Source organism: Melospiza georgiana, chromosome 1 (assembly GCF_028018845.1).
Source record: "Melospiza georgiana isolate bMelGeo1 chromosome 1, bMelGeo1.pri, whole genome shotgun sequence".
NCBI lineage: Eukaryota > Metazoa > Chordata > Aves > Passeriformes > Passerellidae > Melospiza > Melospiza georgiana.
Genome location: NC_080430.1, coordinates 136,645,096 through 136,789,274, shown reverse-complemented (window position 1 = coordinate 136,789,274; position 144,179 = coordinate 136,645,096). Strand labels below are relative to the sequence as shown.

At 36.8% G+C, this 144,179-nt stretch overlaps 4 protein-coding genes across 6 annotated transcripts in view; 3 read left to right on the top strand and 1 right to left on the bottom strand.

The window, feature by feature from the left end:
- Positions 1 to 18,390, top strand: part of ATP6V0D2 (ATPase H+ transporting V0 subunit d2) — a 19,919-nt gene extending 1,529 nt beyond the window's left edge. The window contains exons 2-8 of the mRNA XM_058034487.1: positions 5,613 to 5,784; positions 7,630 to 7,808; positions 10,543 to 10,622; positions 12,475 to 12,552; positions 15,779 to 15,955; positions 17,350 to 17,427; positions 17,960 to 18,390. Of these exons, the coding sequence (XP_057890470.1) occupies positions 5,613 to 5,784; positions 7,630 to 7,808; positions 10,543 to 10,622; positions 12,475 to 12,552; positions 15,779 to 15,955; positions 17,350 to 17,427; positions 17,960 to 18,121 (926 nt within the window). The 3' untranslated portion in view covers positions 18,122 to 18,390. The remainder of the gene's footprint in view (positions 1 to 5,612; positions 5,785 to 7,629; positions 7,809 to 10,542; positions 10,623 to 12,474; positions 12,553 to 15,778; positions 15,956 to 17,349; positions 17,428 to 17,959) is intronic.
- Positions 18,391 to 39,052: 20,662 nt separating this feature from the next.
- On the top strand, positions 39,053 to 97,896 carry WWP1 (WW domain containing E3 ubiquitin protein ligase 1). Of its 2 annotated transcripts, none has more exons than XM_058020985.1 (24): positions 39,053 to 39,200; positions 61,824 to 61,914; positions 65,556 to 65,694; positions 67,911 to 68,035; positions 70,816 to 70,953; positions 71,054 to 71,117; positions 73,151 to 73,332; positions 76,111 to 76,462; positions 77,710 to 77,805; positions 78,431 to 78,605; positions 81,899 to 81,953; positions 82,048 to 82,132; positions 82,232 to 82,360; positions 83,249 to 83,321; positions 83,414 to 83,485; positions 84,466 to 84,554; positions 87,161 to 87,320; positions 89,965 to 90,098; positions 90,197 to 90,337; positions 91,322 to 91,442; positions 92,599 to 92,703; positions 94,053 to 94,149; positions 94,449 to 94,521; positions 95,733 to 97,896. In XM_058020985.1, exons 2-24 carry the CDS (start codon positions 61,845 to 61,847, stop codon positions 95,830 to 95,832), a joined length of 2,775 nt encoding a protein of 924 aa, XP_057876968.1. In that variant the 5' UTR covers positions 39,053 to 39,200; positions 61,824 to 61,844; the 3' UTR covers positions 95,833 to 97,896. The 2 variants fall into 2 exon arrangements, with proteins under 2 accessions (XP_057876968.1, XP_057876961.1); XM_058020978.1 differs by having other exon boundaries at positions 71,051 to 71,117.
- Positions 97,897 to 99,533: 1,637 nt separating this feature from the next.
- Positions 99,534 to 113,599, bottom strand: RMDN1 (regulator of microtubule dynamics 1). The gene is made up of 10 exons (XM_058021018.1): positions 113,489 to 113,599; positions 112,756 to 112,867; positions 109,990 to 110,077; positions 108,873 to 109,032; positions 107,491 to 107,580; positions 106,802 to 106,857; positions 104,655 to 104,742; positions 103,076 to 103,106; positions 101,754 to 101,887; positions 99,534 to 99,734 (listed from the first exon to the last, which is right to left on the bottom strand). The coding sequence occupies exons 1-10, from the start codon at positions 113,597 to 113,599 to the stop codon at positions 99,696 to 99,698; spliced, it is 909 nt and encodes a 302-aa protein (XP_057877001.1). The 3' UTR covers positions 99,534 to 99,695.
- Positions 113,600 to 113,845: 246 nt separating this feature from the next.
- CPNE3 (copine 3) lies at positions 113,846 to 142,806 on the top strand. 2 transcript variants are annotated; one of them, XM_058021006.1, is made up of 17 exons: positions 113,846 to 113,897; positions 116,557 to 116,615; positions 123,276 to 123,415; positions 124,063 to 124,242; positions 125,398 to 125,472; positions 125,888 to 125,959; positions 126,717 to 126,800; positions 128,373 to 128,462; positions 131,769 to 131,867; positions 133,000 to 133,086; positions 133,648 to 133,707; positions 134,683 to 134,816; positions 135,243 to 135,297; positions 135,399 to 135,450; positions 136,093 to 136,226; positions 138,306 to 138,542; positions 139,928 to 142,806. In XM_058021006.1, exons 3-17 carry the CDS (start codon positions 123,284 to 123,286, stop codon positions 140,036 to 140,038), a joined length of 1,602 nt encoding a protein of 533 aa, XP_057876989.1. In that variant the 5' UTR covers positions 113,846 to 113,897; positions 116,557 to 116,615; positions 123,276 to 123,283; the 3' UTR covers positions 140,039 to 142,806. The 2 variants fall into 2 exon arrangements, with proteins under 2 accessions (XP_057876989.1, XP_057876980.1); XM_058020997.1 differs by lacking the exon at positions 113,846 to 113,897 and having other exon boundaries at positions 114,282 to 116,615.
- The last annotated feature ends 1,373 nt before the right edge of the window (positions 142,807 to 144,179 follow it).

Sequence of the window (144,179 nt, the reverse complement as noted above, 5' to 3'; positions counted from 1 at the left end):
CTTTGGATAAAGGTAACAGCTTCAAGCATCTATAAAAGAAACAAAGAACAGATTGGTAGAATAACTAAACTCTGTTGTCACTTCTCCCTGCAAACAAACTCAATAAATTATGTTATCCAAAGCTTCATGAAGGAAAAAAAATCCTGGTTGCTTCTGAATAAGAAGAAAAGATATAGAGTTAAAAACATATAAGCAAAAGGGATTATTTGTACCCTTCACAAAAGAATACTTAATCGTGTTAAGTTTAGAATAGCTAAAAAAATCCGTAAATTTTAAGTCAAGCTATAAGGAAGTTACTTACCACCATGAGGTAGTTTTCAAATATTTCTGATATATAAACCTTCAATATTTTTAATAGCATGAAGCAGATGGACAGGTAACAATAGAGAGATAAAAACCATTCTTAATTTATAATAGGAAGAACAATTAATTTTATTTTTTAAACTTATTTTTTCTAGTGTTCATTCAATTTCAGAATGCAAATTATTTCATCAATAGAAGCAGCAGCCTTCATCATCCCTCCTACAAGCACACCTCTACTACCCACTATCACTTCCCCTTTTTCTCTATTCAGCTGCATCTCTTTCACCACTAACTTTTTTGTACTTATTATAGACAGCTAACAGATTCCCACCATTTACCTACCAAATGTAATATTTACAATGAAAATATGAGAAATATAAAAATAATGGATTTCTACATGATGGTAAACACACTTATTTCTCTGCACATGTAGGATGCTGTAGTACTGAACTTTCACTGTGAGTGTACAGTGCACCAAACCCACAGACTCCTACCTAAAGTAAATTTCTAAAGTAAATTTCATACATTGTCTTTGATTCAAATTTAAAATATTCAGCAAGAGGATCTGTGCTGTAGTAATGTGATGTTTTCTCAGAAGTACCATCATGTCTTCACATTGAAAGGTAATAAATTTACCCTATTCTGTATTCTGTGGCTTAGCACCACACCACAAAAAATGACCTAAGCTAAAAACACTATAAATATGGGAAACAAACAAGCAGAAAACAAAAATCAAAACCACTCAAAGTAACCCATAAACAGAAGCAAAAAGATCTTTTAATTTCAGAGTGGTTTTGGTATCTCTAGAGATGAAACAATAACATCACTACTGAGGAACCACAAGAAAAACTTTAGATTAGCGCTTTACATCTGCTTGATAATCACAGAGCAAATGCAAAAGCAAAATGGAAATTAAAAAAGAAGAAAGAAGACTGCTAACAGACTAATGATACCACTGTGTCCTCTCAATTCAGGGCCATACCAACAGGAGGAGAGGCTTTCAGCTCCATTTAGACATCCTCTTCAGCTCGGTTGAACTATGATTTCCATGGAGCAGCCTCATGCTGGTTTGGTCCTATGGCATCATCTGTTTTAAGGGAATGAGGTTCCCAGAGCAACCTTGCTGACAGTTTTGAAGAATGGGGGTGTGGGAGTGTGGAGGTGTTTAAATGCAATGTTTTGTTCTTCTCTTGCTTTTTTTCTGTGATAGAAAGTCTTCTGCTCTGTAGAAAGGAGGGTAGGTCACAGAAGGACAAGCATCAGAACTCTGGGCCGGACGGAATCACTGACACAAGTTTACTTAACTTGCCAGAGCCAGGGCCTGCCAGCACTTGGTGGCTGAAATAACAGTGTTAACAGAAAGAAAACTGCAGATGATTGGTTATTGTTATCAAAGTGAGGGGTCAGACAAATTACCATGAATTTGATGCCAAGAGACTAGGTTAACATTTTGTTAAAGTTCTCACAATGGTCTTTCTTTTTGATCAGGATCATTCCTGTCTTAACTGCAATCATCTTAAACCAGTCTCCCTCTGTGCTCTAATTCCTTTTAGTCATACTTTAGTTAATTGTGTTTGTTCGCTATTCAGTTGTGAGTAAACTCAAGTAATTCTTTAAGGTCATATTTTTCCTATAAGTTGTTATCCTGCATGCAATTTAATGAGGAAATAGACAATGCAGATGGATGACAATCAAAATGAATGGATGACAGCTGAAATACAGGAATTTTCTTCCCTAGGGATCTTTAGGACAAAGGCCAGAGTCTTGTGTAGGTCTCCAAGAGACCCTGAGAAAAGGAGCAGCTACCATCAATAAAAGGTTTTGGTGAACAGGAATGTCTGAGGCCCTGTAATGCTCAGCCATCTACTCCTGCTGAGTCACCAAGTCATGTCACTAGTGCAAGTGTCTGACAGCAATAGTTCCCAGGCCTTATTTATGCCAGCAGCAAAGATGGGACTATAATTTAAGTCCACCAGTTCAGTCTCTGAGCTGCACTGAACTCTGTCTGGATGTGAACCCTAATTATGACATTTCTGGTTGATATTATATGATATTGGAGCTTGTGGATGATTGTTTTGGCCTAGACCGTGAGATAGAGTGGAATATTTTTTCTTACATGCAGTATGCATGTTGGCATTTATTTATTCAGTTAAATAAATACATCTATAAAGAAGGCTGTGTAACTGACAGGGTTTTAAACCCAACATTCCTGGGTATAACATTTCCTCCATAGCTTTTGGGAGAGGGGTGAGGCTATTTAATGAATTATAGCTAATATTTTTCGTGCCTTATATTAAGGTATGGTTTATGAAGGCACTCAAATCAATTCAGATAACTGAGAAAGAGTAAGAAAGGCTTGTGAAACTACTCTCAATCAGCAGGTTTTTGTTTCTGTTCATCTTATGATGTTAATCACATTTCAGAATGGTCAGTACTTGGGGCTGATATTTGGGTTTTACAATCTGATTTATGTAATGAACCCCTGGAAAGTACTGTGTTTGAAAGGCATTTACACAGTGTGGCTAAAAGTAGATATCTGTGGTTCATCTGAAAAGGAATTGAGAAAAGGGATTGAGCTCTGCATCTGATATAGTATTATCTAATCTCAGCATATGTCAAGTATTTTTGTACTCTTTGCAACAAAAAAGCAGAAAAGTAGGAAAGTTTTCACAGGAAATGTAGGTGTAAAATCAAAATATTAATGAAATTTTAAAAACTTGGTCTTACATAGACTAATTTCTGGGTATAACTGCATATTTTTCTCTTAATCTTGCTTACCTTTCCCTCTTTCTCCAATTGTGTTTCTTTTTTCATATTTGGATTCTATTTCTCCTCTTCCTACATGGAAGTCAGTACTGAAAGTATGACTTTTTCTAAGTGTGTTATGTGATTTGATGTGCATTTGATGAATAGGCAATATTTGGGGGATAAAGAACTGTCTGAGTGGTTGTATCCAGAGAGAAGTGGGAAATGCTTCAAAGTCCAGAGAGAGTTCAGTGCTGAGCAGTGCCCCTGAAGGGTCCTTTTTGAGACCATTCCTGTTTGATATCTTCATCAGTGACACAGACAGTGGGATTGAATGCAATGTCAACATATTTGCAGGTGACACCAAACTGAGTGGTGCAGGTGACACCAAACTGAGTGAGTGGTGCAGGTGACACCAAACTGAGTGGTGCAGGTGACACCAAACTGAGTGAGTGGTGCATGTGACACCAAACTGAGTGGTGCAGGTGGCACCAAAGTGAGTGGTGCATGTGACACCAAACTGAGTGGTGCATGTGACACCAAACTGAGTGAGTGGTGCAGTTGACGCAACGGAGGCACAGGATGTCATTTAGAGGGACCCAGCAAAGCTGGAGAGGTGAGCCCATGATAATCTCACGAGATTCAATGAGGCCAAGGGTGAGGTCCTGCACCTGGGTTGGGCAATCCCTGGTATCAACACAGGCTGGGGCAGGAAGGAATCGAGAGCAGACCTGTGGAAAAGGCCTTGGATGTCTACCACTCTTGGAGAAAATGTCAGACATGAGCTGAAAATGTGTGCTCACAGCCCAGAAAACCATCTGTATCCTGGGCTGCATCTAAAGCAAGGGAGGGAAATTGTTCTCCTCCTCTGCTCTACCCTCATGAGACCCCACCTGGAGTACTGTGTCCAGCTCCAGGGTCCCCAGCCCAGGAAGAACATGGGCCTGCTGGACTGAGTCCAGAGTAGGGCCACAGAGATTATCAGAGGGATGGAACATCTCTCCTACCAGGAAAAGCTGAGACATTTGGGACTGTTGATCCTGGAGAAGGTTCTAGGAAGACTTTATTGCCAACTTTCAGTACTTGAGGAGAGTTACAAGCAAGATAGAGACAAGTTTTTAAATAGGGCCTGTAGCAATAGGACAAGGGGCAATGGCTTCAAACTAAAAGAGAATAGATTTAGACTAAATATAAGGAAGAGGTATTTTAAAAGTAGGGTGGTTAAACACTGGAAGAGGTTGCCTAGAGAAGTTGGAAACATTCATGGCCAGATTGGGCAGGACTCTGAGCAACCTTGAGAGGCAGCCAACTTGCATAGAAGACTCTGTGAAGTTTATCTCAGTAAGCTACAGCGCTAAACGTAGGAGTCTGCTTCACACTGTACTACTTCTTTTGCTTTAAGTCTCAGTGTAGGCAGCCTTATTGCATACTGAGGAAGTATACACACAGGGAAATAGGCAAAAGTAGCTACTGTACTGATAAATGCTTACCTTGCTAACTGCAAATTAACTTCCATATTTCCATCAGTGGGAGTGTTGCTGTCCTTTTCCCTAATTATCAGTTCAAATTTCACATAGAAATCTAATTATTAGACATGCCCAAATCATATAATAGAATCCCAATCTATAATTTAAACTAGTTTTAATATAGCATTTGAACACAATTATGGATTGCAGTGGAGCCTTTTCTAAAAGAAAACATTAAACTGCTTTGAACAGCAAGAAATTATTCAAATGCTTGCTTATGCCTCATGGTAAAAAAGGGCTAGCAGAGAAAATTCATCATATTAATTCTAGGATATCATGAAAGTTTCTTTTAACTTTGTGGTCAAAACAACTCATTTTCCCCAGTCACCAGGGTTGAGAGCTCAAACAGAAAATGTCACAATGACCCAAGTTTCTGGAACAGCTTCTTAGGATTTGGTAGTACCAGCCATAAATCAGAGAAAGCCAAACCAGAAATGCTAAGAGAGTGTAAACTCTCCCCTTTCAAGTGCTCTACTGCAGAATCCATTTGGAGTCCAGAATGTGTGCCAGGCAAGATGTGTTTCCTTCTCTTCTTCAGGCAGCCTGATAACAGAAGATTATAATCGTACTTGAGATTTAGATGTTTCATGGGAATATTTAAGACCTTACCAAAGTTAAAGGATTATTCCTACTCCAGTCCATGAGAGTGCAGCAGACAAAACAACTGATGGATTATAATGGTGCAAATCAGTGAAATCGAAACATTGAACAAATGTGATGAGGGAGGGACTAGAGACAGTAGTGGGTAACAGCCTATCTGGTATGTCTGAAAATGAAAGCTGATGGTGAAACTTCTCACAAAGACATAAATTATTTGCTCTTTCCTATAGTATGCAGAAAGTCTTACTGGTAGAAGGCAGTACAAATTTGCATCAATTTTGCCTTTACCCTGTATTATAGCTATGCAAAAAACCTTTTCAATAGAGTATTATCAGTTGCTTAATATAAAAGTGTATTAGAAATTAACTTTTAAAAAAAATTTGGTTGCAGACAGTATGACAGTTTATGCTCATGATCTTTCCTGAATTTTAATTTCAGATCTGAAGTTGCATCTACAGACTACAGACTATGGCAATTTCTTGGCAAATGAAACTGGTCCTCTCACTGTTTCCACCATCGATGAAAAACTGAAAACAAAACTACTCACAGAATTTCATTACTTCAGAAACCATGCTTTTGAACCACTCGCCACTTTTCTGAATTTTGTCACGTAAGTAATATTACCAAATATCTTACCACACAGAAGAAGCAGTTTAAATAGCATAAATGAAACATATTGGAATTTGTATTTAAGTTTTAAAGCCAGCAAAATTACTTTGATACTACTGCATTTGCATGCTTTTCTTGCTAATATGAATTCTGAAACTGTATGTTATATGAAGATTTGTTGTCTTTGCAACTAATTATTTTAAAGAACAGAAGAAAACAGAAGTTTTCTTTGTGTGAACAGTGGCAGAAGAAGTGGTAGAGATTAATTAATTTAAAAATGGTTGAAATTTTCAAACACCGTCTAGGTCAGACAAGTTGAAAAACTATGTTTGGGAGAGGGGGTGTGATTCATGCAAGATTAACAATTTCATGATGCACAGGGAAGTGATTTAATTCCTAGGCATGTAGCAAAGTGTAGACCTTTTCTAAAGGGGGAAAGACAACACATCCTACACCTGCCATAATTTTTATACTATTCAAACCAAATAAATAAAAAGCAGGACGACTTTATATGGTATATTGCAAGGTACTTAGATGCAAGTAGCATTATTTGAAAGTTCAGCTGTTGTTTGATGCTGGATGAAGAGAAAGCTCTGATCTCAATACCATCACGAATAGATGAAACTTGCAAATGAATGACTTCAACAACTTTAAGAACAGTGATCTGCTTTACAACAATATAACAACATGGACTAGCAAAATACCAGCATGATATTTAACCTAACTATTTACTCCCCTTGATCTGATACTTTTAATGTATTTTAACAGGAACAATGCACTGTTCAACTAAATTTCAAGGAGCAGCTTTATTATAGTAAAAAAGAAGCTATCATTTTTTTTTCTGGTCATGTATAGCTGACCAATGTTAGGCTGATATATTAACAGGATCTTAAAGCTGTCCTAGGATGCCTGTGGGCATGCAATATTTACATTTTGTTTCAGGGAAATGAAAATGAAAGCATGAAAATTTTGGCACTTCTTTTATCACACTCATTGACATAAATGTATAGATATGTATGCACAGCCTTTGCTCACTATTGTTTTTTTTAAATAATGGATATACTGGTTAAGATATTTCACACAAAACATTTAATTCCGTTCCACCAGATCCTCAAGCCCTCTTTACATATTTTGGGTGAGAACATATAAATCCCTGTGTGTTTATAGCTGTGTTCTTAGTCAACAATGCACACTCAAGACTGGCATTCAAGGGAATTATGTTCCCATTTCCGAGTCACTGACAAGACTCATCAGCCCCTTTGACACTGAAACTGGTATGAAGCTGATAGAAAACTTCTACTCAAAAGAAAACTTTAAGTAATAGAGAAGAAATCTGTAAGAGCCTGTTCTTAGCTCCCTCATGGGAGGATGTTTAAAGCTGAATGAGAAGAAAACCTAAGATTGGACCAACTGCATGAACTCTGCAGTTTTAGTGCCGAGATTCCCATGTACTTCTTTGTCCATGGTATATATGAAATTAAAAATCCCAAACTTGAAAAGTTGCTAGCTCAGGTGATTTCCTTTAGATACCACTCATTGTCACTTATTACAGTGAATCTACATCTCAGCTGTTATGCTTATTATAGTCATGAGTCAGTACCACCTTCTTTAAAAATGTCCATTTTCTAAATCTCTCATATAAATTAGGTTTAAAACTAGTGCTATGTTATCTCCTTGCTATTTAAAAACTTCTGTTGATTTTTGATGAGCTATTGATACAGAATGAACATGCATTCTGATAATACTCTGGTATTATGGCTAATTTTCAAAAATTTTTTGTTTTTATTTTTTCAAGTGAAAGTTGGTTATAAAATTAATTTATTTTTACTTTTTCTTTCCAATACAGATACAGCTATATGATTGACAACGTAATTCTTTTAATAACTGGCACATTACATCAGCGACCCATAGCTGAGCTTGTTCCCAAGTGCCATCCATTGGGGAGCTTTGAGCAAATGGAAGCAGTCAGCATTGCCTCAAACCCCACTGAACTCTTCAATGCAATTTTGGTTGACACACCATTAGGTAAAACCACTAAATTATTTCTTTTATTTTTCTCAAAATTACTAATCCTGTACTCTTTAGAACAGGATGTTTCCCAGTGGATATGCTGAGTTTTGGTAAAAATAATCTTGAACTGTAGATCAAGAATATCTGCAGGGGTATTCAGGACATATTCTGGTAACATTTATTAATAACCTCTATATCCACCTTGGGTAGCAGACTCAGAAAAAAACATGTTACTCAAGAAGTGCAATGTATATATTTTCTATTCAAAGTAGTCACTGATTTAAAACATATACATTTTTATTTCAACACCTACATTATACTAAAATATATGTCTTTACTAAGGATCAAGCAGACAGCTACTAATAATTATTAGATGTTGTGGTAGAACGCAGATTCCCTCTTGAGATTTGGACATGGTTCAAATATAAAGAAAAGTCCTTTTTTTAAAGAACTAAATCTAAGCACAAAGCAATGTAAAGTTTGGAGATGTCACATTATAAATTAAGATGAAACTCTGCTCAATGTGGTGTAGCAGCCAACACGAACAAAACCCAATAGCCTGTGAAGGGCACTGAGAATAAGACAGAAGTGGACGTATTTGAATGTATATGAAACCATTATGTGCTGTTCTCTTCAGTACTCTGAGAGGTTTTGGGTTCTGCTTCTCAAAAAGGTGTGATAGGTTGGCCCCAGACAGAAAAAAATTCCCAGCCAGCCACTTTCTCACCCTCTACTCTCAGCACAATGAGGGGGAGAAAAAAGGTGCAAAAATAGATTGTCAGTTGAGATCACCCACAAAATACTGCTGCAGGCAAACCAGACTAAATCAGTGGGGAGATTAACCTGATTTATTGCTGATTTATACATGTATGACACAATTAATTACTGATCCAGATATAAGGAGAAAAACATAAAATCATGAAACATTTAGGTGAAAACTTGGGGAAACTTGGGGAAAATACCTTCCCTCCAGCCTTTGTTGTTCCTTCATGCCAGGCTCTTCTTCTCCACTCCACCCTGTTATCCCTGCAGGTTACACTGCATCCCTTCAGACAGGCAGGGCTGTCTCAAGGAGCAGGGGGAGTGTAGAGCCATAGAATGGTTTGAGTAGGAAGTGAACTGAAAGATCATCCAGTTCCAACACCCCTGCCATGGGCAAGGACCTTCCAGGTTGCTCAGAGCCCCATCCAACCAGGCCTTGGATAATTACAGGGATGGGGCATCCACAACTTCCCTGGGCAACCTATTCCTGTCTCATCATCCTCACAGTAAAGAATTTCTTCCTAACCTCTAATCTAAACTTACCTTCTTTCAGTTAAAAGCCATTCCCCATTGTCCTATCATTACATGCCCTGGTAAAAAGTCCCAGTTTGTTTTTCATGTAGGCCCCCTTCAGAAACACCTGCTCGACTGAGGGGCTGGGCTGTGCCCTTGCTGGGTCCCAGCTGGAGCTGCCTGTGTCCAGCACAGCGCAGTCCTGCCGTTCCCTCACAGAGGCCACCCAACAGCACACTCCCATCAGTGCCTGGGCACTGGCACACTGTACAGTGAAATCTGAGAAGGGACAGAGCAGGACAGCTGAAATGAACTGTGCTGCCATGTGCAGACAGACTAAAAAGCCCAGACTGCAGTTTGGAGTGGACAAAGCTGATGAGAGATATGGACACGGTTTACAGATTCCTTAAAGCAGTGGTTTGTTCATAGTGATTTATGAACTGCTGCTTACCAAATCCTTCAGAAGACCAAGAGCCAGCAGAAAACTACTTTTGAAAGGTAAACTAAACCACTGTTTTCTCACAGCTGGTAGTAAATTTCTGGATTTTTTTTTCTAAACTAGTTCATTAAAGAAAAAAGTGTTATCAGCTCTTTAAAGTCATGGGACAAATAGATCTCTGAGGAGATACTGAAAGGTGCTCTCAGGGCTACACTTCCTGATATTGTCTATTTGAAATCTAGATGCTGGAAATGTAGGAAGGGATAAGACCACAAAACATGGCCAGGCTCACATCTTCTCTGTAAATACCATCTTCCATTGCCACTGCTTAGGAAAACACATTTTCATATGGTACTGTTCTGCCCCACTGGGATAGCTCAGGAACAGCGAGAGGCACACGTTGGTTATGAATATCATATTTTTAAATGGTCCAGCTGCACAAGTGAAATTCATCCACTGCCTCCCTGCTCAAAAGCTTGCTCTTTAGTCAGTTCTGCCGAGGACCCATAAGCACAGATGGCCAAGGTCAAAGCCTGTGCCCTTTATCAGCTGCAACCTGTTGCCTTTCCCACACTACATACGCAGAGAAAAAAAGGGAAAATAGGCAAGAGGATTCTCCTTAACAGTTGCAAAATACCTGCATGATTTCGGACAAAAATTATTTTTCATATCCCTCACTAGAAAATCTCCATAATAACCAAACTATATACTTTAGAGAAGATTAGGGCTTTCATTAGCATTCCCATTTGATTCTCTCTGGAGACCTGGGCTCTGCCTGCAGCACTGATTGATTCCCCTCACAGCAGATTCTCATTAAAAAGGAGGGGATAGGAGGATAAGGGGAAAATCAAGCAGATTTTTCTTCCTCTCTTTTATATCACCCTTTCTTGTACAACAGAACCCTTGGATCCTTGTTCACACACTAGTGAGCAATAGACAGGAGATGCATATTACCAGCATGCAGATTTATTAGACAGGAGATGCATATTATCAGCATGCAGATTTATACTGCTATGTTATAAACTCTGCTTTCAGCTGCATTTTTTCAAGACTGCCTGTCTGAAAACGACCTGGATGAAATGAACATTGAAATAATGCGCAACAAACTGTACAAGGCAAGTCTTTGAAACAAAATGATAATATTTGGGGTTTATCAAACGTCTCAGCAAAGCAGGTCAGTATCATTAACCCTGTTTTATGGATGGGGAAACAGAAGTACGGGAATATAAAGCAAGCTGTCTAAGGTCATCTGGTTGATTTCAAGTCCAGGAATGAAACCCAGCTGCTTCCATTTCTACTCCACTGTCTGGGGACTTTTCAAATTTTAGGTCTGCATCCAAATTCTAATTTAATATCTCATTAATGAAAATACTCTAGATGTCAAGCTAATATCCGGTTCCAGATTTGTTTACAAATAACTCAGCCACTGAATGCCAGAGAACTCTTACCTCCTGAGTGAGTCTAGGCAGACTTTTGGATAACATTTATCTTTATTTATATAAGGAAGATGAGATTTGAAAGGGTCTAATGGTTTTGAGTCTAGCTAACATGATTTTTACTTAGGGATTTTGTATAATTTTCTTACTTTAAAAACAATTTTTAGCATTGTTGCAGCACAGTGCTGCAAGTATATGCATTTAACGTGAGCATTTTCAAAGTACTTAGCACACAGGTCACTACTCTTACAATGGTCTCTTTAAAGGCTATACATACTCCAGTCCATCAAAGGTTCCTCCTGGCACATTCTCTTCAAAATCTTTATCACCTTTCTTTAACAGTGGATTCCCCAGATTGCAGGAAGTATTTTTACAGTGATCTGATTGTACTAGGGGGAAAGAAAAAAAAATTCTGTTTGTCTTACAAATGATATTTATAAATTCCAAAGCTGATTTTTAATTCTTGAAACTTTTACTAATTCTCTCATTCAATACAACATCAATTATGCTTACATATGTTAATTTTAATGTATTTTAATTCTTTCACAGTACTACTATACTAGATACTTTTTCCAGTTTGGTAACATACACATTTGATTCTTTTATCCTGTGTGGATATGCATATATTAACACTTACCAAATCTATTTTTTTTTTTTTTTTCTTCTTGCTCATCTGACTATTGGGGGACCATTCTGCAAACACTATGAAATTATTAATAGATAATTTCTCCTTTACTTCAGCTGTCAATGTGATCAATTGCTTCTGCTCTACTATCAGATAGCAGTATACAGAACCTAATGCATAATTCCATGCAGTAGATCCCCCTTGAGATGTCTCTGCTTAAAATTCACTTAATTGCATAGGTAGTGACAGCTTATAACAAGATTGTGTGAAGTTGTGGCAAATGCATTTTAACATAAATGTTCTCTAATACAGTATTTTGGGAGACTGAGAGGCAGGCAGAACAGCATCTCAGATATTTAGTGTCCTTCCTGCACAGGTATTTTGAAGTGGGTGCAGATGCCAGAATCCTTAATAGACCAGAGGGCTCTGCAGACCAGTATTACAGAAGCTTTGTCTGCTGTTCTGTCCTAATCCAGGGTTTAGGGTAGAGCAGCAGGGATTAGTTTGTGTATTCTCATCCTGCTGGCCCAACATCCGTGGCATATGCCCAAATCCCCTCCTCCACACACTATAAATGAAGAGTTCTCTTTAGCCATCTGCTTATTATGCAGTGGAAGCTCAATGGAACTCAATAAGTTCCTTCTTTAAAGAGCAAGTAAAACATAATATTTTTCTTATTACAATTTTTGAAAACGTTTGATCTCAAATTGTAAAAACAAGACATTTGCATTTGAACATTTCAACTTTCATTTGAACTAAGTAATTAAGCACATACTTAAAATTTAAAATTATGGGTGGAATTATCAAAGTTAATTGAAGTATTTAAAAATGAGGTTCATGGCTATGTGCAATCCTGGTCCAGGTCTTAAGCAGTATTTAAAATACTTCTCTTCTTCTTTTGTGTAGTCTTATCTTGAGGCATTTTATAAGTTTTGTGAAAAACAAGGTGGTACTACAGCAGAAATAATGAGACCTATTCTTGAGGTAAGAAACATTCAGTCTTTATACATTAAAGTACTCCACAATGTTGTCATAATTGTCTCACTTTGTTTTTCTGTTCAATTTCTCTCCATTTGCCAAAGTATCTGTGAAATGTTTGCTTCTCCTCTAAATATACCTGTTTTTTTCTAAGATGTAATAAATAGTGTATTCAAGGATGAGTTTTACTTTTTTACTAGAAAAGCAGCTAGACCATTACTAAGGAGAATCCTGTCTCAGTTAATATTTTTCTGTATCAGAGAGCAGAAAAGAAGAAATGGTTCACCAATCTCAACCTGTTGCCCTTTAACATTTCTCCCCATTATGTAGAAAACCAAAAAATGTTGACTATTGAGTTTGGGATAGCTAAAGCCTGGCATTACTGTCTATTTACTAATCAATAATCTTCAAGCTTCATGGTACTGCTACGTTTGTTTACTCTCCTATTAAAATTAGTCATTAAGGTTAGACTTGAATCACCTTTGGAATTAGTGTCACATAAAAAAGTTGAACATTCTGTGTTATATTTTTGTCTCAACTCAGAAAAGTTTAATATTTTTTTCCATGGCAAACAAAGTTCCTAATGTCCTCCTGCCAAAGCATACATGCATCTAGTGAATGATATTTTTGTCTTTGTTTTTTTAATAAAAGGTGCAGAAATTTCTAAAATTGAATTCTCAGCATTCAGGTCCCCTTTTCTTTTTTTTCTTACTTAGTCTATCACAATTCTTTGCAGAGGCTGACAGCCAGACCACCCACTTGCTTCCAGGAGTCTTTTTTTCTGGATAAGCGATTTTACACCCTGGAAACCAAAAAAAAAATTTACCGAGGGCTGATGTCATCATACTGAAAGTTTGCATTTAGAAGAGAGATAATAACCCTGGGAGCTCATTCTTGAGGGAATAATGTGTCTGAATTACATTTTACAAAAAAAAAATCCTAAAAGATATTGCAATTTTCTATTTTAATTAAGCAGGTCACAACATTTCAATTTATGCTCTTAACAAAATGCTCTTAATCAAGTTAAATTGAAGAGAAATTAAATATTTTGACTTTTAATAAAAAGAAAAATCAAGAGACTGGCTGATTGGCTGGCATAGTTGATTCAGATTTTTCAGAAAGTTAGTTTTTAAATAGAAATGCATGCTCAGTGCAGATTACTTACCAATGTTAGTTTAAGCATCTGATAAAACTCCCTTTATATCAGTGGTAACAATTTAGCCTATGATAAGCTTCTTTAAAATCCCTATCTAATGTCAATCAGCCAGGAGGATAAACATTTCTATGGAAGATTTGCTTTTCTATAACATTTTATTACCCTGAAGAGACACATAGAACAGACTGCTGATGGTTGGATTCACAAAAAACCCACAAGTTAAATGATTCAAACAAATACTTGCTATTTATTTTGTAATCTTATATGTAAGACTACCAACCTGACCCTACAGAATGAGGCTGAGGTATTTAGCTCCCCAGCTCCTTGACTACCACGTGTGGTGCCAAACTTCCATATTAAGAGTACTGATGATCTCTTTTCCACTGCGGACAGCAGAGGCTGCATGTTTAGCCCTGATTCTGGCAGGAAACTGCAGGACTGCATTGCACTGCAGCTAGAGCTGTGTCTGTCAGCATGGCCCCGTGCTAAATTCTGAACCAGCAGTCTCTCACATGCAAACATGCACTAAGGAAATTGTCATCCTCTGACTACACCTCTACCTGCAGCAATCAAATGGACTGACACACAAGTAATTGCCTCGTGGCCTTACTCTCTGTGGAGACACTCATGTGCCAATAATTTGATGAATTGCGAGGTCTGTAGGGATGGGAGTTATCCTGAAAATTTTCTCAAACTGGAAGCCACCAGAAGCAGAACCCACACCTGCTACCATGAGTTGCAATTGCCTCCAACGTTTTTTATCAACAAAATATTACACCTCTAACAGCTAGATTCTACATGGCTTTTACAAATTAAAAAAAAAGAAAGCATTTGTCCTTCTAAAATGGTTTCAGTAGGTCTAATAGGCTTATTTTTATTAAGTAGTGAAGTTTGACCCTGTTATTCATTAGCTAGAAATCTTTTCAAGCATGCTTATTTTCTTCTCATTACTTCTTTACTGTTTACTCCTTTCCCTTACTTCGAAGTCAGCACCAGCGGGTAGCGAGTTCCTGTTATTGTCTGTTCCCATACACAAGAGTAGATGTGAATATGTGCTTTTGCTAAAGTGGCAGACTAGTGTTGCAAATGCAGCCTTGTTATTCAAATGAAAAAAAAACACCTCTCTGCTCAAATATTCACAGCATAAGAAACTTTTTAGCCTCTTAAAATGTGCCTATACCATATTTTCTTCTCTTGTAAGATTTTCCCTGTGTAATCCCTGCAAATAGCAAGGGCTCTGCTGTTCTTAAAACATGAAAGCAAGGAATAAAGGAAAGAACTAAACCAGAGTCAATTTAGATCTCAAGACAGCAGAAAAGATTGTTTTTATTTACTACTGCATTTTTCAGTCATACTATAAGAATGGTAAGTGAAATTTCGCCTTGTACGAAATAAGAACCTGAGATCTAGACATTGGATTGCCTTTCAGTCTGCTGCTGTAGTGAAAATACAGATACTGCAGACATCTAAACCTGACAGAAGAAATATAGCCTTTCATTCTATATATTAAAAATTAACTGTTATTTGAACCACTTCAAATTTTAACTTTGCAAGTAAACGGCCCCCTTCTCCTTATCAAATTATCATTTTAAATATGTGCATTGAGAAACTACCTTTTTTTAGGATTTTCAGTCAACTTTTACTATCAACACCGCTTTCAATTACAGGCAGTACTATTGATTCTTTGTCCTTTCCTTTATCAGTTTTATTTATAAGATCATTATTGCATAATCTTACATATGAGGGTGTGAAGATATTTTTTCTTGTCAACATCTGGGTAACTAAGCAGGGAAATGAGGAAGCAGCAAAAATTATATTTTTAGAACAAAAATCACAGAATAAAAACTGTAGTTGCAAAATCTTGTTTGATTTTCTAGTCAAAATTTAATGCATACTTGCAAAGAAGAGAGAATTTACAATTTCAAAAATAAGGTATGTGTCCAATGCTCTCAAGTTGACTTTTTAAAAAAAATTACATTTCCATTTGACTTACTAAAAAAACCCCAGAATATGGCCACCCTAATTTAGAATGAGATGTCTAATAATACCTCTTTATTCTTTGTTTTGCATATTAAGTTTGAGGCAGACAGACGTGCTTTTATCATCACCATTAATTCATTTGGCACTGAGCTGAGTAAAGATGACCGAGAGAAGCTGTATCCAACCTGTGGAAAACTTTATCCAGAAGGCTTGCACCTGTTGGCCAATGCAGATGACTATGAGCAAGTGAAGTGTGTTGCAGAATACTATGCAGTATGTAAACTAATTTATTAAAACAACAAGTGAATATAAAAATAGTCCATTAGCATCTCCTGACATCAGCAAAGTTGTTAAGATTATACGTGTAAGTTAAAAGAATTTTTGAGGGAGGAAAAAAATCAGCAGAGGTACTAAAGTTCCCATTAAAAAGTGTATGGGATCAAAGACTTTTGATATGAAGAGATAAGATTGAGATAAGACATTATTACATTAGTGCAGTACAAAGTTCCTCTTACAAGGATGTTTAAGTAAGAGCAAATCACATCTAGTAAATAAAACTCTTCCTACTCCATTAACTCTCCCAAAATTGAGTTTCACTTCATTGCTTCTGCCTCCAAGATTTTGGAGCATGGCCAGCCATACAGCATTTTAAACCGAGCTGACCAAACAGTTCATGTCACAGATCAGTCAAACCTGATTTATTGCCAGTATACCATAAAAATTCCCTTCTGAAACATTTTCTCAAAATCACTAATATATTCAAAGAATAGATGAAAATCTTAATATTGATGCAAATAGTGTTGTTATTAAAGATTAGTAATCTGCAATACTTGATCTACAAATTAACTGCTGTACTCTGTCTAACCATAATATTTAAGCTACCTTTAAGTAGGTACACAAAAAATGTCTAATGCTTTTTCCACAAAAAACCCCCACAAAGGTGAAGCTGTGCATCTGCTCCTGTGCATAAAGAGAATATTTTAATCATGAGTTACCATGTCAATGAGGCATGGAGCAAGACTGTTCATGAGATGGTGGGTTATTCAGATGAATTTGGGAACCATTGTAGTAGACCTCTACTACACTCCTACTTTAAGGGAAAAACAAACCAAACACACAGAGAAGGAAATTACACAGAAACATAGCACCTAAGAAATCAAGTCAATGATCTGCACAGGATACTCTAGGATGACTAATCAGACTAAAGGATTTGGATACAGTATTAATGCAGGTAAGGCAAATCCAACTGACTACTGGAAATAAAAGGAGCAGCCATGTGATAATCAGAGTTCAGTATTTTGTCTCCATTTAGAGCTCTGGCTCTGATGGATACTATTTGTACAAGAAATTCAGTGCTCTCTGCCCAAAGGAGTGAAAGGTCACATGTCATTCTACAATAAGTCTCTGTTAGTGCCTTCAGCAAATTAATTTCAATTGTTAGAAATGATGATAAGAAATACAAGAACGAATGTGATTTTTCTTTTTTTTTTTTGCTGATTATATGCTTTTAACTTTTGATTTATGTAGAATTGTGGTCTATACAGGATGTCTTCTATACAGAAAGATTACTTAACGAAGATTAATTTACAAAGTAATGTAAGGTGTCTGTGCTGCACAGAATGCAAAAGTACCTTATTTCCATGGACAGTGGTTTTCTGTGCTTTTAGGAATACAAGGCTGTGTTTGAAGGTGTAGGGAGTGGCACTGGAGAAAAGACCCTGGAAGACGCATTTTTTGAACATGAGGTAAAACTTCTAGCCTTAAAATACAAAAATGAATGCTACTCACATGGAATTAAAATTAAAACAATAATGAGGTACCAGGCTTTTGATTCTACTCTACTGTCTACTCTACTGCTTTCTATTCAAGAACATGGATTTTTGATGGCCGTCAACATCTGGCTGAATCAAAATAGAAGAATTTACCTTGTTAAATGAAATTAATCCTATAACATTCTTCTGAGGACTCTTTACACAGCTATCAGTCCTGATAACCTTTCCAAAAGCTATCTCATAAACACCACTTAATTAAATTTCTTTTGAGCAATCTACTAGAGAAGTTATTTCACCACTGTGTTTTATTTCCTGTAATATTGCTGTACTCTATTACCAAAATTATTCCACAGATGACATTTCAATTACACTGATACTCAAGAGACTGCTAAATATAATCATGGTTGCAAAGCTGCAAGAAATCTTGACAATTAATCTACCATATAAAAATCCCATTCACCTTCCTTGATATTTTATCCTAACACTTGTTTCATCTTTTCTACAGGTAAAGCTGAATGTGCTTGCATTCAACAACCAGTTTCATTTTGGAGTATTTTATGCCTATGTGAAGTTAAAGGAACAAGAATGCAGGAATATTGTATGGATTGCTGAATGCATTTCTCAGAGACACAGAACAAAAATTAACAACTACATTCCAATTTTCTAAATCTGATAATATATAATGTTTGAAATGATGTATCATTTCATAGAAAAGAAGAAAAATCTTATTTCAAAAATTAACTCTTACCAGATCTTTTAAATTGTATTAATTAGCCTCCTTACATACATCACCGTAGGAAAAAAAAGTAATGCAATTAGAGATATGAGTACTTCATAAGGAAATACTAATGGGTTTATTCACAAATTTGTTGGTAGATTTGTTCCCCACTGTGCCTATTTTAATTTAATTGATCAATAAAAACCTCCTGCAATGTCTTACATATATACTCTTTCTCTTTTGTGGAACCAAAATTTGTATCAGTGACATTTGAAATGCTCTTTAATGGCCTTTTTAAAATTAATGTTTTTCTCAAAGGGCAAATTAAACCACTACTTCCATCTCACAGGGTCTTTCTCATGGCATTCAGATGGTATGAAGAACTTAGTACATGAATAAGAGAGAAACTCTGTGATTGCCCTTAACAAGTCTGAAGGGGAAGCTTCCTGATCTTAACTGTGACTCCTCTCTGCAACTAAATGTAAATAACTATAGTATCACTAAAATGTTTTTATTTCTTCCTTTACGATCAAATGAGGAGCACCCTAAGTGTCAAACAATGGGGATCTGATCTAGTCCCCAGCAATAAAAATATTCCCTCCCAGCACACTTAAGAATCGTCTTTATGTATGCACTGGAGAAGATTATGAAACATGAATGAAAATGCCAACAAAGTCTGTATCAGTTTTACATCAGACACAAACAACACCAGCTCTGAGCTATTTGAGGACTGGCTAGGATCAGTAACTAAAAATAGAGGGAACAGTTGAAGCCAGATTGTAGCAGGACAAGATTAATTCTGCTGAAGAAAAAGGGAGGATTTTGAAAGCTTTATCAACATCCTGCCTTCCCACTCTATTCGAAGAATTTGCTCTTTTATCTTTCAAACAGGTCATACCTTGATTTTCTGCATGACTTCCCAGTTTCAGGCTGCACAACAGCAAATCTCACTCTTCAGCTGGCTGTTCCTCCAGTAAATATGATACAGAAATACTATCCATTTCCTGCTGAGTAGACATAAAAAATTATATCTGATGTCAACACCTCAGAATTATGGGAAAACATTCAGACATCATGATCTTAAAAACTGAGATATAATATAGCTCTCTCTATAATATGTAAATGTGCACATGCATTCTTACATAAAAAGTAATAAACTTTGTGGATTTTTTTTATAAAACCATACTTCTTGAACTGCAAATAACACCAAAGGGCCATATCTCAGAACATTCTATATTCATTTAATGCAGAATTGAGATGATTTTATTACTTTGCTTTATTGTTAATATCAGACAACCTTATATTATTACTTTAAAGAATATTTTCATAGGTTAATTTAGAAATAATTTAGTATGAATTTAGAAAAATTGACTAAAACTTAATATGTGTATAAGACAAGAATACAAGTCTTATTTCTATATTAAGGCATATATCTTTAGTAGATCCAGCAATTCAGAAAAAAAAAAAAAAAAAAAAAAAGGAATATATTTCTGAGTCTAATCTGTGATCAGTGCTTTCATATACCACAAACTGTATCACAAACTGCAATGAAGAAAGAAATAGAAAACATTGCCACAAATTTGTAGATTTTTCTATATTTGCATTAAAATTACATTAAATTCTCCATATGCATTTTAAAAAAATGTTGGGAGCAGAAGAATAACAAAGTCAACTCGTCTGGGACACAGAAACTTAGTAAATGCAATTCAGCACAGTGCATGAATACTTTTTCTGTACTGATAAATCAGGCCTCCTTACTCGAACAAAACAAATGAGCTGACTTTCTGCCAAGAATTTTCTGAAGTGATTTGAAGGGGAAAGAATCTGCTCTCCACCCTAAATCATTCTGTGCCAGGGAAGATATGCAGCTGCTGTTGCTACAGTCTGGATAGTGTTGGCTCAGAAAGAAGTGAGCAGAAATTGCAGCTTTCATGCTGTGTTGTCAGCAAAACTGGTCTTTAGACTATGGAAAGGACAGCGTCAGTTTTGATTGATGCTTTTTTCAAAACAACTGTCTAGATATTTGCCAAACGAAGACAGCATGTAATAGACCTCAATTATATTTAATTCAAGGACAAGCAAGCTAGGACTTTAAACTTTTAACTCCTCAAAATCTATCCTTTTCTATAAATAATATGTTCTACATTACTCCCTTGTTAGTAAAATGGTCTTCATGCTGGTGTATATATAAATAGAAATCTATAGACCTATAAATCTGTAAATATAGATATATAAAATAGAATCACAGAGTTTGCTGAGTTGGAAGGAACCCAATATAAAGGGTATATAAAGGCCATATATCATCTCCAACAAGACCTTATAGTGGAAGTTCTGATCACAGGATCACTACAAAGAGCATGATTAACTTCTTGATGGTAATGTCAATCTATAACATAAGGGAACAGGAAGCAGCCACTTTTCATCTTTTCCCTTTCACCTCTCAACAAGAACTTGTGTTCACACTCTTTAATGGCCAAGCCTGTCCAGTGGAATTTGTTCAGTATGATTACGGTGACTGTGCCCCTGGGGCTGCATCTTTAATGAGAGATGGGGAGCAGGGCCAGGAACGAGCTCCTGGTGGCTTTTGAGAGCTGTGAATCTTTCCTTCCCATCTACAGCTCAGGCTTGATGTGCTTGCCACGTGCTCACAAACAGCTGGGCAGCACAGAACTGCGGATGCACCAGGCTGTGGCGTCCCAAGCACTTCCCAGGCCCAGTCTCTCCTTCCAGCATGAATTACTGCATTAGGCATCTTTGCTAAGAACTGAAGATTTATAGGATGAATCATATCAGCATGTGGTCATAAGATTTTCTCTGGACTCACTGTCAGCTGACAATAGTAGAATCTCTTGTTCTGGTTCAGTCAATTCCAGCATGATTTTCAGGAAACACCAAAAACCATCCAGAGACAGCTGGTCAGTGTTTGGATTTGCATCAGATTTATAAAGCTATTACGATGAATATTACCATAATAGTTTAAACAAGAAAAAAGATCAAATCTGTTGATTTGCTGGACAGCTAGATTTATTGATTTACTGAGGAACGTGGAGAAATATGTAATATAAATAAAGGAAAAAAATAAGTGATAAATGGCAATAATATCTACCAGGCAGTTAAAACAGTTTACATGACAAAAAACATCTTCTCAAACAAACAGAAATTCATTCAATATGTTGGAATGCCTCCCAAATGACAAAGGAAAAATAAAAATGGGATTCAAGTAATAAAAAGATAAAGCTCTCAAAGAGAAAAAATTTTATGTTTATGGCACACTGTGAGAAATATTTGACTATTAGGAATCCATAATCTACAATTATTTTAGGCATTACTAAAGAAAAATAAATTCTCTGGAAGTTAATTACATGTTCTAACTTGCAATTTATAAAATGTAATAGCAAATCAGACTGACTGAAAAGGAACAGGTAGAACTTTCAAGGTCATTGATAAGATAATAGCTGTATATTTTTTTCCAATCGGGAAAAAGTACACATTGTTATGTAAATAATACTATATTGAAAATGTAAATACTCTTTTTTCTTTGTGTCTCACTGGCTTCTGAAAGTTCTGCTTTGTAAACGATGCATGCACACACACACACACACACACACGCATGCATGTGTCAACTACAGAATTTTCTACTGAGTCACATATCTGCTGTAAACTGAAAGAGCAACCATTGGGTAAGTCAATTTAGAACAATGTAGAAGTTGTTCCTTCACAAAACTTTTTTTTATTGAAAATTTTAAGAACAAATTAAAATATTTGAAAGATTTGTATTAAGTTCATTGAGGTCAAATAAAGCAAACTCTTTTTGCATTTTCAACTAAACTAATTTAAACAATTTTCACCACACCATAAATCACAAGAGGCAAATGAGAGCAGTCAAATAATTACAAGCCTATCAGACCTATGAATTTAAGGTCACAAAAATTCTTTATATGTACAACAACGCTTGAACCAAGTTCAATTGAACCCCATACCACTGTTGCTTACAACCCCTGACTATTAACCAAAAAATCCAAACAAACTTGAGAATGGCAGAATTTGAGGACAAAAGCTGTCCCTTATCTGGACAAACCAAGAAACATAAAAAAGGAGGTCACATATTCTCTGCCCTCAGTAGGGTAATTAAAAAATTCAAAAGGTTGAAATCATGCTTTTAAAAATCCTTCCCCACAACCAGACCTTTGCCAGAAATGGTTTAATGAAGTTTGTATGTATATATATATATATATATATTTAGACAGGATGGAACCATCATAACTGTTACAAAACCAAAACCTGAGTACTTTGTCTATCATATGTTACATGAAGAGGGAGTACTAACATTTTTGGAAATGTGCAGAAGTCCAGGAAGCCAAAATAAAATAGATGAAGTTTATTTATAGCAAATATTAGAACTCTCATGGATGTACAAAAACCACAAATTCCAAATTAGTCTAAATAATATGTTGTAGAACAAGTAAAAATATATATAAAATTGTTCTATGTCTCAAAAAAAACCCCAAACAAATAAAGTAGTTAACAAAAGCATATAACTACATACAGCAAAAGCTACTGTAAGTAATAGTCCTGTGGGAATAAATGACAATGCTCCAACTGAATTCAGTGGGAGCAGAAGGGAGGTTAGAGCCTCCAGGAAGGTTAAATGGCTTTATGGTTTATGTGAAAAACCTGAATCTGTCCTTCAAACTTCTCAGTGTCCTGCAGCAGCCAGGATGCTGTGACAAGTATTGTGCCAGGGAGTAACCAGCATGATCACTGTGCCCAGCACAGGTCACAGCAGACTGAGCAGCTGACTGAAAAAGATAACATTTTCTCAGAACCCTTAGATGAATTCATGTTGATGACTCCTCATTGGCAGGAGACAGTGGCTGAGCAGTTTTGCAAACATTATTATCACCACTTGCCTCTCGGTCTGTGGTCTACAATAGAGTGCTTCTGAGTGGGTGAACTTCTGTTCAGATCCAGAGGTTTGATCATCTGACTAATTAGGACCTATTTAATTTAGTTTATGGGATCCAGCTCCATGTACACTCCTCATTTTACTCAAATAAACATGCAGAAACCAAACAGGGAAAGCCACTGAAGCCAGGGAAAGCAACTGCCTAAAATAATGTCATGACTTCCATATCAAAGTCTTATTTCTGTCATTCCAAAGAATGGAGTATGTCATTTAAAGGTGCGAGCTTTAATATTTTTCTCTTAAAACCAGCAGTAACAGTTTACAACCTCCACCATGGCAGCAAGGCTGTCACTCTGAATGTCATCATAACACAGTAACTTTTTTCTTTTACAGTTTTTAGATCAGTCCTTGCTATTGAATCATGATAAATGATACGGTTTGTAATTTCATCTCTCAGGATTTGCCCTCACCAAAGCACAAGCCAAGTCTTGCACTAAAACAAACCCTTGCCAAAGGTATTAACTCACAAATCAAAATGCCAGCCTTTCCAATCAGTCCTACTCATTCTAATCCCATGTGCCCTACATGCTATTTTATCTAAGTGTCTTGCAAATCAAGTGTTTCATTGCACAAGGCTTTGAAAAGTGTGGGCCAGACCTTGAACAAACATTCTACCCAGATGTCCAGTCTTATTCTTGAAGTGGGCAGTGCCATATTTCTTGGAATTAAAAAAAAAAAAAAAAAAAAAAGTTAATAAAACAGATCATAGTCATTTATTTAAAAAAGCACCACATTTTACATACTGTGAACTCTACAGCCCTGAACTCTCTTATAGATTTGAGACCTGGCATGGAAAACAGGAACAGGAAAAACAAAAACAGTGAAGAGGAAATCAAGAAACTAGAAAGTTCTTTCTTATTGCTTAGGATACAAGTTGCTGTATTTCATATCCACTGAAGTACTTTATGGATGGCATATGTATTTTTAGGGGTGGGATATTTATACATCTGCTAACTTCTTAAGGACTGCATACAGGATTGATCTCAAAAGCTCCTTTAGAATTCCCTAGGACTTCCAAATCCAAAAGAAAGTCACTGCTATGAGAAATTCCAAATTGTTCTTAAATATCACCCAACTAATGGAATCATACATTATTTGTTCCTACAGGGGACTTACACAGCACACATCACCTGGCAATCTATATTTCTATGGCAGTACAGGCAGCGAATTACCATTTTATGACAAATAACAGACTACTTTTTTTAATGGCAGCTCAGAACAATGCAGCTGCCTCATTTTTAAGCGTGAAATACCCAGATCTGGTTTAATATCCCAAAGTATTTTTGAGCAAAACTCCTATTGCTGAAGAGTTTACTGCAATTAGCTCTAACTATGGCTATACACTCTGGAAAGGGTGGGAACAGGAGTTTAAAGTAGTGACAGCAACCACAAAGGTACAGGATAGATACATGTACAAACCTAATCAGCATTACCTTAGTCATGGTTAGATTAGCTTTAGCTGGCTGCTGCTTTTGTTCAAATGTTGATATTGATAATATGGGGAATGAACCATCTGAGCAGAATGATAGAGGACAAAGTTGACCCAGATCTCTGCCTTCTTTCAGGTTTAAGATATTGTAAGATTTTTTCTTCTACTTCGCTTTGAGCTCTTAGGGAATAAAAGTTATAACCCAGTTCCTCATAAACAATGAGCCTCTGAAATGCTGCAGACAAAACTTATTTACCAAACAATACTCACTTATATTCAAATGAAGTGATAGCGATTGGAATGTCGACACTTTCAAATATGTTCTACTCCTCTATTTCACTAAAAGAATAGTTGAGATAAGTAAGAAATAGTTGAGATAAGTAAGTAGGTAGGTATGTTTCAATTTGTATTGTAATGCCTACAGGTCATAACCAAGATAATGAGTCCCTTCACCCACTATCAGAGCACACAAAGTAAGAGCTAGAAACTGTCAGGTACACTTCATAGGGTGCCAATTCATTAATAGGTACTGTGTGGACAACTTAAGCAAATCAAAATGTATCCTGCACTCAACTGAGCCAAGAGACACATCGCTGATCAACAGCAAAAGCTCAAAGCACAGCTACCGTTCTTCTCAGGAGCATAAGTGGGCGATCCAATTCTGGAACAGAAGGCTGCCCCTAGGTGTAAATGCCAACAACTGCATTAACTTATCAATTAAATCCCTCAGCAGGGAGCTCTTGGGATTGGTCTGTGCTGCCAGAGCCACTTTATCTATAGCCAACAGCAAACAAGCTGGAATAGTTTTGGCTGTCTGATGAACAACCCAAGCTCAATGAGGTGTCCTAAGCAGCATAACTCAAGAGGTATGAACTTGCAAGCCTGAGACATTGGAAACCAGATGAAAGTGAGCCCTGAAACCAATGCAGTTTAGGTCTCTAGAATTTTTGCAAATGCACACAATGACTCTGCATGACAGGAAACAACTTGAAGTTGCACCAGTTCCTGCTTTTAAGTGAGTTTAAGCAACTTGTTCACTAATTTGTTCAGACTGAGACAATACTAGGCAAAAGGCAGAAATCCTGAGAGATAATTGGAAATTTTTAAAGTGAAATGACAGGTGAGTTTAGATATTTTGAAGAGTCAGAGGCAGAACAAGGCTTGTTTGGAGCAATTTTAGATTCATGTGCTGCAAGCATGACAGAGTTATGTTTTCAGTGCCAAAGTCCTAATTGGTTTAAGACCTATAAACAAAACAGAGTGGAAAAATATTAACATATTAGTGCTGGTGGATCAAAGAACAGAGAGATTTCCCAAGGCCACTTTGGGAAGAAACAAGAACTGAGTGCACATTTCTCAAGTCTTAGCTCAGCATTTCTATCGTGAGGCTCTTTTCAAAGGACTTATTTCCCAACAAACCTTACCAATAATGCATAGTCCAACCCCTCCCACTGAGAGTAGGTCAAATTATCATCAAAGATAACTACCCTGAACAGACTCTGTTTTTTATTTTGCTGTGCTCCACTACCTAAACAAGCTGAGCCCCTCCTTGTAGATCACATTTTCTAGATGTCTGATAAAATCTGTTTGTTTGCTCTGGACCCCTTCCAATTAGTACACATCTTCTGAAGTGCACCAATTAAGATTAGTTTTGGGCACAGCACCAGGCACATTAATGAGAATGATGATTATTAAAAACTCTCTCAAACATTTCAGTTCATGCATTTACAATGTACACAAATAAGCAGAAGGAAAAATAAATAAAACCTTTTGGAACTTTAATTCTCCCTAAAGAGGTCTGTCACCTACTCAAGGATGCTGGTAAACAAGGTCAGATCATTACTCAGACAGTATTGAAATTACAGAAAGAACAAATAACTGACATATTTTGGCAAAGTCCCACAGCAACCAGAATGGGGACAACAATCTAATTCCACTAAAAGAAAAACAGTTAGTCTGTCTCTATGGAATTAGAAATTCAGAAATATATAGATTGATACCAAAACCTGTCATAAACCTGGGAAATTAAAATTACCTAATCTAATGGTACCAGTTCAAAAGTGTCTAACTTTATAGTAGTATTTCTTGAAGACAATGCTGTATTTGTCTCAAGTAAAGCATCTGAATTTGAGCAAAAACATGTAGCTGTTTTTCAGGAGGAATGTGCTACCATATACAAGGGTAATGCTGAACTAGAATGATTTTTACAAGATAAGGAGTAGTGCAGACCAAGTCATATTTTGTCCAAATGTGTTTGGGTGCAGTTTGTCCTTGGCTAATAAAAATTATGCTCACACTCAGACCAATGACTATCTCTAACACAGTAGTTTAGGAATCCTAACAGAACTATACCAAAATTTAGGAAAAATAATTTATCAGTTCCCTGTTAATAGGATCCACCAACTTAATACAGGTTCTGACAGTTTGAATGATCATGTTTACATTCACAGTGCAGGATACAGTCACACTCTTGCCTGGCACAGTCAGGCATGTTCTTCTATTCTTAAGATAAAAAAAAACCCTCAACAGTGAAGGGATCGTATTTCAGAACAAGGCAAGACATCAATAAAGTTATTGCTAAGCTGGAAAATACCTTGTTCTGTGGCAAAAACAATTTTCTGTCAAGATGAAACTTGTGAAACAAAAGCTGAAAATCTTCTTAAAGCCATAGCAAAGACTGTTTACCTCCTCCCTACAAAGGATATTCAGATATCCATGGCCTACACAAAGACATGAGTTTTCATTATCAATAAAAAAAAATACATTTGGGGTTGTTTTATGCCACACTAATACAATAATGTGTTCCCACTTTCTTTCAGGCTGCAAGTCACATGAAGTTAATTAACAACTCGTTTCCAAGCTGTAAGTGGAAACAATAGAAAATTAAATTCATCCTAATTTGGGCCCTTTCTGTCTCAAAGAGACCACTGGGTAAAAGCAAACTTAGAAATGTATGCAACTCATGGAAACACTTGATGTATTTCAACTTAATTAATCTTTCTGGCTTTGAAAGCCTTGTTGGCTTTTGAAAGCTAGATGCTCAGGAATTATACCACCTTGTTAGAGAGGACTAGATTAGTAAGGAAAAGCACTCTGGAAAAGCACAGAAAGAAAAAAATGGAATAAACTAACTTTGTGTTAAAAGAGTAATTAAAAAAACAACCCAAAATGCCATCGCTGCACATCTTGGTATTTACTTACAGAAGTCTTCATAAAATTGTCAACATTTTATGCCATCAAGTGAATTACATACATCACAGAAACCAGTCAGTTTACTGGCCAGGTTTAAGTCAGTTCTTTTCCTCAATATGTGAAGGACTGAACTCAGTGGAAAAACTCCCTACACACTAACTTTGCCTGATCCTCTTTATATTTGTACTGCAATCTCCTAACAGTGATTTTCAGAAATTGGTGGTTTGTTTTGTTTTGCTCTCTTTTGATTTTAATTATGAGAGAAAAACAATAACAACAACAATTTGTTGTTGAATTTTATATGGCAGATTTTGCATTAAACCACACAGAAAAACAATGTATTATTAAACTGAAGTAGACATTTCAGGCCAGGAGTACAGGAAAACAGCTCTTTCACAATCAAAGTACTGACAATGCTTAAGGCCAGAAGACATTTTAATAACTGCCCATCATGGGACAAAGAGTCAATTCCACTATCTAATTATTTAAAAAATTAAGCTCCTTCACAAAGATATTTGACTTGACTCTTCTGATTGAAGTCTGTCCAGCTTTGTCAGTTATGTTTGTTGCAATAAAAAAAAAAATCACATTGGCTACAACTCAGTTTTGTTACCAGTTATTTGTTTGCAGGTATTTCAGTATATTAAAAATGACAGTGAAACTTTAGAATCCATATATATCTGCATATATATAAAATTTATGCTAGAACTGTATGTTCAAGATTTGCTTTTTCAAAGAAAATGCTTTCTCATTCCCATTAGAACGTAATTCAGATTGACTGAAAATGCAATTACAAGTTCTTAGTTGTTGTCCAAGTCTTGTGTTTGCTGTTTGGCCACTGTCAGTGCAGCAGGCACAGCTGCTGAAAAATAAAAGCGATACCTTGGAAACAGCAAAGGCTAAGTATGTGGATCACTCTTATGCATAACACTTCAGGGAAAAAATCCAATTCTGTTCCTACCTAGAGGGTAATATAATGGTACAAGGATAGATTTCCATATCTTTGCAGAAACCCAAACCATTGTTTGGTATAAGTGAACTATTTCAGAATAATTTTTGAATTATCTCTGCCTCAGAAGGGATATTATTTTGCAGAAATATACAGACTTTCTTCAGCTTTTTTACCATTTCTCTTTCAAATAGTGTCTGGTCTCAAACCTTCAGGAGTATACAAAATTACTCAGATTCAAGGTGGCTTACCATTAAAAAAATTACGTATCCAAAATCATTTGAGTTCTCACTTTGTTACTACATTAATATTTTATCCCTCCCATTTCATTGAGTTCCACTTTTGTTAGCTTTCTAAATTAATTTTCTTTGCATTTTCTTTCATAAAATAAATAAGAAAATAAACTAGTATACCAAGAAAAATAACAAAATTGTTCTGTGGCTTTCCTCAATATGGCAAGACTAGCATGCTCCTTAACAAAGTTAATGTGCTACATCTTGGGAAAGAGAAGAGAAAATAAAATACTTCTATTTGAGAAAGGTAAGTTAACTCTTCCTAAATCTAGTTTTTATTCATAATAAAATCTTTGTCATTAGGGAACTTGCTAACTCACATTTTCATATTATTATAAATATTCAGAACAAGTTGAAATGTTTTAGTACTTTCAAATAGACTGTTATTTTACCTAAAGTATCTAGAAACTTCACTGGATACTGCTGGAAACACATTTTTTAATATTGTGATGACTTAAATAGAATAATCAACTGTGTGGAAAGAACTATACCAGTCAAAATACCTTTCTTCCCTAGTATTTTTTTTGAAACAGGGATGAAAATGAGTCATGTTTTTGGGGTTCCAAATTTTTTTGTAGGTAAAATTGTTTTTAAATTTAAAATATTCCATGCAAACACTGCTCCATTTAGTTTATAATTTCTTCCTGAATATCAAAGCAGTATTTTCTTTAAATTCTAGAGAGGAAAAATAACACACCTGAAAAAGAACTATACTAATGTATATTTCATTGTTCTATGTTACATATTGTTTCTTCCTCAGGAATTTTCAGCAGGAATAATAATTACAATGATAACAATAATGGTTATAATGATGCCATTTTATAATATTCTGATTCTATAATTTAAGAAATCCATTGTCCATCACCTTTCTCCTTTCAACCCTGCTTTCATTTCTCTCTCACCTACAATCCACTGAAGGTAAGAAAACTGATACACAGTACTATTTTATGAAAATAGCAACCATCCCAGAGGCCATATTCATAAAGGAGATGTTTTGTGCACAGTCAGTTCTGTAATTCACTCAGTACTTGGTAGAAAGCCAAAGGAGAGTCCTACAGTTCACACACAGAGATATGCAAGACAGGACTCAGCCTTTAAAAACAAAACTGATCTATCTGAGCTTACCTCCCACATACATCTTCCACATACCTTTGTCTGTAGGAATCTCTGCACGAGGAAATTCAGAACTAAGCCTCTTCTTCAAGGTCTTACATCTGACAGATAAATAACTATGGAAAACCCTGTGTTTTCTAAACTAAAATTCATGGGCTTTTACTCATGGCAGAAGCTCATTTTCCTCTGCAATACATCAAACAGCTGAACAGGAAATACAGACCTCGACACAGTTGCATTATATGTGATATTGCCAATATTTCAGTGACCGTGTCACAAACTGGCCCACCAAAGCAACAGATATAATCTAATTGATGGCAGAAGACAAAAAAGAGCACAAAAGCAGCTCTACTTCAAACATGTCTTTTGTCACTCCATCAGATTTGTGCTCAAAATTTTACGTGTTAAGCTGAATGTGCAGGATGTAGAAGAAATAAGCAATGTATTTTTAAAGGCTTTTAAAGAGCAGCAGTACACTGATTTCTACAGTAAACATTGAAATGTTCTGTATTAATATTTAATTGGTTAAAACTCTCCTGTATAAGTCATAAGAAAAATGAAGTTTTAAAAACAACAATTTAAAAATATTATGACTCCCATCTATGCCTAAAAGATTTTGCATTTACATAATTATAAATTTTATATCTAATTTTAAAACATACAACATGCACAAATTGCAAGTGAAATTTCAAGAGCAATCTGGGGACAAGGTGTCCCAGAGGCATTAAAAGAGAATAATAAGGAAATCAAAAGTGGGAAAGTTAAACATTTTCTAGTTTATTCCCATTATCGGTTTAAACAGTCATGGAAGGAATCGTTTACCAAGATTGCCATGTACTACCAAGGAGGTGCATTGTCCTAAAACTGAAATGCATTTAACTGCATTAAACCCTGGGATTACTCATAAAGAAACAAACAGTACTGTACTGTAAATCCCTGACAAAAAAAGGATTTTCCCAAGCTGTTAAAACACATCCATGAACTTATAAGTCTATTTTATTACTAGTATACATACAATACTGTGGTCTAATTCTTATGTCCAGTTGAGAAAAAGAAGAGGGAGTTTTCAGAGACAAAAAAAAGTTCTAAGACTTGACAAACAAAAAAAAGCTTGCAGGTAAGAATCCAAGAAAGATCAGAAAGGCAGGTCAGGAGAAAGCTGAGGGTCGAGACCTTTGTTTATCCTTAGAATAAAAGAAAGTCATGGCAGGAGTTCAGCACAGAAGTTCAATAAGCACGTAGTCTATATTAAAGGGAGAGAGAGCTCTCAGCTCTTAAACAAGCATGAACACTACGCAAACCACTGCAATGTTAAGAGAAAGAATATATGCCTAAGTCTCAGAAAATACAAATTTGAAGATTTCAATTTCTTAGTTTTTCTGATTAATTCTCAGAGAAGGTTCAACAAAAGACAAAAACAATTTGCATCTCAAACTGATGGCTGACTGGTTCGCTTAGGCCATGCTCTGACAAAGGACAAACACAAATTACATTCACTTGATCATTTTCAGTTATGCAACCTAAATAGGGCAATAAAGGAAAAAGGACATAGGGTTTCTTACAACAACCAAAACCTTGATTCTCTGACTGTGATCTCTAGACCACTAAATTTCTCAACATTTTCAACTGAAGGATCACTTAACCTCTGGAAGCAAAACAAATTCAAAAGCCATCCTGTGCTTACTGTGCCAAAGTACTCACAATGGCCTTCTTTTAGAATCAATTAAAAATAAAGGTTAAAAAATTAACCTTATTTTCATTCTCCTCTTCCCTTCTGCTTCTATATATGAGAGAATATGGCTGTGCAGGAATGTCTGGCTTTGACTTGCTTTTTGAGCTCCCTTTTGATTTTTGTTGACCATCAATTACCCACAGACTATGGGCTGCATAGCATTGCTTTAGGTAGTGCTGCAATTAAATCACATCACCCAGTGAGCACTGGAACTAATGAAGCTTGGTCTCTCAAAGATTTGTTTTTCATGGTTGATTGACTTTGGTGCCTAAGAATGCAAACTCCAGCTGAAGTCCTCTCTTATGGTAGGCATTTATAAGGGCTGCCTGGTTTATTGTTTACTCTCTCCTTACTCCCCATTCTCCAGTGGTTAATAGTGTGCAATTTAATGATGTAGCTTTTCCTTTGTCTGCAGGCCTTCCAGGGAACATTTACAGAAGCTTTCTACTATACTCTGCCATCTATTTTCTCAAGGAAAAAGAATTTATCAGATTTACTAGACATGTTTGAAGTTGGCCTGTGAACTCAAAAAAGTTATTATGGAGATTTAAGGGTAATTGCACAGATTTGGTAAACATGCATCTTCCATGTGAACTGAGGATAAAATAACTTGCCATACTCTGATTTTTTTTTTCAAAACTCACTGAAAATTTATTGGAAATTTATTTATTGAAAATTTATTATTATCAAAATATTGCCACTGGAATATGAACGGAATAAACCAAACTATTTGCCTTTCCTTATTTAAATGCCCTCCCCATAACTCATGCCTTCTAAACAACCCTATTCTCTTCCATTCTCCACCTCAAGGTGAGCTGCTGTGCTCCCACACTCTTCTGTGACTTACCACTTCCACTGGGATTGGAGTCCTTTTTTCTCCATTACCTGTCTCTGTACTCATCTCAGGCGCCTAAGCCACATTCAGCTTACTCAATATTTGTGCTCAACCTCAGCCCCACTTCCAAGTCAGGAGGGCAGGCTTACTTCAAAAAAGTAACCCAGTACACAACAAGAGACTTCCAACAGTGGCTCAACACTTATCTGCTATAATTTCAAGACAGAAGTGAATTTACATTAATACATTTCATGCTATTGTCATTAGGAAAACAGTACTTGATTAAAAGATAATTATATTTTACCTGTCTTTCAAATACATTACAATATGTTGACATAAAATCTAAGGTTTCTGATTTTATAGAAGACCGTGCACCACCAGACTTAAAGAAAATTACAACACAATCTCATTAGAATAAAAATGAGATGTACTGGTTTGTAAAGTTCCCCCCACCCCCCAAAATAAATCTAACACTCTGTGCTGCTAAGAGATGGCACAGAAACAACAACCCTTTCACTATTTTACTATTGAATTCAGGATTTGGCATATCAACCTCTAGACTTACAAGAAAAAAGCAATACATTGATTGCTGATTCACTGATGTCTCAATGATGATTAACAGATCTGAAAAGCTGACAGTATCAAGGTGTTGAAATAACTTGTATTGAAATAACTATATTCATGAATACATTTTGGAAGACATTTTTGTACACAAAAAAATACATTTTTTAGAACTGTAGATGAAAATCAATGAGTTTTAACCCCTCAATAATTAATTAATTCCTTTAAAAATTTAAAATTTATGAATTAACAATTTTTGGTCTTGGTGTATGGAAAAGAATCTCCCTTTAATTCCAAATTTGTAGACAAAGAAACTAATATTACCTAAATCCAGAGGCAAGAAATTTTACTGATATACTAACTGGAGTCAAGTCTTTGCAATTTTTCATTTTAATTTCTCCACAATACTGCTTTAAAGACTTACTCATTTTAATGCAATCAGACAGCAAATTGTTGTGAGGAATCAGGTTAAATTAAGTGTATCCAAGGTGATTACTGTAATGTGTTATTTACACTACTGCATATACAAAACCCCTTATATTACAAACTTGAACATGATTGTGCCAAATATTGCACACATAATAGCAGAATGCATATCTCACACCTTAAATGAGAAGCCACCTCTGACAGATGGAAGGAAATAAATAAATTGGTCTAAATAATTGGATGGTGCAGAAACCAAGTTCCTTAACCATTGTGAAACTGGTGACTTTTAATTATACACAGTAAAAAGTGACTAAAGTAGGACTATACTCTAAATGCAACATCAAAAAAACCACATAACAACATAGGGACAAACCCTTATCCCTTACTTACCATATAAATAAGATATTTTGTAAGGCAAATATAAGTTTAAGGTATAATACAGACACAAGCATGTGTATAAGTCAAACATACACATAACTACACTCACTCTGCTTTCAGAACACAACCATGGAATCTGGGAGAGCAATATGAGAAGACTGACAGAATGCCAAAAGTGCAGACATTCAGTTGTTATAGGGAGTGTTTATTGTCCTGGAACAGGAGCCAATATTGTGCATTGAAAAACCATTGATTAAAATGTCTGAACACTGTTGGGAAGCAGGACCAGAAACTAAAACTTCCCAGCTGTTCTAGCTCATGTTCCCTAGCTGCTGAGTTGTCCGGCATTACTCTGCTGCACTACTTCAGTGGGCCTCTGCAAAGCTCCATAAACTGGCACAGGAAGGATAATCCTGGTCCCAAATGAGACAGCACTAATTGGTCACAGCCTGACTTGAAAAGAGAGATTGGTTTGAGTTTAGGAGGGCACAGAACACAGACTGTTTTAGGTTCTGAGTTCTCCAGCCATGACACTAATGCTGGGTGATCACTGCTAGCATGTTTCTCCTGCTTCTGCCCTCGCTGTAACTTCTGCACTCTGTATTGATTTCAGATCTTTTCTGTACTGGATACAGCTTTAACCACACTTCCCTGATTCACCCTTCCACAGATCTTAGGTGACATGTTACCCACTACCTGGACACCAAACAAATTAGGCATAAGCCAAGTAGTATTTTTTTACTGCAATGATCAGATGCCTGTTGCCAATGCCTACGGACACAGAGTACATCCACTGGCAGACTTGGATGACTACATCTACAGGGTTTTGTGGCTTGTGCTCTTGAAGGTAAAATTTATGTTTTATTTAAACCACAATTCAGGTGCCTAAATGCTTTTTTGAATATGGTCCAAAGAAACTTGTCCAAAAATTTTCTTACTCCGCATGAGTTTTGTAATAATACATCTCCATGTAAAAAAACCCAAAAAACCAACAAGCACCAAGGAAATTTTCCCTCTACTCTCATTAGATACATTCCCCACCCCCTCAACACCCCCCCTCCCAATTTGGCAATTAGGACTGAATAAGCAATCAACTTAACTATTTGCATTTAAGACTTGTATTATAAAACTTTGCTCATTTCAAACAGAAACCACGCCGAGTAGTTTTGTGTGCCTTTGCTCAGGTAAAATCAGCTTTCATTGGAGTCTATTAATAGCAGAAAGATTTGGTTTCAGCCTCATCTTTTACTACTGCATCACTGTTAAGGAATTTGGATCATTACACCTCACTTACACTTTTCTATAGAAGTTTTTAAACTATGCTGCATCATTCAGGGATTTTAGTTTAACACAAAGCTTTTGTAAAATGTGAGAGAAATCAAAAACAAACAGAAATGCAAATAGATGCTATTGTACAGTAATTTTATGGGCTGTGAAAGCCATTAATTTGCAGTTGTACTGGTTTACTGCCTATTGAGGTCTACAAGAGTTCTCCAGAAGTATAAATTAAGCAAAACTACTGTCACTCAGACTTTCCAATTAAAGGAGAGCTCACTGCCACTCCTGTTTGTGCAGCTACAACAGAGAAACAATTAGTGAAAAGGTAAGATACAATTCCAGCCACTGGATACATTCCAGTCTATTAAAACCCAGATACTGCAATAGCCTGTCCAAAAATCCATGCTTATCAACTGTACATTGTTCAAGCACGCCAGAGAAGATCTATTAAAATCTGAGGATAAACCTAGTATATTCTGGAGTCTGTTTTATAGAGATCTGTTCTGAATCCAAGTTCTCCAAAGCTCTCCTTACTTTGTAAAGAATAAAGGAAAAAAAGTCAGAAATACACAAGGAGATGCTGTTAAAATCTTCCACTAGTATCATAAATTACTATCTCAGGAATGTTGTGTATAGAAGGTACTCTTATATTTATTTCAATCTTCATGCAGACCCTCTTGCAAAATTCTAACTTTGGTTGATTTGTTTTGGTAAGTTTAGTGGCTTATCAAATCTTTTCTGAGGTTAACTTTTCTAAAGGGATAGTGAAGGGATTAATAGAAACTCTTTATTTCACCCTACAAAGAGCAAAGCTCTAAAGTAACAAGGACACCAGACCTGCATTAATTCCTGCTAGCCTTCAGCCCTGTATGACAGAGTCTGTAATCTTTTCTGGCCAAAACAAAGAAGAAAACAAAAAAACAAACACAGGTGTTTATCTGCAAAATGAAGACAACTGTATTTGCACTTTCTCAGGTATAAGTGTATAACTCCATAACTTGAATGTTTTCAGCAAGTTGTCAATGCATGGCTTTTAACCATGAAGTGTTTAATACCATCAGGGGACTGCAACATGAAGCAGCTCTTCTATGAAGACAGGCTGAGAGCATTGGCATTGTTCAGCCTGGAGAACAGAAGGCTCCTGGGAGACCGTACAGCACCTTCCAGTCCCAAAGAGGCCTAGGAGAAAACCAGAGAGGGACTTTTTACCTACCACATAGGACAGTAGGGAATAGCTTTAAGCTGAAGGATGGTAGGTTTAGATTAGATATTAGGAAGAAAGTCTTTACTGTGAGGGTGGTGAGACACTGGAACACGTTGCCTGGAGAAGTTGTGGATGCCCCATCCCTGGAAGTGTTCGAGGACAGCTTGAATGGGGCTCTGAGTAAAGCCTGGTCTAGTAGAAGGTGTCCCTGCTCATGGCAGGGAGGGTGGGGAACTGGATGAACCTAAAGCTCCTTTTCAATCTAAACCATTCTATGATTCTGTTTCCATTACCTACTATTCTAAAAGTAGTCAGAAATATTGAAGAGGTTTTATAAGACATTTAAAACCAAACTTGTGGCATTAACAAACTTGTGACATTTTGCACTCATTAGGGTATCAAATGTCCTTTAAGATGGAAGAATACTTGGAATGTCAGTGTTTTCCAGAGTGAGACAAATGTATGACAAAATTTGTTTTGAAACAGGGAGGAGGAAAGCCAAAGAAGCCCATAACTTGTCTACAGAGTATTAAGTAACTACACACTTCATACTTCATAAGGCAAGAAAGAAGCACTTAGAAATTTTACACATATACTAAGAAGTAATGCTCATACTTTCCATGAAATATTAGCATCAGATTACTGATATTAGCAACAAGCAAAGTTTTATAGAAGAGAAATTAATATCTTTTGCAAGAGATAGAATGTTGCCATGTACATCTTTACCCACCCTTTGCAGCTGGGAATATAATGCTACATCCATTACAATTAGATTGCTTTACACTAGAAAAACAAACAGCCAGGAAAGCAAGATGGAGCTTATTACCTCACTCCAGAAATTCTACCAAAATATTGTAAAAGTGATTCTTTGTGTAAGCAAGTTCCTAATTTTGGACAATCTCAGAACTAAAGAGGGACTCTAGTTTTCTTTAAATGTATGTTTTAGCTGTTGTGAGAAAATAGTATATGCTGAATTCTGTAAATCACATAGATTAACTTGGTTACCTCGCAATTAGCAACTAGGTTGCCTACTGCATACAGCTCATCTTACTGCCCATGCCAGATGTTGTGAGTGTAGAGCCCATATATTGTTACATTTGCTGTGTACAGAAGCTGAAATCATCACAGTATTCAGTCGCTTGTACTAGTATTACCACCAGTCAAGAGAATACCAGTATTTTTCTTTATTCTAGAATACTCTAAGATACTTTTAAAGCCAAACTGTAAATACTGTTTCCTTTCCAAACTCTGTTTGCAAACTTTGTTTTCCTGCAGATTTTCTAAGAAGAATGAATAGGTTGGAAAGTAGTATTTTTGAGAGCATTCCTTTTATTTCCTGAAGGAATTTACATGCCCAAATCAGATTGCTGGCCCCCATGTTGTTTTTTAAGAATAATGAAATACCAGACGTTGCTGAAAGTTGCTTCAGGGTCTCATACTGTAAGCTTTTGTTCCTTTCAATTAACAGTAGTGCTGGACTTTCTGAGACAACCACTCAAAGGCCTTGTTTATGTCCGAAAGTTCACGCTATTACTGCCTCCACAGCGTTATGTTGTACGGTACGAAGACAAAGCTTCATTGGTCTCCAATGTAAGACACAACTTCAGCTCCACACACTTGTGCATATAACCACTTTTGGGTTTGTAAATCCGCAGGGGAGGCCTGTGGCTCCTGCCAGCGGACAGCCGGCCCCGGGCCCGTGCCGGGGCTCCCGGAGGTGTCGCCGGGCGGGCGGGCAGTGTCTGGCCCCGCAGCGGGGCCGCTCTGCGCCGCTGCCGAGGGCTGCGCGGAGCTGCTCTCCCTGCCCACATCCGTCCGCCCCACAACGGGAAGGGCTGCGCTACTCAGAGAGGCAGAGGAGGCTCGGCGGTGGAGGACGGGCAGCAGTCAGGGGGATCACGGGCAGGGGCTCCTGTCACGGCGGCGGCAGACGCTGCCGGCGGGGCACAGGATCCCGCCCTGCCTGCACGGCCGGGAAGGGAGGGCGGGAGGCGGGTGGAGGAGACACCCCCCGCCTTTATCGCCCGCACCGCAGCGGGGTGTGCAGGCTCTCCGCGCCGCAGAGGAGCCTTGTCGGGGGACAGCGACTTGCAGGAGCCCTGCTTATCCTGCCCCAGCAGGCTCTGTCCCGCGGACCGTGCCCCGGGGCTGCAGCCCGGCCCCGCCTCTCCCGAGGTCGATTCCGTGCTCTCGGCTCTTCTCCCCGCCGCGGCGCCCGACTTGGTTCAGCCCGGGGCAGGCGCTAGGAATAAGCCCTGTCCCCTTTGAAGAGCCTCGGTTCAGGCTCGCCTCTTCCCTCCCACCGCCGCTGCGCACTGCTCGGTCCCGACTGGGCCCTCCCGCCGGGGCGGCTCCAGCGGCTCCGGCTCCGGCTCCACAAGTTCCTGCTGCCCGTGCCCCGGGAGCGCGCACGAGGCTGGCCCGGCCGTCGGGGGCGCCGGGCGGGAGCAGCGGGAGCGGCAGCGGGAGCGGTGCCGGGAGGGGCGGGAGGAGGGCTGTTGTGCGGGAGCCGCCGATGCCGCTGTGAGATGGCATCATTCTGCGCGGCGGCGGCGGCGGAGCGCGGCGCGGAGGGGTGAGGAGCCGCCGCGGCGGCGAGGAAGCGAAGAAGAAGCAGAGAAAGGTGGAAGGAAGGAGAAGGAGGCGGCAGCAGCTGTGAGGCTGCGAGCACGGTAAGGGCGCAAAACAGGCTGTGCCGCAGCCGCTCTGGTTTGCGGTCTGGCCGGGCTGCTGTCCTCGCTCCTCGCCGCCGCTCGGCCGTGGGCAGCCAGGGGGGTGGGCGCTGGACGGCTGCGATCTGCCCCTGTCACCGAGGGGCGGGGAGGAGGGGAATGGGCGTGGGGGCTAAAATGGCGAAGGGAGCCGTAGGGAGGTCTCGGTCTCTCCTTTCCGGCACTTCCACTCGTCGCACCCCTCGGGCTCTGCTGGCGGGGGGCGGCGGCTGTTGCTTCTCCCCTCCCGATGCCCCACATGGTGTTCGGAGAATTGCTGGTTTTCCCTGCCGTCTCCCACTGTGGCTCGCGTCTGGACAGGGCTGAGGGCCTCTGGGCCCGCACCTGGCGAGGAGAGGGAGGGTCGGGGCTGTGGTGAGCCTGTGTCTCTGTGGGGCGGGGGGACAGGGAGGGGGAGTGTCGCCGGTGTCCGATGTCAGCGAATAACCTTGTTTATTCCTGTCTACGGCCTTTGCGAGGGTGACTGGGGGCTGAGTCGTGACCTATGTCAACGCTGAGTGGATTGCGAGAGGCTTTAGTGGCCAGGAGTCACTGAGGCAGCTCCACGGCCGGCCCTGGCTCGCTCATGTGCGGGGTGAAAGCAGAGGAGAGAAATATTGTCGCGTTTATGTTCACCTTTCTTTGGTGGAGCCGGGGAGGGAGGCGGTGAGGAGCCGTGTCCCCTCACGGTGCCGGGCGCAGGGGACACGGGGGGTGCTCGGTCAGCGCTCAGGTTTTGGGTGTCTGCTCGTCTCTCGGGGTCCCTGTGATGGGTGTTTGGCTGAGCAGACTGTGGGAATTGAAGACCTCAGAAGACCTGTTTGTGTCCTTTATCTTTGTTTATGTTGTTGCAAAATGTTACAACTCGGTGTGTTTATTTACTTGATTTTATTTGTAGTTGTCTTATTTTTGGAATGATACCAATTCTCATCCCAGTTTAACTAGGATGAGCTAGCTCTGCTTCCAGATCAATAAATGTTTAAACTGTACATCAAAGAGAGAAAAGGACTTAACACCATCTAATTATTTTAATGAGAGCTCTTCGATGTTTGGGTGAAACTGTAAAAAAAGGTATTCATATTTCGGTTGTGCTTTCAAAGGGCAGCTGTGTCTTATAAAAAGTAATCAGGATGCTGTGCATTGAAAAAAACTCAGGTTAGGCAAGTTTAATAATACTGGTTTACTAGGAGATGCAATCACTGACTGCAGGTAGCTGGGTTATATATGGACATACCTCTGAAAGACAGTATGATCTTCATTGTAATAAGTCTACTCTTAAAATTGGTATTCTGGTTTAATGACTGCAGTATAGAAACAAAGGGACTGCTATTGGCTGTGGTAAAGCTTTACTAACTTGAACTGGTTGTATATTTTTAAAGAATTTTGTATACTGCCTTATCTGAGTCTGTTTGGTCAAGGTCTAAACTGACTAACAATTTCTGGTTGATTTAAATACTAATAAAGATTAAATCAATTTACTTATAGAAAAAATCTGAGAATTTTTCATCCTTTTAAGAAAAATTTTACAGCCGCAAAACCACAATTTACTTGGATTCATGACCAAGATGCTTTCAAATGGGGCAAGGAGAAATACTTCTGGTTGATGCTGCTTGTGAACTTGTGGGTTTAGAATCCCTTTATCACCTCCTCAGTGTGGATTTTGAGCTATATCTTAAAGGTCTAGCCCTGTAAGTGCTTCTAGCTTGAGCAGCCTAGTACTATCCATGGACTTTCCCCAATGATACTGTAGAATAATTCCCTTAAACACAAAATTATACTTGAAAGCTTGAGAGCTTTTGGACTGATTTATTCTCTTGGTATGGGACACTTTGTTACCAAAAGAATATGAATTATTTTTGTTTGTAAAATAGTTTACATTTGTTGTTTAATTTCAGTGAAAAAAACACTGTAAGTCAGCCAGTATGTTTTCGTTAAAGGGTTTTCAATAAACTTTAAATAATCACTTTGCCTACAAGTGCTTCTTAAATCACAGGAATACTGATGGAGCTCAGAGCCAACCCCTTTTCACGAGTCTGTGGAACCCTTGGAAGAAGTGTCTGCTAGTTTTACTGGTATTCATCTTTTTATCTTTCTGTATGAAGTCGGAAATTTTGATAAGTTGGAATTTCTCCCCACTTCCCTGTTGTTTTTCATGAAAGAATGTGTGTGGGGAAAGAGATTCCTTCTGGATTTTGGACAGGAAGAATCAGAAGCAAGGATCTACAACAGGGAGTTGGTATCACATTCAGTTTCTTTGTACTTCCTATGCCATTAAAGCATTAGACTTGAAAATTAAGGTACCATGATCAAAATATCATGACCGAGGCCATGTCTGTTAATTGGAAATGGCTTCTCTTTATGCACTTAAGGTAAATACTTATTGCTAGCTTAAAAAACCCCTGCAATCTAAATCCTCCACAAAAACCCCCCAGTTCATTTTAGAATTGAGTTGAAATAACGAAGTGTGAAGGCTAGGTGAAGTAATGAACGGAGTGATAACCAAAATAAGTGCTTGCTGCAAGCTGTCTTTAATTCTTGTTAGTTACTTTTAGCTATGATTCTTGTTAGTTACTTTTAGCTATGGTAAAAAGACTCTTCCTGAAGACTGAAAAGGAGTGAAGCTACTGATAAAAATGTTCTCTCTCTTTTAGGCAGGCCTGGTACTGCACTTGCCTGCTTCTGCAGAGTGTAACATTCACCTGAATTAAAAAAAAAAAACAAAACCCTTCTGGCTCTATCAGAAAATCAGTTGCATAGTGACTCAAAGTCAGAAAAGCTGCTCCAGTGTGCCTGTAATAAAGTGTCTGAACTGGGGCAGGATTCCCCAGTTTCTATGGTAGTGTCATATTAGCAAAAATCCTGTTATTTTTCCTCTCCTTGCGAAACTTGTAAACCAGAACTGCTGAACTCTTCATTTGAGTTCCGAGTTGTGCAATATAGTGACACTCTTCTATATTCTCAGGTCTGTGTCCCAGTGCAGGCAATAGGAGCTGGTTACATCCAGGTCCTTCTTTCCAAGTTTGCTGCCATTGCATCAGTAGGCCACATTCTGTGTCGGTGTTCATTCAGATTTACTGTGGTGTGCTGGAGTTCTCCTGTGGTTACATAAAGTGGCTGGAGGTAAGGATCATTGGAAATACTGGAGGTGTCACCACTGTTTTCTTGAAGAACAATAATATAGTTGGAAAGAGAAACCTCCCCTACTTACCAGCAGGAGTTGGGAGTGTCCAGAAGAGGCATTCCAAAGGCTTGTAAGAAAGATGAAGTCTCAGAGTGGTGCACCCTCTTTCCCTGCCCTGGCCCTCTCCCCTGTAGAGCACTGACATGGCACAGTTTTTGCTAAAAGGTGCTATGATACCTTTAAGAGAGAGTTAGAGGGAGTTTTTGTTTTTAGTTGCTTTTTGTAAGAGAAAAACTCTAATTACTGCTGCTTGTGATATCTATTTGCTGTTTGAGGAGCTGCTGGTTTAATCAGAAGCATATTTAAGTTTAGCTCTGTTTTCCAAGTGTAGTGTTGCTTTAGAGAGAAACACTGGAGATTCCAGGGAAGCTGTCAGAGTGGTTATAGGATGTCAGAATTGTTTACAGGGGAGCGTGCTAGGTTTGATTTTGTTTTGTTTTCATTGCTTATTTTTTTTAATTTCTTAGCATTGCAGGGAAAGTATGTCAGGAAAACCTTTAGGTTTCTTTTACATAGAGATTTACTAATTATTGCACATACAGTAAGAAGTAATTAATCATTGCAGGTTTACATGACTGTACTGCTGTAGTTTTATAGCAGCCTATGTATGACAAAAAAATAATTCTATTTTGATTTGCTCTCCCCTCAGTCAGTGTTGGGGACTGTGTAAGTAAGTTGTTAATCTAATGTACAGTTTGGTAATTCAGTACTGTCAAAAAATCACTTTTAAAATCCTGCTAAAAGAGAGTATGGCTTTGGATTTAACTTACAAATTCTACTTAATTTCCAAGAGTCAGCTAAAATTTACTGAGCTGGTTGTGTTACTTTATAATGGCTTTTGACTAAAATAAAGTCATCAATAAAATTGGAGTGAAGCATGTGTTTAACAAAGCAGATTATGTTCTTCAGTTTTTATTAACCACCATTTTTCTTTTCATTGGAATATGTTATATATGCTTTTGTTCAGCTTTAAGTGGCTAGCATCTGAGCATACTTAAATGTAACCAGTTCAAAACCCGAATACTTTTTTCTGAATAAAATTATCTGTTACACAGTAGGACAATCTCTTGATTTGTCTTACGTGTAAATAGCATTGAGAATGCAGATGCATATTAGTATCTGACCCCTCAAGTAGTTCAAACAGCATAGAATTACTCCCATCTACTTTGATTCCATTAGGATTTTAGGCTTATTTTGCAGGATATTGTCTTGAAGATAGAGGAAAGCAATTTAAAAACTGATGAGAAGGGGAAGTCGGATTCTAAAGATAAGCAGCAAAATAATTCTGGTTTATGCATTTAAGTGTCTTCACCTTGCAGCCTGAAGTGGGCAGAGGAGAGCTCTCATCTGTGCTTCTGTGAGCCTGGAGAGCAGTAAACAGGATACTCTGCACATATTTCTTATCACTGGGGTTTTTAACCCAGATCTTTTGGTATAAGATCTGAATGGAGCCAGAGATTAGCAGAAGAATCCTTGAAAAAAGGAAGCAACAAAAAACTTCTACCTGTTCCTCATATAGGTGGGTGAAAAATATGGAAGGACTTTAGATTTTATGTGCTATTTCAAGATCGCCAGAAATTCTCAGTATAAATCAAATCAAATGAGTTGTAGTTTTCGAATGGGCTAAAGTAAACAGGAAAGATAAAGTTGTTAATCTGTAAAATTGCACAATATGCTTTGGCATCAAAACTGAAAAAATAACACATGTCCAGTTTTGAAACAGAGTGCTGTGATAGCTCTTGAGAAATTCAGAAAGACTTTTTTTTTGTTTGTTGTTTGTAAGGATGGAGTAAAGCTGTTGAGCAGATCATAATACCTTAGTCTTAAAAGCTGACCTTGTTTTTATTAACTGGTGTACCAAAATTACATACACATTTGTCTCTTGTATTTCCTAGCATCTGTGATGACATAAAGTTATGTTTGTAAGCATAACAGTTAAAAAGCAAAGTAAAATATGAGAGGAAAGCTCAATAGAAGATGAATAGTAATAAGATTGGCAAACTTCGCTTTTCTCCTCAGGTTAGAATTGTGGAAACTGCTTTTTCTTAAATTTCAGTTCCCTTTTTTCCTCCATTTTTGGCAATATTTTCCACTTCCAAGTATCTTTGTACAGTGTTATCTTTTTAAAAAATGATCACTTTTCTTACTTAGTAGCTGAAAAGGTTTTAGGCATTAAAAAAAAAAAAAAAAAGAGAGAGGAAAAGAAGATGGATTTTGACTTCAAGATGCCAGTTACAAGGACAGTAAAAAATCAGTTAGTATTGAAAATCTGGTGGAAGACTGATATCTGTATGTCATTCCAGAATAAAATGAATCCCTGACTGAATGTCTTGTAAGAGGTTGCTGACAAAATTTTGTCATGGGATGGTGAATTAAATTGCATTGTTAAGGGAATAGCCATGGGAAAGAGAACTGTTTGGAATCTTACTTCATAACATGATAAAAAGTCTTCCGCTAATGAACTGACAAAATTGGTAATTGAGTAGTGAAAGTTGGACCTTCAGATGGAAATAACAGTGGGTAGTGTAATATTTGGTGATAGGTACATTTGCTGTGTTAACATAGGAGACCTAATGTAGGAAAGAGTAGCTACAGCTATTCCTCAAAATGAGGTGTAATGAAGTATTTGATAACAAGAACCAAACACAGTGAAGAACTGTTTTACAAAAATGTCCCATCAGAAATGGAGTAAAAATCTAAATGTTGGAATGTATTCAGAGTATAACATATATGAGCTTACATGCTATTTTTATATTACTTACATAAGCGTCTTTGTTACTGTTCTATGGGAAATGGTTTTGGGAATCTCCCAGATATTTTACAAATGAACTGTTGTGTTTCTTTGTTGTTTGTATTCAGTGTTTGATCAGGAAAATATAACTGATTGAGAAGAAAACTATCAGAGTAGTACAGCTTCTGTGCAAATAAAATGAAAAATGTTGTTAATTTTTAGCATTAAAAGAAAGTGAAGAGAGGCCTCTAGCAGAGGCACACAGAACCTTAAATATTAAATATAACTTTCAGCTCATGCTGTTAATCCTGTGTCATATAACTAAACAAAGAGGTATTAGAGAACACTTGGAAAAGTTGTGGAGGGTAGTCTATCACGAAGTAATTCTTACACAGTTCAGTTGAGATTAACTGATGTATGATTCAAAATAAAGAACAAACAGACAAGGAGAAAATCCATTGCTAAGAAATAGGGATTTTAATAAAAATATCATAGAGATAGTATTTTAGTACATAAACTAAATGTATTTTAAAATACTTCCAAAGAGCTAGTTAGTCTAAACTGCCCACTGTAGCTTTTTTTTTTTTTTTTTTTTTTTTTTGTTACAGTTTGTTTATGTTTTGGTTGGTTTTTTTGAATATAACTGTCAGGAACAGTCTACTTTCAGAGTTGGTTGCTGTTCTTGTCTCTTGTATAAATCTATCATGCTGGTTGCTTCAGTTTCAAAGCTTTAAAGGCTTTAAGTAATCAAAACTGATTAAATAAATCTTTATTAGCAGAGACATATACTTTGGGCTGCTTTTCCTGCATGTTTGAACATTTTGTGTTTCAGTCCCTCCCATATAACAGAGGGGAACTAAGAACATTTTCCCAGATGTTTAGTGACACTCCACAGCTTAAAAACTGGTGTTTCTAAAGGTTGATGTAGAAGATGTAGGAATAGACTAAAGAATAAAACAGACAATGTCATCATGCCACTGTTTCTGTGCACAGTGCATTCCTAGCTTGAATGAATGCTTTGTGTATTTTTTCAACTTCTGTGTCCTGCCCCATCTTGAAAGCTGTACAGTACAACTGGGGAAGGCACAAGAAAGGACAGCAGGAGGAGGAGAGATTCGTACGGATGAAGACTTAGGCTATGACTAAGCATTTCTAGTGCTCTTCAGGCTGAATGCCTGTGTGTTGACCATACTATGCAAGTGTATATTTTGTGAGTAAAAGATGCTGGAGATGCTTTTCTCTTGCTTGTCTTTCTTCTAATATCTACCCTCACAAGTCCCTTGAAAACCAACCTGAATTAGGGAATGACTTTGACCTCCTTCAGTGGGAAGCTGGTCTTTTCTGTGCACTTTTTGTAGGCACCTGATTTCAAAGCAGTGTTGCTCACAAGAATAAGCTGTTAATAATTTTAAGTTTTATAACTTAGTCTTTAGCTTTTATCTAGAAAGGATGCTGACCTTCATGAAAGTGTGTTTTCATTCACTGTTGCTTTTGTAATGATGTGTTAAACTTACTATGCAAGATATTCTTGTGGTTCAGTATTGACCCTTGAGAAGTCAAACCTTGGGCCCTTCTGGTACAACCTGTCTTTTATTAATTTTATTAATTAATTAATAATTTTTATTTATTCATAAAAACAGTGACCTGTTTTTTATTAATTTTCATATTCTCAACTTGCGATTTTTTTTTGTAGTTAAATTTTGGAATCATATTAACTCAGACTAAAATTGGATTGGAAAATAATTAGCAGAAACAGGCAACTGTTTGTTTTAAGACGTGAGAATTATTCATCAGCTTAGAGCCCTGGTAAGGATCAGGTTGAATTCTCTAGCACTGTAGAGACTGAAGGGCTATTTTTGAAAAAGCAAGCGCCAGTGCTTGGCTGAATGCTCTCAGGTAGCAGTAGGGAAGATTAGTGCAGTCTGTGACTGGAAGTAGGACAGACATGTTTTAGTGTTTTAACACTGCTGAGATTGACAGCTGGAAAGAGCCTTGCATAGCACTTTTAAAAAATCAAATATTCAGAGAAAAGAGAGTGAGAACATGCAGTGAATTCTACTTATACCTCTTTGAGCTATTTTTTGAGATAAAGTTACTGGTGAGAGGTGGATCACATCAAATGTCTTACTGACAAAAATTGCGCAAAACCCTTTCTGCCACTTTCTCATAACACTGAGTAGGCTTCTCTTCCCCTCTTTGAATTATTGCTTTTTTGTGACTTATCAAAACAATGGGGAGGCTGGGAAACTATTTTGTGGATCAGTAATAATGTATTTCCCATTATTGGTATTCCTTAGTCACCTTTTTCATATCTCATAAAAACATAGTGGGGGGGGGATGTAAGAGTAACAGCAGCACTCTTGGTTAATGTCTTAAAAGTTGTTCCATGTTTGCCAATTTTGCTATGGCTGCAGCAGAGATGTGTTTACACCAGTCAAAGCTATTGTAACTAATAAGGTGGTGCTGACAGACACAAATTCCTGCAAGTGGATTTTATAAGCTATCTGGGTACTCTTGGTATGTGCTCAGGCTCTCTGCCTGTTCAGAAGCTCATAGTTCTCCATTTTCCATATGGTGAAAATAGGTTACCTACATAGTTTAATATGGAAGTACCTATATGTAACTAGGGGGTAAAGTTTTCTGTTTGCAGTGTAGGTACACTAAAATCTGCCCATATTTTAACAATCTATCTTAATATATTGCTTTACATTGCTCTTGATGCAAGTCTGATGAGCAATAATTTATACTAAGCATTAGGATTCTGCATAACAGAAGACAACCCAGAAGGCTTGTGTGGCTAGCATATATAGTGTTCTGACAGATATGAGAACTATTTAGCTAAATATTAGAATTAAGGAGAAAATATTCTTCCCTGATATCTTGACATATGTGTTGGCCTTTACCTACCATTGTTCTGTTCAAGAAACATGAAAGTTGTTTACTCTGTTTGTTTCGCTGCATGTGTATTTTTATCTGTAACACGCAGAGGAGGCATTGTGGTATTTTTCAATATTTGGCATTGTGGTAGGACCTAGAGGCATCATTGTGATTAAGATTTGCAAGCAATGCATGCTGTAAATATTTTGAGGTAAGTTGCTCTGTAGCAGTGGAACTAGGCTCCATACAGACTTTTCTTACAGTTACAATTCTTTGCTTCATGTGCTGTTCTAGACCCTTCTTACTTGTAATAAAAAAGGTACTGTGCACTGCTGCAGCTCAGACTGATTCAGAGCTTTCTGTGGTGTTTCTGCAGCTTTTGAGTCAGGCAGTGTAGAGAGCTTGAACTCACGCTGCAGCCTTTGCTCAGCAAGCACGTGAAATTGTGTCTCTTTCCTCTGCTAGGCTATTGAACTTTGTGAAACTCATGGGAACTTAGTGTTTCAGAAGATATTACTTCTCAGTTTATTTTAACTGAATTTGGTGGTGAACAGATTCACTTAGAGGGATGGAGATGAAAGGAAGAGGGGGGAGAGGCAGGTGGACAGTATGAGTCATGCATGTGATGTTTGCTTGGGAAAACGAGGCTAAAAAGGTCCAAGTATAAGGCAGACCAGAACAGCCAGATGTGTGCAATGGAATCATAGTCATTTGTCTGGGCCTCTTGCATAACACTCAGAAATACAGTTTTTTGTAAACTTCTGTAATGGTACTATATTTTTTCTTAGACCCTTATATGAAGCTGGTAATACGTTATAGATAATGCACAGATCGATTCTGAAGCATTCGTAGCAATGGTCAATGAACGTACTTGAAAAAAATGGATAAAATGCTGTTTGTATATAGCTTGCTCTCTATATCAACAGCAGTAGATGAAGATTTGGTTTCTGAGATGGAGGGTTGGAAAATGCATACAACTTGGCTTAAGAAGGAGAGTTTATATGGTATATAAATATACAGTAATATTTATATCAGACCCAATGTGAAGAATGTTAGAATTTGTCCAAAGGAGGAGTAGAGGACATGATATGAGGGGCAGCTCAGGATACTGTGTTTGCTTGGCTTAGAGAAGATGAGACGTAGAGGTGATGTCATTGCTGTCTACAGTTCCCTTATGATGAGGAACAGATAAGGAGGTGCTGATCTTCTGGTGTGCAGTGATAGGAGGTGAGGGAGTTGCTTAAAACTGTTTTGGTTTGGTTGGTTAATCAGAAATTCTCTGCTGAATCATGGAATGGCGTATGTTGGAAAGGATCTCAAAAGTGGGGTCAAGCACTGGAACAACCTTACCAGGGAAGTGGACATGTCCCCAAGCTGTCAGTTTGCAAGAATAAAATAGAGTACAATATTTCAATTAGCAGGAACCTACAGTGATCATCTAGTCCACCTGCCTGAGCAGTTCAGGGCTGACAGCAAGGTAAACTATGTTGTTAAGGGCCCTGTCTGAATGTCTCTTAAGCACTGACGGGCCTGGGGCGTAGACCATCTCTCTAAGAAACCTGTTACAGTGTTTAACCACCTTCTCAGTGAGGAAATACTTTCTAATGTCAGGTCTGAACTTCCCCTGACTCAATGTTGAACCATTTCTTCATGTCCTGTCACTGAACAACCTGGACAGGAGATTAGCACCTCCCTCCCCAGTTTTCAGCAGACTTGATACTGGTCCATTCAACTCCAGTATCTGGTTCATTGATATGAATATTGAACAGGACTGGCCCTGGAACTGAGCCTTGAGGAACAGCGCTGGGATGGGTCACCAGTCCCATTTGGTACAAGCCTTTGAGCTCTGCCCTTCAGACAGTTCTTCACTGAGCATACCATGAACCTGCTCTTCCCAGTTGGGCAACTTGTCCTGAAGGATGTTGTGAGGAACAGTATCAAAAGCCTTGCTAAAATCCAGAACTGTATCTGCCACCTTCCCTTCATCCACAAGGTCAGAGACCTTATCCTAGAAGGATATAAAGTTAAACAGGATCATTTCATGATCACAGCTGCCAAGACAGCAAACTACTGTCACATCCCCCATGAGTTCTGTATTCACGAGTAGCAAGTCTGGGAGGGCATCTTTTCTAGCTGGCTCACTGAGTACCTGTGACAAGGAGTTACATCCTACAGACTTCAAGAATTTCCAATACTTCCTCATCACAGTGGTATGGTGCTCCTTATTGATATTAATTGAAATCTTTTATGAGGGCAAGGGCTACAAATTCATAGGTTTCCCCTAAATTGCCTTGAGAATAATTCATCAGTGATTATGTTCAGGCTGGGGTATCAGTGGTAGACACCCACTGCAACAACTCCTTTTCTTCCATACCCCTAATCCTCTCTCAGGGGCTCTCAATCATATCATCACTAACTGGAAGGATGTGCAATCAAACCCTTGCTCACAAACAGAGCAATTCCTCCACCTTGCCTGCCCTGCCTTTTGCTCCTGAACAGCCAGTAGCCCTCCTTCCCAGTGGTCCAGCCGTGAGACTCATCCCACCAAGAGTATCCCAACACTAATAATATCATAGCCCTGGGAACTGACCAATCCATCCTGTTCAGGAAGCATTTAGACAGTGCTCTGAGATGTTTTTGACTTTATATTAAAAGATGTTTAACTTTTATGTTGCGCTGTGTGGAGTCAGGAGTTGGATAGGGTGATCCTTGGGGTTGTCTTCCATCTCAGAATGTCCTGTGTTTTAAGAAGAGTTACAGTTTGCTTTCCACTTCAGTTCTCTGTCGATCTGCTGCAGGGTTGGCAACTTGGAACTTAGTAACAAAATATTTACAGTGTATCAGGCACATCGGAGTATCTCTGGAGAAGTTGTGTGTTTGCTGTCAGGGAAAACTAGTGCCTTGTCCTATTGTCAAGGCCTTGTAACTCTTGGAAGAGTAGAGTGACATTCTACTTCTGTGAAAGCAGATCCTAAGGAAACCACTACTGTGTTTATATCACCAGTATGTACTGTGGCCTTGGTAAAAAGATGAGAAATTAAATGCTGCTATATCCCTGACTCTTCTGGCTGGTCTGAAGATTCACTCCCAAAAGTATGTTGATGAAAACAGAAAGCATGAGGATATTCTCACAGCTTTCTTCTCATTTGTTTTGTTGAAGTACTAATTAACAAGCTTTGGTCCTTTTCCAGATCTCTCAGCCTCAAGTAATTCTCATTTTTTTGGGGTAATACTTGTAAACTGTTCTTAGATAAAGGAGTGAGGGACATTGTAAGTTGAAGATGGTTTTGGGAGTATGTTTGTGTTTTGACTGGAGAAGCAAAACATTCTCTTGGCAGAAGATATCTGGGGGTCCTGGTGGACATGAGGTTGAACATGATGCAGCAATATGCCATGGGGACAGAGGGTGACTGGTTCCTGGGCTGCATTAGACAAAGGATCTCAGTCTGGTTGAGGGAGGTGGTCCTTGCTTTTTATTCAGCACTGGTGATGAGGCAACATCTGGAGCGCTGTGCCCAGTACTGGGCTACTCAGTACAAAGGAGACATGGATGCGCTGGAGAGAGTTTAATTAAAGGCCATCAAGATGATTGAGGCACTGGAGCACCTCTACTTAAAACAAAAAAAGTTTCCAATATTCACCATTAGCATAGAATATGTCTACAGTTACAAATGTTTTGAATAGTACATTTTACTGTCCTTTCAGGTTTTCCAGATCTGTTTGTATAGGTGATATTTATGTGCCTGATGAAATAGTTATTTTTTTTTAGCATATGTATTTTAAACTTATCAGTACCTAAGGAATTGGAGTAAGTACTAAAGGGATCTGAAGGAATCTTATGATCTTGATAAGTAGCTAACTATTCTATTAAATAGTTTCAAGTTGTTAGCTTTGCATTTTTATAAACTATCCTAGATTTTTATTTAAGGTAGAGACCTACATTTCAGTCCCTCAGTATTCCTCTGTCTCAAGTTTAGCAGTAGGTACCACAGAAAATAATTTGTTGCTCAACAAACTTTACTACAATCTTTACTACAATCCTGTCCTAGAAGTTCTGTCACTGTGTATTTCCATTGTCTGAGAAGTAAAATCACTGCTCTTAGCATTATTTTAAATGATCAGGGAAAAACGGATTTCCATTTCTAGTGTCTTCTAAGCTGTTAAACAGTGACACATGCTACTGTTTTACAAATGGTATCTCATAGGTGAGGAGGCTGTTCAGTACTACTCACAGCATCTTACAAATTTACTGGGTAATTATTAAACTTATCTATGCTTTATGATTCTGAATACATTTTGTACCATCTTTTGCATTCAGTTTGAGCATAGAACTATTGCTTAAGTTGTTTTCACAAGGATTCTGAAAGTTAATAATCTTTCCTTCATTGAGCATACTGTCAAATAAGTTGGGACTTGTAATGTTTCAGGTTCTTCAGTTTCATGCAAAATTTTAAGACATAGGTAGAAAACCTGATGGTAAGCATGCATGCTACTTTGTTGCATTCTGAAATATTTTTTATTTGTAACATATGGATTTCATGTGTACTTTTGTGTGGAATAATTAAAATATCTCCCAGAAAAATTTTAGATTATATAGGTATAAAATGCAAAGAAAAATATACATAGGACTGAAATTTAAAGGTAGCAAAGGTGAGAACAACAAAAAAAATAAGAGGTTCAAAAAACAGGAAGTGTTTAAATTCATGCAGATAAAAAGGTATGGGAATTGGCTGCTTGGGGCAAAAACAGAATACCAGAAGATGTGGAACTTGGTTTAGTCTGTGAAGAAAAAGAAGTAATACCCCAGTGTCATATAAACAGATCTACTAAGTTAAATTGAAAGAATTTCAGACATTCAGGGTAAGGCATCCAGATTAAAAATCAAAGGTTAAAGCTGTTTGTGTAACTTGGACTTTGTTTTTCTCTCATATGTCTAGCAGGAGTCACACATGGAAGCACTGTTTACTGGGCTTTGCCTCTGAACCATTTCTTTCAGTGTATCTGTAAGAATGACAAAAAACCCACCTGCTGCTTAATGGTGCTTCATTACTCCATAGTTCTTGTTCAATTCATTTACTTAATTTCAATTAACTGAAGCTTGTCAAGGCTTTTATTTGACATTGAAAAAAAATCTCTTCAATGTTTTTGCAACTTCTAGTAATTTTAAGTGTGACTTATTGCCTGCTTAACTATTACAATATGTCCATTTAGAGCTTTATATACCCTTGTTAAAGTCTTTGCCAGCTAGAAAGATGTGTAACGTGAAATAATTAAAACAACAGCATAGCTAGGAAATATTTTCTTTTTCTTAAAGTTTATTCTTGTGTTCAAACAATTTTGGCTCCTTAACAGGAGTGCAACAGAGTGCATATGTCAAAGAGTTCCTGTGAGGCATGTCAAGGTACCATTTTGCCAGCTTTATGAGTATTTTAAATTCTGGCATTCTTTTGAAAGGAATCAAACCAGCAAATATTTTCATTAAGTGTATAAGATATCCATGAATATAGCTTTTTACTGGAAGCTATAGGAGTAAGGTTGTTTCACAGGAGTATGGTTGTTTTTTCTTCCCCTGCCTTCCCCCATACACCAATTAATTGCTGATTAATTAAAGCTAATACCTTGGCCTACATGAAGTCTTCCCTAGTCCATTGCAACTAAACCAAAATTTGTATTGGGCTTTACTGTATATTCCTGTTTAACATACATGTTAGAAAAGAGAGTGGAACTGCAGACTTTCTAAATTGGCCTGAAATAGTAAATCGTAGAGAAGGAGAACATCTCAAATGGAGGAGAGATGAAATTTTTGTGAAGAACAAATTAGTTTTGTATTCAACATGAAGCAAATATTGAGTGGTTCTCAGAAGGCCCTGCTGGTGTTTGTGATAAGTATTTCCATTGCTTCTTAAAGTGGCATTTGGTTTGTGGTAAGGTTTGTGGCATTTGAGGAAAGAAAACTTTAAGTTCTCTATTTGCCTGTGTGTAATTATTACTGTAATTTAAACTTTTGATGATCAGAAATATCCATATAGGGAATGCCAAGTCTTTTTTTTTTTTTTTTTTTTTTGTAAATGTTGCAGAGGGCAAGAAGAATTGTAGAAGTAACTTTACTGTCCTGCTCAGTGTAAGAAAGGCCAACGTATTTTTGGGTCTACAGATATTTCTCCAGATCTGTTTCAGGTCTGGTTTCTGTTTGTGCATCTCAAATTACTGAGGTGAACGTTTCCTGATGGCAAAGGGAGAAATCCTTAATTTTTAAAATGATAATAGAGTTACTGGTTCTCTCTGGAAGTAATACAGTTTTGGTTCTTTTTAAAAAAAACAACAGTTAATTAGACATGTGTTCAATTAGCTGTGACAAAGCCATCAGCATTTTAAACGTTGATAAATAGTGAAATGGACTTTTCAATCAGAACTGTGTTGAATAAAAATTCTGGATTTTCAAAGCCTTAATGGAAAGAGATTGATTAAGAAACTTATTTGCATCTGACTTAAGAAAAGGCATTTTTTCTCTTTTTTTTCCTTCTTATTTTTCCATCAATAAACTTGCTTCTGATCCTATACTTGCTGATTTTCATCAGCCTGGTAATTCCCTTCCCTCACCTAGCCTTGTTTCTTTGGTGGAAGAAGGGGGCCTGGAGGCAGGACTAGAAGTGTGGATGATTTTCTGTGCTACTCAACAAAGTGGAACAGATGTCTTTTCCTGAAAGATGCTCACACAGGGTTGCTGTGTCACCCTGCATGCTCCACCATGGGCAGAGCTTCCCTAGAATCTTTCCTTCCCATACTTCACACTCAGAAGAGATACAGTACAGAGATTCTGGCACCTACAGCCTTCAAAATCACTGTTCACTTCTCCAACCTTTAGCATTAATTGTTTATATTAATGAATTAAAGTAGAAAAAAATGTAACTGATTTCAGTGATGGGATTTTTCATATGTTATGAAGTGATATCACACTATCTTGGTACTTTTTTTTCTTATTCCTCGCTTGATTCTTGTGGTGCCATATGAGTAAGAAAGTAGTTTGCTCTCTTGGTGAGTGTGCTCTTTTACATCTGAGTGCCTTGATTCTTCATTAAATATCTCCTCAATTACTGGTTCACATCATCAGGCAATTTATAAATGTGTGTTTGCTGCTCCAGTGATACTTCTTAACTTTCAGCTTTACAAGAAATACCTGCACTAGATGCAATCATTTTCAAATGAGTAATGCAATTTAAAATGTGCCTGCTTAAATTCTACGAATAAGTAATTATTCTACTGACTGAAAAATAAATAAATGAAATATTCACTGTAGTTGTTCCCTTTGATTTCTGATGTTTTAATAGCATTTTGAGATTTGGAGAGTATTGTTCACAGAAGTGTAAATTTTATAAATGTTGTTATTGTTAATGAGACTGACTTCCATGAAACTGTTGATTCATATGAATTAGGAGATATTCATATGAATAAGGAGATCCTTTAATTTTTTTAATAGACTTCTATGTTGTTGATAGAATGGTTTTGCTTGTGTCTTCTTTTGTCTTAATCAATCTGTAGTTACCCAAAATAATATATGACAACTGAAGTAATATTAAAGTATCAGCTGTAGAAGTTAATAACTAGATTGTACTCTTCCAGTTGATATAACAGTTATGTATGAGGAGGGTGGTTTAGAAAGAAGGGTTGTGATCACTGTGGTCTTCGTGGGGTTCTCCAGAGTCTCAGTGATTTTTTGTTGTCCTGGAATTTTGAGGCTGGCAGTGGTATTTGTATGTATTGATGAACAGTTCTGAAAAGTAAAGCTTCACATCCTTCAGATCAATGAAGTTTAACCTAGACTTTGAATAAAGAGGTGTAGCAAGTTCATATTTGGGAACGTGTGGTGATTGTAGCCATGTCAGAATTAATCCCCTCATTTTCAGGAAGATTATAACTACAAAGATGGTGACTTACATTGCTGTATGTAATCCTCTTTTTAAGATTATGTAAAGATAACCTCAAAGATTTTAACCCTTAATTGACATATTCAAGAGCCAAACTGGGCATTTATTTTGAGAGACAAGAAAAAGGGATTTAAGCATGAGGAAAAAAAAAATTGTCCATGATGCAAGAAAACCGTAAATATTGCCCCTATGCCATAGTGTTCCCTTTTCCATTAGTGGTAAGGACTTGCATTATTTGAATTCTGACTTTTGAAATTGTTTAGTTAAAAATCCTCATCTTTCAGTGTTTCTTCACTATTTGTTTTTCTTTCTAATGGAGCCTTTTTTGTAAATTAGATCAAGAAAATACAGGTATTTTGCTTTTGACATTACCCTGAATGTGAAAATTGCTCAGTCCTCCTAATGAGTATTTTCACTTTGCTTGGTCTAATTGGCATCCCATGCATTTCTGCAGATCAGACAATGTGTTTAGTTGAAATTTTGTTTATTTTTGGCCGTGCAGATATAATTTCTTCTGGCTCATCAAGGTGGCAGGTTGCTAGTCCTTGAAACTTTCAGATTTTCAGTATTGGAAGAATCCCTACTAGAACTTCCAGAAATCTTCCTCAGGTTATAAAAGGTTTTTCCTCTAGTAAAGTAAAAAAATGATGGTAGTCCCATCTTCATGTAAGTCTGTCAGTTCTTCTACTTATGGGACTTCTTTATTGTCCCTGCTTAGTTTCATTCAATATGTGTGTGGTATCTCTGCAGCAGCCTTGCTCCCTAGAAGCCCAAGATTTTTGGGAACATTTATATCAACACTCTTTACTTCCAGTCTTTGTTAATTTTGGACTGCTCTTTCATGGTCTGTTATCCCAGGAGAGCTTTTCATGTCTTTTACTTGAGTATGACAATCCATACTAGTACCTTACAAATGTCAGTAATACTGTTTTTGTCAGCGCTGCAAACAGTTCCTGTGACAGAGTTCTTGTCTGCTGTCTCACCTCACCTCTGCTCCCTGCCATGTCTGCACCAGTAACTATTCTGTCAAAGGTTGAAGGGCCAAGTTTTGGATTATGCTTCTCTTTTTTAACTGTGCAGCAGCATTTTTCATATGTTCAGACCAGCCTTTAGGGACTAATAGATGTTCAAAGCTCTAGATAAAATAATTCATCTTGTACAATCTAGTTTGGCAGACTTTCCTTCTTGAAGGCTTTGTTTACCTGGAGTAAAAACATGTTTGGAAATTAGTATGACCCAGTGTGCATCAGGCAGTGAAGACTGTTTTTTTTTTTTTTTTTTAAATATTAACATTAGAGTGGCTTTTTGGATCTTGAATGAAAATGACAAACATTGTCATGTGAGCAGGCTGTCTCCTGAAAGAATCAACCTTCATCTGAGCTGATTAGGCAATAACCTGTTAATTTAAAAATGTCAGTAACTGAGATAGTGATGAAAATAACTGATGACCAAAGCCTTAAATAAATTAAATGTTTCCTTTCTCTTACTTCCCAACCCGTTCTTGATTTCTAATCAGTTAGGAAAGGATGAGTAGGCTGCAGCTGTTAGAAGCTTTGGAACCTGATGGAAACTGTTAGAATCTTTGAAACATGGTGAAAACAGAATCAGTCACTTCAACTAATTTGCTCTGTTTAATAAAGCCCTTTTCAATATAAACCATGACACAAAACTTTATGTATTGTTGTTAAAAACCTATGTTTATTTTTAAAAGTTTAAATGCTTTTAAAAAAATTTTCCTATATTTTAGTGTGTTTTCCTAAATAGTATTTGACATGCATGTCAGTATTTTGTTTACAGCATAGCGAAAATGTGGAACTATAATCATTGCTTAGGTGTAAATGCACCTAAGTGTACCTTATTGGCAAGAATATAAAATAGATTTCTGTTACAGAAGGATGTTAATTCAGCAGGGTCAGAGCAGAACATTGGGGGACTGTTGTTGTGGGTTGCAGTCATGCCCCTCAGACGACCACAAGCCTAACTTTGTTTCATCTCCATCAGCTATTGAGATCTCCCTCACAGTGCAATAATTTCTCCCAGGTATCGTGGTCATTTTTTCTTTCAAGAGGAATGATGCAAAGTTAAGTGTAGTGAATTCTTGCTTCCCTGTTATCAGAAGATTGACAAACGTGTTTGCCAAATGCAGTTAACAGCTTAGTAGCTTGCAGAGCCAGAAACTCAGGTTTGGGCAAGTGGTATTGCAGATAAATCAGCACATGAAGTTTGAGGAGATTATACAATGAACTGTCTACTCGAGAATTCTGACACTATTTATTTATTTATTTCTATATTTATTTTGTTTCGCACATCCTTGGTGTAAAGTTAAAAAAAGGACAAAACTCATCCAACTAACCAAATGAAAACCAATCCCCCACCCCAGCAATTTAGATCTACATAGGTTAAACAGTTGAAGGAAAGAAATAATCATAATTTGTCAATTACAGAAGTATGCCTAAACTAGTTTTTCAATGTGTGTTTAGAACTAGATTGCAGATCTTGGTTCCTTGGGAAGAATTTGAGTTTATTTGAGTTTTTTGAATTTGTTGCTTTTATGATGTTTTCCATATCAGTGGCCTCCAAAATCAGGTGTAGATGACCATCCAGTGGAATGTGTGAAGAAAATCTAGGACTTAATTTCTTTCTTATTTTTCAGTTAAAATATAAGCTTTATTTAATATTGATACTGGCACCCTCTGTAGGTCTGTATGTTGCATGGTCTGTGTCACGTTTGGTTCATGAGGTGTCCCGAAGACAGATTTAGTATTGCACAGTATGATGGGGTCACAGTAACACCTTCATTTGTTCATTCACTTCCAGTGTATTGTGATGGAGGCAGTTTACTTGGGCCCAGTTAGGAGGATTTGCAGATTATAATATTTAGTTTTTACAAAGTTTTTACAAGTAAACCCTCACAAAATAGGCAAGTAGCTTAAAAAAAATCCTGCAAAGAGTCCACGGATTGAAGATAATACTAATAATATGAATAATAAGAACATGGCCGAGCTGATGCTTCTTCTACTTCTAGCTTGAGCTCTTGGTCAGGTGTGTTAAGAGATAAAACCATTGGCAATTAGAGGTGACAGGAAGTCAGGCAAAACAATTTGGTTTATCAAGAATGGTATTTCAAATACGGATGTACATCCGCTACTGGAAATGATGAACATTGTTTCTTGAGGTATCAGCTGATGATAGTATGAAGCCATCACAATTAGCAAGGCATTTAAAAACTAAGCACCCAAAACATGAAGACAAGCGTACAAGCATTTGCAGGTTTTTTTCAGCAATGTTGAAGTCATGATGAACTCAATCCAAGATTTTACAAGATTTCACTACACTTGGTGATAGGTCATTAGAAGCCTCTTTTGAGATTTCTCAGTAGCAGAAGACACAGATTCTGTTGGGGAAGCATTTCCTCTTTCTGTGGTACTATAAATGTCTGAAATAATACATGGTAAACAATGTGGTGACAAACTAAAACACATTATTTTGTCAGCAGATACTGTTGGAAGATGTCTGGAAAACATTGCCAAAGTTCTGAAGAAACAAATATCAGAAAAAATTACACAGTGGGAGAGGCTTGCTCTACTGACACTTGGATGAAAGTATAGGTGTTTGTGGTGTGGCTCGACTTATGGTGATTGCTAGATTCTGGGTCTATAATGAAATTCACAGAGAACTAAGTCATTAGGGAAAGATGTACCAGACAAGAGACATTCTTAAGCATAAATTGTAAACAGTGTCTTCTTAAATAACCACATTTTTTTTTTAATGGAAAAACTACAAAAGTAACCACAGATGGAGTGGCTGATTTGACCAAAGTAAAAAAGGTTCTTGGCTAAGGTTACAGGTTGGGCACAACTTGCAGAATTCATTCACTGCAACATGCATAGGCAAGCAACAAGAAAGTTGGAGCCATAAGTGCACAAAGTGCTGCAGGATGTCATTATTGTGGTTCATTGTATGAAAACAAAACCTTAAATAGTTCAGTATCTAACATAATCTGTAATGACACTGGGTGTGACCAGGAAGATCTTGTGTGCTGTGCAGAGGATCACTAGTTATCATGGCAAAGTGCTTAGAAGAGTTGTAAAACTTGAAGATTAATTACATGTTTTATCTCACAGAAAAAAACAAGTGTTACGAATTTCCTGACCTGTTTTGTGATAACAGTCAGCAGTATGCTGACTATCAGTTATTTAAAAAGAAAAAAGACAATTAAGATACCTCACTTGAAGGTCAAGATGGAATTTTAACAAGTGAGAAACCTATTGTTTTTTGAAATAAACTGATGCTATTGAGAAAGTATTTTGAAAATGGATGTTTTGAAATGTTTCCTAGTGTGATTTTTGTTGCCAGAAAAGATGTGTCATCTGTAAAACCTTCTGTATTTGTAGACTTAAACTTGGAAGCAGAATTTCCTTATCTGCTTAAAAGTCCTCCCAGTTAAGAGTTTCAGAATCTGAATTTTTTTATAGAAGTATAAAAATGTGCCTTCCATTGGTTTACAATAACAAGTGATTGATATCAGGGAAGATGGAAAATTATGGCCATATTTCAAGAAAAACCTTTGCATAATTAGTGGATGAAGATGCAAAATGAGTGTCATGATTTACAAAGTGTAGCCAGTGATGCACTTTGATTTGGATGTACGTATCTCTGTAAAATGTGTTTTCCAGCTATGACAGCCAATAAACTGAATTTGAAACTAGGCCTTCAAATCACTGTATTACAAAGTGATAAGTCAGCATTTTAAAAAATGCTGAAGCATATTCAATCACATGGCTCTTACAAAAAAACCCCCACTTTTTTTGGTAAGAGCATAATGGTTTTTTACCATTAAAATATTTAAAAATACCGTTTATTTCATCTTCATTTCATCCTTTTAAATTTCTGGTTCTGTACATTGTAATATATACAGAGTGTATTAGTAAAACAGTACATACATTTAATTTAGAACTAACTACACATGTACTGGGGGAATGTACTCGAAGTTTTCATACTTCTAGAAGTGCATGATCAAAAAGATTTGGTGACCGCTCTTCCCATATTGTTAATTGAAACCAGTTGTATTCACCAAAGCAATTATGTGGAAGTTCATCCAGATCAGGGAAAATCTATTTTACACATATATATTCTTTTCGTGTGAAGAGTAGTTGTCTGATAGAAACAGAATGTTTTACTCCTGGATGTGTTTCAGGTGTAGTAGCTCAGGAGGACAGGAGTGATGCTGTTTGCATGGGTATGTGCTGGGATGCCCCAGCTGGGATCTGACACACTCAGTTTTAGTTGCTGAGTGATGAGCTGGGTGTCCTTGTGAAGCGCTTCCTGTCTCAATAGATGAGGGAAGTGATTTGTGGGTGGACAAATCACCCACAGTGATTTGCAGTGGGGCAGGAAGCTGGTGGCAAATCTAGGGAGAGAATGCAAAGGTTTGTCTGAATTGCTGTCATTACTGCGTGTATTGTTCTGGTGACAGCATGATTTTCGAGCATGTAAACATTTCAAACGTTTGGTTCTTTTGAAATTGTTGGTGCTCAGCTTATCTGAAATCAGACCATAAGTATGTTTTCTAGAGAGAGAATTATTGATATATCACAGCTGAATTTCTATTCTTGCCTTACACAGTTGTTATAAGCTATGTAAATATATATGTTACTGAAGTGTCTTGGCATCCTTAGAGGTGTAATGTGGGACAAATTTCCAAAGTGATTGCTTTTTTTAGCTGCTGTTATGAAATAATGTGTTCTGCTGTACCTAAATAATACTTGGTAACTTCTTGATTAGTTGAACATTTTATTTTTATTTAATAGCTGTAGCTGACATGCAGAGATAAGTACTTTTTAATAAGCTATCTTGTTTGCTTTTTTTAGGCTGAAGCCTAAACCTCTGACATGGCCACAGCCTCACCAAGATCTGATACAAGTCACAACTGTAATGGAAGATTACAGATGCAAGTAACAGGCAAGTAGTGATTTGTGTCATAGAGATTTTTACAGGAAAACATATGTATTCTACAAAAGCATTCCTGGAAGTGAGTGTAAAAATGATCTAGTTAATATCTTAATTAATGATATGAATGTTACAGTTAGTAATGTGACTATAATATATGTAGGTGATTTGAGGCTAAATAGAGATTATACAGTGAGTTGCATGATAGAGTTTAATAAATCTTCAAAATAAAAAAAAGGTATTTTTTACAACAGTACAGACAATTGCAAGAAATTTTGCTTGGGAACAAGTGGTTAATGACTTGTATTCTGAAGAGGGAACACAGATTACTGAAATTCTAGGAAAAAGGTCGGTGGTTGTAGTGAACCCCAAGCTGAAAATAGGTACAATGTTTTAGTGAAGGTGGAGAACTGGAGGAGATCACAGAATTTGCTAGCCCTTCAGAAGATTAAGTTCTTTCATTAAATATCAGGTAAATATTTGTTGAATATAATATCCTTAGGGCCACTGGTTAGACTTAACAGACCTATGGAATAACTTAGGTTGGAAAGGGCCTTTGGTGATTCCCTAGTCTGGTCTTCTGATGAAGGCAGGGCTACCTTTGAAGTTGGATCAGGTTGCTCATTATATTGTGCAGCTGAATTTTCAGTATCTCAAAGTCTGTAGATTACCAGCTTTACTTGTGATAAGCCATGTCAATTTGAATGTGTTTCCTTCTATCCAGTTAAAATTTGCTGTGAAGTCTCTTTTTTTGCTTTTGCTCTGCTGGTGTTCATAGTTTGAGGCAGAAATAGGCCATCCCAGTATCCATGGAAATTTCTGGAAAACAGTCTTGGAACTTTCTGATTGTGCTGGGGACACTTTTTCAATAGTTGTTGAACAGACCAAGTATGCATTTTGCTACTGATGGACAAGGACTGGTCAATGATGTGACAGTTGTTGTCAGTCTGAGCTACTCTGTCTGTGGGATGGCAGAACAGGACTGGGGTTTCCTGGTAGTCTGAAGATAAGCAAAGTGCATCTAAATAAGCAATGGCTAATAGTGACAGTGTTACCACAATTAAAAGTAAAAATGATGCCAGCACATAGGTAAGATACTGTACATAAATACACCTACCATAAATATATATATGTGTATTTATGTGTATAAGTATTATTTTACCATTGATAACTAACTTGAGCTTTCCAGGGATTTTGAGAAATCTGGGAATGCTGAAGTAAAAATGGATGCTGAAGTAATAATGGAAGTAAAAATAGGAATATATTAAAGTTATCCTGAAAAAAACTTGGGCAAAACATGAGTAAGATACCACATCTTAATAAAGGCTGCATCAAAAGAAAGGTGCATCTTGCTAGATGATCCAAAGATGGCCAGGTTATCTGAGCAAGAGTTGAAGAGTCCCCCAAATGGATATTTTATGAAATTAGATAAGAGAGGAGCCTCAAAAATTATTAACCTTATGTAAGGAGCACATTACTCAATAATGTGATGAATCATCAAAACTGGCAATGACTAATAGCAGAGATGGAGCTGCCTGTAGATTGAATGTATATGTGTAACTGTAAACTGACTTACACAAATGACCCTTAATTTCAGATCTGTGTCTACAGAAATGTTTTTTTTTTTCTTGCGCTAAGCTCCTCCTTATGTAAATAGTCTTGTATTTTTCTGGTATTGGGACTGCTTTTGACTCCAAGAAATCTGGGTCAGGGCTCAAATGGGAAGGAGTCTTTACAACATTTGTGGTTAGTTTTCTGAAGGTTTAGTTCTCTAAACCTAGTCTTCATTGCAGGATCACAGGAATGAATGCCAGTGGCATTCTGAGTAGTAGGAGGCAGAGGAGTGTGGGACTGTAGTATTGCTGACCTACACTGCATAATTATGTGCAGTTTTATTCATGCTGCTGTAGAAGCTATAATTATTTCAAGAACTATACTTAAAAAGCACTTTTATAAAGGCAGCAAGTATCATAGACTCATTTTGCAGACAAAGAATTTGTATGGAGTGGTGACTTGTTTGAGTTTGGACAGATACAACATGTTGTAGGCATGCTTTGCCATCAGTATTTGTTCAAATATTCTTGGTGAGATCTTGTCTTGTTCTTTTGGAGGTATTGCTGGTATTATTACTTATTCATAGTTTTTTTAAGAAGATGTCCTAACCAAAAGATGATCATGGTCTCCTTTTATGTTTTGGGACTCAAAAATTACTAACAACATGTAATCAGACAAAAAAAGGGGAAATTAGGAGGAAGCTTGAATATAATTATTAAATAACTGTGTTTTAATAAATGTTGTATTTTCCTTTGGAAAGTAAATTCTGGAGGAAAATGTGGAAGAAGTAGAGGTTGTCAAAGCTTAAAAACATCATGATTTGAGATGAAAAAATATGACTTGTGTGTGGAATTGCAATTTTAGTTGACTACAATCCAGCTTTCATCAGCTGGATGAAAGCCTTTTATAACCCATGATGCATTACTAAGGCTGGGCTTTTCAAATGTGAGGAAGTTAAGTTTGCACCTTTTATTTGAAACAAGTAAATGTCCATGGCTAATTCCTTTAGAACCTTGGATGGTTGCATCCCACTAACTTTTAAGTGACTAATGTTTATGTCTCAGAATACTGCAATTCAGAAATACGTCTCCCTTTCAGTTCAGTAAAATTCCACATTGAGTTAGCAAGTACCATAAAGGACAGGAAGGGGAAAGAATTATTTTCAAATGGCTGAAGATACTCAGCCTTGTTTTAGTTTACAAGTGGAGTAAACAAGAACCACACTGAAGCAAGGGAGGAATTAGAGAGAAGGCAGAGCCAGCAGGTAAATATAGTTGAGAGTCCATTCTTGTGGTCTTTTCAAGACACCATCTACCTGAAATAGAATTTAAAATCTTGGCAATTGGGCTGCTGTTGGTTTTTATAGTGACTTCCTCAACTGGGCATGGAAGAGGATTTATGTTGAGGAGCACAGAGGAACTGACCACTGATTTGGACGGGAAGGTAGCTTCTTTGGTCAGTGGTGTTTCTTAATTTTTGAATATTTACCTGAAACCTTTGAGTTCATCTGCAAAGCTGTTTAAATAGATGAAAGCTAAGAGTAGCTTTCTTAATTGTTACCAACTGATGTGTAAACCCAGAAATTCAACCATGCGGTAATACAGGCAAAGAAATGAAGCTCTCTATACAGGCTTTCCTATACAGGGACATTTTGAAATAGGTGTGAACTGCATCGACTTTCATAACAAAATATAACTAAAAAATAGTCTGTCTCATTATCCCTCAGATGCATCATCAGATATACTTAGGCATTTTTCAGTTAAGGGGAGAATAGGGAGAACAATGAGAAAATAACCTATGTTATTTCCAGTGTTTATCCCTAAAATAATTGTGCTGTCTGTACAACCAGTCCTGCCAGTGTGTGGTGAAAAGAGTATGTGACACTTGGTTTCAACTATCTGACAAAGTAGCTTTTGAAAATAAAAGCTACTAATAAAATAAAATGGTAATTTTTGCATTGACTTCTTTCTGTTCAGCAGAAGTGTTGTAGGTGAAGAAAAACATTGCCTTGCAAAGTATTTCATACAGTGTGTAGGCAGGACATTTTCTGTTTTTCGGCAACAGTATGCTGTTAGAGATAAAGCAATGTATTTTATTAGTTTCTAGTGCCAAACTGAAACGGAAAAAGAATTGGTTTGGAACAACTTTCTACACGGAATTAACCGCAGATGGAGAAATTAAGAAAACAGCAAAATCAAGTAGTTCTTCAAATCCCAAATGGGATGAGCAGCTGACAGTGTAAGTAGATTTTTTGGTTGTTTGATACTATTTATTAGACAGACATTGCAGGCAAATATTTACTAAGCTTGGCTGCCTACATAGTTTGCTCTGGCTGTTGATGTTTAAATGCAGACGTAAGTTGGTATTTATCTCAAATTTTTTTTTTCCTGAATCCTTACAATGTTTTGAGAATATTTTTTTTCCTGAATGTGTTACTTGCATACAGTGGCACTACATGATATAGTCTTGATATTTGTCAGCACTGTGTTCAGCATACATTGCTAGAAAGACTTACTAATTGTAACCATGTCATTCTCAACATTAGAAGGAAAAGTCTCAACTGGGTAAGTAGTAGTTATGAGGAACCACACTTCTTCCTTTGAATTTCCCAGTGAAGGGATGTGCACACAAAAACTGCAGTTACCTCACACCTTTCCCTGATATTATACTGTTTTAATTTTCTTGTGGTTTAGTTTGGTTTAACTATGCTAGGGATGTAGATATGCCTGAATAGAACTCCATGAAGAGCTGGCGGTCTTGCTCTTGGTTAGAATGCTTTATTCACAAGCAAGATTATATTGGTTCAGACTTGGGTCTGGGAACACCATAGCTCCTATCAAGTGGTGTTGAGCCTGGGCCAGTACATTTCACAGCATCTGACATGTCTGTGTGCAATAGCCAGCTTTGTTAGCAGTAGGAGCCATGCTAGATTCCAGTAAGTGCTGGAGAGTGAGGAGTGGTACATCTTTAGGGAACTCTGCTTGGGAGCACTTACTTACTCCAGACCTGCTCAGAAGCAAGTAGGTATTCCTGTGCCTCAGTTCTTGGTATTTAGGTTTAGTGAACTTATTAGCCTTTGCGGTGTTGCAAAAGAGAATAACATCGTCTTGGACCTGAGGATGATTTCTGGGATCAAGAACTAGAACAATTGCAGAGCTATCAGTATACTGAGTTTCTCTTGAGGAGCCAGGTTTGCTTTGGCAGGATTTGGTGATCTGATAGAAATTAGTTAAATTGCAATGCATGGTAATGGCAGACTCATTTCATGAGTATTGCTTAATCAGGGTCTTACCCTTATATGTATTTTTAAGGTATTCTGGCCCCCTCTTCCTCTGGCTATTGGAATAGTATTTGAGGTTAAGTGACCTCTCTGGCTTACCAAATTCCCCTCACTTCTATGAGTGAGCTATATGTTTGTGCGTGTAGGTGTTGGAGATTTTTTCCTTTACTTTGTTGAGCTGCTTTTTTACTAAGACCTCCCTTAGAAGGCAGCCTATTCAAAATGCAAAAATATATTTGCTTGTATTTCAGCAAAAAATATCCAGCTTGTCCAACATGTTCAAATGACTGTAGAATTAGTCCTGTTGTTGGGAGAGTGGGGCTTGTTTTTATTATTAATCTCATCATTGCTGATACAACTTTTTGTATATATTAGGTCAATACTTATGGATTTGTGGCCTTTGACTTTTTGCAATGAAGTGCTTCTACTCCTATTTTGCACAGCCAGGACCACCTTCGCAGTACTAGACCCTGTATTACAAAAGTTACTCTCCAGGACCTGGCATAGCTTGAGCAGGGGAGAGATCAATGCCAAAGCTTGTCATAGTATTACTGCAATTGGGTCCTTTACCTTCTGCTTCCCTCCACTTTTTACTTTAGCTTCATCATTTGAATTTTCCTCTCTGATTTCTGTGAGTATGCCTTATGGTTATATATATATTTGTGGATTCACAAAAAATGTTTATCAACACTTCCATGGCAGGCTGATACCTGTTGAGTGGGCTCTTGCTTGAAAATAGATGCTTGGTTGGTTTTTTCCTTTTAGAAAAATACTTACTATTATTCTTTTCAGTGACAGACAAATATACTTCCCACCTTTTTCTCCACATTTAATAATGCAAGTTTTTAGCTAGAACTCTGGAGGAAGAAGGGAATAAGTCTTTCATAAATCAAGATTTGTTTTATATAGCTGACATTTGAGCTGAGTGTAGGTTAGTCTGATGCTTCTCAAATTCCTTAGGCTATCATAGTAATGTACTTTTAAGTTTCATCCTAAGTGTGGATATTATAGTGTTTGCAGTTCTAGTTAAAAATTTCCCCTTGCAATACAAAACTGCACTTCATTAGTATCAAAAAATACAATGAGAAAGTGAATAAAGTTCAAATACTCCTAATAACAAGAATTAATTCTTAAAAATCTGTATATATCTTTTTAAAATTTATTTTTTATGCAGGCATGTGACTCCACAGACTACGCTGGAATTTAGAGTGTGGAGCCATCACACTTTAAAAGCAGATGCTTTATTAGGAAGAGCCACTGTAGACTTGAGACAAGCTTTGGAAGTACACAATAGAAAATGTAAGTTATCATGAAGGATATTTTGAATAAAGTAAAATTATTACTACTAATCTATATATCAAACCTGCAACCAGATTACTAATTATACATGTAATGACAACTGACTCTCAGTTGATATCTTTACTTGTCTCTTCTAGAGATGTCTGTGCTATTGAGAGCATTTTAAATGTAACACTGGGGTGTAATACTATTGAAGCAAACAGTAGAGTATTAGTTGCTGAAAGTAAAAGCAGAAATTCAATGTTTTGTAGCAAGCTAGTAACCAATTTGATAGAAGATCTGTTTTAGATTTGGTAACCGGAAAAAAAAAAATTTTGGTAACCAAAAAAAACTTTCAGAAAAGCTGTGTAATTTTTCAAGTTTTTCTTCTCTGGAGTCACTAATAGAAACTCTGGATATTTGTCCCTCATAATGTAGCTGCCCAGAGAGCAATAAAAAGCATTGATTAATGAAACAATTTTGATCTTCCTTGTAGTACATTAGAAATTGATTGTTCCATGTAACTTCTAATATTTTCTAAATATTTTTAATAGAATAGATCTGATTTGCTATTCAAAATTTTTTTTCTTTAGTAGAACAAGATGGTGAATCCACACTTTAAATTCCACTCCAGAGTGGCAGTAGAATTCCAGCTAAAAGCTAAACCAATCTTAACCTTTCTCACAAGTTATCTATATATAAACCTGAGGTGAATGTTCTGAACAGTGGGGATAAAGGAGAAAAAAAAATAAAAAAAGCTAAATTTTTCTGATTCTTACAGAAAATTGAAATAGAATCTAATATTGAGTGGGTCTTCTTTAACTGTATTATAATGATTCAGCAGTAAATTTCATAGGCTGAAAATTTTCTTTTACTTAAGAAAACTGTATCAGAATAAATTGGGTTATAATAATGTTAGCCACAAAAAATATTTCTAAATACTTTCTACAAATTTCTAACAAAATTTCTAACAAAATATTTAACATTTGATTACTGTAGATCCTGAGGAGGTAGGATCTAACAGCTTGACAAATTCTTTCAGGGAATGGTTGACTGAGTTTGCTGTACATTGCAACAAAAGTAATTTATGTGCAATGTTTCTTATTTGAGCAAGTCAGTAGTTAGATACTTAATGGGTTATCTAAGAATTCACTGGTAGAATAATCTGACTGGTAACCTTAATTCATTTACTTATTGATACCTATTCTAAAATGCAGCAATTGAAAGGTTCTTTGCTGATGAAAATGGAACGGGAAGTCCTCTGTATGCAGAAACATTAGAATTAATTTGGTTCCTTTTTCTGCTAAACACCACAACTATTAAATTGCTGCCCACACACCTCACAGTTTTCTTGCCAGCCCAATTAAGCTACAGCCAACAGCTGATCTGGTTTAGGAAGATAACCTATAAAATAGCAGAAGTTAAACCAACCACCCTTTGCAAAACTTAAAAAATGTGTTAATTAAACAATTCAGTGATAGGTTAGTTTCTTCTCTTCTTTGAGATAGTACTTTTTCCCAAAATGTGTATTGCTAAATCAGTAATCCTGTAGATTCAGGAGCTTTGTGCTTGCTGCAGAGGGGTGAAGTCCCTTAAAATCCATTGTGGCACAGCAGTGTGTGTCTGCTGGTAACTGCTGCCCAACTACACTGTCAAACCTGCTCTTTCAGGTAATAGCTTGAGGGTATCTGGCAGTAGGTTATGGCAGCCTCCTCTCTTTTCATGTTTATTGTTCACTTATGATGCATGCTAAGAATGAAAAAAAAATGGAAATGCTAATTTAATGCATAGAAGTGCCTAGTTTAAATTTAACTTGGAATGCTATGATATGGAGGGAAATATGAGGGCATGTCTTTAAAAACTAATCTTTTAATCTGAGAGCACAAATATTGAAAGGTCTTAACTATTTAAACCTGATTAATGTGAGCTCCTAGCTGACCATGTTTGGATTTATGACATGTAGCTTTAACTGTTGTACTTGTAGCAGTTGATTTAGAGAGAATTACGTAGCATCCTCGGCATATTTTACCTCTGGATTATATATGTCTCTCTACAAATGTGTGTGTTGCTTGTCAGTCAGATTGAATTATTTTACTACACCATCAGTTATCTCAAATTTTCTTTCAGTGAAAATAATATCTGATTTAACTTTTATTTACCTGAGGCGTACTCTGTTACGGTTTAATCCTTGGAGTTGCAATCTATGAAAATGCTAGTAAGGATTCATTAATAATAGTTTTAAAATTGAGGGAGGACACTGTGCAGTCTTTGCATTTTCATCTTCCTCAAAGAGATGTTTTTTTCCAGTGATCTTTTAGAATTAGTTTTGAAAGGTGCTAAGAGAAATGAATATAGGCTCTGGTTGTAAAATGAAGGATTCCCAGTGACTTTTTAATATTTGTTTGTGTGGTTCAGAAGTTGTTTGACTTTAAGCCATCACATGTTATGTAAGTAGTGCATAATTTCCAAAGGGCTTAATGGAAATGGCAGACCTGGGAAATCATTAACAACAAAGTACTGAATCCACATAGATTCTTTAGCATACCTATAGAATAAACAATGTAAACAGACAGTTCTTTTTAAAAATAAAGTGTGCATGTACAGACAGCAGCTGTAAATATATGCACCTCCATAATGATTTCTGCTTTGATTTGAAGATCTCTGATGTTCAGTTTTATAGATCTAAATGCATGTATCATGTTTGTGTGTTGAAGATCTCTTTTAATATTATTTAGAATTTAATTTTTCCTCTATCCCTTCTTTCCTTCTTGTCCCCCTACCCACCCCAACTCCATTTTTAGTGGAGAAGGTGAAAGAACAATTGAAACTCTCTTTGGAAAACAAGAGTGGCATGGTGCAAACAGGTGAACTGACTGTTGTGCTAGATGGTTTGGTTGTTGAACAAGAATCTCTTACAAATCTCAGTTCATCAGCAACCAGTAAGTTAAAATAATTAAATCAGATGATAATATTTAGATTAAGATTTCAAACTGATATAATAGAATATTTCTGTTGAATTTGTTTCTTACTGTTCAGTAGAAGTTCAGCAAAATGGCGAGGCTGTACATGAAAACAGAGATGCTTCAGCAAGAAGTTCATCCAGGTTGGAATTTATTTTTGTGTGTTATGCGATATGAAGTGTATCAGCAAATTTATCAGTTGAAATGTTTGGGTTGTTTGTGTTCTGGTGGGTTTTTTGTTGTTTTTTTTAATGGTTTTGAAGAGGAGAGATTTTATCTTTTGAGGTCTAAATTATGTTGCCACAGGTTTTAGAAACCTTATTTGTTTGACAGTTACATAGTTTAGTTCATTTGGAAATCTATAAAAATGCTGCTGCAGAAATTAGGGGAGCAGTGGCTCAGTGTATTTTTATGTACTTACTCAATTTATTTTCTTTTGCTGCTTAAGAACCATTTCTATTAATGTCTAGCAGCTTTTTGCAATGTAGCACCTGAACGGAAGGAAGAGGAAAAAAAAAGCCTGAATTACTTCCTCCTCAGCCTTTTTAAGGTCATAATCAGGAACTTAAGAGACTTGTATTGAGTTTCACAAGCAGTATTTGTAACACTGAGGCCAAGGCCTATTTCCTCCTGCAGTGGCAAGAAAAAGATATTCAGACTAATTAAGAGCTTAATTCTTGGTTTCTCTACCATTGTAACCAGCTCAAGGGCTGGCTGGAGAGAATTAGGAATAGATTTTTTTGTCCCCTCATCTCTAGTAAGACAAATAGGTCAATTCAGATGAATTTAATGTTACTGGTCTGCTCAGTTACCTTGTGTGAACCCATTTCTGTTTAAGTTATTGACACCAACTGGAGTGAAAAAACATCCAGTTGCTATGCATTTGAGTGGCAGGGACACATTTGTCCTTCTATGCTTGACTTGATTCTTTTTTTGAATTTGTGGATATTTGTCTCTCTTCCCCAGTGGATGCTCAAGATGATTGAGTAAGAATAAAACAGTGCTTCTGCTTTTTTCTTTATCGTTAGAAAAAAATTGGGACTGCTAAAAGTGATTTGAAACCCATCTGCATACCATTTTGAAGCAGTAGTAACAATCATTTGTTTTCATTCAGCTATTGTTGCTAGAGATAATCTCTCTCACTGGGATCTTGCTTTTGGTGTTGATATTTTAACTTACTGCAGTTTTCTACACAACTATCCAGCTGTGTTGATTTACAGTTTTAAAATTAAGAGATGAAGAAAAGATTTAAGGTAGCTTCTCTCCATGTCTTTTGGAGGTAAATTGAGTTGGTAGTCCAGAGCTGATCAGTCTGTTTACACTGATCCTTTGGAGTTAGGTAAGGTAGCATGGAAATGCTGCTTCTTCCCTTCTTACTCCACAAAGTTGGACTTCTAACTGTTCTGAAATTCTTTTGTGAGATAAAATAGTAAATAATTTCACTATTTAACCTCTACTCCTTGAGGTGATAAGTAGTTGGCATTGAGTGTGATTTTGAAAATATGTGTCTCTGGTGGATGGCTTTAAGCATTCTGAAAGAGATTTAAGTGCAAAACCAATGTACCACTGTAACTGAACAAAACTTTCCATTCACAAGCCCTTAAAATACATTTCTCCACATGGCCTTGCAAACACAGAGCTGCCTATGTGTAGTTGTCCTCACTATGTCCCATCTTGCCAATGCCTAGAGAAGCTCATCTTATTTTCCTTTTACTGAGGGAGAATTTTGTTGCTTTCTTATGTTATGAGTATTTTTAGTGATACTACTAACAAAACCAGTTTTTACTCTTTCTTAATGAGAGAAAAGGCTTTCCTGCTCATAGCTGCACTTTGGAAGGGTCCCTAAGGCTGTTTTGGAAGATGCAGCAGGTGCATCAGTCTGTTCAATTAAATTCTGATATGTCATTAAGAGTAAAAGAGAAAGTAAAAATGGAAACTCTTACCTGTTACAAGTATCTGAAATCCTCAAAACCAATTATTGCTTTTTTCTTAACAGTCAAGTGTGAAACCAAAATAATTATCTAGGCTGCAAACACCAAGACATAAACAGTTGTGAATTTACCACCATTTCTTTATCTGTTTCTATAGCATGGTTTAGTGTAGCATTTAGTTTAGTTGTGTAACCATTTAACATGTTGCTTATAGTAACCTGAAATCATCTTTTATTTTTACCAAGATCTGCTTGTGACATTTCTAATGGGATAGACAATCAAGAACCTTCCAGCTCTGCAATACAGAACACGTTCAGTGTGGAAGCTGTTAATGGAGACAGCACACCATCTCCTAATCATGTTGCAGCCAGACCCAAAAATACACCAGTACCAAAACCACTTGAAGCTCAGCCTGTCGACAGCACTGGTAAGAGAGAGTTATGAGAACGTGTTCCATGAGGCTTTTTTGTCTAGTTGTATCTCAAGTTGAGCTACTTTTTCTAGGAACTTTTTGTTTCTAGAATTCAAAAGTACTGAAAGGATGTGGCTCGAATTTATAATTTTGTGTGCCCACTTCTGTAAATTTTTTTGCAGTAGACCCATTCTTAAATATATTGAGTTTCACACTTTATCATAAGTTCTTTTCTCTGATGAAGGAAGATCAAAGTGTCCAAAATCTTTCATTTTTCTGTCCTGGATGATGAAACCATATTACTGTTTGTCTGGAGGAAAAATCAGGTTTCTTTCACAATGAATTTGAGTAGCTATGGTTAAATTTTTCCTGACATTACATAAATCTGATTTAGGCAGGAAACTGCTGTGCTCTGAGTTGAGATGTGTTGCAGACTTTCTGTGCCTTCAATTTTTTTTCATAAATCCTATTTAAAAACAGCTAGTGGCAAATACTGAATTTTGTTTCCCTCTTAAACACCAAAACATTGGTACTGACTACAGTTCACTTTTGGTTCAGTGAAACTAGTTTTTTGATTTTTGTTCCTCTGATGTCTAATACTGGCTGTGCTTTGTAATCCCTTTGTCTTTTCTCAGCTGTTTGGGAGAGATTGCAGTGATAGCAGAGAGAAAAGAAAACTGTAAATAGAAATAGGCAAGTTGTTACTAAGTGGCAGAACAGAGATTGTCAAACTCTCTGTAATAGACTGGTATATTTGGAAGATAACGGAAAGAATTATGAACCTTAAAAAGTTATAATTAAATTAGGTCTTCTCTGAAGCATTTCTCTATTTGGAGAACTTTATTTGATTCCCCTCTCTTTTCAGCTCAAGGCTAGAGGGCATATATATTATTAAGACATTGCTCCCTTTTTCTTCAACAGCAGAGAGAGCCATTTGAAATCTGTATTAGAATAGGGTAATTGAAAAATAATTGATTTGTTCAAGTGGTAATATTGATGAAATCATCACTGACCTTGCACTGAGGCATTGATATAGGAGTAATCAACTACTCTACCGGTGGATGAAGATGTTTTTAAGGCAAGGCAAGATCTCTGGCATTTTTTGATGACACTTTATTCCGCACTGTTGTGCTTTAGCAGGATTGTAATTTTATGTGATGTTGCCAGAATTGCTGTATTAGGCATAATTGGTGAAGTAATCATCTGATGTAATGTTTTATACATCTCTTTTTGGAGATGAACTTACTAATAGAGCAGATGATTTGTTCATTATTTTGCTTGTAACTTTGTTATGTGATCCTCTTCATTCTTTAATGTGGATGAGTTGAATTTTTTAAATGGAAGTTGAAATTTCAGTTGGCTTTTTTCTTGTGTAAATTAAGTTGTTGCTAGTATAAGCAGAAATTTGAGGAAACGTGATCAAATTGCTCATAGTTTTCATGTCATGCTGAAACAATATAAAATCTTGATATGTATTATGTAGTTAATTTCTTTTGTGCCATCTGGAAGCAGTGTGTGTTACCCTGGAAAAGTTTTGTTCAAAAAGTAGTGCCTTTATAGAACTTAAAAATCTGTTGCCTGTAAAATTATGCTCATGCTTATGCTTACGCATATCAAGAAAATTCATATGGTGTAGTGATAATTCTTTAAGGAAACTGACTTGCTTGTTTAAATTCTGATGACAGAATTAAACAAGTGAACTCTTTAAAATAATGGAACAACATTTTATAGGCACTAATGTAGGATTAAATTTTGCAAATGTGTATCAATAAGGTTAAGGGTATAGAATTAAATTAGTTTCAGCCCTTAGCAGGGTAAAGTGATAATATACTGTAAGGTAAGAAAATTGCTTGAAGCGTGTGTTGCATATCCTTAGTCCTTAGAAAATTGTTGCAACTCTAAAACAGGTACAAGCTACTAAGAATTGTCACTGTTTGATGTTGATAGTGGTGCAGAAAATGAAAGTGCTGAATGATGTGACGCTGCTTTTTTACGGCCTTGACTTTTAATGGATGTCCTGCAGACTGCTGTCCCTGATGTCGCTTGTCTGAGTTAGACAAGATCTGGATGTGCTGAGAGACTGTTCAGTTAAGCTCTGCAGATGATTGGTGTATTGTTTGCCAAGTGGGCTTGGGGCTAATAAAGCTTTCTTAGCATCCTTTGTCTGTTAATCCATGCCTGCTTTAAACCTTTTACGAGATTGTGCTTGATTCAGTTTGATGGCATATTTATTGTTCTATAAAAGATAGAATAGATTTACTTTGTAATTCTAAAGTAATTTTCTTCAGTCATTGAACTATGTAAGTTGTGTTAGCCAATAATAGTTTTTACTTTTTAATCCCTCTTTTGGAGGGGGATTTTTTTTCCAAGTTGCACAGGTGTAGGGTTAATTGTAGGGTTTGGTACGTCAGCTCTGAAAAAGAAATTATCTGTAGGAAATGCCTCTTAGTTTTCCAAATCTCATAGAGTAATCTCATAATACTTGTTTTCATGTCATACTGATTAAGATTCTTTTTTGAACTTCACTATAAATTCAGAGTTTTAAAAAAGGCTGTACAGTTTTGTGGAAAGCAGATGGGTGCCTCTTGCTAATCTAGACTAAAGTGCAACATTGAGTTGACCAAGACATGGAGAAACTAATAGATAACTTCATATATATATATATATATGTATATGTATCCCTATGTAAAGGGAAGTACAGAGAATGGCTTCCAAAATTTACTCTGGAAGTTGGTTATTTGAAAAGTAAATCTCATCAGATTCTGATACACATGTGTTATTCCCATTCCTCAGTTAATGGCGAGTCATCTGCCTCTGCACCTGAAGCTGGCAATTCTTCTATCTCTGAGGCTCTGACGGGTTCAGATGAAGCTCCTGTGTCTTCAACAGATTGCACTAATGATACAGCAGAACCTCAGTCAGCAACAGAAGCAACTAGTTGTTCTGAAAGCCACACTTCTGCATTACCTGTTGTGTCTGCTGGAGTAGAACCTGCAGCTGCCCCAGAGTGTGCTCAGCCTAGCGCTCGGAGCAGCGCAGCAGCAGATGCGGCAAAGCCGAGGGAATCCTCTTCCACGCCAAGTGCATCTGCAGAACCTGTGAGACAGCAGCCTGGTAGTGTCAGTACAGAACCTTTGCCACCTGGGTATGTTGTTTTGCTTTAATGCTATCATTTTGTGTCATCTAAATGTGCATATAAAGAAACAGAAACTTAATTTTATAAAGGGGTTTTCAAATACAGGTCAGCTGACTGAGATGGGGTTATTTGATCTAAAATGGGATTTGTACTGCTACTATAACTGGCTAGTCTTGTCCCAGAAAGTAATAACTGATAAGTGATTTGCTGAGATGGTATTGTGATCTTAACAGACAAACTCTTGGGTGTAACAGATGTGAAGGCTTTTCATTTGATATTTTAAACTTATTTGGGCCATAATTAATTATTCCTTTGTTTCTTAGTAGTAGGGACCAAAGCACAAAGAAGTGAAAGTGACTAGTCTATAAATGCTTGTAGATGCTTGCTGTGTAAGAATTAGCTCAAAAATGTTATAAATAATATTTGATGTGTATGTAGGTATGTGCTAAGAAGAGCTGGAATATTTTAATTTTACTAGATTGTTAGAAATTGCTTTAGTAGTCTTTAGTAGTAGCAGGCCAGGTGTTCTGCTTACATTTTCAGGAACTAATTAAGTGTTTATATAAGAAAAATAAATGTATATCAACTGTGGACAAGCACTTCACCTTTCCATCTAATGTTTCTCCTGGTTTCCATGCCATTTATACATACTTTTATTGCATTGTGGTAGTTCTCAACATTATGAAACTTCAGCTGTTGGCCTAGCTCCATCTTCAGCGTAAGATTGTTTCACAAAACCAAGTAATCCCTTGGGATCAGATACAGAATTTACCAGGATAGGAAATAGAAACACAGGTAAAAGAGCTGATAGCACACACTTCAGGTTCACTCTGAAAGATGCTGTTTGTTGGATATTGGGAACAGAGCTTCAAAATGTAAACACTTTCATTTTTGAGAGACATGAACTTGGAAATGCAAAGAATGCATCTCTCTAAGCACTTCTGGAATGAGGCTTTTTTAGCATCCAAGCATTGAGATAATTAATTGACTTTGTTCCAAACTTAAATATAATAGAAAAATGCTTGTGAATATTGATGTATGCTCATTATGTGCTAAATCCTTTAAAGTCTTTACGGTGATATCAGTTAAATAGGAAATAACTGATCTGTATTCTGTTATGAATTTTCTTTGGTGTTCGAGAATGGGTTTTGGACCATGGTATTTTTACTCAGTCCCAAGGTAATTTATTGTCTTAGTGGGAAGTTCCAAGGATGTATTTGCATCTTCACTTATGTGCAAGTCTCTTTGTCTTGAAGGTGGGAGCAAAGAAAGGATCCTCATGGTAGAACCTATTATGTTGATCACAACACACGAACTACAACATGGGAAAGACCACAGCCCTTACCTCCTGGGTAATGTACACTTTTGAATTAAATATGATAAACTTGCTATATTTTTGTTTGTATGTTTGTTGCTGGAAACAAACAGCAGCTCATCAAAACTGAATTCTGTATCATATATTAAGAGATTCTAGCTTTCATTTAATTGTATAAAATTGCAGCTGTTACAGGAATGTTGATATTGGATATGTCACTAGGTTTGATCACTTGCTCAAATACAGCTACTAAAGTATTTTGTTCTTCCTTTAAAACTTAAGCATGAAATAATGAATATTTGATCACCTTCATTTAGGTGGCACCACTAAGTGTACTGCACTGGTTCCAAACCTCATATTTCCCAGCAAAGTGTTCTTTGTGAAGTCTGCCAACATTACTTGCAGTCAGAGGTGTTTACAAAGTTAAGAATGAGGTGACAGAGAGCTGAGCAGGCAATTGCTTGTAGTCTGTGTATGCTCATTGTGGTTGTTCATCTGCCAATTAAGTTGAGGTACTTTGGTGCCATTTAGAACATGAAATCATGCCTGTGACTCCAGTAGTTAATTTAAGTACCACTTAGGAATTTGGCATTTGGCAAAGAGAAAATTGGTTAGTAACACTACTGAAAGAATTAACTGTTAACATTTGTTTTTCTTGAAAGCTGGGAAAGGAGAGTTGATGATCGTGGGAGAGTTTACTATGTGGACCACAACACCAGAACGACAACGTGGCAGCGACCAACAATGGAGTCAGTGAGGAACTTTGAGCAATGGCAATCGCAACGGAATCAACTGCAGGGAGCTATGCAACAATTCAACCAACGATACCTCTATTCGGTAAAGTATACAACATTTCAAATAGTACAGAGGTATTGGGATACTTTTTGTTATTTAACTTTAAAGAAAGACATTTTGTAACTATTCAACCATAAGGGTTAAATGACATTTAGCATCGGTAATTTAGATTCTGATTATTTTGAAAAAAGTTAGAAGGTTATCCTTTTATTGGATGAAAATTAGAAAGTACTTTTGGGCGGAACGTACTCCCTTCTGAGTTTGTTTCCTGACATCAGCTTTGTGCTGCATTTTACGTAACATTCTTAATGCTGGTAGTAAGAGGTACAACTGAAACTGTCCCTTAAACTGAAAAGGAATGTAAATGCAGTTAGGGGTCATTTTGAGCATTAAATAGCCATAAAAACTGTTTAGGTTATTAGAGTTCCTTCACTAATACAAGTGGCAGTTCTTTTACTTTGAAGGTTATACATCTGGTTCAACTCTGGAATTTCCTACATGGTTTTCCATTTCTCTCACATGGTTGCTAACTTCTGCCTGAAGAAAATATGAGTAGCTTCATAGAGAATATTTTTCGGGTCAAATTTTTCCATCTGTGACTGGATAAGTAGAATAGTTGTTTCTTCAGAGTTAAGAATGATGGTGCCTGTGTGTCACTGTCACTCTAAACACTTCAAGAATTGTGCTTGGCTTCTTAAAAAAATATCTGATCCCAGAAACTTTGTAAGTGATATGCAGAAAAGCTGGAGTGTTTTAGAGATGAAACTTTTGAAGTACAAGTCTAAAACAGCTTCATTGGAATAGGACTCTTGCATGTGAGATCTAAGTTTAAATTTGAAATACTCCCCTCTGAAGTAAAGGATGCTGCAGTACTACATTTAAAAATTCTCAGCCTCTCATAATTTAATTGGACATTATATCTTGTCACTAGCAATAGCAGAAACATGCATCACCACTAATTTTCTGAACTTTCCCAGGGCTGTGTATCAAATTCAATTTGTTTTATGCAATCAGAGAAAAGTAGAATGGTCAAGGCTAGAAGGGACCTCTTAAGGTTATTTGGTCCAATGTCCCTCCTTAGGAAAGGCCACCTAGAGCGAGCCATCCAGGACTAATGTCTTGTAAATATCTCCAAGGATGGAGACTCCACAACCCCTCTGGGAAACCTGTGTCAGCACTTGGTCACCTTCCCAGTAGAAAGCGTTTCCTGATGTTTTGAGGGAGCCTCCTGTGTTTCAGTGTATTGCCTCTGGTCTTGCTACTGTGAACCAGTGAGAGAAGCTTGGTTCCATTCTTTTTGCACCCTCCTTCAGATATTTAAACACTGGTTACTTCTAATGCAAAATCAAGAATCACAGCTGAAGCACATAGAGCCAAAAACTCTTGCTTGGCCAACTTTTTGTGGTTGTGTATGACTTTGATCAGTTGCATAATACATCTGAGAAAACTCTCACTTTTCTGATGCCAAGATTTTTTTTTACTAGATTTATCCTTCAGTGAACAATATATTTTTAAAATTAAATTATATTCCTACCTTCCTTAAAGGATAACCCTTACTGAAAACCACAGACCCATTCCTTAAAATGACTCATCTGACCTTAGAATCAATAAATGAGGATTTGTTAGTGAGACAGAATATACCTAAAGGAAAAGAAAACTTGACTGTTTGCATCTCTTTAGAATTCTGTTTTCTAACTGTTATATCTGTTGCACAGATAGAACTCACAGTTTATTGAGGGGGAAAATTGATTTTTTTTGAAGAAAGAGTGGTGGTTTTTTTTTGTTTATTTTTATTTTTTTTTTTACTTTAGTGTGCTTCTATATACTTTTTTCCTAGAATAGTTAACGTCAAACTATAGCTACCTTTTCATCCTCTGGTAACATACCAGGACTCTGCCTATGTAGCAATTTGAGTGAGACTGTCTTTTATTTTTGGGAAAAAGTAGATTAATACTTTCAGTTAAAGAATGTTTCGATTACCTTGAGTGGTCAAAGCTAAACTATGTAAAGACAGAAAAGTAGATGGGATATGGTTATTTGAATTACTTTCATTTTTACCTGGATTAATTTATTGTAGTCATTTTGGAAGTGAATCTGCCTGGTCTTTCACTGTGTTCTGTTAAATATACAGCTCTGTGTAGCCAGCAGCCATACACAAATCCTCGGACCCATTAAGAAGGTCGGAAATATCTGAACTGTGCCAACATTCAGTTCCTTGGCAGACAGCTTTTTCCTTTCATGCACTATTCTTTTACAGTCACCACAGAGAAGTCTTTGGTTAGAGGATTATTGTGATTGTGTGGTCTCCTAAAGCAGAAAAGACTAACTGCATTTGCTGCTGAAATAATGAATAAATTCTTTGTTCACGTGTAGTAGCTGGTGGCTGGGGCAACTACACAGCTTGATCTTGAGTGTAACTAATGCATTTCCTTCTGATCCTTGATCTATTTCTTCTTCAGAGAAAAAATATCATAGATTTGTTTTGCCTGAATTTGTTCCTGTATTTGCCTGAATTTGCTTCTGATATTTTTGTATTGCAAATGCTATATGAAGCAGTATTAGTTCCTAAGACACTCTTTGGAAAACATACCCAGCAAAATTCCATTCTGCACTCACACATACTAAAAGTTAGCATCCACAAATTTTTAGGGCTGGATGCTTTTAATTATAAATCAGAGCATGGATCCTGTAGTCTGTGAGATTTCTGCCTTTTATTTTTGTTTCTTCCATGCTTTGTATTTTTGGGAGCTACTTGGGGACTTCTGCAAGGTTACAGTATATTAGGAGCTTAGCATGTGTTTACATAATAATGTAATCTCTTTTTTTCCCCCTTCTAACCTTACTGCATGTTGGTATAATTTTATCCATCCGCATATGGATGCAGCTGCATTTTAGAAAAAAATGACAATGTTTGAAAATAGCCAAACATTCAGGGAAGTTATCATGTATAGAGGAAGTAAAACCCCCTATGCTGGCAGTAGTCACTGTGCTTGGAAATGTTTATTATGATAAAACGTGTTCTTAAGCAAGACCTTAGTGCTTATCTGCTGATCCATGCTTCCTCAAAACTTGTGTGAACTGCACCTCCTTGTATGAGCACTCAAGTTTGCTGTAGGAAGGGAAAGGGAGGGTACATTGCACTGAAAACAAGTGTGGAAAGCCTATCTTATTATTATATAATCTAGGTTTTTTTGCAAAACCAGATTAAACTTCGCATGATGGGCTTTTTTTTGCAGAATGAATGGTCTTCAGGACTAGTGATAACCTTAGAACACACTGAGAAAATAATATGAATAATATTTGGCCTAACTGAAAGTCCTCTTGTTTTTAAATAGGCTTCGATGTTGTCAGCAGAAAATGATCCACTTGGGCCTTTACCACCAGGCTGGGGTAAGTTAATTCACTGTGGATTTCAGGAAGTGGCAGTTACAGAAATTTGGAATGCAGTTGTTGTATAGTGGATTTTTTTCTTTTTTTCCCTTAGAAAGAAGAGTGGATTCAAATGATAGGGTGTATTTTGTAAATCATAACACAAAGACAACACAGTGGGAGGACCCTCGAACTCAAGGGTAGGTGTGTATAATGACTGTGCAGATTCAAAAGATCTTGCCTTATTCTTTTATGTCATGATATGGGGGAAAAAGCACTGCTTGCAATTTCTTTTGCAGTTTACAAAATGAGGACCCTCTTCCAGAGGGCTGGGAAATCAGATATACCAGAGAAGGTGTCAGATACTTTGTTGATCACAATACGAGAACCACCACCTTCAATGATCCTCGTACTGGGAAATCTTCTGTGTAAGTGAGAAATTAAATATATTTTTGAATGTTTTACCTTTTTATAATTAAATAGTGAAGTTTTCTCATACTATAAAATGATCTACACTTTTAGCTGGAATTGCACACTAAATTATGAACAAGTTTTTATATTATAAGTTTAATATATTTAAAAATTTTGTCTGTGACTTTATGACACATTTTGCTGTACTGCTCTGATGTTCAGTAGTTTTTATATGCTTTTGAAATACCAAGATTGTAATAATTTTATAAATAGAGAGGGACAATGAGGTTAGCTTGAGTAATGAACTAGTATAACTAATAATAACAGCAAATGGAATTATGAGTATTCCTTATAATGATACACACTCTATCAACAGGAATGTCTAAACAGAGTAGTTCTAAATACTTCTGAAAAAGTTTACATGCAAATCTTCTTTTAAATATTTTGATTAAAAGTATTGACCCAACCTATAGTGGCTTTCTTAATGTCTTTTGTATGGGTAAGGTTTACTTCTGTCAAAGAGTGATGATAACAACAAGCCTGTAGAATGTTGCACTAGAGTGTCCTTCATAGTTCCAGAAGCAGCTGAATTTATAAAGCCTAACTTAGCAGTCTTTTTCTCAGTGAAGGTGATAAATTCAATATCTCTCTTTTATGTGACTTGTAGTTTTTACACATTTCATAGGGTTTTGATGCCCTCTTGATCTTTTATCTTTCTATCAAATTTGGTAAATTGACTTGAAAAAAAATAAAAAAGGACAAGGAATGGTGGAAAGGAAGACTGGCATATCTTTGATCATATCTTACAATAACAATTTTTGTGTATTTTTGAAATCTTCATGCTGTTGTTTAGCATTGATTTGATGTCTGCATGCTTAATATATCTGCAATGTGTTTCCTTACAGAAATAAAGGGCCACAGATTGCTTATGAGCGTAGCTTTCGGTGGAAACTTGCTCATTTCCGTTACTTGTGTCAGGTACTGATTTATTAATTATTTATTTATTGAAATTATATGAGTTTTTACAAATGTGTGTGCTACCTTTTAATGTTATTGCCTTATGATTACAGTCCAATGCACTGCCAAGTCATGTGAAAATCAATGTGTCCAGACAGACTTTGTTTGAGGATTCCTTCCAGCAAGTAAGCCTGCAAAAATTATTGTGTTTGTTTATCAAGACAAAACAGAGGAACAAAAATGGCCATAGCTATTTCAGACTAATGGTCCTTCAGGCACAGTAATCTCCCTCTGGTATTAGCTAGTGGGGGTTTCTTAGGGAAGACTCTAAGAAGTATTGTATATAATACTTTTACCATATGATCTTTCATTTTCCAGCTGTATACAATTGAAATTATTCTTGAGCTTGAAGTGGTTTCTGAGTATTTTAGTAATCCTCAAGGGATTTCTCTTCTATGAGCTTGTCTGTGCTCCTCTTGTGAACTTTGTGTATCTACAGCCTCCTGTGGTGGAGTTCTATAGCTGAACTACTGTGGCATCAGCCACATTGGATTTGCTTTTCTGATTCCCGTGTGTGTTTAGATACCTTACCTTATATGTTTTTTTCTCCAGTTAAAACTGCTTTGTCCTTCAGAGATTAAATCTGTGTAATTGAAGCTTACAGTCCTTGAGCTCTTACAGTCTGTAGCCAATGAGTGATGAAAATTCTTGCTGCTGTCACCACAAGACCTTTAGGCAGGAATTCTCTATAAGTTAAAAAAGTATATTATAAATGAAAGTGTATTGAACTTAGTCTGGATTTAGTTATTTATTTTAAGTGATTTCCCTAAAACCAAAATTCATATATATCAGATGAAGTGCCTTTTCACCTGTTTTCCTTAAATAATGACTGCCTTAGGAAGAATGTAAGAACAGGGTACCCATAAAGCATTACTTTCCAGATATTCCTTCCACTTGCTAGCTGTCTGCTGCTAAGGGATTTTAAGTCCAAGTTGGTATTTTTGTGTGTAGTTCATTGATTGCTTGTTCCATGAGATGGTCTACTTGCTTTTCAAATTTGTGTAACATTTGACATATATACAATTTCTGTATCAACATAAATTAAATCTGAATGAATGATGTGGTAACAATCCATAATTTATAACATTAATTTATTTTTTAATAGATTATGGCATTAAAGCCCTATGATTTGAGGAGAAGATTATATGTTATATTTAGAGGAGAAGAAGGATTGGATTACGGTGGCTTGGCAAGGTAAAAGAAATTTTCTTAAATAGTTTTTATTTTTTTAATAGCACTCTAGCCTTGATTTCTCTTGCAGTCTGACCTTAGGTACGTTTTAGTCCCCCCTAAATGTATTAAGGAGATGGCAGCACTGGCTGTTGTCACGGGTTATAACTTCACATTGGTAAAACTATGCTCTCAGTTTTTCAATTCTTTGACAAAGAGTGGTGTTTAAATTGGAATGAAATTAATTGCTTTGTCTGAGTTATTTCAAAAACTTTCTATCAGAAAGTTTAATTTTCCTAGGAGTGGGAACTGTGGGAAAATAAAGTGTTCTGCTTATTTGGAAAAATGGCAAGTGAACACCATATTGGGGCTGAAAAGAACAGAAAGGAAATAAACAAAAGCAGAGTAGTGCAGGCATGAAGGAACAACTGACAGACTATGTTGACTCCCCTGCAATGTGAAACAGCTGGACTATGGGTTTTTCTAGAATCTGAAGTGGAACTCAGAGGGGAAAAATCTGATAACAGGAAAACCATAGATGAGATTTCATTTCTCGATCACTGAGAATAGAGCCACTGACTACTGCTGCCAGTAACTTCAATGAAATGTTCCTACTTGGAAAAAAAAATCAGTACTGCTGCATATCCAGAGAATAGGAAAAGGTCATAGGTGATAGAATTTATCTTGTTACGTTGTTTTGGGTTTGTTTTTTTTTTTTTTTTTAATATGTGAAGATGTTCTGGTTTTATGTAGCTTCCTGCATTAAAACTGAATTGAGTGAAAATGTATAGTATTTATATGCGAGGAAGGTTGCCTCTGAAGGTTGAGCTTCTTTTGGGTATGTGGTGTTTTGCTTCTCATTACAGTATCACATAGAATTTTAGGGAGTGATTTCAGGAAGGAATTCAATTTTTGCTTTGCATGGGTTTTGTTTTGTTGGGGTCCCTATTGAGAGGGTCATAGGTTTAGGATGGGAACCAGAACAGTTCATAGATCTTTCCATAGAGAAGATGTTAGAATAATTCAACTGAAGTGTGTTAATCAAATAAAGTAGAGAATTAATAAAAAAAAATATATTACCAGTATAGTTTCATAGTTATTTAAGTCTTGCCCAAGATTTTTAATGTGAAACTGAGAACCAGCCAGGATCTCATTGTAACTTGAGCTGAGAGTTCTTAAGTGACACTAAATAAATGTTCATGTACTGACTAATGAAATACAGCATTAATACAAATATAGATTAGCTGTCTCTCAGCAGACTAAACTCAGTGTTCCTGTCAGATTTTTACCTTTCATGTAGCAGGACCAATCTGACATTATGTCTTGTGGCAAGTTTTTAGCTGTTGTTATGAAAAATTCCTTGCTTCTGCAACTTCTTGTTAATGGCTGATTTAGTTTATTCCTCCCTTGTTATCTGACTTGTTCTAATTTAAATGTCTATTAAATTTGATGCCTCTGTGTAGTTAATGTAATTGTCTCAGTATGAAACTTGCCTAGAATGCTGTACAACATTCTCCTGCTTGCTGGAAGATACACGGAACCCTGTTAGGGTTATTGGATCCTGGCTGCTTTTCTCTGTTTTCTCCTTGGCCTTTGGGTTGGAAGTGTATCATAGTGACTCATGATCCACGACTTGAGTTTCATGGCACTGTTAGGAGAAACATGCCAGCAAACCTAATTTCTATTCCTTGGTCTTGAATAAATACAAGGATAGAAGAGATGCCTTTTAACTATGACAGCTGAAAGGCAGTCAGAATGGAATTCAGTCCCTACAGTTATTATAGGACAGACTTTCAGCTGTTTTTATGGGCTACCCCTAGGCCTGGTACCAAATATTTATTGCCTGATAAAAAAGCCCCTGAGTATGTATGACTGTTCTCAGGTCTCTGCAAATACTATATGCAAATATTAGAAACAAGAAATCTTATTAAAATCACCTATCTGAATGCTGAATACCAGATTGTGGTATTATTTCAGATCAGCTGAGTTGAAAAAAATTAAGGCGGTGAAAAACATGTATTCATTTTACCTCAGCAAAAAGATACTTTTACACTTTCATGTCGTGCAGGCTTAACCAATGCATGGTAATTTGTTAAACGACAGTAACTCAGTATGTGTTTTTGCTGTCAGACTGGAAAAGCAAATAAGTTGTGCTGAGGTTTCAATTTGTTTGTTTTGTTTTGTTTTGTTTTATCTAAGTTGTTTATAGTAAGCATGGAATAATCTGTGATTTTTTTGAGTAAAGATGTGAGTTGTAGAGAGTAAAGTAGGGATGACCAGGGTAAATGCGTGTACTGGTTGAGGCAAGGACTGTGTAAGAAAAAAGTGTTACTGATAGGCAGCTAAAACCTGTGCTGTGAGGGTGTGTTCAAGATGAAAATCTTAACTTCTAATAATTTCTAAACTTTGGAAACCATGGTTTTCTAACATTATTTGGTCTAATAATTAATTTTCTATATTTAAGAAATATATAATACCATATATTATTCTGTGATTCTAATACAACACTGTTTATATTATTTTTCAAAGTTTGCATATATTTTGACCATTTTGCTGGTTACCTAATGGGAATGGTGATAAACATCTGTATTTGATGGTTTTTATGTGTATACATGTTTTTTTTTCCTTAGAGAATGGTTTTTCTTGCTTTCCCATGAAGTACTGAACCCTATGTACTGCCTATTTGAATATGCTGGCAAGAGCAACTATTGCCTGCAGATAAATCCAGCATCAACAATCAATCCTGACCATCTTTCATATTTCTGTTTCATTGGGCGCTTTATTGCCATGGTAGGTTAGATTTTTAAGGTTTTGTATTTGCTGTAGCTATACATTTACTCTGAACAGTATTTGTTTGTACAGTTATTAAAGGTTATATTAATCTCATAGAAATGGAAGATTAAGACATATAAGTTTATTGAGCCAATTCCCTGAGAGTTGTGTCTTGCACACTCATGTTTCCTTGGAGAGTTATCAAAGTTAGTATGACGTTCGATATGATATTTTATTTTCATCAATTGGATGTGTGTACTTCATGCAAATGGTTGTCTGAATACTGATGCTCTGAAAAATGGGACTAAATATTTTGTGAAAAAGGCTCCTCAGTTGGACCTGGTATACCTGAGGATATTTGAAAAAATGAGTTAGAATGTTTTGCAGAGTACACTGGGCCTTAATTTAAATGTATATAAAAGTCAGACACTGAGGAGAACAGAAGCTGTCAGGGAGCTGATTCTCTGCCATCCAATTTCTCTTAAACCACAAGCTGATCAGGCACGTTGTATCATTTCTTCGGTATCACTGAGTTGGTCTTCTGTATTGACTCCTGTTCTGTCACATTTCTTACCCTCCATGTAGTATGCAGTCATCTTTCCACATGATCATCATGTCTACAGGTAGTCCTCAGCAACATCCCTCAACCTGGTGAATAGTGAAACCAAAAAGAGTAGAAAGCATTTTCATATTGCCTCATGTTATTCAGGTTTTTTGTACAAAATTAGAATAAACTCAAGACAAGCATAACATAAATGAAAAAATACTCTCAGACTTAAAATAAATTAGGTTTGGGTGGTTTCTTAGTTCTGCTTTTCTTATAGATGCTTCTTAAGAAATATATTCAGCTATGACAATAACATCTCTGAATTCAAGCGTTTTATGGCAGAGTTCACAATTGTTGTGCTGTCATGAAAATTTACCTCATTGGGTTTACACTTTCAATAGGCTGCCGCATTTTTTCTTTGTTTTAGAGTCCTCAGCAAGTTAGAGGGCTGCTCAGCAGGAAGGTGTGATAAAGCCAGTTAGGTGCTAGAGCCAGTGTTTCTTTGCTGGTGATTTTTGATCTTGTCTGTAAGAAATCCTAACTTTATGAAAGCTATTTCATAACAGTACAGATCATAGTAGAGAACTTAATCAAAGTAATTAATGTAATTGAAAGACAAACTTCTATTTCCTGAAGTATTTATATGTTTATATTTTAAATTCTCTAAGCGAGGCAAAAGAGAAACCCATGTAATGCTGCCTGATTTGGTTTGTTGCAAGGTTTGAGTATTCATGGTTTATACTGGATGGAACTTTCTGCAGTGCTTCCTGAGATACCCTCTAGTGGCTTAAGATAGCTTAGGTAATAATGCAACTGGGAAATGAAGTGGCAGTTTCTGTTCTTCTCGCAGTTCTAAAATAGTAGTGAGTTTTTTAGTGTTAAGTACTGAAGTAGCCACAGTTGTTTTCAACTGAAACAGAATTAAACATAAAGAATACACATCTTGCTTCATAATAAAAACATGTTAAATGAAGTTGGCTGTGGTAACTTTTATATTTTGCTGTAAGATTATCATACACCTCAAATAAGGTGATTTTAAGAGCTTAATTTTGCAAAAGCAGAAAATCATATGCCCAGGTGCTGCACTTGATGTGGAATTTCTGCCAGGTCAATCTCCCATGAGAAGAATTAAATAGTTTCAAAGTAAATAGATGCACGAACAAACAAACAAATAAATATAGGCCTTTAAGAGAACTTCTTTAAGGTCTCCTTAAGCAGAAGGAAATGCATAATAGACTAAGCCTAAAAGGGGGAAATTAGGTGGGGAAAAAGATGGAGCCTGGAGGAAATGGGCTCTTAATTTGCTCTTCTGCTCTCAGAATTTCATCTGAGAGGAAAGAGAAGCAATGAATGCCATATATGGCCTATGTTTAGGATGGTTTTTTTAAAAGAGCTATTTAAGTGGAGAAAGTGTACTTGATAAAGCTAAGGGGAAGAAAGGGTTTTCATGGTTATGGTTGTGCTCTGAGAGCTCTTAGATGCACTGAGTCAGTGCAGAGACAACACTGTATGTGTGTGTGTAATGCTGTGCTTCAGTACTATTATTATTCAGCTTACACCCTGTGTGCATGTGTGGTGAGACAAGTGTGACCGTGTTGGGTTTGGGGTTTTTTTTTCAGTTTTGTGGAGAACCTAATTCCTCAGTTCTGTTACTCACCTATAAAAATATGGTTCCCAAAGCTCTTTCTTACAAGCTGCAGTAGCATTCTGTAAATGATGATGTTGTTGGATGTATGTATGTAGTAAAAAATGGCAGTAATACTCAAGTAGGATCAAATATTCTGATCAAGTAGGATAAAGTAACACTTGACAATTATGCCTATTCACATAACTAAGGGAAGAAGGGATGAAGTCCTTTTATGAGAAGTCTTATTTTTAATCAAAGAATTTCTAAATTGTAATAACATATACTTGGATAAATTTTGTCCAGTTTTTTTGCTTACCATTTAATTTAATGTTTTGCTCTTTATAAATAATGGCTTTATAAAGCTGCTACTGCTATTTGGTGCTTTTCATTATTTGAAGGAGAAAGAAAAAAAAAAAGACTACAAGTCCAGAAGTACTTTATTAATTCAGTAGTTCAATAAAAACTTAACATATTTTTCTGTTCAACAGGCATTGTTTCATGGGAAATTTATTGACACTGGTTTTTCTCTGCCTTTCTACAAACGAATGCTGAGCAAAAAGCTTACTATCAAAGACCTGGAATCTATTGATACTGAATTTTACAACTCCCTAATATGGATAAGGTTTGTAGTTTATTTTCTTGTGTGTGTGTGTTTGATATTTTATGGATTTGTTTTTGTTTATGTAGAATTAATTGCAATATTTTTTTCTTTTCATCCAGGGATAATAACATTGAGGAGTGTAACTTGGAAATGTATTTCTGTGTGGATATGGAGCTCTTAGGGAAAGTAACCTCACATGAACTGAAATCAGGAGGTTCAAATATCTTGGTAACTGAGGAGAACAAAGAAGAATATATTGGGTAAGGAGAACAAAGATTATATTAGGTAGGAAGGTGTAGATGCTGAAAAAAATGTTCCATGTTTCTCCTGTTGCCTTAGTCTTTTTTGACACGTTGGTTTCTGTTGGTTTTGTTTTGTTTTGTTTTACTTTTTCTTCCCATGTTACTATGTAATTCTTGTGACTGTTATTAAAATAGTACCTTGGTGCATGTTGCTATATTGATATACAACTGCTTGGTACAAAAGGAGACCTTGTGGAGAGATAACCTGGAATGCTCTTATATGTACAGTGAGAACAGGTGAAACTGAAATGAGCAAGCCTGTTTCGAGTAACTTCAGGTAACAAATCCAGAGGTAGATGTCTGTTTGAGGGACAAACAGACATCTTCCCTCTACCTTCCCAGAGGTAGAGGGAAGATGTCTGTTTGACAGACGATCCTAAAATAGTTTAGAACTTTGCTACAAATGTGGAAACTGAAATTCAGAATAATGTGTAACATGCTGTGATTTCAACTGTTTTTTTAAACTCTTTTTACTACTCTTTTTTGCTTATTGCCTAATTTTATCACTGCCCTTTTTTTAACATCTGTTTCTGATCTATTCAGTGATCTCAAAAGCAGATGCACACAGACCATTTTCTGTGATACAATGTATGTCCAGTGCTGCATATAAAGTTTCCACTTAAATTAGCGGTCTTCAGTTTCTCATAGAAATAGTTTCTATAGTATATAGATAAATTAAGGTTAATAATAATAATATTATTTATTTTTAACTCAAATGGTAATCTTAAGTTACCTCTTGCTACTTTACATTATCTAAATGTGAAGATTTGTGATAATATAGTATAGTAGGTTACTTACAGTTAATGGAATTGAACAGTGTAAGAAGTGAAACTTGAGGGATTCTTACCTGATGGGAACACATACACACTCCTATGTGTTTGAACTTCTTCATGTTGAATGCTAATTGATGTTTAATTCATGTTTGGTTTTGTTCTATCCCAGGCTAATGGCAGAGTGGCGATTTTCTCGGGGAGTCAGAGAACAAACCAAAGCTTTTCTTGATGGTTTTAATGAAGTAGTTCCTCTACAATGGCTACATTATTTTGATGAAAAAGAACTGGAGGTGAGGTTTTTTATTCAGCATTTTTAGCTTTTGCAAAGGTAATGTGTATGGAGAGATTAAATGGATAGGTCAGGTTGAATCTCTCGTCTGCCCATGCTGCATTTGATAGCTTCTGGAACATGGAGAATTTATTAAGAGCAGTAGGATTAAATCATGATAAAAATTGAATCAATGTTCTTGAATCAGTGTTTTTATGTTCAGCATTAAAATGTATTTTTGAAAGTTTCTGTGAAAGTATATGAGATCACTGATGGACCTGTGAGTCACAGACTTTTCCCTCTGGGGTAGATGGGTAGAATTACTGTGTAACAGATGACAGAAGTTGATTGTAGTTCATAGTGATTGCTTAGGATCAAATGTAATGTCTAAGACAGGTTCTAGGGTTCTTATATTTAAAGCTTGGGGGAACCAACAAGGCATGGAATGGAACTTTGCAGATCCTCAGTATACAACCCAAGGGCTGATAACAGGGATTGCTTGCATGCTCCATGTTTACTTAACAATCAGCCTGGCCTGTGTTTACTCTTGGGGTTTGTCATCTGGAGTAGGGACAAAAGGCTCTGTAGTGCTGTGCTCGTTTATTTCTGTGTTATTTGACAACTTTCCCTGTATTTAATGAACAGTTTTCTGAAACCTTCTTAAGTTAAGTAGGGAGGATTTTTTTCTAAAAAAAAGACTTTGCTCAGTCTTATTCAGTGTTGAAAGCTTTGCCTTTAGAACTTTCAGATTTCATAGCTTCTTGTAATGAACAATTTTCAGACTTATACTTTTCAGTATGTTTTATCTTTATTAGTAGTAGCAGCAAATTAATCATCATCATTTTGGAATATGAGGTGAAGATTTAATGGAAAGGCTAACATACTCCTTAATATAAAAATTTCTCTTATGAAAAAGGTAGTAGCTTTTATTACTGAGATATTAGTTGGAAGATACCAAGTCTCTGGTATTCAGTCTTTCAGACCACTTATATACATACACAATTTTGGATAACTGTAAACTTAGGATAAAGGAAAATCTAATTGTGTAATAAAATTTAAAAAATTACCAGTCCTTTTTTCAGAGCAGAAACTTTCATTTTTGTTACCATGTCTCATACAAAATAGAAAATACACTTTAATTTTTGTGTTTAATGTAAATAAATTGTTGTCTTTTCTAGGTTATGCTCTGTGGTATGCAAGAAGTAGATTTAGCAGACTGGCAGAGGAACACTGTTTATCGTCATTACACGAGGAATAGCAAGCAGATCATATGGTTCTGGCAGGTATGTTAATCACTTACATTTCTGACTTCTGTAGGTTTTGTTTTGATCTGTAACACAAATGGTATGTGTAGTGGAGGGCTGTCCAAATGAAGAGTCTTACAGCTTCCTTTTTTTGTCTTTTCAGAGAAGGAAGGGAGGATTACTGGTCTTTAGGGAAGATACTTTAGGGTGAGAAATGGCAGACAGTTTCACACATTACATTTGGATGCTGGCTTATGAATATTTTCTTCTATATCTTGTCCTTACTGATTATTCAGTGAGGTTTATTTTATTCTTATGATCTACCTTCTAAATATTATTATGTGTAGTACACCTGAACATTTCATTTTCCAGTACCTGAAGGGAGCCTACAAGAAAGGAGGAGTGACTTTTTACTAGAGCATGTAGTGACAGGACAAGGGGAAGTGGATTCAAAGAGATAGTAGCTTTAGGTTAGTTATTAGGAGGAAGTCTTTGCTGTGAAGGTGGTGAGGCACTGAAATAGATTTTCCAGCAAAGCTATGGATGCCCCATCCCTGGAGGTGCTGAAGGCCAGGCTGCATGGAGCTCTGAGCAACCTGGTCTAGGGGAAAGTATGCCTGCTGTGGCAGAGGGGTTGAAACTGGATGATCTATAAGGTCCATTTCAACCCAAACCATTCTGATTCAGTGATCTAAAAATGTCACTTAGTACTTATGATTATTTGTCATACTAACTGGCTAATCTTCACTCACATTTTAATGGAGTTGGCTAAGGAAAACCCTCAAATACTATTCCGGCACTATTCTACAAATTTTCCTAAAGAGAAGTCAGACCTAGGGTCTTCCTGCCTTTTGAAAAACCACCATTTTAGAGATGCTTTTGACTAAGTTTCTCTGGGAAAGTGGTGCAAATCAGTTATTTCCTAACTTATTTATATCATAAGATCTGATGATAAATCTTTTTAAGATGCTTGGTACTGAAAGAATCTAAACCAGAAGTTTAAGTACCAACATTTATATGCAAGATTTTCTTAGTCTTGAAATACCCAGTCTGTGGCTAGACCAGTGCTGTGTTTAATAACAATGACAGTAGTCTTTATACAAAACATTGACATGATTTATATTTTAGTGTAGAATATAATAGGTAAGGATTCTTCTTATTTGCTGTTCCCAGCCTTCACATTGTAGTGGCTTACAGTGCATATAATCTGAAATCACTGTTCTTTTCTCTCCACCCCATTTTGCTAAAGTAAGGAAATGCAAGTAGGTGCTAAACAAGGTGGTGGTTTTTTAAATGGAATTATACTTTTTCAACCATTTCATGAGGTTTTTGGTTTTGTCCAGCTGTGTTAAAGCTTTTTATTAATTAATTTGAATTTCTATGCCTAGTTTGTAAAAGAAACAGACAATGAGGTTCGCATGCGACTTCTGCAGTTTGTCACTGGCACTTGCAGATTACCACTGGGTGGATTTGCTGAACTTATGGGTAAGTAAAAGGTGACCAGAACTGTTTTATATTGTCACTGTTTCATTTGCAAATGAACCATGTTGCAAGTGTATACATAAGAGGAACTTCATGTTCATCACCTTGGATCTAGAAGGGCTTTTATATCATAAATCCCTTGAATATGTTTATAAACTATTTGGAAATTAGCTTGTTTCTGTGAGAAGCATGTTCATGTAATTAATGAACTCTGCTGTGCCTGAGCTGTGTAGTGTTCACATATATATCCTGTATGGTACTTAAAAGGAACAGATTACACTTTTCAAAATCTTATTTTTTAGGAAGTAATGGTCCTCAGAAATTCTGCATTGAAAAAGTTGGTAAGGAAACCTGGTTACCAAGAAGTCACACTTGGTGAGTTGTTATGTGATAACTTTCTGTACCTTTACTAGTTTATCTCTTCCAGGCTTGCATTGGCCAAATCAAATGAAATGTAATTTGGATCAATTCTCTATCTCCATCTTCAGTTTCATTTGATTGCCCTCACATACCAGTATTGAAAACTTTCCCAGTTGCCCTCTTCTACAATTTTGCAACTGTGCTCAACAGTTTGTCAGTGTCAGATCTATCAAAAATATGAGAAATCCTTGCGTAGAACTGAAAGGTGCTTTCCTAATTCTGTTAGAGTATATTAAATAACTAAACAAGTCATGTTAGTAGTAGGCACATAGTTGTTTGGTAGAGTTATTATGAAGTAACATTATAGAAGATAAAATGTATAGTCACAAGAAGAAGTAGCATGAAAGAAATGACAGGAAACCTTCAAAAAGATGCTTAGCCAAGAATGCTGATACTTTTTCCCACCAGGCTTCAGATGGGCCATTATTGGCTTGGCATTCCTGTACATACTTAACTGGTGCATCAGGTACACAAATCAGTTTTTTATATAGACTGCAAAATGGACAGTTTCCTTTGGCAACCTGTGACAATAATGTTCCTTATATTTTTAAACTACTTAAGGGTATCCTTCATTTTACATTTTCTCCAATGGATTTTGTTTTGAGTGATGTTTGCAAGTGTTAAACATACCTTGTTTAGGATAATTTTGAGGAAGACATGGAATGAAATGTTTTGGCAGGAGTCTTTTAGGGCAAAGTTTACAGGGAAAAAACACCCACCTATATCCAAGCATGTGTAGGAAGGAGAAAAGTTCAGCTTTTTCATGCTGTTGTTGAAATTTGGAGATGCATCAAACTAGGATTAAACTTCATGCTGAAAATTTCCTTTTCTATGTATTACTCTTATAATCAATTATTATTGCAAGTGTGATGTTTTTATATTATATTTTTTGAAGTATTGTATTTTCCTGTATCTTGGACAGTCTTTCACCATTCTGGTTTTTCATCTGGTAATAGTCTTCTGTTTCTTAAAATATTGCTCTGAAACTTTGACTGTTTTTCTTTCTTGTAGACATGCCAAGGCAATGAGTTTGTGCTGATTGTTATTTCTTTTTTTCTAATTGTTAGATCAGAACATTTATAACTTCCACTATAACAACTAAGTTCTGTAGAGTTCTGCATGGGATTTAAGTAAACTTAACAAAATTCTGTTTTTTTCCTGCTCAGTTTTAATCGTTTGGATTTGCCACCATATAAAAGCTATGAACAACTAAAAGAGAAGTTGCTCTTTGCCATTGAAGAAACAGAGGGATTTGGACAAGAGTAGAAGTGACTTCTAGTCAAAAAGGATATCTTGAATAATAAAAGGCCCAGCCAACTAAAATTGCACACCTTATTGTATATAAGCTTTTTGTTCTGTACAGTGATCTTTCTGGAACTCTAAAAGTTTAATTGTTCTCTGTTCTTCCACAAATATATGCAAAACAGTTCAGCCTTTTCTACTTTTATTTATTGCCCTTTCAAAAGACCAGAAAAACCCCTCCATAAATTTTGAAAGCAGACAAGAGACTTATTTAAAATATATATATATATAAAAATATAAATATATATACTAATGGGCTCTAGTTTTATAGAGCTTTAAGTGTATGAAAAGTTGCAGCCATTTAAAAGGGCCTGGATTTGCTTTATCTTGGCTTTATCATTCAGAAAAATGTTTAAACTGCTCAGTGTTCTCTAAAGAAACATCTCCAAGTTTGTTTTACTGCATGGCTGTTCTAAAAGGTGTTAAAGGCTTAGGCCAAATGTATCCTAAATACGTAGAAAGATGCTGCTGGTATTTGAGACGACAGAATCTGTTCTTCTGTCAGTTTAATTTTTTAAATACATAAATAGCTGATATATCCCTCTCTACTGATGTAGCCAAGGTCATGAATAAAGCCTTTACTACTTGCACAGGAGTCATGTACAATGAGATGAATGTGATTTAATGTTGAAAGGAATTGGTGCCACTGTTCTGACTGCAGGAGCTGAACAGAGTATTTTAATTCATTTGAGCAGCATTGAAATTTGTTTACATAGTACCTTGGGTTATTACCACGAGGATGTTAGGTAATCTTCAAAGAAAAAATAATAAAAGAGAAAATACTACCCATTCTCTTCTTGGTCTGGTGTCTTGCAGGCTTTTTTTTTTTTAATTTGGTTTTGTTTTGTTTGGTTTCCCTTTTCAATCTGTGATGTCCTTTTTATAACTTTGTAGAGTTATGTTAATGTAAACTGAGCTATAAGGGTATACAAAAGGAAATGTGAATTTTGCTGCTTTGGTGTTCTTATTCAGTTTCAGATACTGGATTTAGTAAACTCAAATAAAATGAAAGTTACTTAAGCTTTGCACAGATAAAAATATTATTTAGTATTAAATACTCTCATTTCTCTAAAATTCTTAACTGAAATTTAGATGTATTTGAATAAAGTACATCTAAAACCTGTCATCCTTTTATGTAGATCAAGTTTGTCCTAAGTGCACAATAATATAAAAACATTTTAAAATTAGTTTTATTGGCATTTTATTGGCATATATTTGCTGAACTGCAAAGACATGTTTAAAAAAATACTAAAATTTAACACCTTATTCATGTGAATTATATTAAATGCTACTTTTAGCAAACTGTGCTTCCTTATTATAGAGTAAAAATGTGTTTTAAATCACCATTTGTAATATGCTTTAAATATTACCTGTAAATTCCATTACATTTAAATTACACAGAATTTTGTACACACATGATTTTAGAATATGATTCAACACACTTGTGTTAACATATCATATTGCACTGTTAAAAGTGTACATGCAGAAAAAACCAGCTATATCTGTTCATGTAACTTTCCAATGCAGCAGCTGAATTCTGCCAAAAGTTTATTTTTCTACATATTGGATTGTCTCAAGGCTTTGTATTCAATATGCACAGCTTACCCTGGAGCTGTAGCTGTACAGAGCTCTGGTCACAGCAGTGGTGCAGCGGGCCCAAACAGACTGCTGTCTTACATTAACTTTTCTGTAAGAGCTTCAGAAATTTCCACCACTTTGAGGGTTTTTCATACACCACCAAATATCTTTCGCAAAACCATTTTTATATAGCACTAAATTCATTTGAAGTGCAAATCCACGTAAATTATCACTTATGCTGGTCAGAATGGAGGAAGTTTAAGAAAACAAACCAAGAAGGTCAAAGGCCAGGCACCAGAGTGTGTGTGTCACTTGCCTAAAAGACAAGGAGGGCTAAATGTCACAGTTAATGAATTTGCACTAATGAATTACTTGGTGACCCACTACCAACTGCTGAATTTTGTGAATCTGTGAGTAACTGAACGAAATAAAAAAGACAGCACACCACAAGGATGTAGTTGTTTTATTGTTTTGGTAACTTCAGCTGTCTCATACCTGCAGTGGTTTTTCCTGGGGGTAAGGATTAGTAATCATGAAAAAACCAAATCCAGTAGCTTTCTGTCCCTGTGTATGACCTGTGAATTGGTGTCAAGTGCCTGACTGAAAGAATGACTGGAGAAAAAGAAAGCAAAATAATACACCTGTGTGCATGTGTGTACAATACTGGCATTTTCTGGGAATTTCAGATAGACGGTGTTGTATTTTTTTCTTTTCCCACTTGAATTCCCCATATTTCACCTATACTTGGGGAGAGTGAGTAAGACAGCAAAAAGAGGGAAGGCAGCAGGGAAGGTTGGAGATCAGACCAGGGAAGTAATACGACTTGAAGGAGCGGTTGTGTAGTTGATGGGTTTTGTTGCTTCCTTTCTTTCTGCAACTGAGCTGCTTTTCACTACACACTTCACAGCTGTTACTTTGGATATTCTTCCTTTGTGCAGCAGTAGAAAAGGCACCTAAATAAAGATGCCTCTGCCACAAAGCTACTGGAAGCAACTATGCAGATGTTTTGGTAGAATATGAATGCACAAAATTCTCTCTCAAACACTCTATCACCCACCCTGAGACACTGTAACATAGAGGACTTCATTATGATGCTCTACTAATAGAAAAATAATAGTTACTTTATGGTAGTTGGGAAAACCCTGTTTTAACTGTAGTTTTGTGGCATCAGGCCTCAGATTCTCTCTCAATCATGAAATTTTACTACTGACTTAGCTTGGTTTGTTAGTCTAAGCAATTTATGCTGTTCTTCATCTTACTCCTAGAATTACAATACCCTTTTTCTAGTATAGTAAATACTAGGTATTTTCTAGTAATTTTATTTTTAGGCTGTTCTATTGAGAATACCACATGTTTGGTATTTCTTCATTCTTTGGTCCACTTTTTCTCGTGGGTAATTGGAATATATTGTTTGGCTGGACACCTAATTTAGATGACTTCGTATTTCTGATGAAAATTCCTGCCAACACAGTAGAAGGACCAAGAAGAAAGTTTTATGTCTACAAACAGAAGTCCATATCGTTCCACAGTAGTTACTGTCTAATGTACTGGGAGTGTATTTCTCCTGTTGTTACAGTCTAGGGTAAAGTATGTGTGCTCAGCAGACATTTACAGCCACTAAATCATCACAAAGCTTCTCACTGCACGTGCTGGTATCACCCATAAAGGGATTTTCTTAGATGTTCCCTACTTGTTCTTTTTTCCTTCATTTTTTATTTTAAACCACAACACTTTCTGCAAAGTCAAACACTAGCATTTAAGAGCATTGGAATTAAGATAGTGCAGCCTTAATAATAAATCTGTAGGAGTATCTATTACTCTTGAAGGCCATTGAACCTCACAAGAAAACACTGTAGAAAAAAACTGCAAGATTATAATTATGTCATCACCCTGTCCCTCCTTTCTTTAAACTTATGCTAGTCACATTTCTTATTATTTCTCATAAATAACTTGTAGTTTAGAAGTGTAAAAAACTTAATTTAAACCCCAGGCTATCACTCTCCCAGCCTTTTCTGTCTAACTATTGACCCTGCTTGTGAATGAAGACCCCTTCATTCCCATGTAAATGAACACACAGGATCACATAATGAAACAGATCTTTCAGTTCAGATTTTAATAGAAATGAGAGGGAGACAGAAGGTCTGAGCTGTACTTTTAGTAACAGCTTCAGTAAACTGAAGTAGTATTTGGGGCCTTTTTCCTATGCTGCTGAAACCTGAGGCACTTACTTCCCATTATCTTGTTTCTTCTTATATAGAATTAAGCAGCTCCAAAGCTTCTTTCTGCACCTGAAAGAAATAAATGTAACATAACAGTCCCAGATAGTTACAGTCTCTTCTAGCAAAACTTCCCCCAAAAGTACCCAAATGTTTCCCTGCAGCTGTGACAGTCCTAGGACGAGTCATTTTTCTTCCGTAGTTTAAGATGCTCAATACTTGAAATATGAATCAGAATAAATCACTTAAGCCAGTGTCTTCACTGTCATTCACTTACTACATAAATGAAGTTTATTTGTGTTGAATACAGACACTAGTTCTTGATTTGCTGCAGTCCAATAGGAGCATGCAGGAAACTGTCCTACCTCTAACCATGCCAAACCAGCCTAGGGATTTCAACACTTTAGACAGCAACTAAGAAGTGAGACCATTTCTGAGGCTCTGTTTGCCTAAGGTTTCCAGCTAAAACCTAGTAAAATTTTAATATGGTCTCTAACATTCATATTAAAACACTCCCCAACAACAAACTGAACAGCAAAAAAATCTCAACACCCTCTCCTCCCTTTTCAAACCACAAAAAACCTCCATCCCAACAATGGTACTGACATAGCAAGCCATGCAGACAGTGTAAGCCAGAAAACCTCTGAGTATCTGGGGTAACAAATGTTCAGAAAACCTAGTTATGCTGAAACAAGATTCAAATGTCTTTGCACAGGCCAGTTCCCTTCATAGTGGACTACCAAGTCTAGTTCCCAATGAATTTTGCATTTAACACCCAGAGAATGGAGAGAATGCTGCCTTTCTCAGTTCAGCAGCTCTGCACCCCTCTAAGAGATTAAGAAATAGATGTCAGTACCAGGAGGCCACAAGTAGCTGAAGCAGATCAGTGGTTTAACAATTTGGCCACTGCACAAAATTCACTCCTGACTATACTTTTTGAATGATTCCTAAAGAAAAACAAGTATTTGGCATCACTGGTTTCATGTGTGCCTCTGGCTACTAGTAACTGTCAGAAGAACTGACCAATTCCTTACACACCTGAGACCACTACTCCTTTAGGCTATTAAATTCCTAAACATTGTGCAAGGCACTAGAGGAATGCAAGACTTGTTTTTCCAGTGAAAGATGTTACTAAAGGAACTCAGTTTTGGAAGAAACAGTTTCAGGCTTACTAGCAAGTGTACAGAGGGATTCTGAAACACTGTCTCAGTAGTGTTTTTTTCTGAGGTGTGAAATGCAAAATCCTACCAAAGTATTTCTTATGTTGGACATTCACAGTGCTGCATCTCAACTGCAGCTTTAATGCTAAATGAAATAGAGGTCAATCAACCATAAAAAAGTCAAATGCAAATTGAGGCTTTGTTAGTTGTGATGCTAACAGGATTGTTTCTGAAAGGTAACTGCAATTGCATTGGTTTATACTAAATGCATTATGAACAAGTCCAATGGATTACCTCTCTTGTAAGTTCTTTGAATGTTTAGGTAGGAAGCAGATGCCTACCCTCCCAACCAAAATCCTTCTGCAGAGTTTTAAAGGGTAATTAAGTGACTCATGACATCTAGCACTGGAGATCTGCTGTCAAAGATACATTACCTTCATTTGTCTTACTCAAATCATCTGAATCTCTCCCTAGGGGCCTGGAAAGGACTGCAATGTTAAAGTTTTGTTACATCTGGGTTTTTTCTTCCTTGTGTTCCCATGATTGTGAGCTATTCCAAAATGTAATTCCTACCTTACCCATTTCAGGCACATGAAAGGTGATTCTGTGTTCACACAGAAACAGGCTAGTGAGGTGCTTGTGTGACCTTCAGTAACACAGCTAAGGCTGGGTTGTTGTTGGCACTATGGAACTACCATGAAGAAGAAAGGGTAACAGTTCTCTGCTATGAATAAAACAGAGTATTTCCAACCACAGTTTCCAGAGGTGGCTAGTAACATACTAGAATTTTTTTAGTGCTGATGTGATTCTGAGTTAAAGGTGCTGAACTATAAGTTGCCCTGAGTTACTTTTATAAGACATTCCACTGCCATGATGTCATACATATTGGATACAATATATGATTGTATGATCACAGTTCTTAACTTCCCACCTGTTTGTCCTCCTCTGTCTGTGCAGGATACTCCTTTGCTTTGCTTAACCACAGAAGAGCCATTTTCTTATTGTTTAACTTCAAGTATGTTTTCCCCAAAAAGAGCAAATTTTTGCTGTAGAAATTTGGATCAGCTGCATAGAGACAGAGGAAAAGCTTCAGATGAGAATTAGCAGCATATTATACTTTGATACTTGTTTTAGAAAACATGGTTTGGCTTTGGATAAGAAAGAAGTAAATGTAAAACTTTCACTTGTTAGATTTTTTTTTTCTTCTCATAAACAATTATATTAATTAGCAGCTTGCTAGTTAATATACTAAATGACACTAAATTCCTCAGAAAGAGCAAAGCAGTGAGCTTAAAGCACAACAGCTTTGCTGTGCAGGTTTTGGGCTTTTCTCGACTTAGGAGGTACAACAGGCAATGCAACCAGCTTAGCAGGTATAGGCAAGGGAAAATGGGGCACATTTGCTAGCACATACAGACACCAGCTTAATTTTCGCTGCGCAGAAGAAACATTTTTCAAGGAGAGATTTTAACCTTGCTTTTGTAAAGCATCATTCCCTATTAAAGACTAATCTTGCCTGCTGTTCATATTTACAGCACAGGCTTTCTCTACTGCTGGATTTAAGGTCAGGTTTCGAAACATATGGAGGTGTTTTGGAGGCAAATTTTGAGATGAAGTTCACTGTTCCAGTTCACAGCTGCATTACCTGACACTCGGGAAGACACACTATGAGCCTTTCCTCTAATCTTCAATAACTTAACTATGTACAAATCTTTCATAGAACACTGTCCTCCCTTGTCTTCCTTTATCTTTCAGCTAGTGAGTTTTGCTTATGGCTTCACTCCTGGAGAAATAACATGTTCATATTTTATTTTAAATCATGTGCACAGTTTAACTGTCAGATTGGCATAATACCTTCTGAAATAATAAAAAGTCTGCTTTTTCTGTTTTCTATTTAGAATACAGAGGATTTTTGAACTCTAAGAAAATTCTGAAAAAGTAACACAGAATTCCCTTTTTTGATTTCTGCTGCCTCCCTGTACTCCTGTTGAATTCCTTAGGGAAGAGTACTTAATTCTCAGGAAGGTATGAATTTCACTTTGGTATTTATACTAGATGTGTAACATACTGATAAAATATTGCAATGTAAGAACTCAGTGTGCTGAGGGGCACACCACATTTATCAGCTGATCATATTATACTGTTTTGGGTTTGGTGACTACAGTTACTAAGGTAATACTGACAGCTAGAGGTTTGCTGGAAGTCATCAATCCTAAAATATATTTTTCAGTCAAAATGAGCCACAGGTCTTACCTTCTTCTGCCATGTGGAAGTAACGAAGAGCCTGTAAAACACAAAGTTGTATTCTTTAAAGTGGAGAATAAACTCAACACAATAGTCAAGCTGAAGTCTTATGCACATACCCAAAGGAGTTCCTGTCCATGATATTATTTTTATTAATTCAGCATGCTACTGATGTCCAGTTAGATTTGACATCATCTCAAAAGAACTAGTACTTACCCAACTATCCCCCTACTACTTTTTCCCTAAGCATAGTACCTCCTATTTGTTCCTGTCAAACTGGATTGTGTTTTTCCAATTCAACTTGTCAAGATAAATTTTGGATTTTGTTTGTACTATCCAGCACATCTGCAGTTTTCTCCATCTATTTCTCATGTATAAATTTAATAGATGAAAAAAACCTTATTATTTGGGTCATTAATAAATACTGGAGAGAGAACTGACTCCCACAGAGCACCAGTCAGTAACCTCTCCTGCATAAGGATAAACATCTGTGATATCTACACATTTTCCATAAGTTTCCCATCCAAAATTTCATCCCTATCTTTTCCGAATGGTAGCAGGGGGAGGGAAAAAGCTCTCACAGAACTTGAAAGTATGGATGTATCTACAAAACAGTTTTTGTACTGAAACTGCAGAAATCTTACCAGTACAAGTTTACTTCTTCAGCAAATTTAAGTGCTACAGAACTGAATGCTGGGACTGGCATTATTCTGGCAATATTTGAAATCCTGGCTGACGCTTTGTATTCTTCTGAGAGTGGTTTTTCAGGAAAACTTACAGGCTTGACATTCCATTAAAGAGTTTTATTTCTTTTTCAAATAGCTCTTAATTTGTTTTTTGTGTAACAGCAAGCAGCCTGCCCACCCTCACTTTAAGAGAACAAAAGAGTTATTGGTTGCTCTAAACAAACAAAGATTAAAACAGCTGCACCAGTTTTTTCTATTACCAATTTAATTGTCAAGCTTCTATATATGTATGGGTGTTTAAATAAGATGCACACTGGTTTAGATGCACTATTTTAAAGGATTAACATCTTGCTAGTATGTTGTAGGGTATATGGCAGCAAGAATGTTCATGGAAAAGAGGAACAAAAGTACTTTCAAGTGAAAAAAGCCCACACCACACGTGGCCAGAGAATTAAAGGGTATTTGTTCATCTTAAGTAACAAAGCGAGCTGTTGCTTTTTGCATTTAATATAAGGGGACAAATTCTGTTAACTAGCAAATAGGTGCATGGCATAACACCACCATAAAAATCATCAGCACTGGACTAGTACAGGCAGTTATCTCCAACAGGGCACCACAGTAAGTACAAGCTAAGTTACCTATAGTTTATTATTTTCTCATGCAAAAACTACCAAAAAATTTTACACTATTCTGTATGTGCTACAGCTGAAGAAAATTAAAGGTTTTTATGTTTTTAGATACCTCTCACTCTCATGTTCTCATTTTATTATTGACAGTTGTAAAATCACAACTCCATGCCTACTGCATAATCTGAGGTCAGTTTTTGTCAGGAAAATAAGTACAAAGTGTAACATCAGCTTTGTGGGGGGAATAACCATCTGTGAAATATTTTCATACTCTACCTCTTGAAATGTGGAAGTTGGTGGTGTGGCAAACAGTGTTGCAGCTATTTTTCTTTGGTACCATGGCATCTCAGCAAAAGAGTAACACCTGAAGGAAAAAGCAACATTTATATCTACCCTTCACATTTCACTTGTTTTCAAACAACAGTCTCAGAATTGTTGTTGGACATAAAAACTGGATGTCCTAATTGTTGGTGCCAAGAGTCAAAACTGCAGACGCACTGCAAGTTCTATAAGCATGTTCTTACACCTATAAACAAAAATACAAGATGCCTGAAGCTGCTACTAAAGAAGTTTTGGTGTGTCTTTTACTGGGAACTAACTACATTAGCTAAAACTGGAACAATTACTAAGAATGAAACAGATTTTGAGCTTGAATGATTTTCATGATTTATTTATATTTTGCTCTAATGTATTTGCAAAAGCAACACAACTGAATAATGTCATTGCCTTACCTCAACACTACTTTGATTTTCTCAATTATTAATATAAAGTAGATCTGCAGTACATTCCTGAGACTCTGATCTATAAGAATGAAAATAAATTCAAGAATCAAACCACTGTGCTCTAGGCTAAGCCATGCTTTGCTGGTTTTCTATCTACTAAATAACACAGGTAATCAATCAGTCACCTATCTTATTGGTGCTGGAAGGATTAAACATTTCTATTGAAGCATTTCAAGTGCACTGAACATTCTGAGTGCAAACATTAAACAATGATATTCCCTTTGGCAGCCTCCCACAATGAGATTACAATTGCTATTAACTGTGTAAAATAGAGCATTCTAGAGGAGGTGAAAAACTAGTAACTGTAAATGTTTGGAGGAGAGGCAGGCAAGACATGGAATACACTGCTGGACTTAAAATGCTGTCATTAGACGTGCCTTACCAGAAACAGATTTAGTCCTGAACAGATCAGAAAGAGGAGAGGAAATACTCAAGAACTGGCTGATACTAAATGCCAGTTTCAAATCAAGATGGCTCTGGAATTCAGTAAGGAGTAGATTTAAATATACAACATGGGAATATTTTAGAGCCAAAAGCAGCATTAATCTAACATTTCTGATAATATTTTCTAATTTTCCTTGGAAACAATGTCTGAAGTACTCTCCAGAACAAGCTTCCTATCTCAAAATGTACTTTGAGGCTTAGTCAGTTGGTAGCATGTACTTCTGCTTAAAAATCTGGACTTATTGCAATGGAAATCATGTGGGAATGAATGGTGGATTCCAAAGGTTCTGAACTAGTAAAAAACTCTGGAGCATTTATCATTATAATTTTCTTTGATACTTAGGATCAAAAAAAAAACATGGAAAAATTGACTGTGGGTTTTAGTATTCTTTTAGGCTAAAAATACATTACCTTTCTTTATTTTCAATCTCTCAATCTTACAATAGAGATCTCTGGTAAATCAATGTGACATCTTTGGTCTTTTTCAGACAAATAAGCAAAAGTGCTGTCTCGAGTCTCTCACTAACATGTACAGGATATTGCTTTCCATCACACCACTTGCACAGAATACCCTGGGTTAGTATGGAAAGTTCTATTTCTAGTCCATTTACCTGCTATGTAACAGTAACTCTTAGTATCATTTTCATTGAGAAGTAAATTAAATTTCAATGATTTTTGGTTAATATATATGCATTTATAAGCTCCCTTTATTTAATATAACTTTTAAAATACTGTTTCCTGACAGATAGTAAAAAAAAATATTTTCAGAATACATCAAATTTTTGATAGCTTTTCAGGGACTGTATTAAGTTGCAGCCATCACTGAAATTCAATGTAAAAGTCAGTGCTGAGTTTTGAACCCATTCATAATCCAGAAAAAAATGAGCAACTACTTGCTATCACTGATGCCCACTGTAGATTCCATGAAGCAAACTTAACATCTGCAAAAGGACTTTTTAGCAGTTCCATACAAATAAATTAAATAAACAATTATTTTTCATCTTTTACAACTGCATAAGAATTGCTAGACTTTTTCAAGGCATGACTTCCTATATCTGTTCAATATGTTTTCATGCTTGCATCAATTACAAGCACATTCTATATTATTCCAAGCAGTTCTGCAATTAATGCAAGATATTTTATACTCTTGCATTTTTCTGTGCCATGTGCTAACTTTAGTTCGAAAATACATCTTACCAAATCCCTATAAGATGAATTGTTGTAGCATCTTTTGGATTCAGTTCAACGGCTCTCTGGTGTGGGAAGAAAAAAACAACACAATATGTAAAGAAGTCATTCTGACACATGGATTAAAATATATTTAAAAATAGACTTGTTAGCATACTGTTAATAAAACCAGACTGTGGTATGTAGAATTTCAAGGCAACACACCACTTACTCAGTGCACAACTTAATCAGCTCACCTCCAAAAGTCTGATGACACTGACAGATGTCTAGCACATCTCACTGCATTTGAGACTTGGCATGTCTAGATTTTTATATAACCTCTGGTGATATAAAATTAGTAGTTCTTCATCTTCTCCAGTATTTGTCCTTTACTGTTACATAATCCACAGTTAAAAGGACAGCCACACTGGCATTTCTCAATATCACAGTTACAACTGATCTAGTCCTAAGAGGTGTCTAAAGCACTTTAGCTATTTCAAGACTCCCTTCTAAAGTGACTTAGTTAACTGCAGGACAGAATTTGTACTCCGTGTTTCTGGGGCATTTCTGGAGCATATGTCACAGTAACCCAAAAACCAAAGTGCTACTAGGAAGTCTGAAGAGAAGTATGCTTTCAATATTTCACCAAAAAATCAGTTACCAGCTGTCACACAATATACATACACATTAATCTTGTCATATGCAAAAAACTGCATTACCTGGAAATGCTCTTTGATGATAATTGCATTTCCAATTTTAGTCTTGATTCCTTCATAGTCCCCAACATCACTGAGGCAAATTCCATACCACTGTAATTCAAATAAGAAGAAAACATTTAATACAGCACTATATTAACAGTACCCTTTAAAAAACTTCCAAGCAGAACAGCTGCCACTGCCACAAACAACCACCAGCAGTGCTGCAGTTCATGTTTATTTCATTAAGTTGCTGCTAAATGGTTCATTTTGTTACACTCCCACATTTTCCCCAAGTTGGTTTTTCCGTAAGTTGTACCCTCCCTTAAAGCTGTCCCGCAAGAATTTCCCTCCCTTTGTTCCAGTCTCCTCCCTGCCTGTCAAGGTAACCCTGCCAATGACCCCTGGACCAATCCCTGATTGAAACCCCACTTAGAAATCCCCTCATCCATTGGCCCACGTGACCTTTCCCTCTCCTCCCCCTGTCCTGACTGAGGGTTAATGTAATCCCCTCACTCCTCCCCTGAGGATTCCCTATTGGTTAACTGTTTGTATCCACCCCCTGAACAAAACCCCTTCCATATGAGGACAGGGTGCTCTTTTCGTCCTGCTTCCTCCACCTGGAATAAACTTTCCCAGTGGAACCTCAAGACAAAGAGTCTCCTCCTTCCTTCTTCACCTGGTCTCTGCTGTGGCTGTAGCAGTGTGCACTGCAGAGTTTGAAGCTCTTTAGGTTCAGCTGTGGGCAAACCCCAGTCCCCAGCTGTTCCCCACTCCTGTTGTGGCTACTGGAGTGTACAGAGCTAGCCCAGGTTCTGGCGAGCTTCAGCACAGCAGTAAGAATTTGTTGTGAACAGCTTGATCAACATCAGAGCAAGCTGCTGGTCTGCAGACTGCATGTGTAAAGGGAATTAATGTCCTCTCCTGATCCAAGATACCAAGGCAAGTTACTACATTTTGCTGCCTCTTTGCCTGTGAGAAAAGCAGCACACATAAACCTCCCCCCCCGCAAAAATAATGGGGGGCAGAATGTAGCCAGGGCCTGAAATATTTCCAGTGAAACTCTACAGAGCCCAGAAAAGGCATGCTGAATGTGTGACATACAACATTTCAACATTTTTAAGGCGAGGTTGGGATAGGAGGAGCTGATTTCATCAGCTGTTATCACCCTGACCAGTCACTTCTTTCCATGGTCCTGCACTGAAAGTTTCTGCTTCCCTAGAGGAAGTTTACCTGGAAAAGTCTGAACTCAGATCTTCCAAAAACTTCCGGAAGAATTAGAAGTCTCATTCATTCTCAACTGAAAAGCTAAATTATGCTAAAGTTTCCTCAAACAGCACAATGACATGTGTTCTATTTTCTGTAAGCAGAAATCAACAAGATTTCTGTTATTTTGCAAGGCTCACCTTGTGCGCTGCAAAATTTGATTCGTTTCTCTCCAGTGCCTTTTTTGCATACTCAAGGGAGTCATATGTCAGTTTTTTCTTCTCCTCTGCAGAAGTACTACCAAGCTGAGCCAGATCCCGTGATGACCGTGCCAGCCGCCATAACAACTCTGCATCATCGCTGGTTAGGAACAGAAACAGTGAATTTTTAAAGCAATCAGAGAAACAAAGCAAAAAAAGAATATTTTAAAGTGTATCTCAAGTGGGTGATAGGACAACAGTGAATCATCTGTCATGCTATGCTATGGGCAACTCCAAGGTAACAAACAGCAAATGAAAGCCCACTATTACAGACTGTCTGACAGTACCTTTGGCTGCCATTCTGGTCTGCAAAGCAAACACATCTGCAGGAAAGGTTTTTGTTTTCTCCAAAAAAAGGACAGATTTAAGAAACCCCAATGGTACCACTCAAAACACCAGAAGGAAAAAGAGGGCTACTCTCTTCTTAGCTAGATGGTATTTTTTCCAGCACTCTGCTGATTTGTATTGATGTCTACTTGGAATACTTAAATTTTTATGTGTTTTATTTTCCTTCTAATTGTATTCAAATTATTAAATTCTTCCTAGAAAAACAGTGGAAAAAGCACAGATTAGCTGTACCACCATCACATAAACCTGTATCTAAATATATATAAATATATATTTATTTATATAATTTACCAAATGGTGTATTGTAGGTTACTGTCCAAGCTTATGGATCTTAAGTTTCATTTTGTTAACATACTGCTTTGGAACACTGATTACACTTGATTATACTTTAGATAACTACCACTGGCTTGCTAATTTAATAGAGACTTTAATATCTTTCAGAATTTTGCAGTGTATTCTAAGGGATTCTTAAAGTAATGAACAACCATGACTAAAAAACTTGAATGTTAACCCTCACCTTCTAGAACTATCAGTTCTTTCTTCATTCATTTTTCCATCAGGAGGAAAAAGATCACAAGTCCTTCCTTCCTACTTACTTAAGGGTGAAAAATAGGTTTTCCAGCATTCCACAATGAGTATATCAATTGAAAAACTGATACAGAAGAGCACAGAAAAGCAGCTACACTAATGTCCCAAGGCAATGAAGTACCTGTTTTTATGCTGAACCAGCAACCGATACAGCTTTTCAGTTTCTCCACTCCCATACAGGTAGTCTGCTTGTTCAATCACATCTTCCACTTATGAAGGAATTAAAATTGTGAAAACAGAAGAACGAATGGTAGTTAGTTAAGACATCATCACCAAAACATTTTAAAGCAAGACAACTTAGCTGAAAACAACGTAGCTCATTTTTAGGCCATCACTTCAAAGTTACAAGCACAGCAGGATTGAGTAAGCAGCATGCACAATGCACAACGAGGATGACAACTGGTGCCTCTCCAGTGAGTCTACAACAGCTTTCAGCATGACAGCTTTGGCTGCTGGACAGATTTAACATCCCAAGGTGTCTTTCTCAGTGCATCAGACTACTAGAAATAAGTTATTTTTTAACTTGTGAAAATGGTAGAAGAGAAAAAAAAAGTATGGAAAATGGATGAGGAGAGCAAGTGCAGTACAGAGTTGAGAGTAACAAAGCCCCTTCATTAGTATATGTAAAGAATTTAAATCTTACAATAACAATGAAAAACCTTCAACTTTTAAAAATATTATTCATTCTCAATATGGTTCCACAGTTTAGCCAGAACATTACTGCAGTTTGAGTGAGTCCTATTATTTACTCAGAAGCCAAAACAAAACATTGCTTAAAGGTTTTCTGACCGAAGTCCAAAGGATTTTCCCAAATACAACCCCAAAAAAGACAATCTACTGAAACTCCTGTGTGTTTAAGATACTAACAGCAAAAATAATTTTGAAAATCAGAATTCGCTTTCTAGAATATCAACTTATGAACTAAGTTCCATTATTTTTATGCTTTTTCCAGAAAATACTCTGAAACACAACAGTGGTGGGGAAATATAATTTCCACAACTGCATGAATATAATAATATATGAATAATATATAAATAAATATAGCACTTGGAACAGCATACAGGAAACAGAATTATCAAACACACACTATAGAGGATTATAGCATGAACAAGGATAGAATTAGAAGGAGAAATACCCAAAGGGAAGCAGATGGGTAATTTTGTTGATGCATGTAAATGTACAGGAGAAGAACAAGCTTCAAGTTTACTCTTCTGCCAACATCAAAGCATTAAAAAAATAGCTCTTAAGTCAAAAGCCTTGTCTAATTTTTTACAGACCTACCTTTGCTTATTGTCTCTTTGGTGTTACTCCTGGGTCCATGATCAAACTCAGAAGTCAAAACATAAGTTCTAACCCCTTTCATAAAAATTAATCATGTTTATAAGGTTTTTTTTTCAAGTTGCCTGCTAAATATGGTAGCCAATTTAAAGTCAACACAGTTTTCTTTATAGAAGCAAAACATTGAAGGCAACTGAACACAAAAGCCTCCTCTTCAGCTTGAAAATATTCTAGAATATCAATCAGTGCATTCTGGATAATTTTTAACCTTGCTGTCTCTAAATGTCTTCTTTCAACCCTTTCAAAGATAAGATAATGGTCTATGTGGGCTTTGGATTTTAGTGTCCAAAATGAGCTTCATGGTACATCTTCAGTATGATCTTCACTAAATAGTTATGTTTGCTTGCTGACCTGAACACTACTAACATATCTAAAGACTAAATGCTCAGAACTCAAAACTTCTGAATGCATTTCCCACAAGGTGTTTTATGCAAATGATTATATTTTTATTACTTTAGAGTAATTTTCATGTATTTCTGTTTTATCCTTGTTTTTACCATATTTATCACATCTTTTATAGAAAGCCCATTAGCATTGCTTTTCTTGGCAATGTAAATGTCAGATTCATGTGGGAGCACTGAAAAGACCAACTAAGCAAATCTTTATGTTCCTCATAAGAAATGATGAATTCTTTATTCCTCATTATTATTATTTCTTAATTGTGTAGAGTAGCTACTTCAGATCTACTCACTGATACTCCTGTACATGAAACAGCTCCTTATCCTTTTAGAAATTTATTCTCTGAATTTTTATTTCTCTCTGCATAAACATCTAAGATCTTCCTCTTTTTCCGACACAGAGAAACAGACTACCTGAACTGGCTACTACCTCAACTATGCAGTGAGCAAGCACCCAGTTCAGGCTCATTCTCCTTTCAGTAAGGATTACTCTGAAATTCCTTATTTAGACAGGAAGTTTTAAGTCTGCAACAATATCCCCTTTTAAGATATTGTTACTGTCCTTTCCACAGTGAGTCTATTCTTACGCAAAGGATACAAAAAAACATTTTACCACTTGTTAAATTGTTTTCTAGTCGGTAAAGCAAGGCTTTGCTTCCTGCATTTTAGTGTTAGGGAGATAGAAGATATTTCTCAATTTTATATGAGGAGCTCTCTTGGTATTGCTCAACTAGATTAAACAGAGATTACACAGTGTTCATACTGAAAATCTCAACTAGCTAAAATTTATAGAAATATATTAAGTTTTGCTCTGCATTCCTAACAGACCCATTAACACTTAATTAAAGAGTAAATAACAGTAATTAAAGATTGGGCAACCAATTAGTTATTATCCACCTTGTGCATGTGGTCTATCCCTGACAGGATGAGCTATTAATCTGCTTTCAGTTATACCTGAAATAATCACTTGTTGAAGTGCTACCACATCACCCATAACCAATTCAAAAGCATCCTATCATGGAATGACACTGCATGCAGTCTTAATGGAAAAAATCAAAAGCATTACACCATTTTCCTCTATAATTCTGGTACTAAAAATTTTAAGTTTCATATCAGAATACCCAATATACTTCAAAATTAGAAAATATTACCTTTGAAGCTTGCATGAACCTCAGCAAAGCCAGAAATCAGTTTATGAGCTTCATAAACCAAAAAGGAGCCAGTTGAAAGCACAACTCCTCTCTGAAGGTTTTTCCTAAGCACCTGTGTAGGATCATAAGATAAGATATTAATGAACATTATCACTCCGAGTCAAAAAAGGTTTTTCTTGTCTGTATCACGGGTTATATTTCAGATTCTGAGCAAAAAAAAGACTTTACAATTTTAAAAAAATCTTCATAATACAAAATGTCACTTCATCAAGCAAGGATTTGAAGCATATTCACCAGAAGCTCACGATTACGCCTGAAATCGAACAGAGCACTAGACTGGACACAAACCGTGAGTACGGAGCAAACACAAGGTTTGAAGCAAAAATCAAATGCGTACTGCTCAAACGAGCCCAGGGCTGCTTTCACACAAACAAACCATTCCTTCGCTACGCCCCGCGGTGCCGGAGCCTCCGCCCGCCTCCCTCCTGCCGCGGGGGCGAGCGGCGGCCACACCCGTGGGAATCGGAGTGGATTCGGCTGGAAGAGGCCTCTGGATCACCGAGTCCAACCTCCGAGCGAACCCCACCGCGCCAAATACAGCCCGGCACTGAGCACCACGGCCGGACTTCCCCAAACACCTCCAGGCTCGGTGACTCCCCAGCCCCCGGGCAGCGCATTCCAAGCAGTCCCTGGAAGCGGCCGCGCTCCCCGCATCGAGCGGCACCCCGGCTACCTGAGTCCCCCGGCCGCGGGGGCCGCCCATCGCCTCTCGCCGGAGCGCTGTCCCCAGGCCGGCGGGGCCGCGGCGGAAGGGCCGCGCCAGCGCCGCCATGAGCGCCGCCATCGCCGCTGCCAGCACCGCCCCCCGCCTGCGGAGGAGCCGCTCCGCTCCGCCCCGCGGCCCTGCCCGGGCTCGGGGGCGCACAAGGGCAAGGGCCGCGGGCCCGGCCGGGCAGCCCGCCGTGCCGCGGGCCGGACATTGCGCAGCCGGGCCCTGAGCCACGCCAGGCCCGAGCGGCCGCTGGCCCGGCCGGGGCGGGGGGGCGCGCGCGGGGGCTCTGCGCCTGCGCCCCGGGGCGGGGCGTGTCCGGCCGCGCGGGTGTGGCGCCGCGGGTCGGGGGTCCGGAGGCGCCGCGCTGCAGGTGAGGGTGGGGCCGGGCCGGCCGTGCCCGGGGGCCGCCGTGTCCCGCGGGGCTTGAGCTCTCGGCCCCTCTGCCCGTCCAGTGGGACCCCTGCGGGGCTGGGACGGCCGGGCAGGGCTCCGGGCTGTCCTCGCCCTTCCTCGCGTGAAGCGTCCCCGTAGCTGCGGCCCCGCTTCCTGCGGGGGGAGCGGAGCGCGCTGCCAGCTGCGGCTGCTGGGGGATCGAGGAATCGCTGCCCCGTCCCCTCCCGCGGGTGCTGGAACTCGGTGAAGTTAAAGCTGTGGGCCTGAAGGTTTGAGTCCGTAGTGCTGGTCTCTGTGGCGGTGTAAACGCCGCTCTGAAAAGCGCCCTTACCTCTGGGAGAGGAGGTTTTCGAGAGTCAGCATCGTTCCTGAAAACCGCATGCTGTTCTTTCTGAGCTGCTGGTTTGAGTGGGTGGTTGTTTTCTTTCTTCACTGTAGTTGCATAATATATGCAAGACAAATCTTAGATAATGTTCATGTTGTCATAACTTACTCTTCCACTAGGGAAAAGTTTTAAAATGTGGAACCTCTTCACTTTTCCTTGCATACTCCTATCTTCAAAGTACATTAGGTATCCTCAAAGTAATATGTATTGCCCTGCCTCCAACACTTATATTTATTTTCCCGGAGGGTTATGTCGCTGAAGGTTCGAGTTAAAGATATTTCTGTCTTGGTGCCAAAAGTTTGTTTAGTAAAAGTAAAAAGCAGTCACACTTAATCACAGCATTTTTTTTCCCTGCAGCTGGAGCTTTAAATTGTAACTTTATATGGCATACTCGTAGAGGAAAGATGTTTCAAAGTGCATGCAGAATACCAAAAAGCATTTGAAGGAAAAAAAAAAAGTGGGAGAGATGTTAAAGGAGTCCTTTAACAAACGTCCTTTTGTTTATCTGTTGTGGTGCTAGGAAGAATACAGTGTTTTTGCAACAAGTATGTTTGTGCTAAATGTCTTAAAATTAAACTATACAGATTCATTGTAGGTGACTGTCAGACTAATTTCAGTTCAGGTAACAAAAGCAAAATGCTATTTCTGGTAGGCTGAATAACTAAGCTATTATTAAATGTCATCGAGAAATCCAAAGCAGCAGAATTGGTACCACAGTGCTCATACAGTCTTCTTTTATGCCCATTTTTTCTCCAGAATTGAATGCTAAAGGGAAGCCCTAGTGTTAAGGATAATAAAACTAAAATCTCAACTGTACACATATATGGGATGGAATTTAAATTTTTTTTAACCTTAGTTTGATTTAGGAACAAATGCTGTCATTACATGGTTTCCTGAATGAAATACCTTCAGGGATGAAGTTAGGGAGTAAGATACCTTCTATTCCTTCCTGTTTATTTTTCTGTGAAAGTCAGGATGCTCTTCCAACATAAGTCATATATGATCAACTTAGTATTTGTAGATCTTAGTTCCTGTTAAACCCAAGAATATTACTTCGGTTCTTAGATCAGTTGGGCAAAGATTAATACTGGCCCCTCCTAGCGTGACATTTGAAGGTGTGGTATGACTTGTGCAAGCAAGTAGGCAGGAAGTAGAATTGTGGTGTGTTTTTTTTTATAATCTTAAAGGTCTTTTCCATTAACTCTGATTCTATTTTATTTCTTTGGTTTATCTTTAATATTGCTTTAGATGAGATGCTTTTGCTCAGACATTTTGAAAGGGCATTATTAAGTGTCTGAAGGGTTTATGAATAGAGGAATTTTAGGAGCTTGGTTGCTGGATCCAAGCTTCTGTTTAAGGAATAATCTTTACTGATTTGAATCATACTTTGTTCTCTGATTGAAGGAGATTATCCTTTAGATCCATTTTCCATCTTGTAGATGGATCAAGTGCACTTTCACTCAGTGCTTTATCAAAGGCACAGTTGGGAGGCAGCTGAATTAGTTCAGTTTGCTTCTGGTACTTCCCCTGCCCAGAAGGGTTTTTAAAAAAATCCTCATGGCGAGAGATTAGCATATGTGATGGGTCCAGGAATTAGCATGACAATTGTGTGCCTGTCTTAGGAGCCACTGCCTGTGGATATGCAGAGCATGACTGCTGCCTCCCAGGTGCAGGGAATGCGGAGTGCAAGTGGCTGCTGTGATACAGAGCTGGAGGGCAGCTGACTGGAGAGCACTTGGTTTCCATACAGGAAGGTTTGAAATACTTCTGGGCTACAGTAAAGTGCAATTTTGTGATAGTTGGTCTGAAAATGTTATTGTTTATACTGAGATGTGCTAGACCACTGTGGAATACTGATTTCGTGGACTTTTCTTTGTCATCCTTTAGCTGTGTAATGATGCACAGATTAGAGCATAAACAACATTGGGGGCTACTGATTTTGATCTACTTACTCTAATCTAATTGAAAAGAAAAATAATTAATGAGTATGACAAAACCAGTAATTGGGTCTTTGTTCTTAAAATCTCAAAGGGCTCTTCTTGCTGCACTTTTATAATATTTAGTATATATTATTCTCTAATAAAGGCTCTGAGTTACCCTTGACTAATCCTTACAGTGCTGCTGTCATGGACACATAAAACTGTTGGATGGGTTATTTATTTTAAGAGGAACCGTAGTTCCTCAAACCTCTTACTTTGAATTGTGGGAATAATAATTCTTGGTTTTAATTTCCTTTCATTTCCCTTTTTAGTGCTACTGGTGCTTGAAGCTTTAGCCTTTTGCTGAGAGGCCTGGAGGCAGATTTCTGTGGTAAGTTACTGGAACTCATTTTTAAGAACTAATATTTGTAACAGTGAAGAGGGACAATGTCCCTTGAAAAGAACTGCTAAAAGGATTAGTTTAAAGCATGTGTTCACCTGCATCTTGTTTCTACAGTAAGTACAACAAGGTTTAGTGAGATAAAGGTTTTTTCTTTCTTATGGGTAATGTTAATTATGTAGTTAATTAGTCAGTGGCTCTACACAGGGAAATTGCAATGAAGAACACACAATTTAAGATATTATTCACATTGCATAGTTGATGGATGGTTTTACATGAAATAATTGGTATAAAGATACTCTGATAAAGCATATAAACATATATGCAAGGAACATGTGTTCCTCTGGTTTGCTGCTGTATGCTTAAAATAATTGAATTTTGAAGTCAGAAGATCTGTATTTCTTAATTTTCTTGTTCAAGGCACAATATTACCTTTTACAGTTTAGCTCACTTGAAACATCACCTAAATACTTTTGTGTGAGGAAGATGCTGGGAAGAACTAAGCCTTTAAGATGTGCCTAAAGGGAAAACTCATGTATGCAGGATTAAAAAAATAAAATATATAAAAAAGGAGCAACAGAAAGGTATTTAGAAATAAATATCTTCTTTTGAAGTAATTTTGTGAGCAGATGTGCTATAAGTCAAATTAATAATTTCTTTGCAGTGGATTTTTTATTTCAAAATAGAATTCTAAACTTGTTCTTTGGCAACGTAGCTTACTGATAGATATTTTTATATACGGAAACAACCTGCAAATAGTTGTCTAACTTGTTATACCAGTGTGCTACCAATTCATTAGAGTATCATAAAGCTTGTATAAATAGGTGATTCATTTCCCATACAGAAAACTATGCTTCCATTCTCATGCATGCATATACCTCAGATTTCTTAAATATTAGCTTGTGTTTTTGATTGGCATAATCCCCAGTAAAATGAGTGGTGTGGTCATTATGGTTTTATCAGCCCGATCTTACTTGTTTAGTTCAGAATGCTCTAATTCCCTCCTTTATACTAAATTGTGAACATGATAATCATGGAGTCATTTAGGTTGAAAAACACCTCCAAGATCATCAAGTCCAATGTGTGACCTATCAGTGTCTTGTGAACTAGACCATGGCACTAAGTGCTGCAATGAGATGCTTCTTGAACATCTCTGAGAGTGGTGACTCCACCATCTCACTGGGCACTCCATTCAAATGCTTATCAACACTTTCCATGGAGAAATTCTGCCTGATGTCCACCTGAACCTCCCCTGGCACAGCTTGAAGTTATATTCTCTTATCCCATCACTTGTTGCTTTGGAGGAGGCAACCCCCACCTGGCCACAGCCTCCTTTCAGGGAGTTGTACAGAGCAGTAACATCATCCCTGAGCCTCCTTTTCTCCAGGCTCAACACCCTCAGCTCCTTCAGCCATTTGACATAGGACATACTCTTTAGACCCTTCACCAGCTCTGTTGCCCTTCTCTGACATGCTCCAGCACCTCAATGTCCTTCCTGAACTGAGGGGGCCAGTACTGGACACAGGATTTGAGGTGTGACCTCACCAGTTCCAAGTGCAGTGGAGCAACTGCAGAATTACAGCCCTTGCCCTGCTGGCCACTCTTGTTTTGCTACAAGCCAGGATACCTTTGGGCTTCTTGACCATCTGGACACACACTGGCTCATGTTCAGCCAGCTGTTGACCAGTATGCCCAAGTCCTTTTCCACTGGGCAGGTTTTGAGCCAGTCTTTCCCAAGCCTGTGGTGCTTCATGGGGTTATTGTGCCTCAAATGCAGGATGCAGCACTTGATGTTGGTGAACCTCATACATATTTCCTGAGCTATCTCTCAGGAAGTGATAGCTGTATCAGTTCTAGTAGAAGATAAAGCTTACACTCAAGATTTTGTGTGATTCTTCAAATTCAGAATGACTGAAGCTGCTTCTAGTACTTAGCTTGTCAGCACATCAGCTGGACAATTTTTCCACCTGTATTGCTTGTTAACAAACTGAAAAGAGGAGTCATAATTCCAGTTTGGAGGTAGGATTTTTAGAGGAGCTGTTTTTTGGGGATTTTTTTCAAATGTGGTGATGAAATTAGGTTGTGAAAAAGTCTTAGCTTTTGTAACCTCATATGAAATGTCTATTTCCTGTGAAGCACTCTGTTTCCTTAAAAACTGAATGGTTACCTTGAGATTTTAAAAATATATATTTATGTGCATGTAGCCCAAGATCACTAGCAATTGTGTTGCTACCAGACTTATCAGCGAGAGGAAGCATCCATTTGTCATAATTTCATTGTCAGCTTCTTGCAGCAGATGTAGCATTTTCTGCCTTTTTCAGTTTGGCACACGGCTGACATAAAATGCTTAGGTGTAGCATTGTGGCAAGAAGATTAACTGATCAGGAATAGACTTCATTTGCAAGTTTCTCATGGCCATTCTGTGTTCATTTGGGCCCTGAGATATCTAAAAATTACAGATTTCTGATCTGATGACATTAGCAGTTCACAGGAGCTAGGAAATGTTCAATGACATCAATAATTTTCATCAGAACAGGTTTGAGACTTGTGACTAAAGCCAGTGATGCCAAACCCACTTCATTCGTTTTTCTGTCTTTTAGCTGGGTATTTCTGCTTGTCAGAATAATTGGGAACCTGTCATTGTAATGCTCTGCAAGGTTGTCTGGGCAAGCCAATACTGTCCTCTGACACTGCAGCACAGAGAGGATTGCTGCAGTCTAGCAGTTCCCAACTGAGCTGCTAGATAGATCATTCTGATAATAGATCTGTTCCTTTCCAGGTAGAATGCCATGTTTGCAGTTTCTGTTGGAAAAAAGACAATGACTCAGTTGTTTGATGTGTACCACTTCATTAGAATCATCACTGGAGTTCAAAGAACATTCTGATCTATAAAACTGCAAGACAAGACTAGTCCTTGACTTAGATTTTTCCTTTGATAGTTACAGCTCAAACAGAAAGACTTGTCATATTCTTAGTTGACCTAATCATACTCTTGAGCAGGCTAGACATGGCAGAGGGTCCCTTGTGACTGTACATCACTGCAGTTCAGATGTATGTTATATATAGCAATTTTCAGTCTTTTCCTGTTCAGATACACTTTTTAAAGCCTGTCTTCTGCAATTATGAAAGCTATTTCAATAAAATGGATGATGGAGCTGTCACCTGCACACATTCTGATGTGCTTTGCCTCCCTTTATAGTATGGAGGGCAAGTTGATAGCTTGAGAAAAGCAAAGGTTTTAATTAAATATGACCAACGTGGAGCACAGCTACTTTAATAACACTAACTAATTAAAGAACTAAATCTCTTGTTTTGTGTTATAACTTAGTGGCAGTTGAGGCTTTTCCTACCATAGTCTGAACAATATAATCTGTCCATGATAAGTTATTCCAGAATTCCAAATGTTCAAGTAATCTGGTCATGTAGCTAGAATATTTTACATTTGGTTTGCCTACTAGATGTGCTGTAGAATGGTATTTCAAGAGGTAATGCACCCACGGTTTATTTTCACCATCCTGAAAATATGGCAATTTGCCAGACTTTATTACATCAAGTCCTCAAGAAGAGATTGCTTGCTTACCTGGCAGTGGCTGATCCTTGAGGATGTTTATCATCTTTAAAAACCCTGCCATCCACCTCTCAAACCTTGGGAACTTTTCAGCTAACATGGGCTTTTAGAAGTGAGAAGAATTGGGTCGATCTGTGTAATTCTTTCTTTCATGCATTTGGGACGATGAGGATTTGTGCAGCATGAGCAGAACCCTACCAGGTAGTGCTGTTTGAAAGACTCCTGACTTCACACCTGTGAAGCATGTGTACCCTCTGCAAATTCTGTAAGGTGTGCAATGTAGTAAGAGATGTGTCTCTTATTTACTAAGTTTCACTACCTTAAATACTCCTTTAGGTTAATGAGACATGACTTTTTCTTGCTAATAAGTATTTTACTAATTTTTAACATTTATAATGTTACTGAAAATCAGTATAAATATTTGCAGTAAAATGTATCAGTTTTTATGGAGAAATACTTTTTTTTAGTAAAATAGCAAAATTATTTCTGGAAATGTATTTGTTTTACAGACCTCTTCAACCTATTATAAAAATATGTATTCCTAATAGTCTCAAAACTTCTTAGAAAAATGCCTTGCATTATTTTTCATCTTGGATTTTTCAAAACTGGAAACAGTAAAGATTAAAGGACCGTCTTGTGATTTGTGAAATTTTGCTCTTTATCTGAATTTTAAGTGTCCTGCACTTAAATAAATGCATGTTCTTGTTACAAGTTGTCTTTTATCTAATATGGAGACAATTGTTGCATCTCAAATGAGCATTTCCATTTCAGGGAAGGGAGTCAGCCTTTTTATTTTTCCCTTCTCTATGCTAAAGGATGCTTTTTGCACAGCACCTCTTTCTTAATCTTCTCTTTTCCTGCATTAAATGCATAGTGGGAGAGTTGGTGACATGGAGGAGGAGAGGAAGTAACAGAATTGATGTGTCCATGTGAAAAGTACTTGAGTTGTACAAGAAGTGTGAGTACACACACAGACAAAGAGCAAAAAGCTGACCATATTTTTAGGTTGACTCAATGCTGTCCATTTACCAGTGATTTTGGAAATATTACCTTGACAAAAGAATTGGGTGCTTTCAAGAACTCTTAATAATGAGGAGTTTCAGACAAGTTGAAGCAAGAAAATTTTGAGTGGTTTGAAAACGCATCTCAGTTCAAGTTTAAATTCTGTTGCATTTCATGCAAACCCTTTCTACTTGCTGTTGCAGCATCAGTGGGAGTTAGAGCATCATTTTGTCAGCAGAAATTTGTTTTTCTGAAAACTGTCATTAAGGGGTCATGTACTGGTCTGCACTGGTTTCTGTGGGAAAGGCACTGACTGTTAATGAGCTTGGTCTGACAGCCAGGAAAGCAATAGGGAGTGGAAAATACCAGTATAAAAAAAGAGAACTAGGAATAAAGGGGCAGACTGCTTTTAAGAGGTGTGCTTTCTAAGCCTAAAAACCATTGGTCTAAAATTATTTTAGTACTTAGATCTTCACTCTTTTCTCCTCAAGGTCAATGAATTAAACTTTATGAAAGTCAGGGGAACAAAAAGATACTCAAGGAAGAAATGACATTTAGGTTTTGGGAGGTGCATCAGGACTTCTATGAATCTGACATGCTTCTTAAAATATGTGCATAGATGTTTGAGTTCTTTTACAGGTAATTTGTATGTACTTCAGTGTCCAAAAGGTTCATCACTGAGATAGCAAAATGAAGATGAGATATGTGAATTGTGCCCTAGTGGAACAGAAGAAGCCTGAGGAAAATTTCCACAGACCCCACAACATTTTCTTTCTTCTATTTTCAGTTTCTTCTTTGCCTTTTCCATGTTCCTATTCCTTTTTTCCTCTAAAAAATCACTCCTTTTCATGAAAAGTCTTATGAATACAGTGAAAGGAATAGAGCTGGGTTGGGGTTAAGTACAGTTTTATATTCAAATATGAATATGTATGTTGCTAGGGCACTGACCAGATAGAAGCAGATGCCTTTCCTTCTGCCTTGTTCTCTTTGGTGTCTCATGCACTTCTAAGATAAATTAATCCAGAGGGATACTTGATCTAGACTGTGGATTTACTGGAAAAAAGGCAAACCTGAAACTAAAGAGGCTTGGGAGCTTTCAGGGTAGGCTGCTTGTGGAAAGATTTGGAAGTTTTAGTCTCTGAGTCAAGGACAATTGTACTGTAGAGGTTTACTTCCCTAAGAGTTGATGGAAATTATCAACTCTGTCCTTGAAGTGTATCATTATGGAGATTTTTATATATATGTATATCTATAGAAAATAATCTGGTGCTCAGACCTTCTTGGGCTTGCAAATGCATGTTATGCCATTGTGGAATTTGTAATGATAAGCAAGTTTTTCTGTAGGTTTGTAATATGTATTGGTCTTAGTGGACATTGTCCAGTGGACAGTGATGGAGGTACTCAAAGAGAAAATGTAAAAATGCTTTCAGTTATTCTTTTTTTTTTTTAATGGATCTTCGCAAAGAACAGTTCCCCCAATTTCTCTGTTTTTACTTGACTTCAAAGTGTTTATTATTAAAATTTTTAGTTGTTTTTTTAGATTTACTAGAGCAAGATAACCTGTTACCTGCTTAAATGACTTTTCCAACTCTGCCATGCTCATGGTTTCATTGCACTTTGTTACAAAGATTTGGTAGAGAAGTATATAATACAATGTGTTTTCCCTATTAATGGAATTATTAATAATATCTTTAAGATACTGGCATTCATGTGGGCTTTTGGATTTCATTTAAAACTTCTGAAGTTCTATTGTCAGCAACTCAAACCACTGTGCCTTCTTTGAGGTATATCCCACTTTTCATTTGTTTCCTTGGGTGTTTCAGAAACCTGATCTTGTTTTTTATGAGCAGATTTTGAAATTAATTTTTATACCTGTGTGGAAAAAAACAAGAGTGTGGCAGTAATAATGATATAATAATGTTGGTACATCATAAATTTTAAAATTCGCATTTGTAACCTCAAATTATGACTTTTGACAAGCTAACACTTCTTGTGGTCAGTAAGAGAGTTAATGCATTGTGACAATCCTATTGTTTGCTTTTTAGTCCATTTTAATGGTGAGTTCTGTTGCTGCTTTCTAGTGTAACAAATGGCGGCGCAGTGTGTGACAAAGGTGGAGCTGACTATTTCCTGCACCAATCTCTTGGATAAAGATGTTGGTTCCAAGTCAGACCCTCTGTGTGTGCTTCTCCAGAACACAAGTGGTCAGCAGTGGTATGAGGTACATCCTGATGCTTCTCACAAATCTGCTTGCAGGACCTTTTAAAACACTACAGCATATGGTTTCATTAAAATATTTTAATTTTGTACCAGCACTTTTGAGTACTTTTTATTAGATGGTGACTCTAATAGTCTAGTAGGTTTGGATTTTTCCCTTAACTAAAAACCAAGCTATGTCAAACCACAACAAACAGTTACATGGGCAGCACATGAATAATCATTTGCTGTTAAATACTTAAACTGTCTGATTTTTAGCACTGTTCCCCCGCCATATGCAGACCAAACACAAGAAGCTTTCTAAGAGATTTAATGTGCTTTTATAAATACAGTATTCCAAAACTGGTATCTCATCCTGAATTTGACAATACAAGATTTTATGTTGGTCTTTCCTGTGCAGGAATAGGTCCCACCTTAGAGGGAGTGATGAAAAATAGGTCAAGTATCCCTAACTTAGAGCAGTGGGTTTTGAAATATAATGTATATATATAATATAATATTTTGTAATATAACTTGTATTTAATGAAAGGTTTATAGGAAGGTACTCCTTTGTACTTTAAGAACTTTTGAATATATTTAATAATACCGTATTGATTTTCTTGCTTGTTCAATTTTTAAATACTGGATAAAGTGGTATCTTTCTAATTTCAGGTTGATCGCACAGAAAGAGTTAAGAATTCCTTGAACCCAAAGTTTTCCAAGAAATTCTTAATTGATTATTATTTTGAGCTTGTTCAGAAACTTAAGTTTGGAATATATGACATTGATAACAAAACCTATGATCTGAGTGATGATGACTTCTTAGGAGAATTAGAATGTACGCTGGGACAGGTAAGCATGCAGATGATTTCCCTTAGAATTAAGTTACTGAAAATCATTAGCCACTTTTACCTTGAGTTTATCACTATGTTCTTGTGTACTTGTAGTACTCTTAAGTTGAATAGGATGCTCTTAATTTGTTTTTTCAAGCCTCAGTTCAGTGTACATGCATTTTATTTGCAAAAGGTCTTGAGATGATGCCCTGAAATGTGCTCTAGGTGACTGTTGGATTGCTAGCTAAAACTAAGTGGGCTGTGGATGAGCACAAAGTTGTAGTAATTGCTATTTATTTACTCTAATACACAAATTCCTATTTTTATGCTCCCACAAAGGAGAATCAATGTAGAACAACGTATGAGTGCTCACAAAGGCCATGTTATCCTTGTAATCTGCCTTCCACTCGATGCAAGCAATGATCCTGGTTCTGCCAGCTGTAGATTTACTTCTATTTCCCACTCATATTCTGCTATTGATACTATGACAATTGGGCAGCTTCTTTTAAACTTGTTCTTTTGAATAGATCCTTCAAAGGCACTTCTCAGAAGAGTTGTCTTGGGATTTTTCTTCCCCTGTGTCTTAAGCATTTATCCTTATAATGCACTTAAAATAAAGAGGCATTGTGAACTGAAATTCAATGTCAATTAAACATTAATAATTCATTCTCAAGGTAAAGGAGGAGTAGACACACTTCTGAGGAAGCATTGCCTGAATAGGGTAAAATAAAATCAGCTGGAAACTGTGCAGGGGAAGGCTGATGATTTTTTTTGAGTGACAGGCATTGTGTTTATAAATTTATTTCCTGAATCCATTTATGAAATACGCCTTGCATGCATTTTAAAGGTATGTATGGAGAACCTAAAGAACAATTTGACATTGGAACCTAAGGTATTATCTTTGTCCATGTGTGTCATGTTACTAAAAAACATTTTAATTCTTATTACTCCTGAAGCTCTGCATATGTTCATCTGCATGTGTGTTTTAAAAGTTTGAAGTGAATAAAGTATAACCTATTTATTTATAGAAGATTATGGTAAGTAAATGTAATGCTGTCATCTTCACAAAGAGGAAAATTACTAAAATGAAAATACCTCACTAACTCATTTAATTCCTTTGAAAATCTATTAAATTGTTTTAATAATGTGTGATACTCAATTTTTGTCTTGGCAGGTAGTTTCTAGCAGGACTCTGACAAAACCATTAGTACTTAAAAATGGCAAACCTGCTGGAAGAGGAAGCATTACGGTAAGAGAGTTAAGAAATAAATGTCTTCAGAGCTCATCCTTAATTGTTTCTGGGTTTTATTTTTAGTTAGTGGCTTGAATACAGTGAGCCTATTCTATAATGCTGTAAAGCAGTTTTTTCCTCCACTAATCTATCTTTGCCATCAAATAGCAGCCTGCCTTCTGAATTATAAGTCCCATTGGAAACATCATGAGGGCATCCAATGGGCTTCTGGTTGGGGCATATCTTTGTCAGTGCCATCATTTATGGCAAATAGATGGAATCGAATCCCAGTGTCAAATCAAATTGTTCCTCTCCTTCCCACCCCCATTTTTTAATGCTTCGCTTGTGAGAAAACATGAGGGCCTTTTTAATGGGCATGTCATAGGAATTCTGTGAATATGAGTAAACTGAAATATTTTGTTTGCCTACCTAGATTACAGCAGAAGAAGTAAAGGATAACAGGGTGGTTGTATTGGAATTAGAAGCAAGGAAACTGGACAATAAGGTATTTAAGTGATTGCTGTTTCTCTGATAAAGTAGTAAATCAGAGTCTTGTCAAAGCAGGAAACATTTGAGTATTCTTTCTCTTTTTTGCTTATAAAATAAAATCCATTAAGATTTTACTTATACTAAAAAAGAAATTGAAGTAAGATTCCTGCAGAGTAACTTCATTGACTGTTTTGAAATGAATTGTAATGTATTTCTAAGTAAGATAAATGCATTTCAGGGGTAGTCTGTGAGCAACATGTAATGTTGTTTAAATGTAAATCTTTACATTTATTCATAAATAATAGGGAGTTTTGTATATCCATTGGTTTCAATGGATATATAAATGGTTGCCCATTACCTCTCTGAAATAAATAGTAAAAAGTGTACTTGGTGTGTATGAATTTGTTATGTTTACTGTAGTGCTGGCTATCGAGAGACTTTAAAAAATAAAATTAGAAAAAAAATAGAAAAATATTTCTATTTTTACCTTCTGATTTCATGATATTTTTTTTAACTCCTTAGTTTCCTGTCTATCTACTGTAGTACTTATAGGTATAAGTATTTTGCTTGAACTCTCAGGTGTTTGATGTGTGGACATTCACCACTTTCTTTTCCTCTTTCACAGGTGGTAATATAATCAGATTTGCATTTCATCATCTAAAGCTTTTGTTCTCCGAATTTACTTTTTGTTAATCTAAGTGTGTGTTAACTGGAATTTAATGGTATTCACTCTAATGGCTGTTCTGAAATAATTGCATGTTATTTAAATACAGGATTTTTTTGGAAAGTCAGATCCTTATCTGGAATTCCACAAGCAGACTGGAGATGGAAACTGGGTGATGGTTCACAGAACAGAGGTAGGATATTTTCAGTTAACAACAAAGAGGTTAAGGTTATTTAATTTCCAGTGTGTCACAGCACTAGATAGAAAATGCCTTACAAAAAGAATTGACTATCCTAGATTTGATGTGCAGACTAGTTAGAAATTGCATCATCTCTTCCACTGACTTTTCTGGGAAATCTACCTTATTCTCTTTATGCTGATTTCGATATATGCCATTCTGTTTGGAAAGAAAGCACTTTTTTTTCCCTCCAACTTTCAGCAATCTAGGAGAAAAGAAAAATTTTGAAAAAGAGCTGCATACTTAGAGACATTTGCTTAGTTCTTCCAAGTGCTGGGGTAGGACTTGGGCATTCCTGACTCTGCTGTTCTTAGGAAAGTGTCACCTGGCTGTACCCTTTACTAGTGAAAGTAATGGTGCTAAATGCTTGCATAGCAAGGGCAAGCCAAGGAGAATGCAGAGTGAGGGGAAACGTGCTTGAGCAGCAGCAGCCTTTCACCCAGGAGGAGGGGTAGGGGTCCTGTGACAGCAACTGACAGGCTGAGAGTAGCTTCAGAATGTCTCACTGCAGTGGCAGCTCAGGCCCCATTACAGCTGAGGTGCTGTACCCATAGGAAGTGGTGACTTCATTTTGAAGTATGGACGTTGAAGAACTATAAATCCTTTTTGTCACAGTTTCTCTATGAGGTGATTCTTCTGCTTAAGGTGCATCTTTTCTATTGTGATTTCAGTCATCAACTTTGGGAATAAATCCAGAATTTGATGTTTCACCCTAGAAATGTCTTGTGGATTAGTTCTTTATGCCACTGGTTAAAAAAACCCTCTTTTTCTAGCTACTGTTTTTATTGGTTTCATTTTGAAGAGAGATTTTTCACAACCCTCCTACAGTGTTGAAAGTATTACTATTGTAAGGTGGTATTAATTAAGTAGCACATACTATGTGTACTTTCTTGTGCTTTTGTAAGATCATTGTTTGGTGTATTGGATATATTTACAGATAAAGACAAATTTTGAAGATCTTTCAGTATTATTTGTAAATAACACTTGAGATTTTAACTTGAGAGGCCTTTTATCCTCATGCACTGTTCTTACTTTACTACACCATGAATTTCTTAGGGGCATATTTCCATAAATGACATTTCAGAATAAATAATATGTGGGAGTGAGTTCTAATTTCTGAAGCACTGGTGTATTCAGAAATTGCAATGTAATATTTTTACACATGTTTTTGGTAATGCATGGCTTTATATGTGCATGTATATATGTGTGCTTATTAAAAGAAAGGAATCATTGTCTTATTTCTGTAATGATAAATTTAACTTTTTACCGTGCAGTGGCTGAAGGGTGTAAGTAGGTGATAGTGAAGTCTAGCAAAAAATGGAGCTGAAAGAGACTAATCTCTTTTTGAAATATGGCATGGTAAGAGTAGCTTGATTTGTATTGGGATTTGTAGTGCATTGACAGCAATATTAGTCAGTTGTTGTTTGCACACAAAAATCATGGCATGAAGGTATGACCCGTTATGATTGCTACTTTCCACCCCTGTGAACAGTGGTGTTCTGCCTTTTTTTTTTTTTTTCCCAACAGGTTATTAAAAACAACCTGAATCCTGTTTGGAGGCCGTTTAAAATCTCTCTCAATTCTCTGTGTTACAGTGACATGGATAAGTCAATCAAGGTAACATATATTAAATGTGTGTATAAATTAATGCATTAAAAGTTAAAATATGTGACAAGGGGAAGATGTGTTATTCTAGTTACTGCAGGTTTTTTGTTTCAAATTTAATTGAAAATATTAGGTTTCTTATTTGAAAGACACAGATACATTTTTTAGGGGAAAAAAGGAAAACACTGCACATTTGTGATGTATTGTGTGGTAGAAGCTGGTCTTTGAAAGTCTGGGAAACCAGCTGAACACAAGTGTCTTTGAAACGTCCAATGCAGCTTCTTATTTTTATTGTACAGTTTTAACGTTATCTTTAACACCACCAGCATTAGCTACTGTGCAGTGAAAGAAGCATGTTGAAGGCTAGAGTATGCTTTGTTCTATGTGATGGATCTTGTAATACTTTGTTATTGGTGCAACAGGTAACATTAATGAAATTTTTAATATACTGCCTGATAAAATAAATTAGACTTAATATACTAGCTAACAGATGTGGGTCAGCTATAACTTGTGAATATCAGTTTTAGCAACTTTTTCTCTTCATATAAAACTGAATTTTCTGTCAGAAAGTTAATCAAACCTGTGAAGTAATAGTTCTACCAGGGTTTTAAATGTTTTCTATTTTCCAATTTTATCTAGAATAAATTGTGTTTAACTAGTGATTATTTTTCTTCATAAATTACCTTTAGGGGTGGAACTGAGGCTAAACAGCCAAACAAAATGCCATTTATAGGCTATTATGATCATGTTAGAAAGCTGGTATTTTAGCATTTGAAAAAGAAATCTGAAAACCCAAATGCAGCAAACTTCTATATTTGATGTTCTTCTTCTGGGAAAGGAAATTTAGAGCATGATTTGCATGTAATGGATATTAGTCATATGGCTTGAGGCAGTCCTGGAAAATCCTTAACAGCCACGGGGATCTGGGTGTTACCAGCACCTGAATGGATTTAAATACATATTTATGGAGGAGAGTAATGAACAACTTTACAAGCCCAGAACCTTCTTCCCTTGCTGCTTCTATGTTTTTTCCATCTCATCTCTTTCTGCTTCCCTTGTCCCCAAAACAGCTGTAATAGCTCTTACATCTCCATATACTATAAATATATTTCTCCTTTTCAGTAAACAGCCATACTAAAGCTATAGACCATTGATCTAAATGTATCTGTGAAGAGTTACTCTCAGCTCTGTCACCTGTTTTTTGAAATCTTACCTGGGAACTGCAGGTTTATATCCAGAGGAAATAGACTTGACTTGGAATTGTTATAGACTTGCAGACAGGCTGTTTGATTATGCCTTAACTTAGAAATGCAGGATCTATCACTTCAAACATTAGAATGTAGTCAGGATTGTATTATGGAATGTTATTGAAAGATTAAACAATGCCTTTAACACTTTTATATGCATACAGTTGCATGTGTAATGGGCTGTTTGGCATAGTAAGTAACGCCAGCAATTTTTCTATGAGTGGCTTTTCACCTCTTGAAAGGCTTAGTTTGTGTATGCCCAGCAGTGCACAAACCAAGTTGATCCTTTATCTTCTGGATTCATGGTTATCTTCCACCATTTGAGTGTGTTTGCAGTCAGTGAAGTTTTTCTGTGTCTCAAATGTGAGTCTTTCATCTGGAGCATGCATGCCTAATTCTGCTGGGAAAAATATGTTCAATCACATTGTTCCCTACTGCTATTGCATGTCCAGGAGGGCATATATGGAAAGAAAGGAAATGCTTCTCTCTTGTCTGGAATAAATATTAAAAATTGGCTTAAATGGGTCAAACATATCAAGCAAGACAAATTTTTATGCCTTTGAAATAAAAAGGAGATATATTTACCAGCTGTGCTAGCAGGTATCAGAACTATTGGGTCAGGAAATATGTTACATTTTAAATTTCAGCTACTGAAGCACTTTGCTGAGTATTTGATTGGCATAATTTATGGCATTCAGAAGAATTTACATAGCATTTGCCATGAACATTAATTAGCCTGTTGGTTCTTTGGCTGCTTGTATAATTTAAGGTGCTGTTCAGTGCATGTGCATGCATTTTTTTATTTATTAGTGAATTCAAAATGTTGTAGTAGTGCAAACTGCAAGATAGAGGTATGTTCTGTGCAGAAGAATTCCCAATCTACCCATCATGTTTTGTGCTTCAATATTCCTGTTTGTTGTCAGAAATTTAATTTCTTTCAGAATCTCAAGTGTGTGTTGAAGTTGTTTGTTTTGCATTTTTATTTCTATCTGAAATGCTCAAGTAATCAGTTAAATTGATTCTTGAATGTAAGTTACAATATTTTTAGACCTGAAAGATGGACATGCAAATAGCTGTGCAGTTTAAGCCATACATTCTCTGAATTTTTGTTGAAGCTTGCATTTTGATTCCAAGTAATGTGGGATACCTACTTGACTCTTGATTTATTATTGTTTCTATTTATCATCATAATTATTAAATTATTTTAGTATATTTTTATGTGGTTTGATTAAGTTAGCACTCATGTCTGTGTTGCTGAACTGAAATTAAATATCAGAAGTGGATGAAATTCACATAAGCTTTTATAGATAAATAACCAGCTTTTTATGTAGAAAGGTACATTGATCACATTTTCAAAGAGAAAAAAAAAACCTGTTTTTCACTTCTGCCTTCTTTGGCAGATTGGGCTGTTAGAAGAGGGCATTGATTAAATAATAAAGCTTATCATTCAACTCTCACTGTAAGAAAAGAGATTTTTAGTTCACATTCAGATCCATGAAGTGTAGATCAAAGTTTAACAGATCCACTGTTTAAGTTTTCTAATCTTAAAAAATAAAAATTCATATATTGTGTCTAGCTTCAGGGCTGAACCTTCATATGTTTATGAATTCTGTGTTATTTTGAAGATTAATGAAGTAACATAAAAGTGTTACTAAAACTCTTGTGATTGCTTACATAACTGATTTACTAAATTTTTAGCTGGATGCTCAGATTCATGATGAATGTAAAAAACCCTGTGTGGTTTTCCTACTCTTCCCAACACCCCATCACTCTCAAAACATAGTTCTTCAATATAATTGATGTTACTTGCTCATGTAAGACCTGACACTACTTAGTATTCTCATCTCTCCTTCACTTGAGTAGAAGATTAGATTCAAGACTGAGTGTATTGGCATCTACCCAATTTTAATGTTTTTTAAGTGCAACCCTATGCAGTTCTAAAACTTCAATGCAAGAAAAACTCTGTGATATAAAAGATACAGGGATTGGGATGTTCAGGTTTGCCATTTCAGTGTTCATTGTTTTTGTAGGGCCATTTGTGTTACTTACACTAAGTAATGCTGCATTTTAGGTTGAGTGCTATGACTACGATGGTGATGGGTCTCATGATCTCATAGGAAGTTTTCAAACAACGATGTCAAAACTGAAGGAAGCATCTCGGTCATCACCTGTAAGTGTTACACAGTCTAAGGTGCCTGGGTGTTCTTGATAAGCTATTTCATTCATATTGCAGCAAAACCTGGGTCACCTGGCCATGGGTGACCTCCAAGTTGGGCTAGGTCATGCCTTGACATTGCTATTGTAGTTGAGGCTTAAACAGCATTTGCATTGTTCATCCATTTTCCTAGGATTAGTGTTGTGGTTACAGTTTATTATTATGTATCTAAATGTCCTACCATCAGCACAAAAAAAAATCACTAATCATAAAAATACAGAAATAAAAAAACCCTGGATGGTCAAAAGACAGAATGCAGCACAAATTTAACTACAGCTAAAAGACCAAAGCTTGTAGTATTTTTTTCAAATATTATTTAATCCTTTATGCCAAATGTGGCACTTATTAACTATTATATATACTTCAGTGAATATGAGAAAATTCAGTATTTATGCCACTGCACAAAAATGCAGCTATGTTACATTAGGTGGCTTTTTTCTAAAGTGATACTACCCTTCCTATCTTACGAACTATAATAGTTTCCAAGTCTTTCAATAGGCAAGGTTTACATGTGGATGACAAAAGTTAGCATAGCAAAAATAACATAAAAGTATTTGTTTTATAGATATCTGTGTTATCAATATGTTTTACCATATTTTCCTTTAGTCCTGTAAAACCTCCAGAACTATTTCTGCATTAGAAATACTGGAATCTATATACAAGAGTGCATGCTTGTACTTTCCTAATATTTTGAGTGTTGTATTTATACTAAATAATAAGAATAATAGTAATTGCAGCCACAGGTTCTGGAAACACTGATGCTTTGTTTGAATTGCTATGTCTTTAGCAAAAAGAAAGTTGTTAGCAGAATCCTCAGAGGGAGAATGGTACAGAATTTCTTTCTTTGTTTGAAATACATTTGTCAAAACAAATGCGTTTGTAGAGTTTTGGATAAAAGAGGATTTCTATCTTGAGAATGGTTTTTTCTTGCTGATATTGGGCAGTCTGGGTTTAATTTTGCTGGATTATGAAATGAACTTCATTTTGAATATAAGCCCAAAGTATGAATCCTGAAATAAAAGATGATTAAACTTGTTACATAAATGATATGATAATATTTTTGTTGCATTTGTTTGCATTCATGCAGGTTGAATTTGAGTGCATCAATGAAAAGAAAAGACAGAAGAAAAAGAACTATAAAAACTCTGGCATCGTGAGCGTTAAGCATTGTGAGGTCAGTAATATATTCTGGAATTATTCTGGTTTTAAGTGTTAAGTTGTAACAACTCTTCATCCTCAAATTGTAAGAAACTTTAAAATGTCTGAAAGTTCCACATACAGAAAATATTTAAGGGACTCTGGTTTGTACAAGAAGACAAATTGAGAGCTGAATTACATACCTGTCCCCCCTTGTCCCTTCACTTTATCTTGAGAAGAAAGGTCACTTAACGAATTAAGTAATTTCTGAACCACTGCATTTCCCAACTCGCTGTTTTATGGCAAAGTAAAAAACTCTGTCATAATGTGTTATTTTATAAATGAAAGTTGTTTTGGAGCTGCTTTGGTGTATGTCTATAGTTTTGTTGAAGGCCTGATTCTGATGCTGTCATGCAGCCATATGGTGGCATGTGTTGCAGATATCCTGGTTGCAGTGAAAGGGTGGGATAGCTCTAGGGCAAAACTAATGCTTTTAATGGGTAAAAACAGCATATTTGGAACCTTAGAAGTTGCTACAATAATATTAGCTGGGTTTTCTCCCATTGAAAAAACTAAAATTTCTGTCTTCTATTTTTAGATTATTGTAGAGTGCACATTCCTTGATTACATCATGGGTGGGTGTCAGCTGAATTTCACCGTAAGTTAAATCATTTATATGAATACTTTTTGAGTTTTGGAGCAAATTGAAGTATAGAATTGATTGGCTGTGTACTTTATTTGATTATTGTATTTTTTTCCTTGTCAACTTCATTTTTGTTCTGTAGCATAGAGCAGGATGCTATTTTGCCAGAGTGCTTCTAGTCTGTTCAGAAAAAAATAGTCTTTACACTTGGCAAATGGTTCTGAACCTATGGTTATGTTCATTAGGAACTAGCTAAGTTGTGTGGGTGGAGATCAGTGAGAAATTTACTGTTCTTTGAAAGCAGCACACAGAGGTCATCATATGGGTTAGAACCCTTAAGTTATGTAATTTGTGAACCAAATTCATCACAACTAACAGTACGATATCTTCACCTTATTAACATGCTTCATCACCAAAGCAAAAAAGACCTGTTGAAGTCAGAGAGGCTTCTGTGGAGCCTGACTAGTTGTACTTCTGAGAAGGAAGGTGTGTGTGTGTGTGTGTATCAAGATACAGAATTAAATTAATTTACCAGATTTTGAAGAGCTGCTGTGAATAGTAACTGAAAGCAAACACAGTGAAAGCCTGACAGTGTGCCCAGAAAAGCTGCAGATGCCCCATCTCTGAAAGTGTTCAAGTCCAAGTTGGATGGGGCTTTCAGCAACCTGGTCATGTGAAAGCTGTCTTTGCCCATGGCAGGGAGGTTAGAACTGGATGATCTTGAAGGCCTCTTCCAAGCGAAACCATTCTGTGATTCAGATGAAAGTAATTTTGGCCCTTCTGGAGAGATGCAGAGCTTTTGAGGGTTTTGTTGGGACATTGTTTGAAGAGTGTTAATATTCCAAGAAACCTGCATCCAAGTACTGTGCCTGTTAGAATTGTAGATGTCGTGTTTACTACTCTTTCATGGTTTTCACTTTGGCTTTGCCAGAGATAAGAAGCATAATTTAACCTTTAAGAGCAATGAGATATGACTGCTGCATTTGGCAGGTGGGGATAGATTTTACAGGCTCCAATGGAGACCCTCGCTCTCCGGACTCTCTGCATTACCTCAGCCCCAATGGAGTTAATGAATACTTAACAGCCATTTGGTCTGTCGGGATGGTTGTTCAGGATTATGATACGTAAGTGTTAGATTTTTATTTGGATCATGTTTTCACATATGTATAGACACTTGTGGTAGCTTTTTAAACCAGTGTTGAATATGCCTGCAGATATACTGGAATGCAACTTGTGAGCTAAGTTATAGAACTAAAATACCATCATATAATTGCAAGTGTAGGCTCGTGTCTACTGCAGACCAGCAGGGCTTTTCATAATGGATGAAAAGAGCAGCACTGATTTGAATATATGCTTGCATTCTTGCCAGTTCGGTATTTAAGACTACTTTGGGTCCCAGAAACAATTACAGTGAGGAACTTCTGTTTAATTTTGCCTCTTAAATAACATTTTTAATGATGAAAAGCAGCACTGATAACTACACTTACTGATCTATGGCAGCTTTTAATGGAAGGGTACTGACTTTGTTTTCTTTAAAATTGCTTCTTTAGAGATAAGATGTTTCCAGCCTTTGGATTTGGTGCACAAATTCCTCCCTCCTTTCAGGTAATGGAATGTGTAAATTCACTACCTAAGACAGCTGAAAGCACTTACTTCAGGAGGAGATTGTATATGCAGTCCTGACTATGTTTTCTGTGTCTTCACAGGTATCTCATGAGTTCCCAATAAATTTTAATCCTTCAAACCCATTCTGTAATGGTAAGTTTGAGAAAGTAACATCAGACCTAGAGAATAAAATACCTAAGTTGACAGCATCAAGACACTTGAAAAGTGAACTGAAGCTTGTTGTTGTAATTAATTAATTTGTTTCGTCCTGTAGCAGCAAAAATTTTATAACCAATTTCTTACTTAGGTGAAATAGCATTGCATCTGTCTTCTGTAATGATTTGTTAAAGAAGTGGTTTAAACAGGCAGGGCACAGGGCTGGGAACAGTTCTCTTGTGCTGTCAAGACACTTTATGCTACTTAGCTGCTGGGGTGGAGTTGTCTGGTTTGAGTGTGGTGCTGCTAATGCCTGTTCAGTGTGGCCTCTCTGATCAGACTACCAACCAGCACAAGCTGCCAGGTGAAGAGAATTGCTGTAGTTGTTTCACACCCTTGAGCACAGAGTATGTGGCCTGTCTGTTCACACAAGGCCAATCATGTTATGTATGTGCCTTAAGCATTGGTCAAAGGGAAAGCTTCCATCCCTCATGGCTTTTTTTTCCCACCATGGTTTGTTTTAAATCTTTGCGAAATCACCTCAGGTAACTGATTTATACAGCTTTAGAAAAATCAGGTGCTTCAAAATACCCTAAATCTAATATTAAAAAAAACGAAAGATCTGTTTCTGTTCTCTAGGGATCCAAGGCATTGTTGATGCATATCGAGCCTGTCTTCCTCAAGTGAAGTTATATGGACCAACAAATTTTTCTCCAATTATAAATCATGTGGCAAGATTTGCTGCTGCAGCTACTCAGCAGCAAACAGCATCTGTAAGTTCTTTATGGTAGTCGTTGTTTCTCTACTTTTTTCATTGTCCTTCTTGTTTAGAAATACTTTTTTTCTCTTTAAAATTTGTGAGTGTATTCATTTGACAGTTGGCCTTTACCTTGTGAATAAATGCTTGTTACCCTTAAAACAAGAGAAAAGCTAGTTGTTTTTTGCAGATTGTACATAACAGTCCTCTTAACCAATTAAATAAATAAACTCTTCAGATTTGAAATAGAAACTGAGAAGTACACAACACCTTTATGGTATCTTCTGTTGAAAGCTCTTGCAGTGCTATACAGTTGCTAAAGTCTAATTTAGGCCTTTATATCTAAGACAGTGATTTAACCTCAGCTAAGAAAAAAATTCAACTAGCCCTTGTTTCACATTAGATAGCTGGGAGAGAGGATTAACTAAGGTAGTGAAGAAGTGGATGGTATAGCTCCTGACACATAGGTACCAACACGGATAATTACCTGTACTATAAACGTTTAGGTGCTGTATGGGCTGTGCCCTCCTTCATATTAACATTTTATACATGAGTTGTTGACCATATTAAAAATAGAAATTCTGAAGACCAAGTCTTGAGTATTCAGTCATGTTGATAATGCATGGAAGTTCACAAAATCCTAAATCACGGATGACAACAAATACTGGTGTATTGGATGTCCTGTAAAATCAGGAAATAAAATTAGCTATTTAAAATGTAAATTTATCTGTGGAAACCAATTTGAAAAGGAGCTATGGATTTTCATATGCCATGAGGCTGCTAAGGTTTTACCCTGGTAGTTCTTCACTAGTAGCTGTAAAAAAAAAATAAAAATGTATGTATAAATATACGTATATGTATGTATGTCTATATGTCAGGAAAGGAGCAAACCTCTTGTTGGTTTTGTTTTTCTTTGGGTTTTTTTTTAACTTTTATGTAGTATGCCTAGCAAGAGATTTGTTTTTCCTGCCTGAAAGGATGTATTGAAGACAATTTGCTACCTTGACATTTAATACATATCATAGTGATTTGGGGTTGGCTTTTGATTCTGATGCTGGTTTTTTTTTCCCAATATGGAGGAAGTATGAGAAGAGAGAAATAAATCCAGTGTGATGTGCTATCCTGCTATAGTTGCTTATAGCTTTCTGTGGTCATAACTGCTTTATAGATGTTCTTGCTGACGTGGGGGAGCAGACTGGCAGAAAGCAAGGAAAAATACAAGATAAGGGAAGAACAGTTATTTGAAGGCAGATGAAGGCAGATGGGAAGGAAAGTAGTGAAGAGCGACTTCCAGGAATAATGGGGGGAATCTTTGGGGACTTGAATTTATGCTATTCAGTAATCATATGAAATGAAGTGAGGGAACACTGGAAATTCAAGAAGTGTTTGCTAATTTCCAGACTTGGTACTTCTAGCTCATTTTTGGTGTTCCAATCCAGAACAGAAGCGAGGATGCCAACTTTTAGAAGCCCCGACAGAATAGTGGAAGCAACTCAGGTGGTAGTTAATTAAGTTACTGATGTACTACAAAGATACCTTGATAATTAACTTCATGAAGCAACTAGAAAACATAATTAGAGGAATTTGGAAATGGCTGTGTGTTTCAGCACTGAAAGGTGTGGTTTAGGACTTTCTGGATACAATAAATGAAGTAAATGGTAGTGTTTCATAAAGGTATTGATGGACCAGAAAAGAAAAAAATACAAGTTTCAAAGGTGTTACCTTTCCAAAACCTCAGTAAACTGCCTTCTATCTCAGAACAAATAATGGGAAAATAGGTTAACTGTTGGTTTGTCTGGGGATTTTGGAGGAAAGAAGGGTGATACCACTGGAGTTTTGAATGGTGGCTGCTTATTGACACCTTTTATAAAAGATTATATTGTCCTTACAAGATTTTCCAGATTGTGTAGATGAAGCCTGACCACAAATTAGACGTTTGATTGTAAAATTCAGTGAGCGCACTGAACGTGCCAAAGTGACAACACTGTGTAGTGTTGTGAGTTTGTATGTGTATCTGTATGTGGGTTTTTCTAAGTGTGCATGGCTAAATGATTGCTGTTTCTTTGTCATAACACAGTGTTTATTGGTTTGACAGCAATACTTTATACTTCTGATCATAACGGATGGTGTGATAACAGACCTTGACCAAACTCGAACTGCCATAGTTAATGCCTCCAAGTTGCCCATGTCCATTATCATTGTTGGTGTGGGAGGAGCAGACTTTGATGCCATGGAGTTTCTTGATGGTGACGATGGAGTTCTTAGGTCCTCATCAGGAGAACCAGCTGTCAGAGACATTGTCCAATTTGTGCCATTCAGGAAGTTCCAAAATGTAAGTAATCTTACTGATATGCTTAATAAATATTGTAGAAGTATGCTGGGCTTGCTAGGATGTCCTGCATCTAATCCTAAGCTTTTGTGTGGTGTATCCAATATGTACTCTTAAGACAAGTCTTTATCAAATACAAAAAAAAAAACCCCAAATCCCTCAGTTCTACTTCCAGCACTGCATTTCTGGCTAGTTTCTGCACCTGAATGACCCTTGTAAACTCCCTCAGACTTGATTAAATGAATGGATAGGTTTTTTTATTTGTGAGGAAAAACTTACTATTACTTTTTTCTTATGGTAATTTTTATTTTTATTGTGGATGCCCATTTATGAATGTGAATTAGTCTCACAAATTAGTGCAGTATTAAAATTCAAGGCTAAGTTATAATCAGGGAGGTCAAAATCAGTAGAAACTCTGTGTGACCATGGTAGTAGTGGTAGTTTTCATTTTCATAAAAGTAAATACCAGAAAAAGGTGGTGAAAGAATGAAGTCCTGGTATTCTTTAATTTCTGTAAAATCCAAGAATGTATGTGTAGGCCAATGGAAGTCAAATTTTAAGCGTCATAATGTTGAAAATAGTTGACTTAAGACCCACCCAAATTTCCTCAGGATGGGCAAATAATATCAATATTTTTATTTCCATCCTAATATATATTCTAATTTTGTTTCATGTCTTCGTATTAACTTGTTAATAATACCCCTTACAACTTCTTATTTTGCTTTTATATTTTTACTTTTAATAGAAATTCTTAGTTCAATCTGAGTATTTCAGGCAAACTGAAATGAGAAAGCAAAATCAATACAGAATATGCATATCAAGTAATGCGCTTGGATGTAGATTAACTAGGGTCATTGCTCAGTATATTCTATATTCACATGCTTTCAGTTTCTAGAGAAAGAGATTTTTTTTCTTATGGATATTTAGTCTTACAGTAAAAACAGTATCTACAGAAGAGCTGCTCCATAGAAATACTCATAGCTGCTCATCCATAGTTATTGTGGATGAGACTTGATGCAAAAGATTGCAGATGATTTTGACAAATCCCTGAAGGGTCATCTTAAGCAGATAGTGGAAGTATGTTTACATGGCTGAAGTCTGATATCTGCACTGCATATTTTGTGTGACAAAAGGTGTGTTCAGACTTGGCAGCCCTTTACTCAGCTCCTGTTACTTCAGATGGCACAAGACAGCCATCTGATTCATGGTAACAGGAGTGAGAAGGTAAGAGGGAAGCTTCTGTCTGTCTGTCATACAAGGGCACTGTGTAAATCCTCTGTAAAATTTCAGACTTTAAATTGGCCTCCTAGAGGAGGTGCTTATTATTTGCCTTAGAATCTTCATTAGCAGTTAGTGGAAACTGATGCTTGGTGTTCTTTTTTTATAAGTCTCCCAAAGAAGCTCTGGCTCAGTGTGTCCTGGCAGAAGTCCCTCAGCAAGTGGTGAACTACTTCAGCACCTACAAACTTCAGCCTCCTAAGAATCCTGCTGCAAAATGAATGGGCTGAGCAGAGGAAAGACTTTGTGCTTGCTTTACTTGCTGTATCTACAGACTTTGGTTCTCAATATACTTCTGTATATGTGTACTCATGCCTCTGTATCACGATGCCAGATGTTAGCTTTTGCCTACAAATCACTTTGCCAAGTGTGCCTTTAAAGGGCCAAAAATGTAATGGTATTTAAGTTTCATGTTGATTTGAGAGAGTGTGCTTAAATGGATGCATTTGATTTTGAAAGGAGTGGAAAAAAGAGTTTCTATTAAGCCACCATAACACAATTTTGATACAGGTGTTTCATATTCAGACAAGTGCCACAGAGTGTAAAGGCCCTCCTTGCACAGCTGTTTCTTCTTTGCTACTTCAGTGCCTTTGGGCAATGCCTGGGATTCAGGGCTGTGTGAACATAAGCCAAAGAAGTCATTAAAGTATATATTCTTTTATACTATGCCTTCTCTTAAGGTAGTATGGGAATAAGTAGGGTGAATTAAGGTAAACCTCTGACATCTCAGCATGGTAGTACTGGCCTATGAGGCTACTACTGTAAAGGCTGTAAGTGTTCCAATGTGCAGTGTACTGGAAAATGGAAATTCCAGATTTATTTTGGTAGGGGTTTTGTGGTTTTATTTTGGAGTTCCATACCCCCCCCCCCCCCCATAAAACAGTCATGACTATTGATATTTAAAGGGATTTTTGTGAAGTAGGAATTTGGTTTTTAGTTTAAAAGTTTTCTCTGATTTAGAACTGCATATTTTGAGGTAAAGCAAGTTCTTCAAATTACTACTTGTATTTACTTTTGTCATATTTTGAGTCATGTTGCTTTTCCACGAGCCCACTAATGAAAAGTGCCTACAAAAAATCCGATATTCCCTTTTTCTCTCCTTTTAGGAAGACTCAAGAAAGTCAAGTCTCTCAAGCCCTAATCCTATAATTGTACTGCATTTCTCTAGGGCAAAACATTTCTGATTTATTTACTTGGGTTGAGTTTTCCCTTCATCTTTTATACCAAGTGTAAATCATGTGTTTGCTTAGTGAATAAATGAAAGTTTCTTGACATCCAGCTGCATACTCCTTGCTGAGGATCTCCTCTGAGCCTGTCACTGTGTGTAACATAAGTGGATGGAAAGGTCACATTTATCACTTCTGAAATGCCAATCTTGAACATTAATTTTGCAGTTTCACCTTTGAAGTGGTTTAGAGTTAGACATCCAACTTATCTCATGTGGATGGTCTGGCTCTAGTATGTAAGAACAGAATGGGCTACTGCTAAATTTAGCACACTTGGACACTCAAGATTTCACCAGGTCATAGTGTATTGACTTTTAGCTGCTGGAGCTGCATAGTGTGCTGCTTTTTTTGTTTTGGTTTGGTTTTTTGTTTGTTTTTTTTTTTTTTTTTTTTTGTTTGTTTGTTTGTTTTTTGTTGGGATTTTTTTGTGTGTTTTACATGTATAATCCTGTAGAAAGTCTGAATTCACATTAACGTTGATGGGTGAAGGATATATCTATTGAGATTATATTACACAAGACATACCAAATGCTTTGTAGACAGTTGACGTTTATCAATCAATCATGAATGGATATATTATCTCCACTCCATTTTTCTTGGTGGAAGGGGATCCTAAATACTATCAAGTAGTGAAATGTTAAGGAAGAGAGTTTGTTTCATGTTAAGCCAAGCTCTTTCCTTTTTAAAAATGTAATTCATATATTTATGTTAAAAAAATCTGTAATCATCTTTTTATCAGTGTAGTTAAAATCTGTTACTACTTTATGTATAAATTACAATGAAGTGTCATATCACATATGCAACTCAAAATGTTGAGATCAAGGAAGTTACTATAATAAACCTAAATCACACTGCTGCAAATTGAGAGTGAATGATTTTGGAAGAGTAAACTGTTTCACAGCTGTCTGCTTCATGTACACAGAGAACTGGATGCAATATTAATACTTTGCATTAATTGTAGTGGATGATAGGAGTACTACTGATAGAAGTACGGGATACTACTGAAGTTCCTCTGAGCTGTCTGCCAAAGATAAAATGCTGCACCTGTGTCATGTGTTACCAATTCCATTTTAAGTTGCCATGGAAGTGCATTTAAGTGTGTTAGTATGTATCGCTATACTAAGTATCTGCTGCATGTAAAAGAAAACCTGTTGTTCTGTCTGCATTCTATACATAAATTCTGAGTTTCTATGGTAGAGATTTCATTACCTCTTATTAGAGAATTGCTCCCATGTTCCTCAAGCTTAGGGAGTTAAAATAGCATATCAACAACATCTAATTCTCAGTGTGCCCTATTCTTTTTAAACTAAATGTTTTAGACAGGACCATGGCAAGAACTGGTATAACTTAGAGAAGTGCAGCTAATGCCTGTTGAAAACTTCCAGGGCAGGCTAAAGTGATATTTTGAGTGAAGAAATGCAGCAGTTTGTGAGTCAAGGGGAAGGGGAGTTACTGTGCTGTTTTGCTATTTTTTCTTTATTTTCACATGTTAAAAGTGCACTAACAGCTTTCGGGTGACAAAGCAAAATGTTGTCCAAGTTTGTAAAGTGAATGTGCTCGTAGGTCACTGGCACCACCTTGTGATAAAAGTGATGTATGGCAATCTTTGTCATCAGATGCTTTTTGCCTTGTATTGGTCATAATATATACATATGTACAGCAGAGAGCTCACCTGTAACCAGAATTTTTTACTTTTATATGTATTTCAGTTCTGATGAAGTTAACTGATTTATAATACCTGTGCATTAAAACTATCATTTCAATATACTGTTCTGTGGTGCTTTTGTATTCAGCATGTCCTGTGTAATGCTAAATGCTGTTTTTGTGATTCCTATGGTAAGTATGCCACAAATTTATAACAAGTATAACAGGGAGGGAAAAAATGCCTTTCCACTTAGTGGTAACGACTCTGCAGTTTATTCTTCATAAAGCATCTTAAACAGGCTTCTAGCAAGAAGCTATTCTGAAGTTGGAGAGTTTTAACTGTGACTGTTTCCTATTCTGTGCCACATTAGAGTTCTCCCATGCATGTTGTTTCATAAAATTATTCAAAACTTTTTATCCCAGAATAATCTCTACATTTTAGTTAGAGAGGCATAGAGAGATGGTTACTTGTAATTTTCAAATACCTTATCCTACTTTACCCTTTAGTTTCTTTACATTCAAATGTAGCCAGATCTGAGGGACTGAATTAGGACACTAAGATACAGGAGCCAGTGTTGCAGTGGAATGCGATGCCACACAGAGACAACTGTGACACTGGAAACTGCATCTTCTAAGTGCACCAGAGCAATTCATTCTGCTTCTTCACTAATCAAGAATCTGCAGGGTGGAATTAGTTCCTGAAAGAATTTATTACATCTTACATCTTGTAAGACGTAATAAATAAACACCTGTAGTAAATATACGCCTTTCTCATATCATTCTGTCTGGTGAAAACCATACAAATAGTTGCAACTTCGATTTGTGCAGCCTCCTTGTGCCTGCCAACCCTGAGAATGGAGGAATTGTGGGAAGAGGAAAAATACCCCAATAACAGAAAAGTAGGATGTCACAGAAAACCAGATGGATGTTCTTTATGTGTGGCCACTGTCTTCTGCACTGATACTTCCCCTAGTTTCTTTTGGGTCTAAGGAACTCAAGAGCTGTGCATAACAGTAGTCTTGCAGATAGAACTGTCAAACTTTTCTGCAAACCTGAGCTGTAGCAAAGCAGCAATTTGTGGGAAGCTCTGTCACTGCACTGAAGCACTTGGTGCTGCAGGCTCAGCCTTTACTTTGTAATTTATGTCAGTGTGTGATTGATGAACTTAAATATGTGCACGGAGAAAATGTTCAAAATTACCTGGTAGCATTTGTGCAGGCAGATGGGAATTGGTTCTTTTCAATGAGAGTGAGCTTTACTCATTCATATAAAGATGCTAAAATATGGGGAATATTTTCCCCCCTTCCATAATGCTTTGACAACTCTCTCAAAAAAAAGGATGTGAAACTATATATTGCAATTCATAGAGTATTATTATTCATATAGTCTCATTCATGGAACAGTTCAGCAGTATTTCTAATCTTGAGATTTCATTGAGACAGTCCTGGATGTGCAATAGATGAATAATTCTTTATGAAACAATTTAAAATTT

Bases quoted from the DNA above. Each gene is read 5' to 3' on its own strand.
- RMDN1 (XM_058021018.1), bottom strand. From the start codon at position 113,599: ATGGCGGCGCTCATGGCGGCGCTGGCGCGGCCCTTCCGCCGCGGCCCC. The intron at 104,743-106,801 runs GTAAGATGTATT...TTTTTCCTTCAG, and splicing joins ATTCATCTTATAGGGATTTG to GTGTTACTCTTTTGCTGAGA. The intron at 103,107-104,654 runs GTAGAGTATGAA...TGTGTTTTACAG, and splicing joins CAACTTCCACATTTCAAGAG to GCTCTTCGTTACTTCCACAT.
- CPNE3 (XM_058021006.1), top strand. From the start codon at position 123,284: ATGGCGGCGCAGTGTGTGACAAAGGTGGAGCTGACTATTTCCTGCACC. The intron at 125,473-125,887 runs GTAAGAGAGTTA...TTGCCTACCTAG, and splicing joins CTGGAAGAGGAAGCATTACG to ATTACAGCAGAAGAAGTAAA. The intron at 133,087-133,647 runs GTCAGTAATATA...TTCTATTTTTAG, and splicing joins TGAGCGTTAAGCATTGTGAG to ATTATTGTAGAGTGCACATT.
- WWP1 (XM_058020978.1), top strand. From the start codon at position 61,845: ATGGCCACAGCCTCACCAAGATCTGATACAAGTCACAACTGTAATGGA. The intron at 77,806-78,430 runs GTAATGTACACT...TTTTCTTGAAAG, and splicing joins CCACAGCCCTTACCTCCTGG to CTGGGAAAGGAGAGTTGATG. The intron at 83,322-83,413 runs GTACTGATTTAT...TTATGATTACAG, and splicing joins ATTTCCGTTACTTGTGTCAG to TCCAATGCACTGCCAAGTCA.